Raw genomic sequence first — 144,179 nt, forward strand, 5'->3', positions numbered from 1 at the left:
TATTACTGGTCATCCTGCTACAGGAAAGATCTTATTAAATTGGAAAAGATGTAGAAAAGAGAGACAAAGGTGTTTGTGGGACTGGAGGGTTTGAGTTATAAGGAGAAGCTAGATAGACTGGGACTTCTTTCCTTAGCGCATAGCAGGTGTGACCTGAAAGAGGTTTATAATTTCATGATGAACATAAATAAGATGAATTGCAATGGCTTTTTTTTTCCCCAGGGTAAGGGAAATCAAACCTAGAGGTCATCATTTTAGGAACAGAGGAGAAGGATTTAAATTCACTGATGGGCACCTTTTTCACACACAGGACGGTTCGTGTGTGGAATGAACCGACAGAAGAAATGGCAGATGCAGGTACACTTTCAATATTTAATAGACATTTGGACAGGTTCATAAATTGGAAAGGTTTTGGTGGGATACAGACCAAATGCAAGCAAATGGGACAAGTTTAGTTTGGGAGACCAGGTCAGTATGGAGAAATAGGGCTGAAGAGCCTGTTTCCATTCTGTATGATTCAATGAGTCTATGACAGACAGATTTCTCAAGAGGAAGCATTTGGAAAGACAGTGTTTGATTCGGAGTAGTCAGCGTGGCTTACACATAGGAGACCATGCCCCACAAATTTATTAGAGCTCTTTGATGAAGTGAGCAGGAATATTGATGAGGAGAGGGTGGTAGACATAGTCTATATGGATTTCAGTTAAGCCTTTGATAAGGTTCCACATAGTGGGCTGCTCTAGAAGCTCTGGAAGATTTGACCACATGTAAGCCAGGGGGAGCTGGCAAATTGGATACACAATTGGCTTAACATTAGAAAGCAGACGGTAATAGTGGAAGGATACTTGTCGGACTGGAGGCCTGTGAGTAGTGTTGTGCCTCAGGGGTCAGTGCTGGGCCCATTACTGTTTGTTGTCAATGATTTGAATGAAAATCAACATGATTAGTAAGTTTGCAGATGATACGAAAATAGGCGGTATTGAGGAAAGTGTGGACGGTTATCAGAAAAAAACGATCTTGATTAGCTGGAATATAGGCCAAGAAATGGCAGATAGAGCTTCATTTCGATATGTGTGAGGTCTTGAAGTTTGGAATGGTATGAGTTTCATGGTGAATGAATGGGCCATAAGGAATTTAGTGGAACAGAGGCACCTTGGAGTTCAGGTGCATGGTTCTCCGAAAGTGGATTCACAGGTAGACAGGACATCAAAGAAGGCTCTTGCCACACTGGCCTTCATCAGTCAGGTATCGAAGTTGGGAAGTTATGTTACAGTTACACAGGACTTTGGTGAGGCCGCACTGGAGTACAGATATCCACCACTATGAAAGTCCAGGGTTCCTGTGAAATCTTTCATAAGTCCAAATGGCATAAAGCGAAGAAGCTTGAATGTAAATTAGAAAATCTTTGCCCTTTGTCGTAAAAGCGAAAATCCTCTTTGGATTTCTTTTAGTTAGCGCAAACAGGTGTCAATGGAAGTCTTTCATAAAAGTGAAGGGGCATAAAGTGAACTTACGAAAAGCAGGAAGTTGTGTTCAGTTTTGGGCACTTTGCTATAGGAAGGATGGTATTAAATTGGAAAGAGTGCAGAAGAAATTTATAAGGATGTTGCTAGGGCTCAATAGTCTGAGTTGCAGGGAGAGATTAGACAAGCTAGGACTTCTTTCTTTAGAGAGTAGCAGACTAAAGGGGATATCTTATAGAAGAGTACACGATCATGAAAGGCATAGATAGGGTGAATTCACTCAGTCCTTTTCCCAGGTTTTGGGATTCGATGATGAGAAAACCGCAGTTTAAGGTTAGAGGGGAAAGAATAAAAGAGAACCTGAGGGCAGTTTTTTACACAGACAATGGTACGCACATGGAATGAGCTTCCAGTGGACGTGCTTGAGGCAGGTTCATTAACAGCATTTAAAACGACATTTGGACAAATACATAGATAGGAAAGGTATAAAAGGATAGGGACCAAGTGCAGGCAAATGGGGTTAGCGTGGATTGACAGTTTGGTCAGCATGGACCAATTTGAGCTGAAGCACCTGTCTCTGTGTTGTCAGACTCCGTGACTCTATGGCTTCATGATTCTACAAGCTGACTTATTCTGCTGAAATCCTGCATCTTTGTTGATCTACAGTTCAGCAAACGAAACATTGTTCAGGGATTGGACTTCAACAAATGTGATCAGTTGTGTGCAGGTGCTGCTGTTCCGCAAGTTGTTTTAGTCAATTCATAGACTGAAACTCAAAGCAGATTCCACTCGTCGTTTTCTCCACAAAAAGCGAAGGATAATCTTTAAAACTAAGGGCTCATACTTTGAGGACTGAGGTGAATAGAATGTTCCTTTCTCTCCTTTGGAACGTTATGGCTCAGCTGGTGTTGGGGGTGTGATCTTTGCATATTATTAACTGAATGTGGGTAGGTATTTGTTTGTTAATAGAAGCAATGATTATCGTGGGTTGATGCAGATTCAGAAATCAAAGCAGAAACATGTCAGTGACTGTCACATTGAACTGACTCAAATATATGCTACAAAAACAGAAATTGCTGGAAAATCTCAGCAGGTCTGGCAACATCTGTGGAGAAGAATCAGAGTAAATGTTTCAGGTCCAATGATCCTTATTCGGAATTAATGACTGCTGGGAAAAGGTTGGTTTTTATAAAGAGGTGAGGCCTTTGTCGAGTAAACAACAGATTGAGATAAAGACCAAAGAGAGAGAGGAAAAAAGGGAGACAGACAATGGAGTGGTTAACGGACATCCTGGGGAATGAATAGCTGCTGATGGGGACTATTGTTAACACTGGCTAGTGTGTGGTAGTGGACCAGGTCCTTCCAGCTACCAACTGGATTCATTCCTCCCATTGAACAGCCAGGTCGTACCCTCTACCTGTGCTCACCTGTCCCTACCTCGCCACCCTATCCTCTCCCCATCCAAACCCTCCTCCACCCCCACCCTCTTTTATCTGCAGCACCCCTTACACTTACCCCCAGTTCTGAATAAGGGTCACACCCAAAGTGTGGACTTATCCACCTTTTGATGCTCCTTGCCATGCTATGTTCTTCCAGCCTCCTGCTTTGGGGTGGTGCAGTGGCTCAGTGGTGAGCACTGCTGCCTCACGGCGCCAGGGACCCAGGTTTGATTCCAGCCATAGGGCGACCGTCTGTGTGGGGTTTGTGTATTCTCCTTGTGTCTGCATGGATTTCCTCCATGTTTGGTTACCTCCTACAGTTCAAAGATATACAGGTTAGATGCGTTGGCCATGCTGAATTGCCCGTAGTGTTCAGGGAAGTGTAAGAAGATGCATTAGTCAGCGGTAATTGTAGAGTAATAGGACAGAGTTTGGGTTGGGTACGTTTTGGAGGTTTGGTGCAGACTTGTTGGGTCAAATGGCCTGTTTCCACACTATATGGTTCAATGATTGTCTACCAGCTAACGATAAGGTCTGGTGTGTGGGAGATGGAGGAAAGCATGAGGAAAGGTGCTCAAACACTAAAATTGTTGAACCCAGATTTTCTTCCAAGGGGTATAACCCAACCTTCTTTAATCTGTAGCCAAGTAGGTCATATGAGGTCAGTTGAAGCCAGATATTTTTCCCTTCTAAAACCTAGGACAAACATTGAACGATGACGTCCAAGTTCTCTAGTGCTTCTTATTCATCTCCCCTATTATCAACACATATTGTAGATAAATGTCGATCACATTAGAACATTACAGCGCAGTAAAAGTCCCTTGGACCTCGATGTTGCGCCGACCCGTGAAACCAATCTGAAGTCCATCTATCCGACACTATTCCATTTTCATCAATATGTTTATCAAACGACCATTTAAATGTCCTTAAAGGTGGCAAGTCTACTACTCTTGCAGTCGGGGCATTCCACAACCTTATTACTCTTTAAGTAAAGAAACTAACTCTGTCATGTGTCCTATAGCTAACTCCCATCAATTTAAAGCTATGTTGCCTCGTGCTAGCCATCAAAATCCAAGGAAAAAGGTATTCACTGTCCACCCTATCTAATCCTCTGATTATTTTGTAAGTCTCTATTATGTCGGCTTTCAACCTTCTTCTCTCGAAAGAAAACCGCCTCAAGTCCCTCAGCCTTTCCTAGTAAGATCTTCCCTCCATACCAGGCAACATCCTAATAAATCTCAACTGCACCCTTTCCAACGCTTCCACATCCTTCCTATGAATCAGTGACCAGAAATGTATGCAATACTCCAAGTGCAGCTGCACCAGAGTTTAGTACAGCTGCAGCATGACCTCATGGCTCTGAAAAGCAATTCATCTACCAATAAAAGGCATTGTATGCCTTCTTAACCTGGGCGGCAACGTTCAGGGATCTATGCACGTGGAAAACAAGATCTCTTTGCTCATCCACACTACCAAGAATCTGTCCATCAGCCAAGTATTCTGTATTCCTTTTACTCCTTCCAAAATGAATCACCTCACACATTAAACCACATTTGCCACCTCTCAGCCCAGCTGTGCAGCATATATATGTCTCTCTGTCACCTGCAACATCTTTCTGCACTACCACAAATCCACTGACCTTAGTATCATCCACAAAATTAACTAACCCATTCTTCTACACCCTCATCCAGGTCATTTATAACATTTAAGGCAAACAGCAGTGACCCCAAAACAGATCCTTGCAGTAAACCACAAGTAATTGGACTCTTGGATTAACATTTCTCAGCTTCGTTCAGCTCGCCAATTTCTGATCCATACCGCTAAACCACCATCAAACCCATGCCACTGTATGTTTTGCAATAGCCAACCATGAGGAACCGTATCGAACGATTTACTCAAATCCATACATACCACATCAACCATTTTACCCTCATCCATCTGTTTGGTCAACTTCTCAAAGAATTCAAAAAGCTTTCTGCGGCTCGACCTACCCTTCACAAAATCATGTTAACTCACTCTAAACAAATTATTTATTTCTAGATGGTTATAAAACTTGTCTGTTATAATCCTTTCCAACACTTTACCCACAACCGAAGTAAGGTTCACAGGTCTATAATTACCAGCATTGTCTCTACTCCCCTTCTTGAACAAGGAGAAAACATTTCCTATCCTCCAGTCTATTCCTTTCAACAACGACAACATAAAGATCAAAGCCATCTCCTCCCTAGCTTCCCGGAGAATCGTAAGAAAAATCCCCTTTGGCCCAGGGGACTTATCTATTTTCACACTTTCCAGAATTGCTAACATCTCCTCCTTATGAACCTCAACCCCGTCTAGTCTAATAGCCTGTATCTCAGTATCCTCCTTGACGACATTGTCTTTTTCCTGTGTGAATACTGAGGAAAAGTATTCATTAAGCATCCCGCCTATCTCCTCGTACTCCACACACACATTCCCACTGCTGCCCTTCACTGGTCCTAGTCTTAGTCTAGTCATTCATTTAATTCTGAAATACCTATAGAAAACTTTAGGATTTTCCTCGATCCCGTGTGCCAAAGACTTCTCATGGCTATCTGCTCTTCCTAGTTCTCTCTTTAGGTCCTTCCGAGCTAATTTGTAATTCGCAAGTGTCCTAACTGAGTCTTCACATCTCATCTTTACATTAATCTCCTTCTTCCTCTTGACAAGAGATTCAACTTCTTTAGTATATCACGGTTCCCTCACTCGACTACTTCCTCCCTATCTGGACAGGTACATATTTATCAAGGACACTCAGTCACTGTTCCTTGAACAAACTCCACATTTCAATTGTGCCTATCCCCTGCAGTTTTGCAATAATCAGCCTTGTGTTTCTGTGCAGATGTAACAATACGGGCACACGGTGTCACGTCAAAGTGTTGAATAGCCTACTTTCTTCCTATTTTCTCAAGAACTTTTAAACTTTATTAGGCAGATTTACACTCAAACCATCAGAAGAAAAGGAATGTAAATTTTGATAGGGGAATCTCCATCAGACTTCTCAGATTCAGAGCTGAGTTTAATCAGACATGGATTATTTACTTCAATTACTGTTCAATGGAAATCTTCATTGAAGACTCTTGAAATTAGGTTTGTTATTGTCCTTTTCTCATAAGAACATAAGAAATAAGAACAGGACGAGGCTGTTCAGCCCCTCAAGCTTCCTCTGCCATTCAAAAGCAGAATAGCGAATCAGACATTCCTTACGTCCATTTTCCTCCCCTCGCCCCGAAACCCTTGTTTGCTCGACTGATGCAGAATCTAGGTATCTCAACCTTAAATATCAACAAGGCATCTGCCTTCACAGCTGTCTGTGGCAAAACTCCCAATCTTCCCAAAACTCCCAATCTGCTGACAGAAGAATTCCTTCTCACTTCAGTCCTAAATTGACACCTTTTCAATCTGTGACTGTGCCCTCTGGTCCTAGACTCTCCATGAAGGGAAGCATCCTTTCAGCATTTACCCTATCAAATCCTTTAAGAATCTTCCATGTTTCAATGAGATCTATTCTCATACTTCTAAACTCCAGTGAGTACAGACTCAACTTATTTAGCCTTTGCTCTTACTCCCTGCAGATTGTGGATAATGCTGGCGAACCTTCTCTCTGCGGCATCTTGTGAAATGATATATTTCATTAAATGAAGAGACCAAACGTACACACAGTACACCAGATGTGGTCTCACCAGCACTTTGTACAGTTGCAGTAATATTTCTCTACTCCTATACTCCAAAGCACTTGAAATAAAGGCCAACATTCCATTGGCCTTCATAATTTCATGTAAGCTTTCTGTATTTCATGTGCAGGTAACCTCAAATCCCTTTGCGTTGCAGCTTTCTACAATTTTTCTCCATTTAAATAATATTCTGTTCTTTGTTCTCCCTTCCAAAATGAACAATTTCAAATTTTCCTACATTATACTTACTTTGCCAGCTTTTTGCCTCCTTACAGAACCTATCAATATCGTCTGCAAACTGTTTGTATCCCTCTTGCAGCCTGTCTTTCCACTAACTTTTGTATCATATGAATATTTGACTACTGTATTTTCCCTTTTTTCTTCCAAGCTGTGAATAAATATTGTAAACAGTTGCTGATCCAGCACTGATCCCTGTGGAACCCCACTAGTCTCATTTCCCCCAACTTGAAAAAGAACCTCTTATATCAGTCACTGTTTCCTGCCCATTAGCCAATGCTCCATGCCATTATACGGCATCCAACATCATGAACTCTTCTCTTATGACAACTTTTTCTGAAGTAACTTGTAGAACATATTCTCGAAGTCCAGATACAACACATCTGCTGAGTTTGCTCTATCCACTCCAGAAAAAATTGCGGCAAAAACTCTTAATAAATTAATCAGACATGATTTCCCTTCCATGAAACCATATTGACTCAGTTTGTTGAAATTATGATTATCAAACTGGTCTGCTCTTATTTACTTTTTGTTTCACATTATTTCTCCAGCAGTAGATGTTAGGTAAATCAGCCTATAATTATCCACTTATTGCGTCCCTCCCATTTGAATAATGCCGAATTGCATTCTTCTGTTCATCTTTTTTCATTTACTTCTGCCTTTCACTGGAGGTTTGTTTTATTCTTTTGTGATATGTGGACAACACTGCTTGAGCAAGAATGTATTGCCCATCCCTAGTTTCTGTGGAACTGACTCAATTGCGAGGTCTTTTTAGGTGACAATTGCTAGCCAACCACATTGCTATGTGTCTGGGGTCATCAATAGACGGGACTGGTACAGAAGGCAAATTTGCTTCCTGAAAGGACATGGGTCTTCATGACATTGAAAAGTTAATGCATGATCACAGTTAGGGCAACATTTTAATTAGGAATTTATTTTATTGAAATCAAATTTCACCAACTGATAGAAAATAATGTATTCAGATTATTACCTGGAACTTTGGAATACTAACCAAACTCGCACTGTAGACTTCCGAGCTTTTAATGCTTACTTAAAATGGGATGTTATTGGATTACTCATTGTTCATGAAAGATTCTTGAAATGAAGGAGTTGTTTAATCGGGGAGGTTTGTACAGGTTGGACAAATGTCTTTGGAGATATCAAAAATTGAAATAGATCAACTTGAAACAGCTCAGCCGATTTAATCTAGAGACCAGAAAGATATTTCTGCATGTGCTTACATCTAAAACCACAGGTTGAAGGTTTACGAAAACGGGCATTCCGATATATAACTCTGAAATGAGGAAAAATGTTACTTTTCCAGCAGGTGATTGGACTTTGACATTCTCTTCCCCAGTAGCCAGTTGCAGCTGGGCCATAGAGTATATCAAGAATGTGGATATTGCATACACTCGGCAGATATGTAATGGATAAGAGAGTCAAGGGCTACAAAGTGTGGGATGGGGTGACACAGGCAAGAAATTTCAGTTAAGCTCACAATAATCTGAATACATGCTGGAGAAGTCTCAAGGTCTACGACTTCTCCTTGTCGTGACTTTATCATGCTTCCCCAAATAAGTATTCAGTAACATCAGTTTGCTTCCACACGAAGTTGTTGAGATGATGATCGATCATGTACTTCAGGAAGAGCTAGATAAGTGCATGATGTAGAAAGGAATACAAGGATTTGTTGTCATGATTATTTGATGAATAATAAGAGCAGTTTCTCGTAGAATATAAATGCTGTCAGATGAGTCAAGGTGATTGAACTGTCATGTGGTGTTCTTACTGTATTAAAAGGATATATTTTATAATGTTGTAGAACTGACCCAATTAATCAGCCTGATCTACTCCTAACCAAATAGACAAATGGATTTCCCATTTCATTGGCTCCACTTTAAAACTTTGATAAATGTTGTACTGCTTTGCTTCTTTTAATTGAGTCATAGATTTCAAGATCAGCTGTCATGTCAATTCCCAATGTCTTTCTCTCTGTAAATATTCTGCAAATTCCTTCCATTCCTTTATGTGTCAATGTGTTTCTAAATAAAAAAAATGTACAGGTAGTTTCCATAATCAGACGTTGCATGGTGGACCCTGTGTGATTGGCCCTTTGTTGGACATTATAGATGTTTAAAAGAATCTGGGATTCACCATTTGACTTGTTTATCTTGATCTTTGCATATTCCATTCCTCTTCTTATTGTTGCATTTCTTTTCTCTGGCAAGTGCCGTGTTCCGCAGGTCCATATGTCAGTTTAGCGTCAGCACTTTGTTTAGTCTGAGGGAGAAATAATGAAAGATGAGTTACATCTTTTGCTCAAAAGGAATATTCCATTTTGTCATTGTACATTGTTGAGATTAGGCACATGTACCTGAGCGCTCCTAGCTGCCATACTCATACCAAGGCATAATTGATGGACTCTTCCACTTGCCTGGCTTTTACAGATTTGCTGTGCTCGCTGAAACTAAGAGCAGCAAAGGAAGAGTTTTTCACCTGTCTCCCACTCCTGATACGATAATAGATGTGTGGGGAAATGCTATTTGCCTATCACATATCAAAAGCACCATGCAGTAATATAATACAAGAACCAACACAGTCAATCCTGACAAGGACAGAGGTGTGATGGTGCTGTGGCTTTCAAGAGGCTTTCTACTTTTGTTTGGAGGGGCAGGGAGGAAGTGGAGAGGTTGTAAGGCAGCGGTGCCCATCCAGCTTTGAAGACCACTTGAAAAAAACTTGCTTGGACTTGGGGAATTTTTGAAGTTAGAACAATGGAAGAAGCTGAGGTGTGGCCAGATGTCACATACTAGGCATTCTAGATTTGTTTTATGATTTGGAGATGCCGGTGTTGGACTGGGGTGTACAAAGTTAAAAATCACACAACACCAGGTTATAGTCCAACAGGTTTAATTGGAAGCACACTAGTTTTCGGAGCATCGCTCCTTCATCAGTTGGTAATGGCACTCCGACGCTCTGAAAGCTAGTGTGCTTCCAATTAAACCTGTTGGACTATAACCTGGTGTTCTGTGATTTTTAGATTTTTTTTAGTTTTTAATTTTAGCTTTCAGCAGAAGCTATTGGAGTCTCAAAAAAGCTGGAGTTTCAGTGAACGTTTCTCGACTGCTTCTTTCACTCAATTTACTCTGGATATTTTTATTCTTGGATTGGAGAGTTGCATATGAGAATCTGTGTGTGAATTTTCTTCTTTTTTTGCCCGGCGTGTGTTAATGGGATGTTGCTATAATAGATCAGTTAATTAAAAATAGTAAAAATATATTGTTCTGTTAAGCTTTCAAATAGTGAAATTATTCTAAATTTCTCTTTCATTGATTGTATATTAACTACAGTGTTTATATAAATTGTGTTTTTTTTTAATAGTAGTTTGACTGTCATCAGGAACAGACACTTTACATTTGCCTTTGAAATTCAAAGAAGTTAGTATCTTGGCAACCTTCTTAAAAGATCTTGCGGGGCTATGATCAGGTCCATAACAGGGGAATAGAGCAGTGTAGGTAGGAGCTGCAAGGTAGTATGGTATATATGTGCGAATCATCACGTAAGTAGCTAAATGGATCCAATTTCCATAAACTGCATTTTTTTTGTGCATACCATTTGCTACTCCTTTTTCAGATTAAATCATTGCCAAATTACATAATCGATCTCAGGATGCTCATTGAAAGTTTCGATTCATCCAAGTCACAACTCCTGAAATTACAGAAAAAAGAAACAGTTGGTCTCTGTGTCTCTTGTCACAGATGGTTATCCTACTCCTATCTCACATCATTTTCTGCGTTATTTATTTGTTTCTCTCAAGGTTTCTTCTAAATTAGTCTGGACCATAGTGCATCACCTTCTTTTGTAATGTTTGACTAATCTATGTCATCCAACACAAAGCCTATTTGTCTAGCAGGTCTTTGAAAAAGCTCGCACAGTTTCTAACAACTGCAATTTCGTGTTCTTTAATCGAAACTACATTAGATAGACAATTTGGCATTTTTTAAAACAAGTCATTCACGGATATGGGTGTCGCTGACTGCTCAAATTTATTCCCCCGGCTGCATCGAAAAAGCAGCCAACATAATCAAAGGCCACCCCCCACCCGCGCCCACCCCCTCCCCCTCCCCACACACACACACACCTGGTACATTCTCTTCCACTGTCTTTGGTTTGATTGAAGTTCAAAACGTTTGTATCCATATATGAACAGATTCAAGAACAGCTTCTTACCTGCTGTTATCAGACATTTGAAGGGACCTCTTTAATGTTAGTGCTGATCTCTCTCTCTGCCCCTTCTAGGCAGCTGTAACATTGTATCCTGCACTCTGTTCTGTTACCCTGATGCACTTTTATAGTGCCGTCTGTCTGTAAAGCACGTAACACAACACCTTTCACTTACCTCAATACACGTGAGAGTACTAGATAAACATCTCCAAATGCCTGGAGTGCAGTTAAGAGGCTCGCACTTTGTAAGTCGGAAATCACATGTAGGCCAGAGCAGGTAAGGAGGAATATTTTCTTCCCTAAAGGAGAGTTGTGGCCCAGATGGTCTTTTCCAGCAATGGACAACAGTTGCCATGGCGGGATGTGAGCATGTGACACCAGATAATAACAGGAGGCCCTTGCCATCGGGCATTAATTGTGAATGTGTACTCATAAGCAACATATAAAACTATATTCCACTTCCAAAAACCCCCTTTAAAATCGGGTATTTTACTTGGAGGAGTTAAACCTAATCTCTGGTGTATTCGCTTTATCACCCTGGCACACCATACCACATATTGGCTGAAACATATTCTGTAAAAACTTTTCTTTATCCATATATTTCTTCACCTCGGTTTTCCCAAGATGCCTTATGCATTAATTTTGCGAAGCATCAGTCTATGATGCCATTCTAGTTCTCTAATTACCTAAATAACATCCCAGTCAACATCCAGTGGACAAAATCTATCTTGTGCAGGTACAATGGAAAATAATTATATGTCTTTTGTGCGTGGTTCCTATGGATGACCTTTTGTCATCAAATTGTCTTTAATTCAATTCATTTATATTTCAAATCATGTCTTGCAGAATGGCATTGGATTACAGTAAACACTTCACTTTCACTGAGGAGATGCCATGAGTTAGAGCAATAGATCCAAACAGTAGTCAGGAGCTGGGGTGCAAGATACACTAGGTCATAGAAAAGCTGTGCAAAAAAGGACAACGTTACAGTGATCATGGGGAGTTCAACATGCAGATGAACTTGGAAAATCAGGTTTGGTGTTGGATTGCAAGAAAATGACTTTTTGGAATGTCTACGAGATGGTTTTTTTGGAGACGTTTGTGGTAGAGCCAGCTGGGGAACTGGCAATACTGGATTTAGTGCTGTGCAATGAGGAGATTTACCAGGATGAGCATAAGATGAAGGAATCCTTTGGAGGCAGTGATCATAATTCTCTGGGAAGCTTGGGAGGAGATTTTAGGTCCTTTGGCTTTGATCTTTATGTTGTCATTGTCTGTAGGAAGAGTGCCAGAAGACCTGTGGATAGCAAATGTTGTCTCCTTGCTCAGGAAGGGGATTAGAGACAACCCTGGTAAGTATATAGACCAGTGAACCTTATTTCAGTTATGTGTAAAGTGTTGGAAAGGACTGTAACAGATAGGATTTAGAATCATCTAGAATGGAATAATTTGGATAGGAATAGTCAAGACGATTTTGTGAAATATTGGTCATGCCTCACAAAGCGTTTTGAGTTCTTCCAAAAGGTGACCAAACAGGTGGATGAGGGTAAAGTAGTTGATGTGGTGCATATGGATTTCAGTAAAATTTTCCCACGGTTAGCTGTTACACAAAATACAGAGGCATGAGATTGAGGGTGATTTAGCAGTTTAGATTTAAAAAATGGCTTGCTGTAAGAAGACAGAGGGTAGTGGTTGATGGGAAATGTTCATCCTGGAGTTACGTTACTAGTGGTGTAACGCAAGGATCTGTTTTGGGGTCACTGCAGTTTCTCAGTTTTATAAATGACCCGGATGAGAGCATCGAAGGATGAGTTAGTAAATTTTGTGTCTGATACTAAGGTTAGTGGATAGTGCAAAAGGATGTTGCAAGTTACAGAGGGACATAGATAAGATGCAGAGCTGTGCTGAGAGGTGGCAAATGGACTTTAATGTGGAAAAGTGTGTGGTGATTGGCTTTGGAATGAGTAACAGGAATACAGAGTACTGGGCTAATTGTCAGGTTCTTGGTAGTGTAGATGAGCAGGGAGAGCTTGGTGTCTGTTTGCACAGATACCTGAAAGTTGCCACCCAGGTTGTTAAGCAGGCAGACAATGTGTTAAGTTTTATTGGTAGAGGGATTGAGTTTTGGAGCATGAGGTCATGGTGCAGCTGTGGTGCGGCTGCACTTGGAGTATTGTGTACAGTCCTGGTCGCTGCATCATAGGAAGGATATCAAGCGTTGGAAAGGTTGCAGAGGAGATTTACCAGGATGTTGCCTGGTATGGAGGAAAGCTCTTATGAAGAAATTAGGAGAGCAAAAATGGGACATGATATAGCTTTGGCAAACAGGGGTAAGGAGAATCCAAAGGAATTTTATAAATATAAACATATATATAAATATATAATTTTTATAAGGCCAAAGTGCAACTAGGGAGAGAATAGGGTTGCTCAAGGTTCAAACAAATGTCCTCATGAAGGGCTTTTGCTCAAAACGTCCATTTTCCTCCACCTCGGATGCTGCCCGACCTGCTCTGCTTTTCCAGCACCACTCTAATCTAGACTCCCTCAAGGTTCAGCAAGGTAGCCTATGTGTGGAATCGCAGGAGATGGGGGAAATACTAAACGAGTACTTTGCAAACGAGTACTGTGGAGAAGGACATAGAAGATATTGAATGCAGGGAAATAGATGGTGACATCTTGAAAAATGTCCATATTACAGCGGAGGAAGTGCTGGATGTCTTAAAATGCATCAAAAATGGACAATTCCGCAGGACCTGATCAGGTGTACCCTAAACCTCTGTGGGAAACTGGGAAAGTCATTGCTGGGCCACTTGCTGAGATATTTGTATCATTGATTGTCATTGTTGAAGTGCTGGAAGACTGGAGATTGGTTAATGTGCTGCCACTATTTAAGGAAGGTGGCAAGGAAAAGCCAAGCAATTACAGACTGGTGAGCTTCACATTGGTGGTGAACATGTTGTTGGAGGGAATCCTGAGGGACAGAATTTACATGCATTTGGAAAGGCAAGGACTGATTAAGGAGAGTCAGCATGGTTCTGTGCGTGGGAATTTGTGTCTCATGGAGTTGATTGAATGTTTTGAAGAAATAATGAAGAGGATTAAGAGGGCAGAGTGATGGACACGATCTATAGGGACTTCAGTGAGGTGTGCGACAAGCTTCCTCATGGTAGACTGGTTAGTAAGATTAGGTCTCGTAGAGTCTAGAGAGAACTAGCCATTTGGATACAGAACTGGCTTGAAGGTAGAAGACAGGGGGGTGGGGTGAAGGGTTGTATTTCAGACTGGAGGCCTTTGAGCAGTGGTGTGCCACAAGGATCAGTGCTGGGTCCACTGCTTTTTGTCATTTATCTAAATTATTTGGGCGTGAACATGTAGTGGACAGAGAAGAATGTTACCCCAGAGTACATTGGGATCTTGATCAGATGTGAAAATGTGTTGCTGGAAAAGCGCAGCAGGTCAGGCAGCATCCAAGGAAAAGGAGAATCAACGTTTCTGGCATATGCCCGAAACGTCGATTCTCCTGCTCCTTGGATGCTGCCTGACGTGCTGCGCTTTCCCAGCAACACATTTTCAGCTCTGATCTCCAGCATCTGCAGTCCTCGCTTCCATCTTGATCAGATGGGCTAATGGGCCGAGGATTGGACATTGGAGTTTAGTTCAGATAAATGTGACGGGCTGCACATTGGAAATGCAAATCAGGACAGGACCCATACACTTAATGGTAAGGTCCTAGGGAGTCTTGCTGAGCAAAGAGATCTTGGAGTGCAGGTTCATATTTCCTTAGGATGGCGAAGAAGGCATTTGGCATGCTTTCCTTTATTGGTCAGAGCATTGAGTATGGGAGTTGGGAAGTCATATTGTGGCTCTATAGGACAGTGTATTTGGAAAATGGCAATTCTGGTATTTCTCCTATTGAAAGGACGTTGTGAAACGTGAAAGAGTGCAGAACAGGTTTACAAGGATGTTGCCAGGGTTGAAGGATTTGAGCTATGGAGAGAGACTGATTAGAGTGGGGCTGTTTTCCCTGGAGCATTAGAGGCTGAGTAGTGGTGACCAAATAAAGGTTTATAAAATCATGAGGGGCATGGATAGGGTAAGTAGACAAGGTCTTTTCCTTGGGTGGGGGAGTCCAGAGCCAGAGGATATAGCTTTAAGGTGAGAGAGGAAAAAATAAAAGGGACCTAAGGGCACCTTTTTCACGCAGAGGGTGGTTCCTGTAAGGAATGAGCTGCCCGAGGATGTGGTGGAGACTGGTGCAAAGTAAATTCTTTACTTTGCAGGTTTGTGTGTCCATCACTGCGTTAGCTCTGTGTTCTGTCAGCTATTGCATCAGTTCATGACCTTTCTCCTAATACTTGATTCCAAACCAACTACAAGTAATCCTTTGTGCATCTGCTCACTGTTTGTTTACTCGTTTCAATCTGTCTGCTCCATCTATTAACTGACATTTCATGCACTGTTTTGAGCTCAGGTCGTCAGCTAGCTCTTTGGTATCTGAATTACTGAAGACAGTGTCATGTTTCTGTCTGAACTGCTCCTCCATTCTTACTAAAATCTTCCAAGTTTTTCAGCACCTTGCTCCCTGGGTGATTGGATTTCCGCAGCAATATATCGTACAGCCAAACAAGGAGCCCGCGATATCACGTTCAGTATTGAACAATGAACAATATGCAAAGAACAATACAGTGCAAGAACAGGCCATTCTGCCCTCCAAGCTTGCACCATTACAATTTACTTTCCCATACTAAAACTAGTACGGAAATATGAAATATGTTTTGTGCCAGGTTTCATGAACTGTGCACATTTATGGCAGATCAACTTGAATAGTTCAGAGTCCGGCTTAACGGCTGAAAGCGGTAACCCGTCTGTAAAACTTGAGAATTATGACGAGATTACACCTCACTAAAATGTGACGGAATTATTTCCACGGAGCTCAGTCAAATATTAATGAAAATACAGACGTAGGGTCAGTGGTGAATATTCAAATCTAATTTCATTTGATACAACATCAGATTTTCGATTTAACCCCAAAAGGCTGGATCTTTGCTCGAAATAATGAGTGTTTGGCACTAATAAAGTAGAGTGACATCAGAAAAAGCCCATCAGTTCATCGTCTGATAATAGCTGCTAATTTGACTATCAATTATATGATATTTTTCAGATGGAAGGCAAATAGGAAAAAATATTTACAGATTACAAACTAAAAGAATAGTCGTAAATTGACAAAAAAAGACAAACTAAAACAATCAAATTAAATAGAGATACAATTCCAGGCACTGTGTTGTGCCTGCATGATGAGTGAACAGATGGTTCAAAGAGATCATGTCTGCAGCAAGTGTTGTTTGCTTCTGGAACGCCCGCTCAGAATTGATCATCTGGAGATAGCTTCCAACACTGAATCGCATCAGGAAGGGGAACAGTTACCTGACTGCGGTTTCATGAGGCAGTCACACCTTTTAGATGAATTATCTCCAATTCAGCCTGTGATCAAGGTCGGGAAGGTGTAACAAAGACCAAAAACAAACCCAAAGAATTGCAGATGCAGGAAATCAGAAAGAAAAACAGAAATTTCATTAGCTTCCCTACAGTGTGGAAAAAGGCCCTTCGGCCCAACAACTCCAAACCGACCCTCCAAAGAGTAACCCACCCAGACCCTTTAAATAATGCACCTAACAATACTTAACATGGCCAATTCATCTGAACTGCACATCCTTGGACTGTGGGAGGAAACCGGTGCACCCGAAGGAAATCGAGCCTGGGACCCTGGTGCTTTGAGACAGCAGTGCTGACCACTGAGCCACCATGCCGCCCGTTTTTGGGAAAACTCAGTCAGTTAAAACTGATGTTCTTAAGAAAGATTATTGGACACAAAGCATTAACTTTACATTCTCTCCACTCACGCTATCCAGACCTGCGAAGATTTTTGCTGAAAAATCTGAGCAGGTCTGGGTAGCATCAGTGGACAGAAAGCAGAGTGAATGTCTTGAGTCCTATAATCTTTCTTCGGAACTTCAGTTTTGACCTACTGAAATTTTTCCAGCAATTTATGTATGGGTGAGGCAGGTGGAGGGAACCAGAAGATGATTCTGATGTACCTTAGTCCTTGAGCTCGTCCAACAGGTTTGAGATTCGTGTTCCCTGTGTAGATGAGAGAGAGCTGGAAATGTGTTGCTGGAAAAGCGCAGCAGGTCAGGCAGCATCCAGGGAACAGGAGAATCGACGTTTCGGGCATAAGCCCTTCTTCAGGAATTCCTGAAGAAGGGCTTATGCCCGAAACGTCGATTCTCCTGTTCCCTGGATGCTGCCTGACCTGCTGCACTTTTCCAGCAACACATTTCCAGCTCTGATCTCCAGCATCTGCAGACCTCACTTTCTCCTCATAGATGAGAGAGAGGGAGAGAGTAGCTCTCATTTGTCATTTCTCAATATACAACTGATAAAGCAAAATAAAAGAGACAGCATTCCTCCAGGACAAAGGGGCTATATGGACAGCGCAAACTAATTATGGGCGGCACGGTGGCACAGTGGTTAGCATTGCTGCCTCACAGCGCCAGAGACCCAGGTTCAATTCCCGCCTCAGGCGACTGACTGTATGGAGTTTGCACGTTCTCCTTGTGTCTGCGTGGGTTTCCTCCGGGTGCTCCGGTTTCCTCCCACAGTCCAAAAATGTGCAGGTCAGGTGAATTGGCCATGCTAAATTCCCCGTAGTGTTAGGTAAGGGGTAAATGTAGGGGTATGGGTGGGTTGCGCTTTGGCGGGTCGCTGTGGACTTGTTGGGCCGAGGGCCTGTTTCCACACTGTAAAGTAATCTAATCTAATCTATTAATTACAGTATCATAATCGAATGATATTTAATAGATATTGTTCTATCAGCAATTCAAAGTCATGCAAAGAATTTCAGAGGGAAGAGTCCGATCATACAGAGTTAAATAACCTGATGGTTTGGGGGAAGAAACTGTTGCACAATTTGGCCATGAGAGACCGAATGCTCTGGCATCTTCTACCAATGGCAGGAGGGAGAAGAGTTTGAGCGAAGAGGGTGGGGACATTACAGAGCGAATGAGCAAACTACTCATTTCACATGATTGTGAGAGGGGAGAAAAGATAAATGTAATTGGGGATAATATCAGAACAATAGGCCCTGCTCTTCATGGCCAGGATTCAGAGACCTGAAGGCAATACAAACTGCATAGAGCCCATGTTTAGAATGTCATGTTTGGATGGAAAAGGAACTTGGATTGGGAGGAAATTGATCTACTGGTGGTCAGCAGAGGTGCCAATGATGGAGGTAGAAAGAAGAAAGCGCTTCTGCTTACGGAATATTAACAACTAGAGGCTAAAGTAAAACACAGCCACCAAAAGGTAGTAATTTCCAGATTACTACTTGAGCCACAAGCAAAGTAGCAGAGGGTCAACAAGATTATAGAGATAAATATATATTTCAATGATTTGTATTGGAAAATGGGTTCAAATTCACAGGGCGTTGACACGAGTACTGCCATTTCTAAAACAATGTTGGCTATGATGATACAATACAAAAGATTGTTAAATTCACCATTATACAACACTGAATTACATTACAGTCCAGATAAATGATGTTCATTGCTTCCCTCTCTTGTCTTCTGCAATACCTATATCAATTTTTGTATTTACTGAAATCCGACAGGCTTGAACATTTTCAGAATGAAGGAATATCTGAAAAAAATATGGATTGCATCTCCACTATCTGTAATGCAATCCCATTTTATTTTTAAAAAATCAGAAGCACCACATCTACTGATTTTCTTATTTTTGAAATGTGGCCCAAACAGAACTCGTAGGGCAACAAATGCAAAGAGATAGCTCCAGTTTTAGAACCCATATTAATGGAATGCATTGTGAGTTTTATGCAATGTTGCATTTTCTTTAATTTCTTATATTAACGCAAACAACAGGCATGAGGGAGGTTATTGGTTCAGAGGAAAGGACTCAAACTGGACTCCAGACCAAACTATAGTTTTAACAGCAGCCAAATAACTACAGGTAAGCGCTACTATGAGTACAAGTGAGTTGAATGAGATAGATGGAATATATCAATTTTCAATATTTGTGTAAAGATTTGTACCTCCGGTAGCGGTTGCAGTTGTTCGCTGAGCTGGGGTATTGGATTGCAGATGTTCGGCCCCTTTCTCGGTGACACAGTCAGTGCTGTGAAACTCCTGTAAAGTGCTACTGTGCTGTGTCAGTTGGAATTGATTTGGTTTGGTTCCGGCTGCTTCGGTTTGTCGGTTCTGGCTGTTCATTGCAGTGGTCGGTGTATTGGGTCGAGGTCAATGCACTTACTGATGAAGTGAATTCTCTAACTGTCTTCTGGTTGTCTTGACCTATTGTCGTCGTGTTGTCCCAATCGAACTTTTGGTCCTTTTCTGCTGTGTGTAATGTTACTAAGGACGGCTGGTCATGGTGTTTAGTGGCTAAGTGATGTTTATGGATGCTAATCGCTCGTTGTCTGCCTGTTTGTCCTACATAGTGACTAAACTACTGGTTTAAATAAAGAGGTGGGAGGTAAGAGGAGATTTTGTGGTTTTATTTACTCGGAGGGTGCTGCAACTCTGGAACACATTGCTTGAAAGGGTGGTTTAATTTGAATTCTTGCACCATTTCACCTCTGGGCTGATTGACCAAAAGTTGGAATTAGAGATTAATGCAGTCAGATCTTTCTTTCCCATCGTGTATACGATATGTTCAATGTCCTCATCTTGCGCTGAAAATGGAGATGGCCAATGTGTCTATGACAGACTGTCTTTATCTGTGTCTGAAGTGCCGCAAATGGAGCTAGTTATTGTGCAATTAAAAGAGATTGTGAAGAAAAGGAAAAATATGGTTGTAACGAAGGTATGCTCCTCTGAAACTCCTGAATTTATATCAAGGTACTGAGATGATTGACCTCCTAACTGCACATTGAGTTTGTTTTTTGCTAGGTGTGACTTCAAACAAGAAAAAAATCCCCTATGATTCTCATTGAGACGAGTTTTACTGGGATGCATTGATGCGATGCTCAGTCAATACTTGGCTTGTTGTGAGCGAAGCCATTTTCACCTCACCCTGATCATTCAATTTATTTGGCCTTGTTTGACCCAAATATTTAAGGAGGTTAGTAGGCAAGTCACGTGGATGAAAATGAAAACTGGGTGCTTGCAACCGAGTCAGCTTCAGATTCATATTTATTCCAATTCACGTTCACGTTCAGAATAATGCACGTATGAATTCAGCTTGGCTTTTGTGTCACAATTAGAGTAAATCAGTTTTCACTTTCTGTACGTTCAGACGCACATCCAGAGTAGGGTAACATCCGATTTACATTCACCCATATTCCCATTCAGAAAAAATACTCAGATTCCGCTTCTGAATGGTTTGGTTTCATATGACAATGACTGAGATTCTCAAATACTCAGATTCACGTTGTAAAGAAGTGTTAATGGACTCAAACCATTAACTCTGCTTTCTCTCCAGAGATGCTGACTGACTTGTAGAGTTTTTTCAGCAATTGCTGTTTTTGTTTCAGATTTCTAGCATCAGCAGGTCTTTGTCTTTTTGTGTTGTGAAGAATGTCACATGTTTTCTTATTTTTTTCCTTCAGCCTTATTAAGGATTGGAACAGATTGATTTAGTTCATACTTAGAAATATTCGGTCTTGGTTACGGTTTGAATCAGATTTAAAATCAAATCTATTAAAATTCGCGTTAATAATGCTTGTAATTTAGATTCACATTGATTCCACTTCAAATGATGAATTACTGGGATTATTACACACCTTGATTCAGGTGCGAATGGGAATCCCGCAGATTCAGGTTCATATTTACCCTGAATCCCCTTCAGGTTTCGATTCTTACTGATTCTATTTCACGGTGGAACTAATTCAGAGTTAAGCTATGTTGATTCAGATTTATGTTCAGAGACAAATTCAGAATGGTTCAGGTAAATTTGAGAAGTATTCATTCTTATATTCTGAGTTATAGCTCAGGTTGAGATTCTGGATGTATGTTTGCTCGCTGAGCTGAAAGATTCGTTTTCTCAAATTTACATCTAGATTCTGACTCATAATGAATCAATCTCCAATTTAGATGAATTTAGTTTCACTTGCAAACACATTGTTCCAAATCGAAACTTGGATTATTGCAGATTTACATTCAGAATAATTCAATTTCAAAGTTAAATTAGTTCAGGTAAACATCCTCAATTATTCAAATTCAGGTTCTGACATTTAGATTTTTTTTATTGGCAATCAACTCACCAAGAAGGTTTGGAGGACTGGGTTCAAATTTCACTATGGCAAATGTTGAGTTTCGAATTCAGCAAAAGTCTGGAAATTACTGATGACCATGAAATTACTGGTCAATTGCTTCGCTGACGTCCTTTTGAGATGAAAACGGCCAGCCTCCGAATGCAGATTCCCAGAAATGTCATTGATTCTTTACTTGCGTCTGAAATGGCAAAGTTTGTTTCAACTGCTAGAACGTTGCAGAAAAGAATGGAAGGACGACGTGGGATCAATAAATGCACCAGAAATTGCAACAGAAAACGCAGTCCTGTCAGTCTGCAAAGTCTTTTTTCTGAATATCTGCGGTTAGTCAAGCAAAAACCTGACATAATCTTGCTCAGGGAATCATACCATCACACACTCGCCATCTCCATGCGTGTTCTGTCCTACTGGCAGGGCAGACACAAAGGAAGTGGTAGCAATGGTGGACAGTTGGTAGAGTGTTGAACTGGGACTCAACATTGACTCTTGACCACATGTTATCAGATCAAATATGGGCAAGGAATCGCTTGCCGTGTATAATGTTGCACACACCGTCCTTAACCCACCACCATCCTGATGATGAATTAGTACTCCTTGATATGGACAATCACTTGAAAGAGACAGTAACTGTGGTAAGGGTGCAAAATGTCTTCTGGGCTTGGAACTTCATACTTAGAAATATTCTGACTTAGTTACGGTTTGCTGTATGTCATCAATGTCCACCACCAAGTGAGACCGGACAGCACCACCACTGATTGAGGTTGTCGTGTTGTAAAGTACATCGCCAGTATTCCCTTACAAATACGTCGCAGGTCGACAGGGTGGTGGAGAAGGTGTTTGGCACGCTTGCCTTCTTTTGTCAGAGCACTGAGTAAAGGAGTTGGAAGGCCATGTTGTGGCTGTACAAGAAGCCATTTTTAGAATACCAGGTACATTCCGGTCGCAATAGAACGGATGTAGAAAGGACACACTATAAAAAAACTTAAAGTGATGTTGCAGCGATTGAAGGGTTTGAATTATCTGACGAGGTTAGGCAAACTGCGCTTTTTTCGCTGAAGTCTCGGAGGCTGAGGGCTGACATTATAGAGGTTAATAAAATCATGAGGGGCTTAGATAAGGTGAAGTCAAGTTCTTTTCCTAGGTAGGAGAGTCTAAAACTAGAGTGTATGGGGTTAACGCGTAAAGTGGAAGAAAAAGGGATCTGAAGAGCACCTTCTCAAACAGAGGGTGGTGGGTGTATGGAATGAGGTACCAGAGGAAGTCGTGGAGCTGAGTATAAGCATAATATTTTAAAAGACATTTGGACAAGGGTACGGAGAGAATAGTTTAAGGGGGGCATGGACCAAATGGGACTAATTCAGTTTGGGATACCTGGCCGGCATGGACAGTTGGACTGAACAGTCTGTTTCCGTGCTGTATGACTCTATGAATCTATAGCTATAAGGCTATTGATAATACTTGATTACATCCAATAAAACGAACAGCTGAAGGTGTTTCAGACATCCCACACCTTGAATCGAATTTGTATACAATGACTGAACTGCGGCAATTGGTTGTCATCATTATATGATCGCGACCTTCCAAAACAGCAAAGACGTTGAAGCAACAGCTGTAGCAGAAGTACAAATAGTAAATTCGCATTCTTTGGCGGTAATAATGTCAGTGACAATCGTGAGTGCAGTACGTAGATAACTCGAGCGTTAGTTTCCTCTCATTTAGCTTGGGGAACCTCAAAGGTCAGCATCTTTCATGTACCAACAGAGATTTGAAACCGGACATCCTCCCGTCAGTTATTTCACTTTGCTTCTCTTGTGTATATATGTGAAAGCTTTTTATACAGCCTTTTCTATTGTTGTCAATACGTGCTTGTTTTCCTAACATTTAGGTTTGTTATGCATTATTTAATTCTATAGTTATCTCTTAATTTTTGTTCTTTTTTTGTTTTGCAACAGCCTGTCACAATTCTCAACTGATGGTGAGACAGGATCCAGAGCGCACACTCACCTTGGTTACACTTTATTGCTTTCACCCCAGCTTTCCAGACAAGAAGCCAGTGAAAGTGCAGTGCTGGAGAGATAGGAGAGACGGGTTCTTGAAGGAAAGTTTGGATCGCAGAATCCAGCTTTATTTCCTCAATGGGGTAGGAGCTGTCTTACAACTGGCAGACATAAGATTGGAGGAAGCTGGAGTTTATTACTACAGGGTGACACACAACGTGGCTGCAAACGGAAACGGCAACAACCTCATGTTCAGTAAGGATCAGGGAGAGGGAAAAATTCCGCGTTTGTTGTGTGATTGGTTTAAAGGCATTAATCTGAATAATTGTTAAAATGTGGATCGAATCTACAAAGAAAGAATTTTTAATCTTCTGATCTTACCACCATATTGTGTCGGAGTGGCAGTAGACGTTTCGGGGTCTGCTCCGCCAGTTAATGCTATCACGGTTCATGAGATAACCCTTAATCCCACTTTCCTGCCTTTTCTCGATAACGCTTGAACTAGTTAGCAAACAAACGGTCTATCTATCCCAGTATGGAATGCACTTACAAACCAAGTCTCAAGAATCCTCTGCAGAAAAATAATCTGCAGATTCTCGACCTCTAACAGAACAATTCTGACCTTACCTCTGTCTTAACTAAGCAACCTCTGATTCTGAGATCATGCCCTCTGGTCATAACTTCTCTCACAAGGGGAAATTACATTTCTGCATCTATAATGTCAAATCCCACCAAAATTCTTCTAAAATTCAATAAAGTCTCCTCTCTGTCCTTTGTAATCCAGCACGTACAAACCCAATCTGGTCCTTGTTATTAGGCTAGGGCTACTACAGATGCCTTGCTGAAGAAATGTTAGAGTTCTAAATGAAAACGAGAACGTGTTTAGATTAGATTAGATTACTTTACAGTGCGGAACCAGGCCCTTCGGCCCAACAAGTTCACACCGACCCGCAAACCACCCATGGCCTACATTTACCCCTTACCTAACACTCCGGACAATTTAGCATGGCCAATTCACCTGACCTGCACATCTTTGAACTTTGGGAGGAAACCCACACAGACACGGGGAGAATGTGCAAACTCCACACAGTCAGTCGCCTGAGGCGGGAATTGAACGCGGGTCTCTGGCGCTGTGAGGCAGCGATGCTAACCACTGTGCCACCGTGCCGCCCACAAACGTTTACTCAAACGTTACACGTTCTTCCGCCGAGTTTACATTAACTTCGGTTTATTTATGAGTGCGAGTTTTACTCAGTGTGTAACATAAGTTTTGGGTGGGGATTTTTTGTTGTGCTCTCAATAGCGATCGCCTCAGGGGAGGGGCATAATGATCCCATCACAGAAAGAAAAGCATGGAGAAGGACTACACATCTCATAATTGGGATGAACATTCGAAATATGATGTTTTGTATATTTCAACACTTGGGGGAATGGAAAATACTAAGATTCCGAAATAAGCAATTAATTGATTTCAGAGGGAGAATCAAAGGTATTTGCCAGTGGAAAATTTAAATAAAGTTGGGGCTTCATCTTCACAAGGACTGTAAGATGGTCACTCACCGATACTGTCATGGACAGGTGCATCTGTAGCTGACAGATTGGTAAGGAAGAGGTTACATATGATTTTTCTCTCTTATGGGTTCCCTCCCCTCCTCCTGCAGACCCAGTCGAGCAGCTATGTACTTTCGGTATGGACGATCTTGATCACTGATACTGCTGCCGAGCCACTCTTGGTGGTAAACATTGAAATTCCCCACCCAGAGCACATTTTGTGCCCAGCTATCTATAAATTTAAAGCGGTTTTTGGTGACTGTGGGGAGATGGGGGTACTATAAGTTTGCTAATACCCTTTTCATTTCGGCTTTTTCTCTACTTTCGAATCGCATTATCTGAAAAGTTGCCCTTAGATGTGGCAGTGGGAGAGACTCATTCAAAGCAAATCAGTGACACTAAATGTCGAGTTTAAGAAAATGCTACTCGAAAGTGCCTGAATGCAATTCGGACAAAAAGATATGAATACTAAGACATTACAGCGTTTGGTATGAAAACTATTTGTACAGATATGACTCGATCCAAAGGATTGGCCTATTTTGATGTTTCAGATGTTGGACGTGTGACATCTGGCTTTCCCTGATATGGAACTGTTTAGTGCGCCGTCAGCATGATCAGCGACAACTCCCCATTCAGCGACACTCCCCATTACTCCCAGTTCAGTAATTTCCTTTTCAGTCTTCATTATTTCCTGGACTGGCTATGTTGGTTCCGAGATCTGAATTTCTCTTTTTTATTTTCCCTTGCCAATGAGATGTTTGGCTCAAGTTCTGTCTTTACCCCTCACCTGGAGTTATGTTCGGAAAAGAAGATTGAGTATTCTAACTCTACAATGATGACTAAACAGCGATGAGATAGATCCCAGTCGTAATAATGTTTGAATTGGAGACACATTTGTCCGAAATGGTCTCCCAGTGTATACGCTTCCCTTGTCGAAGTGTGTATTTGAACGATGTTGTTTAACCAGATAAAGGAAGTTGTACATTGCCGAATGTATGTGTTTCTATGGCAAGGGAAGTCTAAGAAAGACAAAGGGAATTGAGGCATTCATTGAAAGGTGAATGGAGTATGAAAATAGGTCGCGCTGTGTCTGGTCATGTGAGGGGATAGGAGTGGGAGGAGTGGGAGGCAGCGCTAATAATTTTTCTGTATTTGGACGTGAAACTATTTCTCGAATTTTAGTCTCCTGAATGGAAAAATCACTTAATTGGGTTATAATCAGTTCAGATAATGGGCAATCAACTAATTCCTGATTAAAGCGGTTATCGCACGTGGAAAGGGTAAAGATTTATCCCTTCCAGAACAATAAGAATTGATCATAATGAAACAAGCAAAATTAGACTTGATCGATTTTCACTCTCAGGAGAGACAAAGTCAAGGGTATACCGTTTGAGGAATTGAGGTTTTAAATTTGGGGGGTATGAGGGCAAATTTGTTCTCCTGTAGTTAGTGTGTAGAATTAGTTTCCCGGAATATCGCTGATATTGTCTCATTGAATCGATCTCACGTGCAGTTTATTAGTTTTCCGATAGACAATGCAGTCACCCTATCGAGGGCAGATCAGCCACGGTGTTATTAATGGTACACAGGTTGTGAAGGATTAAATAGCTTAATTCTGCTCAGGGCTTATTTGCTGAATCTAATGAGTGTTAATGTTGAAGGTGAACGATGGGGTGCTGTTCAATCGTCCTGGATGAATTACAGATGCTTCCGTAGTGCTGATTCTCATCCTGACACATGGAGAGTGTTTAAACATATTTGTTAACTGTTCAACACAGTCAGAGGACAAGATTTGAGAAGTGTGGGACTGAGCTTCTTGTTGTGGTATTCCCAAATACATTGTCTGCTTTCATTGTCACAGCGCTATGGGGCAGTTGTTATTCGATTCGATTCAACAATAACCCAAGATATTGACGATGCTGTTACTCTCAGAATAAAGCTGTTGAAATTGAGAGAGTGGGAGGCGATTTAAAACAAAATGGCGAACCCATTACCGACATTTCTTTGAGATGTAAGATACATTCACATAGTACTTCAAAACACAATGCTTTCCATGTTTTGCTGCATTCAGTCATTAAAGGAGTCACGTGATGGGAGATTTTATCAATTGCCAGTTGACGGCACTACTTCTATCACAGTAATGGAAGTGAGGTCATTAATTCAACAGTTTAAGTTTCAAGAACACTGGGTTGAAGACATTCAGCAGTTTTGTCAACAAGTCAACGACACCTTCGACAAATATAACCTTTGTTTGTCCTACAAGTAAGCAGTGCAGGGTATCCATTTTAAACATGAATGAGTAGTTTTTCTGAATGCAGTACCTGCCCATGAATTTCCAAATTACGGTGGAGTACAATTTTGCTGACATCGACTATTCCCAGCGCTCTATACCTGTCCAGTTTGGATATTTCATGCAAACATTTAAATATAAAATATGCAAAATATACTGAGATAAAGGAACGTTTTAAAAATATTGTGCAATGTAATGGATTTACTGTTTAGACGTTTCTTCCTTGACAGATGTTCCAGGTTTGCTGAGTATTGCGAACAGTTGTTTATTTCAATTAATTTCAGACCCACAGTTCTTACTGGAGGCAAAGCTTTCCTCAAAAGGGTTGGATGGCACAAGCAAAAGGAAGGCTGCAAACTAAAGTGTGAATGATCATGCCAAAACTCCCTGTCAGCAAGGCATCTCTCACCAGTTGTTTTATTGTGTTGACTTTGTATGTTAACCAGAATCATCAGATAAAACATTTCAGTGTCTCATTTGCATAAAGCTCAAACGTCATCAGAATTATTCTGCCCAAATTAAATCTAAAAAGTGTAATAGCTTGAATAATTTGGGATTCATTATTATTCTGTAATGCTGCAAACAAATTGAAATTGCACCTATCCTCACATATAACCGCGCAGATTCCAATGATAACCTTTACCCAAAGATTTTCGGTTTTTTGGGAGGTGGATTGATATTATTCCTCGGCGTGATGTACACACTCAGGCGAACCGGTAAAAATCTGATTCTATAAATACTACCGACTATTGAGGACTACTTCAGATACAATGCCTTGCTGAGAAACTGTCAAACAGCTCCTACATACCCTGCCCCAAATGGTGTCTTCAATTTAATGACACTGTATCAGTTATTGATATCTCCAACTGGTGGGCATAATCAAATGAAAACATAGAACATAGAACAACACAGTACAGGAACAGGCCATTCGGCGACCAAGTCTATGCCAATGATGATGCCATTGCAAACGAATCCCAAATGCCTGCACGTGGTTGGTATCCCTTCATTGTCTGCGTGATAAAACATAAAGGGGCACAGAACCACCAAAAACGACCCCTGATATGATTAACAGTCGAATTACTTGCTTGCTCTCCAGCAGGATTGGATTGTCACAGCGCTATGGGGCAGTTGTTATTCGATTCAATAATAACCCAAGATATTGACGATGCTGTTACTCTCAGAATAAAGCTGTTGAAATTGAGAGAGTGGGAGGCAATTTAAAACAAAATGGCGAACCCATTGCCGACATTGCCTGATATGATTAACAGTCGAATTACTTGCTCTCCAGCAGGATTGGATTGCTGCTTGAACTAACAGTCAGTATTCCGCCCAACTCGACCCTTCCCTCTGTAACCTCTCAATGCAGGATTGCAGTGGCGTTAACTTCTGCCAGCATGATTCATGTTTTAACTGAATGCTACAAATGGTTTCAAATTTTAACCTATTAGTTGGGTCAGATTATAACCAATCTAAATCATGAGATTTATTCTTAACACAGATGCTTACAATTCACTAGAATGGGTGAAGAATTTTACGTAGACTTCTTCATTAGTCTTCGGTCATTCAAAAAAATGTCACTGTGATATTGATTATAACATTTTAGTATGTCGTTGCAGTAGAATTCAGGTACTTGTTGACTGATCTATTCTTATAAGTGTGTAATCAGCGCAATGAGCAGATAGGTCACTGGCAGCAACTATTGTAAAAGTGGTTACACTGACCTTTCAAACAGCATTGCGATATTTCACCAGATATCCCAACTGATTCAATTCCCTGAATGTCTGTGCGGTTAAAAGGTATCAAGAGGCAGTATAATAATGTCATCCAATGCAAGGAGTCCGGTTACAAAGAGGAAAGATTGTGCTATATGTTAAAACATTAGCAGCATTGTTTGAATATAGTTAATAATTCTGGAGGAAAAATTTAGATTAAAGGCTAAGGAATTTAATGTGACAGTAGAAAATGTATCAAGGAAATTGATTCAGAATACATTATGTTGGACTGAACGGCATGTTTCAGTGATGGAAATTAATGTAAAACATATTGATAAGCAATAAGTATAATTGAAAGATGGCCAACTAACATTGAAACAAAATAGTTTCATCTCCAATTTGAAAGTATATTGGGTAGATCTAATCATACAAGAGACACAAAAATATATAGCAACACAATTCTATTCCTCAAATAATAAGGAATGAAATACTTATATTGAGGTTAAGAAATATATCTTCAATACATTATTTGTTGGTAAAATGTTAAATGGACGAATTAAGATGTTGCAGAATCACATACATGAAGATTCAGGTAATGTGTAAACAGTTCAAAGGTGACATACAGAAAAAAAAATTGCATTTTAAAAATGAATAGAGCCAAATCTTGTAATGTCAACAACATAAATTTTGGCGAAACGCTCCAGAATAGTTTTAATGAGAACACAACCTCTAACCTGAATATGGAATGTGCTAAGAAGCACAATACCTTGAAATAATTGGAGTGTGGAAAACCCCATTACACCCTCAGGCACTACCGGAACACTCTGTATCTCCACCCAAAATCTGGAGCTGATGTGATGTCAGTACACACAGTGACCTTGCCCCCTCCCCCTCCCCACCCCACCTTTTATCATCCACCTCCTCCCTTTTCCCCTGGTACCATGCAAGAAACTTGGACCACTAAGTCGACGCAATGACAATATGTATAACCTCGTTTCCGCCCTCCCTATGCGCCATCAGATCTCAGCAGATTTTCCGTTCACCTTCTACTTTAGCCTCCTCCACTCTCCGGCTTTCAATCCCCCCGATTTCACATAACAGTCAGTGTGTAGTGCAAATTGGAAACACAGTGAATCGAGGATGTGTTTCACCAGGATTGCAACATACAGTAGATACAATAACTCTATACTAACACTTCGTTTCTTTTAGATCAGGTATGCAAAACTTAATGAGGGATCAACATACGCCACTCTAGGTTTTGCTAACCCCAGGGAAGCTAAGAAGTCTCGACCTTTAGATGAGACCACGGTGTATGCGCAGGTAAAGAGAATAGGTATCAATCTAAAATAAATAGAGGAAGGGGAAACATTAGAGGTAAACACAGGCCTGAAAACACGCGCGCAGAGGAACACTTCATGTGTTATAGCAGTGACATTTTTACCAGAAAATAGAATCGAAATGTGAGATTGCTTTTGTTGCAGCGAAACTGAAGTAATGGGAAGTATAAATGCAAACATCCGGAACTGAATAAGATTAAACAACAAAATGTTTCATGATTCAAAGGCAGAAACAATTGTAATCTGAATATTAAAGAATCAAAGAAGGGAAGCAGATGAGGTTTAAAATCTGCACAGTCGTCATCTGAATGCTGCTTGAAGCTATTACCAATGAAATAAGACCAAATTGACTGAGACAAAATAAAACGAACTAAACAAACGATGTATTCAGAACAAAATTTACGCATAGGTGTTGCTCTATAGCTCGTGAAGATAGTGCAGTGCATTGAGTTCTGACGGCTATAGAACATGGAATCAATCCTATTGCTCGAACTGGCATTGAACACCGTTGCAATGCTGCAGTGACCTATGGGTAAAGCAGCCAGGGTGAAATCGGAAAAGAGAATTAAATGACAAAGCGCAACATAATGAGTGTAAGCTGACCAGAGGTGTTTTATTGTCCAGTTGAAATGAAGCTATCTTTAAAACATCATTGCAATTTCGTAAATTGACAAAAAAAAATCCTCGGAGTAGAATATTAAAACATTAGATTTTTAAAAGACGTAGGAGAAAACAGGACAAATGCTTTATCCGCTTTGGAAAGGTTCCACAGACAATTGAGGAAATGTCAGGTTTGATTGAAAAGTAGACCAAGGTGTCGCGGTGGAAATAGCCCCTCTGTGGAATGTTAACAATGGGGAGTCTGGGGAGATTGTGTGTAGTGGTGTCACTACACGGTAGCTGCAGGGGAAGGCAGAGGAACATTCAAATGATGGAGTTAACACAAAGACAGCGGTGAGCAAGTCATACCGCCTGAAGGGTGGGAAGCGGTCAAAAAATAACGCTATGAAGTAGATCAGGTTTAATGGAGACCCATTGAACGACAATCGGGTAGCATACTCTTCCAGAGAAAGGAATGCAAATCAGGAGCACATACATGGGAGTGACAAGCTGGGACTAACGAATGATAAACTTATAAGATCTTAAATTCTGTGTGGTTTCCCGCATTCTTCAGACAACTGAGCAGGGCGTAAAGGTGCATGAAGGCACACAAAGGTCTTCGAAAACTCTTGCAAGACCTTTGCTAAAATGTCCAAATACAGACATACATACAGACTTGACGATGGACTTGAAATTTGATATTAGAAAATAACTTTATATTGTGACACTCAGAAATAACAGCGATTTGATCAGAGTCTAGATTAGAGTGGTGCTGGAAAACACAGCAGGTCAGGCAGCATGCTCCTCGGATGCTGCTTGACCTGCTATGCTTTTTCAGCACAACTCAGCGATCATAGAGCGAGGTGAATGGCAGCAGAAAGTGGAGTCGACCCCTCGGCCCATTTGGATTCTGGATGTTGCAGAATGGTCAACGATGATGAATAAGGAATAGAACATAGAACATAGAACAATACAGCGCAGTACAGGCCCTTCGGCCCTCGATGTTGCGCCGATCCAAGCCCACCTAACCTACACTAGCCCACTATCCTCCATATGCCTATCTAATGCCCGCTTAAATGCCCATAATGAGGGAGAGTCCACCACTGCTACTGGCAGGGCATTCCATGAACTCACGACTCGCTGAGTAAAGAATCTACCCCTAACATCTGTCCTATACCTACCCCCCCCCCCCTTAATTTAAAGCTATGCCCCCTTGTAATAGCTGACTCCATACGTGGAAAAAGATTCTCACTGTCGACCCTATCTAAACCCCTAATCATCTTATACACCTCTATCAAGTCACCCCTAAACCTTCTTTTCTCCAATGAAAACAACCCCAAGTGCCTCAGCCTTTCCTCATACGACCTTTCTACCATACCAGGCAACATCCTGGTAAACCTCCTCTGCACCCGTTCCAGTGCCTCCACATCCTTCCTATAGTATGGCGACCAAAACTGCACACAATACTCCAGATGTGGCCGCACCAGATGTGGCGGCACAAATGAATGTACGAGGGTGTTGTAAGACAGACCGAGCTTGATATACCATAATAGCAAACCTCCTGTGGAGAGTAAGCACAAGTAGCAGCAGCAGTAGTTAAACGCTGCATCGTCTGAGCAAATGTGACAAATGTGGAGAAACTGGTAGAGAGGAAGGTAATCTTCATGGAAGGCGGGATGTGCTGAAGTGGAGTCAAGGTTACTTGGGCTTGTCATGATCTTACAAGATCATCGAACTGAAAGTTAATTCTGCTTCTGCCCACCTCAGAGGTTGAATGCTTCTCTTTAAAAATATATTTTCTCAGATATATGGGACTTCTCCGTTTTTCACCATCGTATTAAATTAAACTGATCGGTGACTTCATTTCCCGAATCATTATATGAATAGTCTTTTTGAAGCCATTCCTATAAGCATCTGAGTTTCTCCATATATGTGAACAATATATTAGCGACTATTGAACTTGTACAGGTTAGAATGGATTACAAAGTTTACACAGGAATTGTTGGAAACCACTGCATGATTTCACTTACCTCAACAGTTTCTACAACTGCCACACAGAAAGCAATAGCTAAACTAACTTTATGTACAGAACAAAACCGGACTTGTCGATAAATATTTAAAAAGGTACTTCAATATTTAATTATTTATTTTTCATGTGAAAATGTATAAGGTTTTGGAAAATCGATTGGCGGCACAAATGAATAATTATGTGCGGGAAAAAATAAAACATATTTCACAGCCAACTGACCACCTCCATTGTTGTAGATTAACAATGCCCAAGGTCCATTTCAGAAGTATGACTTCAGCCCCAATTGTTGGTCTTCACAGACAAAAGACGAAGTGACAGGGAATGTGATATACGTTGACTTGGATTTGACGGGCTCGGGAAGAACTGGGAGAATGGCCCAGAAGGAGACAAATGCAGTTTATGCGTAGTTACGGCTGATATTTGTAAAACCGAATTAAAGTAAATTAACCCTTAATTAACATTAACACAATGCGAATTGAGATTTCATATTTGATTATATTAAAAAAACAAATTTAATCCTAAGAATGTAATCGTACAATCGCATGATGTCATTTCAAACAGTCACTGTAAATAAGAACACTCAAATAACGGCAATAGCTTTCTTTTCACTTGTGAAATGTCTGTGGCGAAACACATTAAGCCCAAAGCTTTCAGATCAAATGTTGCTGTATATATTCCAAATGGCGTGGAGACATAATGAAACAGATAGAAGGTACAGTTCCCTTCAGGATATTTTGGATTCACGAGTTTTAGGAGGAAAATAACATTGGAAGAAGAGAGATTTTCACAAAAGTAGCAAGTACGTTTGCATTTTGGGTAACGAATTTCACCAAAGTATTGCTCTGGTCCTGATTGTAAAGAGAGCCGAACACGCCCGGCGTTGTACTGTTCACCCACAATCTGTAAACACAGCAAGAATTCTTTCAACTTCGCTAAATCCATAATACAAAGCGAGGTTATGAACTGAAGATTTCAATTTTGAAGACTCAAAATAACCGCAAATCATTCCTAGAACTCAACAGAAAGGCTAAAAATTACAAAACACCAGGTTATAATCCAACAGGTTTATTTGGAAGCACTAGCTTTCGGAGCACAGTTCCTTCATCAGGTGTTGTGAATAGAAAGGGATTGTCAAACATACATTAAAAGATTATAGAGAAAAGCGATATTAAGAAAAAAGAAATCAGTTTCAGACATCACCAATCTTCACTAAATTCTAAACGCACACAATACTGCATTTTTAATTTAAAACTAATTATATGAGGAGACGTGGATAGTTGGGTAATTACTTCAGGCAAAAAAATCACATTAACTGCTGCTGTAATATGCCGAATAAACTGGGATGGAGAGGCACAGGCTTTCTAAACATTTCTCTTTCTGGTGTGTTATTCTATCCTCGTATTACTAACGAGAGCGTCACACCAGGTTTTCAATTCGGCCGGCGCTCCATCCAAGAGCTCCCTTTGGCATGTCGCTTCCTGTGGAGCACTGGATCCCAGATTCCGGCTTCCAATTGCTCCCAAAATTGCTGTCTCCATTTCCATTGCTCCGGACGTAATTTGGCGCTGCAGTGAAAATATGCAATGGAAATTCACTTGTCTGATATTAGGAAGATTCTCTCCCCAACAAGCATCAGAGAGCCCAAAGTTAGAAATCACACAACACCAGATTATAGTCCAACAGGTTTATTTGGAAGCACTAGCTTTCGGAGTGCTGCCTGTTCATCAGGTGACAACACCGAAAGCTAGTACTTCCAAATAAACCTGTTAGACTATAACCTAGTGTTGTGTGATTTCTCACTTTTTACAGCCCAGTCAACACAGGCTCCTCCAAATTAGAGAGCACAGGAATCTTGCGGTTTCGTTAGAACAGAGAAGATTGAAGGGATAGATTATTTTCCTTTAAAAAAAGCAGTATTTGAAGATTGTGCAACTGAAAGAATGTCCAAAGTCGATGGAATTTACGTAGAAGTTAAGATAAAAGGAAATTGTACTGGCGTGTTCACCTTTTGATGAGGTAGTTTGGTCAAAATATATTTTACTACGCGAGGAGTCTTCAATCGCATTACAAAGATTTTAAATAAGTGGCAAAGTAAAATGACTAAACTCTTAATTTGTCCATCTATTTATCTACAATACGTTATCCACAAATTTGCAGAAAGCAGATTAAATGTTTACCTTGTAAAAAGACTTTGAAATCCATGGCAAAGTTATAGTGACCCGGAGAAACAACAGGTCGGTTGGAGCAACTGGTTGTATTTTCATAGCGTCAAAATGTTTTTATCTTTCTAGACTCTCAAAGTGTCGTCAATATTTTGATATCTTCAGCAAAGCAAATGTTAACGTCTGTGATGCTCTCACTACTTTGAATATAAATCAATTAAACAGTTTTTTGCATATTATTTAAAATAGGCGCTCACAATAGAAAACGGTTCTGTGTTTCAGATCAAACGAGGGCAATCTGACAAGGGAGCTGTATTCACCGATCCATCTATTCCTGGCAGTCATACAACCTAAAGGACATGGTGCATTGCATGCGCAATGAAAATCGATACTACTTTGCATTTTTGGACTGTTTTAAGAAGATAGCAGGATTGAATATCACGTTCATATCATAATTATTCCGACACTCCATTCAGATTTAAATGTACAGGTATTTTCGATTTATTTCCAACAGCGGGGTTTTTTGTTTCACGGTTATCGATTATAACATTTTGTCTATGACTTTTCAGGTTTGATGTTAACTGATTCATGTTTATTCCATCTAATTAATCTTTCAATGCCATACTAAACCTTAAAGGGTGACTCAGAAACCAATAAATCTCAGTGATGCATTTCTGTGGACTAAAAGCTATACAGATTCATGCACAGTGCCTTGTTCCTTACAGACAGAAAAAAAAAATGCATTTACACGGGGATTTCACAGGGCAATTCATTGATTCTGATTTCTCAATCTGCCTCGATTACCAATTACAAAAACCTCAGTGTCAACTGTCATTCAGTATTTGTGAGTGGCATGGCAACCCCATGGCAACACATACACCAATCAGCGATCACATGTGAACCAATCCTTTCGTCCTGAATCAATGTTGATTTTCGCCATGAAATGGGATTTTGCAAATTGTTTTGATTAGTGCAAGATGAAAATCTTTGACTGAACGTGTCTTTTCTTCCTTGCAAAGCCTTCAAGCCTGTTACCTACCTGGAAGTAATTGCTTGTCACCCGCTACATTAATAAGTGCGCCCCCTTCCGCATCTTTAAGGAAATCAATTAATGGCTATCATTTCCTGTCAAGATCTCTTTGCATTCAAACGGTCAGCCTGCTTGTGGAGAGCTTCACCCCCCACCCCCTCCAGGATACATTTTAAAAAGAGGATAATAAATTACATCAAATTATTTCCACTGTCAATGCTCAATCTTCACATGTCTAATTTTATAAAAGAATAATATCTTGGTTCCACCCAAAGCACTCAACAACTCAGAAAATCTGCAGTTTCATTGGCAATATAGAATAGAATCCCTATAGTGAGGAAACAGGCGACCAAGTCCACACCGACCTTCTAAAGAGTATCCCACCCAGACCTATCCCCCCACATTTCCCCTAACTAATGCATCTAGCTGACACATCCCTAAACACTAAGGGCAATTTAGCATGGTCAATTCATCCTAAACTGGGTGTCTTTGTCACTCTAGGAGGAAACTGGAGCTCTCAGCGGTAACCCACGCAGACACAGGGAACATGTACAAACTGCACACAGATAGTCGGCCGAAGCTGAAATCAAACCCTGTGAGGCAGCATTCGTAACCACTGAGCCACCATCCCAAAAACAAACGTCATCTGGACTGCATTGTTCTACTACCCTGAAAATGCCAGTAAATTCAACATTGCCACCTTCTTCAATACAGTCAGGATTATTTTCATTGTCAAACTTCACAATCTTACAAATTCTCTAGAAGTCTCCAAACCCGGGATTTGCCTCATGCAGACGTAGAGGTCTGCAAGAATAAAGATGTGATTTTCCTTTATGCCCCAGTTCCGGCTGGTGTTCAGTTTTAGGCTGATTTCTGAAACATTGCTTCTCCAATCCATTTAGCTTGCATTCCTGAATATCTCTGGGGCAACTATGTCGCCAGAATTTAATCCAATAACTGCAATATTGCCAATTGTCAGTCATAACACAAGAAATATGCTTTTCAGAGAGAAGGATGGACTCCTCTAACACTATGCTTTGGCGCATATTTTCCGAAATGAGATCCAAATTCCCTCGTGGGAAATTCACTGTGGATCATTTTTCCCTTATTCAGTACTGACACAATTTTGTTTTACTGAATGATGAAAAAGGGGAGAATTTTGCTTGAGTGGTAATAAATCAGAATAACCAGAGCTATCCATTGCCTCAGGGATGAGGTGAGGTTGAGAAGGTGGGATTTCTGAGAGTTTTGACCACATTTGAGAATTCACATGTCCATACAAACAGAGATACAAAAAGACAAGGCAGTACTCATATTAGGAATGGGAAAGAAATAAATAACTCAGTGAAGCTGTGTTCTGGCACCAATGTGGGTTACTGCTGTTGCTTAGTTATTTCCCTCAGTTACTTTTGAATCTTTGTGGAGTTTGATGAGGAGAGGAGTTTGTGGATACGCCAATTCTCCATCTGTCATTCACTGGTTAAGACTGGCCAATTAAATTTCCTTGAAGAAGACTATTTCTTACTTTTTCCCTGCTTAATTATGGAATTTACACAGAATGGTTTAATGAAAAATGGTGAGAATGAAGAGCCACCAGGAGGTACTTTTGTTGCTTCCAAAGAAAAGGAGAGTGAGAGCGATTTGGGTATTTTCTCATTGTAGCTGAAATACTTCAGCTCTATTCTCCAAATATGAAGCCATAGATTCTTGCCCAAGAATCAATTAATACATTGTTTCTGTCCTGAGCACACCCTGAGCAAGGAATCCTTCCATATCCAGCAGCGATTAACCTGCATTTCCTCTAGCCTGATTTACTGCATTCATTGCTCATGATGTGGTTTCCTTTGCATCAGAGAGACGAAGGGCAAACTAGGGGACCAGTTAAGGCAAGATCCATAGTCAACACCCTCTAAACAACCCCACCTCCCAGTTGCCAGCCATTTCAACTGGCCCTCCCACTCCCCCAATGACATGTCTATCCCACACTTCCTCCATAGTCAAAATAAGGCTACCGACAAACGGGAGCAAGACTTCATCTTCCACCTTGTAAGCTTACAATCTTATAGCTTCAACATAGGTTCAACCAGCTTCCAAATCTCCCCAGCCCAACCTTATCCTTGGTCCAGCCCTGTTTCTCTGCTTCGCCCTCTTGACAAGACTTAACCTGTCTACCTTCCTTCCCACCTCGCTGTTCAACCATTCTCACTGACCAGTCACTATCGCCTGCATCCACCTATCATTATTCCACCTTTCTTTCCCCCACCCCATCCCCCTCCCTGTACTTAATTCTCAGCCCCTTCCCCCTCCCCAGACCTAATGAAGGGACCTGTCTGAAACATCGACTTTCCTGCTTCATTGATGCTGCTTGACCTGTTGTGCTTATTCCAGCTCCATATTTTATCAACTCGATAAAATATTTATCCTTTTGCAATTGCCGGCACTATCATCAACTCCTTGAATATTTGTGTCATGTGCAAACTTACTAATCAGCCCACTCACATCTTCCTCCAAATCAAGCATATATACTGCAAACAACAGAGGCCCTGAGACTAATCCATGTGGAACACTCCACCACCACTACCCTCTATCTGCTACAACCAAGCCAATTTTGCATCCATCTAGCCAGCCTTCCCCGCATCCCCTGTGATTTCAGATTTTGTACCAATCTTGCTGTGTGGGACTTCGTCAAATGTCTTACTAAAGTCCACATTAACTGCATCCACAGCCCTTCATCATCAATCATTCTCATCACCACTTCAAAGAATTCAATCCAGTTGGTGAGATATGACCTTCCCTGTACAAAACCATGGTGCCTGTCACTAACTAGTCAATGTTATTTTTTTCAGATGTGTACAGAACAACCTTGATTATCCAAACGAGACAGGCAAGGGGTATTTTGTTCAGACAACTGATTGTTTGGATAACTGATCTGATCGTAAACAAAGGAAGTATTTATGGGACCTTGAGCTCTTGTTTGGATAATCTGAAATTCGGAAAATTGATTATCAGATAAGTGAGGTTGTTCTATATATATCTTGCTGCTCAGTATTTTCTCCAAGAGTTCCCCACCACACACGTCAGGATCACTGGTCTATAATTTCCTGAATTATCCCTGCTTCCTTTCTTAAACAAGGGAATAACATTGGCTATCTCCAGTCCTTTGGTACCTCATCTGTGGTCAAAGGGGATGTAAAGATGTCTGCTAATGCCCCAGCTATTTCTTTCCTTGTCTCTTGCAATAACCTGGGATAGATCCCATCTGTACCTGGGGACCCGTCTACATTAATACAATTTATGATACCCAAACCTTCCTCCTCTAATATACTGATCTTCACTTGAGTATTCACATGCTCATTCCTGATCTCAATATCAGTCATGTTCTCCTCCTCAGTGAATACCAAAACAAAGTATTTGAAGTATCTCTCCTACATCCTGTGCCTCCCTGCATAAATTCCCTCCTTTATCCTTGAGTGGGCATGCTCTTCCCCTTGCTACCCTCTTTATTCTAATACAAGCATAAAAAAGCCTTGGGATTCTCCTTGACCCTGTTTGCTAAAGACATTTCATGGCTCCTTTTAGCCTTCTTAATTCCTCAATTACATTCCTTCCTAATTTTTCAAATCTCATCAAGGACTTCGCCAGTTGATATTGAATGCTACTTTTTTCCTTCTGCATATGCTTAAAATTTCCCTTGTCATCCATTGTTCCTGAATGCTTGACATTCCTATCCTTCAGTTTGGCAGGGACATGCATGTCTTGCATATTAATCAACTGGTCTCCAAAAGTCTCCCACATGTTAGACATAAATCTGCCCTCAAATAACTGCTCCTGATCCACATTCTCCAGTTCCTATCTAATTTGTGTATAGATTAGATTCCCTACAGTGTGCAAACGGGCCATTTTGCCTAACAAGTCCAGACTGACCCTCCACAGATTAACCCAACAGACCCATTTAACTCTGACTAATACAAAAAAAAAGAAACTGAGAACAAAAGAGACAAATTTAGATCAACAGAAACGATTATAAGAACACTTCTGACTTTATATATTGGATTTAAGAGTTCAGGTGTAATGGAGTAACATTTAGTTTGCAATTTTAGTTTGCTCTCCTGTCTTAAGTTCCCCATTGCTCCTCCTACATGCCTCTGGGACTACAGCCAAATTGTTCCCTATGAACTTGCTAAAAGCATTTCAAACCCAAATAAGTGTCCCAGTGCTGCTCCTTGTGGTACACCACCGGACACCGGTCTCCAGTCACTCGAACAGCGACTGTGTCTATTGCTCAGCTAGATCCTGATTCATCTCACCACGTTTCTCTGAATTCCATGTTCTTTAATCTTCTCAAACAGTCTCCCGTGTGGGACCTTGTCAAAAGCTTTGAGAAAATCCATACAAACTGCATCAACTAAACTTCCCTCATCCACATACGTAATCACATTTTCAAAAAGGTTCTAACAAATAAAACAGGTATGGCCTCTCTTTGACAAATCCAAGCTGATGTTCCTGAATTAACCGATGCATTTCCAAGGTGTTCTTAATTCACTCCTTCAGAATTTAATCCAATAGTTTCCATTCCACTGATGTGAGACTCACTGGTCTTTAATTTCCTCGTTCATCTCTATGACTTTTCCTGAGAAGTGAAGCCATATTAGCCATCTTACAATCCTCTGATACTTCCCCTGTGGCCAGGAGGAAATTATAGATTTGTATCAGAGCCACTGCAATTTCCTGCCTCATCTCCCACAGCATCCCAGGATGGAATTCATCCAGGCCAGGGGATTTATCTTTGTTTAAGCCTGTCAGAGCCTCCAATACCTTCCCATTTCCTATTTCAAACAGTGAATGTTCCTCACATTCCCTTTTCCTGAATTCTATACCTTCATTCTTCCTTTCCAGAGTGAAGCTTAAAGAGAAGTGTTCATTCAATACCCTTCCATTCTTCGAAATGTTCACACACAGGCTGCCCCCTTGACAACAGTGGGCCCTATGCTTTCCTTGAGTAACCTCTTCCATTTAATGTATTTATAAAGAATCTTCGTATTCTCCAGAATCCTGTTCATGTGTCCTTTTTATTTTCTACATTTTTGCCTTCTAACTCCTTTTTACGTTCCCTGTTGCTATACCTATCTGCCTCTCGGGCCACAGCTGAATTGTTCCCTTTGGATGTACTAACAGCATTGAAGTGTGAAGTGTGTTGTGACACCATCATACAAACTGCCAGGGACACAATCATACAAACTGGCCAAAGAACTACAACAGAAACTGAAACACCTGATCAGCGGATCCAAACACTCTATACAATGAACACAGGAATTCTTGGACATCATCAGAAATATACACATAGACAAAGAAGAAACCATGATATCATTCGACGTGACGGCACTGTTCACTTCGATTGACAAAACCCTAGCCAGAGAAACAATAGCCAACCTACTGGACATACAGAACAGAAAACAGGACGCTGAACCTATCAACAAAGACGGCATACTTAAACGACTGGACTTGTGCCTCACAACACACTTCACATTCAACAACAAGATATACGAACAAATCAACGGAACACTCATGGGATCACCAATCTCGGGACTCATAGCAGAGGCAGTTATGCAAAGGTTCGAACAAACAGTCCTACCACAAATTCAACCCAAACTCTGGGTCAGATATGTCGATGACATGTTTGTAATCATTAAAAACACGGAAATAGAAAAAACACACCGGATCATCAACGCCACACTCACAAGAATCCGATTCACGAGAGAAGAAGAAAAGGATAGCCAACTCCCATTCCTAGACGTGATGGTACAGAGAACACCGAACGGAGAATTCACTACAAGGGTATACAGGAAAGCCACACACACAGACCAAGTCCTAAACTATGAAAGTAACCACCCCAACACACACAAACGAAGCTGCATCAGGACACTATTCAAAAGGGCCACAACACATTGCAGTACACCAGAACTGCAAAAAGAAGAAGAGGAACACCAAAACAAGGTATTCGCCAAAAACGGATACCCGCGCAACTTCATCAACAGATGCCTAAGAGAAAGACCACGGAACGAGGACATACCACAACCAAAAGGACTAGCCACACTACCATACATCAGGAGTATCTCAGAACTGACTGCCAGACTACTGTGACCCCTAGGACTCATAACGGCACACAAACCAACAGCCACGCTCAGACAACAACTCACCAGAACGAAGGACCCGATACCCAACATGAGCAAGACGAATGTAGTGTACAAAATACCATGCAAGGACTGCACTAAACACTATATAGGACAAACAGGAAGACAGCTAACAATCTGCATACATGAACATCAACTAGCCACGAAACGACACGACCAGCTATCCTTAGTAGCCACACACACAGACAACAAGCAACATGAGTTCGACTGGGACAACACTACTATCATAGGGCAAGCCAGACAGAGAACAGCCAGGGAATTCCTAGAGGCATGGCATTCATCCACAAACTCCATCAACAAACACATCGACCTGGACCCAATATACCAACCACTACAGCGGACAGCTGAAACTGACAACCGGAAGCGGCAGGGACAGACCACTATAAACACCGGAGGAAACATCAAAGAAGCGCTTCGCAGGAGGCTCCCAAGCACTGATGATGTCGCCTAGCCAAGGGACGAAACGTTTGCAACAAAAACTTCCAGCTCGGCGAACAGAACCACAACAACGAGCACCCGAGCTACAAATCTTCGCACAAACTATGTGCTTTAATCTTTTTAATAATTTTTACATTTCAATTTGTTATATGGGAATGAGACATAGCAGTTAAACATGAAATTGATGCAACTTAGGTGAGAATCTAATTAATTGTAAACATTTAATATTAGTAAGATATCAATAGTTAGTTTGACTGATTTCAAATACTTACCTGTGAGTAAGTTGGTTACATTTTGCTTGGAGTGTCGGGATAAAGAGGAGGGACTGTAGACAGGCGGCCAGCAGGAGAAAAGGCTATGAGACTGAATAAGAGATACAAGCAGGCATTCTGGGAATTTTGGTCAAGTTAGTTGAAACTCTGGCCTCAGTTAGAACTGCAACCAAGCCATGGTGTGACCTGTTCTCTCAGCTGTGACCTGCAGTTTCCTGAGTTGACCAAATAAGGCAAGTGACAGTCTGACATTATCTTATATGGTGCATGGGAATGTGGCTGCTTAACATTTGAGAGTTGTCCAACAGTAAATCTCCGTTGGCTGTAACTGAATGGTGTGATCAAGGTTTGGTTAATTCATTGACCGAGTGCCAGAAGAGTTTTGCAGGAAGTGTGTACTTTGAGATAATGTCAGCAGAACAAAGGATCTTGCATATCGAACTCTCAATACCAAGATTCACAAGGAAAGTGCTCTGAACTTATCTTCAGAACAGACAAAGAACCACGAGGCAAGATCTACACTGAGAGCAAAACTTCATTTGAATCACTGCACTCCCTCAAGAGCAAGGCCATCCTTACTCAGCTCAGGACAATAAAACTGCAGGTGGTATTCCAGGTTGGCTTCACCAATGCCTTATATAATTCCGGCAAGATATCCTTATTCTTGCACTCCACACCTCTCACCTTCACTGACTGCTGCACCTGTGGGTATAAATATAGCGACTGGTGGACAAGGGCACCCAAGTCGAATTGAAAATGCTAATCTCTCAATTTGCAGCCATTCAAATAAAAATCTCCCTACATATTTTGCTATCAAAAAGGATAATCTCACATTTACCACATTATACCATATCTGCCATACATTGACCCAGTCACTCAATTAATCCAAATCACACTGCACCATCTCTGCATCCTCCTTACATATTACCCTTCCACTCAGGTTTGTATCAAATTTGAGATAATGAGTTCAGCTGTCTCATCTCCCAATATTATGATTAGCTTGAGTGCTGATCCCTGCAGTACTGCTCTAGTCACCGCATGCTATTCACAAAAAAACATTTATTCCTACTCTTTGTTTCCTGTCTGCTCATCAATTTTCTATCCAACTCAATGCACTACCCCCAATTCTGTGCTCTTTAATTTTTCACTTTTTATGTGGGACTTTATCTAAAGCATTTTGGCAGTCCAAATAAACCAGATCTATTAGCTGCCCCAACAAACTCTGTTGGTTAAATTTCAGAAGAATTTCAGAAGACGAATGAGGCATTATTACCCCTTTGCAAGTCCATGCAGACTGTCTGCGATTCTACAGTGTTTTCAAAGTGCTCTGTTATGATATTTTTCATAATGGACCTGAGCAGTTTCCCACTATGGAAATCAGACTCACTGGTCTACGATTCACTGTTTTATTTCGAACTCCTTTTTAAAACAGTAGGGAATTGTTCCAGTGTCTAAAGAATCTTGGAAAATGACCACCAATGCATCTATTATTTCAATGGTCCCTTCTTTCGTTCTCAGGACCTTGATGATTGGACCCTGGCCCTTTTCGCATCAATTTCTCTAACATTGTTTTTCTATGATGCATATTTGTTTCAGTTCCTCCCTCTCGTAAATGCCTGCATTCCCTCCTGTTTCTGGTGCCTTATGTATGTCCTCCTTTGTGAAGATAGAAGTGAAAGATAAATGTAGTTCAGCAGCAACTTCTTGGTTCTATATTATAAATTTCTAACTCTGGGGCTAACTGTGAGTGACCTACATTTGTTTTCATCAGTCTTTCTCTCGTTGCATATTCATAGAAAGCTTTACCGTCAGTTCTTATGTTCTTCCACAAAGTTACTCTCATGCTCTGCTTTCCCTTTTTTAAGCAAGACCTTGAACATCCTTTGCTGACTTGTAAACTGCTCCCAGTCCTCATGAGTCCTTTTACTCGACAATTTGTATTCCTCTGCTTGCATCTGAGACTCTCTAACTTCCTCTATAAACCATGTTTTGACCACTATTCTCTTTGCAATCTTGCACCAGACAGGAATAAACAATTTTTATAGTTCACCCATTCGCTCTTTGAATGTTTTCCATCATCTATCTACTGCCATTCCTTTCAGTAATCTTTCTCAATCAATTATCTCAAACTCAAGTCTCATTTCATTGTAGTTTTCTTTAGTAAGATTCAGGACCCTGGACTCAGAATCAGATGCCTCAATCTCTAGCTTGACGAAGTGTGTGCACCTGAACCAGATGGATGGCAGTGGTACAAGAAGACCAATCACCACCACCTTCTCAAGGATCTTTAAGAGGAGGCAGCAAGTCCTGGCTTTGCCAAGGATGACCACATTCCAGGAAAGGATGAAACGGCTATTTGAAATCAGCTCTGCATCCTTATGGAATATTACAGCAATGTTCACACATATGTTTTTCAGAAATTCTTTTCTGGGTTCTTTGTGTTTTTGTGTTCCCAGTACACATTAGGTATTACTACAATTTGTTCCAGTACCATTTCTTTGCAGGATTTACATTTGTTTGTTTATAAGACTGTAAGCAATATCAACCTAATTGCATCCTTGGAGAATTCAGATGTTATTTAGATAAACTGTTTGAGTTGGTGACAGTTTCAAGTAAAGGTTGGATTATTTGACACAGAAAATGAAGTATCCTTTCAGTGCAGTACTGACACTTGCTGATGTTGATTTTATTTACTGTCCTCTGCTTGTGGCTATTGGAATCCCTGGTAAGTAACATCTGTCCATAGTTGTGAAATTGGTCAAACGTTTGCTTCGAGAATGTTCCATAATCTGAGCAATCTTGTGAGAATTGTTTCTCTTCCAACACTTTTCAATCAATCTTGCTTCTGTCAAATATCCATTTTGCTTTTCAAATTCACATCTGATTGAATTGGGTACCTTGTCATGTAATGGCATTTTTTAAAAAAAACTTCATGATATTTCTTCATATCTTATTCGGGTTGATTAATGTAATAAAACCTAGAATGCTGATATCAAAGTATCTAATATACTTGCTATGTGTAGTCCCATTTAGATAATTTGCTCTATGTTCAAAGAGTGGAAACAGTTGATGATGATTGATTAGGCATGGCAACATGCGACGTTGTGATGAGAGCCAATATCTAGAAAAAGCGTGATGGAATTGAATGATGAAGAAAAGTAATTAAACTTGTAATTCAGTGATCATTAGCAAATGTTTCATTGTTTGGGGGTGAGTTATCCTGAAAAGCCACTTCTACTGTTTGGAAATTTCTGCCTTTGGGTTACACACGACCTCACATTTATCTATATTAAACTCCAATTGCCAGTTTTCTGCCCACTTTCCCATCTGATTAAGGTCCTGCTGCAATTTCTAATAACATTCTTCACTGCCCACGATACCTCCAATTTTAATGTCACCCACAAACGTACTAATCCTGCGTCGTACATTCTCATCAAATCAGTGATTTAGATAACAAACAGCAATTGGCCCAGCACTGAATCCTGAAGTACAACCACTGACCACATGCCTCCAGTCCAACAAACATCCTTCCACTGTTACCCTCTGCTTCCTACCATCAAGCCAATTGGGAATCCAGTTTGCCAGCTTGTCCTGGATTCCAAGTGATCTAAACTTCCAGATCAGCATACCAAGTGGAACCTTGTCAAAAGGCCTTACTGAAATTCACATGGATTACGTTTACTGCCCTGCACTTGTCAATCTTCCTGTTCGGTTCATCAAAGAACTATAACAAATTAGTAAGGCATGATTTTCCAAGCACAAAACCATGCTGACCGCTCATAATTAAACACTGATTTTACCAAATGCATGTTTATCTTATCCCTCACAATCTTCTCAAATATTTTACCTCTCACATATGTTATTCCTAGTCTATAAATCCCAGGTTTTTCCTTTGAAACCCTTATTGAATAAGAGCACAACATTCCCTGCCATTCAGTCTTCTGGGCTAATAATGATGCAAAACTTTCTACCAGGGAACCCACAATTTCATCTCTAGCCTTTTCCAGGTTTTTTGGATATACCTAGTCAGGGCCAAGTGATTTATCTACCTTCATACAGATGAGATCCTCTACAGTATGGAAATGGGTCCTTCAGCCCAAACAAGTCCACATCGACCCTCCGAGTGTAGGGACCCATTCCCCTACCCTATATTTCTCCCTTATTTGGCAATTTAGCATGGCTAATTCACCAAACCTGCAGATCTTTTGGATTGTGTGAGGGAAACCAGACCACCCAGAGGAAACCCACGCAGACACGGGGAGAATGTGCAAACTCGATTCCCACCTCGGGACAGCCTCCCGAGGTGGGAATCGAGCCATGGTCCCTGGCACTGTGAGGCAGCAGTGCTAACCACTGTGCCAGCCAGATAATTCTAACACTCTAATATGTCCAATATCTCCTCTGTGATATGGCCTTTCCCCCAAGATATCACCACTAACTTTCCCAAGTTCCCGAGTTTCGATGGTTCGGATAGAGGAGAAATATTCATTGAGGATCTTGCTCAACTCCTGCAATTCCACCCATACATCTCCACTTTGGTCCTTGAGAGGTCCCATTCTCTCTGCTTATTCTATTTGGATTCACCCTAATCTTATCAGTCAAAGGTATCGCGTGCCCCCGTTTTATACTCCTGATTTCCTTCTTCAGTAAACTCCTGTATCCCCTATATACTTCCAGGGATTCCTTTGATCCCAGCTGGATGTATCTAAGCCAAGTCTCCTTCTTTTTTCACATCAAGATGATGAGTGCCTTAGTGGGGATCTTGCATTCCCATGTATCTGCCAGATGGAAATAATCATAGGTCTGAGAGCTGCTGTTGAAATATATTGGACAATTATCTGCTGCGCATCTTGTCGATAGTACACACTACAGCAACAAAATGTTGGTGGTGGAGGTAGTGAATGCTTGTGGACGTGGTACAGAACAAGGACAATGCTTTGGTTTCAAGCGCCTTGAATGTTGTTGGAGCTGCAACCATCCACGCAAGGGGGATACCATCACACTCCTGAATTGTATATTGTGAATGATAGACAGGCTCTGGGAGTCAGGATGTGAGTTACTCATTGCAGTATTCTTAACCTCTTATTTGTTCTTGGAGCGATTATAACTATACTGTGAGCCCAGTTGTGTTTCTAGTCAATGGTAACTCCAAGGATGATGATAATAGGGAATTCAGTGAAGGAAATTCTCCTGAATGCCAAGGGGTGGTGATTAAATTGTCTCTAATTGGAGTTTCCCACCGTGTGGTGCTAAGTTTACATCCTGTTTCTTAGCCTGAGCTTCGACATTTTCAAGGTCTTGTTCCATTTGACCATAGACCCATTCAGTGTCTGAGAAATCATGAATGGTGCTTGCACCAAGGACACTATCCTGAGGAACACCTTCAGAGACATCCTGGAGTTGAGATGACAGACTTCCTCTAACAATGGTTTTCTATACGCCAGGTAAAACTCTAACCAGTGGAGAGTTTGCTTCCTGGGATGCAGTGATTCTAGGTTTGCTTTGGTCCTTGATGCCATACTCGCTCAAATGCAGCCTTGACATCAAAGGCTATCACTCTCATTTCACCTCTGGAACTCAGCTCTTTGATCCATCTTTGAATCAAGGCTGTAATGAGGTCCGTAGCTGAGTAGCCCTGGAGGGTTTCAAATGGAGTGTCAGTGGGCAGCTTACTGATGAATAGGTGCTGCTTGATATCACTGATGATAACATCTTCTATCACTTCACTGATGGCCAAGAGCAGGCTGATGGGGCAGTGATTGGCTAAGTTGGATTTATCCTGCTTTTTTACATACAGTGCACGCTTGGGCAATTTCCCATATTGTAATGTAGATGCCAATGTTGTAACTGAACTGTAAAAGCATGGTTGCAGTTTAGTTCTGAAATATAAGTCTTTAGTACTACTGCAGGAATGTTGTCATGACCCACTTCCTTTGCATCATCCAGTGGCTCAAACTATTTCCTGATAACAGGTGGAGTGTATCAAATGGGCTGAAGATTGCTGTTTGTGATGGTGGGGAACACTGGAGTGGACCAAGATGGATCATCCACTTGACATTTCTGGTGAAAGATTGTTGTGAATGTCTCAGGCTTATCTCTCGCATTGATGAGTTGGGATCTCCCATCATTGAGGATGGAGATATTTGTGTACTCTGCGACTTCTCCAGTGAGTTTGTAAATTTTCCATCACAATGAATTACTGGATATTGTAGATTGGAGTCATTGATTGTGGAATCACTTAACTCTTTTTATCACTTGCTACTTATGATGTTTGATGTCTATTTAGTCGTGTTTGGTAGCTTTGCCATGTTGCCAACTCAATTTTAGGTCTCCCTGGTGCTGCTCCTGGTATGTCCTTCGGCATTCTCCATTGAACTCGGCTGATGATGGCAATGGAGGAGGGGCCGGTATGCTGGGCTTTGAGGTTACAAATTGTGTTAGAGTATGATTCTGCTGATGATGATGACCCGCAGTGCCTCATGGATGCACAATCTTGAGTTGCTACAACTGTTTGAAGTCTGTTCCATTTAACACCGTGATAGTGCGTCGCAATGGATATTCTCATTGTGTCGGTGAGATGTCCTTTCCACAAGGACTGTGTGCTGGTTTCCTTCCCGGCTGCCCCTCTGGTTGTCGTCACTTCTCCCTGGTGCTTCCGCTCTTTCTGTGAAGAGAGAGTGAAAGAGAAAAAAAACACCGCTGCCCGCTACCGGTAAGTACTTTTAAAACCAAACGGCACCAGAGGTCTGCGGCGATGCCAGTAATCCCCCCGACCAGTCTCGAAACACGGACTAAGGAGTCGAACACATGCGCAAGTCAAAGGGCATTCACGACATCCCATGGCCAAATGAAGGGGAAGGTCAGCGGAGGTCGACCAAGGTGGGATACTGCCACCCCCGCGGCGGGCACATCATCGGTCTGTCTCACCCTCACCATCAGGAGGTGGAGCACGGGAGCACGTGTTAGGACCCAAAAGATGGTGAACGATGCCTGGACAGGGCGAAGCCAGAGGAAGGTCTGGTGGAGGTCTGTAGCGGTCCTGCTGCATAAATTGGTCGTCTAACCTTGGGGTGAAAGACTAATCGAACCATCTTGTGGTGGTTCCCTCCGAAGTTTCCCTCAGGATAGCTGGGTCTCATCTGCCATGCAGCCTTACTCGCTAAAGCGAATCATTGGAGTCCTTGTTGCCGAAATTTTCTGAATCTACTCTCAAATGGATAAGAAGCCCGACTCGCTGGCTTGGAACAGGGCGTGGAATGCGAGTGCCCAATGGGCCACTTTAGGTCAGCAGAACGGGCGCTGAAGGATGAATCGAACGCTGGGTTAAGGTGCCCAGTGCCAAAGCTCATCAGACCCCAAAAAAGGTGATGGTTGATATAGACAGCAGAACGGCGGCCATGGACATCAGACTCCACTAACGCGTGTGCAACAACTCACCTGTCAAATCCACTAACCCGAAAAATGGATGGCGCTGGCGTTGGCAATCCAGAGCCCATGGGGGCTACGCTGTGACGAGTAGGAGGATTGCTGCGGTAAGCATGGAAGCCTAGGGTGTGGTCCAAGTTGGGGCTGCCTGGTGCAGACCTTGGTGGTAGTAGCAAATATTGAAACGAGAACTTTGAAATTGGGAAGGGTTCCATGTGAACAGCAGTTGAATATGGGTCAGTCACTCCGACGAGGCGACTGTTGTTATCGCCCTCAGCTGAGCAAAAGGGAGTCTGGATCAGATCCCTGAATCTAGAATGACGGAGACTGGCACCGCATGGCGTTCAGTGCAGTAACGCAAACGATCTCAGAGAAGCCAGCAGAAGCCCCAGGGAGAGTTATCTTTTCTTTGTGAAGGGCAGGGCACCCTGGAATGGGATCGAACCGAGAGAGGGGCACGTGCCTTGAAGGCTTCACGGTTCCGGAGTGGTCTGATGAATTTTCGCTGGCCCTTGAAAATCCGGGGGAGATGGTGTAACTCTCGTGATGGACCGTATCCATATCTGCAGCAGCTCTCCAAGGTGAACAGCCTCTGGCATGTTAGAACAATGTTGGTAAGGGAAGTCGCAAGTCAGATCCGCAACTTCGGAATAAGCATTGGCTCTATGGACTGGGTTGGTTGGGTTGGGGTGAGAAGTGGGGCTGGGCATGTGCTACGGATGGATGAGGCGTTGCCCCTCCTGGGAGCTGGTGGCGACCCTGGACATGCACCGTACCCTTCCTGTGGATTGCCATGGGTGCGTTCGAAGATCTGTCAAAGATGCGCAGTCTCTTTGGAGACTCTACCCCATATTTCTGGCTGGTGTCCATTGGTAAAACTGGCAAGAATTAAAAGACACGATAGAATGATGGAAAAATATTTAATTTTTTTAAGCAATAACGACTGAAAAGTTTATTTCGAACCGCAACTACAAGACGAAAACTGAAAGTTATGGATATCATATTCAATTTTTCAGAAGGACCAGGAAGTTGTCATAGTGGATGCTACTGTGCGCTTTGAAAATGGATGTGATTCTCCAGAGAAGGCTTAGGATGAAAAAGCACACAAATATAGATATCTTTTGGATGAAATTAAGGAAATGATCAAAGGTGAGTGAGATTTTTTCAACTTGTTATGGGAGCTAGAGGAAAATGGATGGATAAGAACAATGATGTGACACAATTTGGTGGAGAAGCTGCTGGAGAAGATACTGGGGAGAGAATCTATTCCCATTTAGAAGAAAATGAGCTTATCAGTGATAGGCAGCATGGTTTTGTGCAGGGGAGATCATGTCTTACCAACTTAATAGAATTCTTTGAGGAAATGACAAATTTGATTGATGAGAGAAAGGTTGTAGATGCCATATACATGGACTGCAGCGAGACATTTAATAAGGTTCTCAAATGATCTGATTTTGTAGAAGGTGTAGTCGCATGTCTCCAGGGTGTCCTCGTCAGATGGATAGGGAACTGGCTGGGCAGCAGAAGGCAGAGAGTAGTAGTGGAAGGGATTTTCTCAAAATGGAAAACTGTGACCAGTAGTGTTCCACGGGGATCCGTGCTGGAACCACTATTGTTTGTGATATACATGAATGATTTGGAGGATAGTATAGGGGTCTGATTAGTTAGTTTGCAGATGACACTATGCTTGGTGGAGTAGCAGAGAGTGAAGTGGAATGTCAGAGAATATAGATTGGAGAGTTGGTTCGAGAAATGACACATGGAGTTCAATCCAGGCAAATGCGAGGTTATACATTTTAGAAGATCCAATTCAAGCGCAAACTGTACAAAGAATGGGAAATTCCTGGGGAAAATTGTGCAGAGAGATCTGGGTGTTCAGATCGCTTTTTCCCTGAAGGTGGCAACACAGTTCAACAGAGTGGTCAACAAGGCAAAGGGCATGCTTTTCTTCAACGGAGAGGGTTTTGAGTGCAAGAGCTGACAGGTCATGTCACAGTTGTATAAGACTTTGGTTCGGCCCGATTTGGAATACTGCGTACAGTTCTGGCTGCCACATTACCAAAAAGAAGTGGATGCTTTGGGGAGGGTGCAAAGGAGATTCACGAGGGTGTTGCCTGGTATAGAAGGCGCTAGCTATGAAGAAAGTTTAAGTAGATTAGGATTATTCTCATTAGGAAGACAGAGGTTGAGTGGGAACCTGATTGAAGTCTACAAAATAATGAGAGGCGTAGACATGCTGGATAGCAAGCAGCTTTTTCCCAGAGGGTGATTCAATTACTAGGGATCACGAGTTAATTGTGAGAGGGGAAAAGTTTAGGGGAGATACACGTGGAAAGTTCTTTACGCAGAGGGTGGTGGGTGCCTGGAACACATTGCCAGTGGAGATGACAGAGATGGGTATGATAGCATCACATAAGCTTTATCAAGGGAGATGCATGAATGAACAGGGAGCAAAGGGATACAGACCCTGAGAAAATAGGCAACAGGTTTAAATAGAGGATCTGGATCAGCGCAGGCTTGGAGGGCCAAAGCGCCAGTTCCTGTGCTGTAATTTTCTTTGTTCTTTGTTCCTGAAAATACAGAAACCTCTCATCTGATGATGTCACTGAGTCTGGAATTGCTTCGAATTTTTACAGATTTTTACGATTCTAAATGGATTTCCTTTTTGCTCACATTTCATTTTAGTTGCATTTTAAATTTAGTGTTGTTTTATATTGGATTGGAATGTTTTATATTTTAACTGGTTTTAGGGATTTTAACGCGTTTTACTATTTATCCAGTAAAGATGAGTATTTTAAATCACAGTTTAGGTGGAAAGTAGATTGGGGATGTAATGATTGTAATAAATTTCACATAATGCATTAAATGATGTCTGTTGTGAAAGTAACTAATCTAACTTTTTTATAATTCCAGCTCAGGTCCCTCTGCTTGACAAAGAAGTAAATAACATCCCTATAACATCTAGCAGTGGCTTTCAGCTAAAAAGAGGAATTATTACGCACTGATGTGTAATAAAAAATATCGGAAAGTACACTGTTTTTTAATATTTCAAGTTTAGATTACCTGAGTTTTCATATTTACATTTTAACGTTTTAACATCGCCAAACTAACATCTAATTAGTGAGGTGCATGAAAGGAAGAACGGCATTCCCACGTTCCCTACCTTCTATCTAGTGAAACCACAGCCAAGGGAACGGGCTTGGCAGAATTAGCGGGGAAAGAAGACGCTGTTGAGCCTGACCCTAGTATGGCACGATGAAGGGACATGAGAGTTGCGGAATAATTGGGAGGACTCAGCCGATGGTGAAATGCCACTATGCTTATTGTTCCTTTCACTTACTCAGTAAAGCAGGGAGGCGAGCCACGAGGGTCTCTTGTTTCTGATTGGAAGTATGTGCACGGCCGGGCACCACACGCTCTGGGGACAGTGGCAGCAGGGGGTTTGACTGGGGCGGTACACCTGTCACACCGTAATGCAGGTGTCCTAAGGCAAGCTCAGGGAGGACAGAAACCTCCCGTGGAGCAGAAGGGCAAAAGCTCGCTTGATCTTGATTTTCAGTATGAGTACAGTCCGTGAAAGTGGGGCATCATGATGCTTTTGACCCTTTGGGTTTTGAGCAGGACGTGTCAGAAAAGTTACCAGAGGGATAACCGGCTTGTGGTGGCCAAGTGATCAGAGCAGTATCGCTGTTTGATCCTTCAATGTCAGCTCTTCCTGTCACTGTGAAGCAGAATTCACCAGATTTCGGATTGTTCATCCACTAATCGGGAACGTGAGCTGGGTTTAGACCGTCGTGACACAGATTAGTTTTACTCTACTGATGTTGTGTTGTTGCAATTGCAATCCTGCTCAGTATGAGAGGAACCGCAGATTCCAACATTTGGTGTATGTGCTTGGCTGAGGAGTCAATGGTGTGAAGCTACCAGCTGTGGGATTCTGACTGAACACCTCTGAGTCAGAATCCCACCACAATGTAATGATACCCTCGGGTCACGGATCACTGGTTGACCTGGGATAACCGACTCCAATAAGTGCGTAGTGCCATTCAGTTCTGGTCAGGAGTGCAGCTATATGGGCACTGCCTTTCTCCTTTAATCGCACCATATGATCATGGGGAACTTGGTGCTAAATCATCCGTAGACGACCTGATTCTATCTCAGATTTTCGTAGGTAGAAGAGCAACTGCCTCACTGTGCTCTATTGAAAGCCATCCCTCGAGCAAACATTTTGTTGGTCCCATGTGCATGAACGTTACTCCCACACACTTTCGTACACACCCATCCATTACCTCGGCTCTGCCTTTCAAATCCTCAAAGTTACTGTGTTCACTCAGAACAAATTTGGCTTTACATCAGTTACACTTACAAAACTTTCAGTGCATCATAGATCAGTATCCACACTGTAGGGATTCTATAACCAGCTTATACTTCCCCCACCTGACAACCCCGTTCCTCATCCTGAAGATGCTGTCAGTTACCTCTGAGTGGATTATGCAAGCTTCAGGATGCATGACTGTCGTGTTATGCGTCTCCAACTCATTTTCCTAAAAAATGGTCACCTGTGGTTCAAGTTCCAAACGGAACCACTGCAACATTTTGGCCATAGAATTTTACAATATTTATGGACATACTAGAGAACAGTCATATGGTCTGTTCTGGAGATACTGACTAACTGCTCAACTTGTCTGATACTGTACTGTGTCTTATTGTTTCTTTTTTAAATTCATTCACAGGATGAGTACATTACTGACGAGACCATTAATTATTGCCAAACCCTAACTGTCCAGAGGGCAGCGAAGAGTTAACCAGATTGCTGTAACTCTGGGATCACGTGTCAGTCAAACCAAGTATAGATGCCTGTTTCCTTCCCAAAAGGACATTCGTAAACCAGTTAACAATGGATTAATGGTTATCATTAGACTCTTAATTCCAGATATTTATTGAATTCAAATTCCACCATGAGCCATGGCAGGATTCAAACCCAGTACCTGGGTCAAACATTCAATGACAACACCACATTGCCTCCCTGTCCACATTTTAAGTCTGTTAACATGCCAAGTGAATGCATCCATCTCCTGTGTTCTACATCTCAAAGTATGAATTGAAAAGGGTGTAAAAGCTTGCAAAGGTAGCAGAATGGACACAGACATATCTGGGTGAAAGTGAGGACCGCAGGTGCTGGAGATTAGAGACGAGAGTGTGGTGCTGGAAAAGCACAGCAGGTCAGGCAGCGTCCGAGAAGCAGGAGAATCGATGTTTTGTGCAAAAGCCCTTCCTCAGGAACCTTTTCCAGCACCACGCTTTCGACAGACATATCTGGAACAATTCAACAAAAGAAAATGTTAATTATTTTATGTGTTTGCATAAAGTCTGTACATTACATAGGTGCAGTTTTCCTGCAAATTGAAATAGGAATTACAGAAATTGCCATTTGTATACTTAAACCTCTCAATGTACTCTACAATACTGAACCAAAGCTGAAACCAGGCCACATATGGAGTTATTCAAATTGGTGAATAAACCCCTTGCTTCTTAGAAGTGGCTTAAGTCAAAATCATCAGAAAAATGGATTCAGATATATTGAGATTACATGAAGTAGAGGAATGTTTGTGAATGGGCTTAGCCCCTCAGGATTCTACCGGATTGGGAAGGGAGCTCTAAAGATTTTCTGGTCGTAGATTGGAAATTCATTTGAGGATTCGAGTTGCTGTGGCTGATGTCATTCTCCGGCTGAGGCAATTTTGCAAATGTAGAATCAGGCATATGATCGATTGGAACAGTTTGTTTTCAGTACATGGAGAAGAGAAGGACTGTTGACAGTAGCATTGTCTGTGGAAGCAAGAAGGGATTCAGTCAAAATTGTGGAAATTGCTGCACTGTAATGGGTTTCCCCCAAACAAGGAGCACGTTCCTTCAAGACAGCACAAAGGCCAAGAAACACAGCCTGAGGGCCTAAGGCCCAGTCATCGGTGGGGATGAGTGATTCAGGTAAATACACAGATAGAGGACCAAAAGATACCAACTAACCTGACAATGTTCGCAATCTAGGCTTCCCAGTTCCTGATTAATAGCATTATAATACCCTCTCACCGAATTAAATAATTTCCTATATCGTCTGCTCCTATCACTCCCATTCCTCACTTTGCCCATATCATTGGTAGTAACATGTACAGCAACCTCTAATCCATCACCCTCCCGTTTCAGGATGCCCTGCAGTCATTCAGTGATATACGTGACCCTTGCCCAGAGGAGGTAACACACCATACTGTGTTACGCCTTCAGCTGCAGAATCTCCTGTCTGCACGCCTGACTAAAGATTCCCCTGTCACTGTTGCTCTTCCTTTCTTCCTCATTTCACTCTGTACAGTGAAGCTGCTTAGGTGCCAAAACCTTTGCTCTGACTACCTTCCTCTGGGATACCAGCTCCCACCTCAGCTTCCACAAGAATACTGATGAGTGAGTAAGTCCTCAGGAGCTCATGCGCCACCTGCCTGTTCTTGCTGGAGTCGGAAGTGTGTTGTTAGAAAAGCATAACAGGTCAGGCAGCATCCGACGAGCAGGCGAATCGACATTTCTGGCATAAGTTCTTCATCAGGATTCCTGATTATGATTTTATGACCGAAACAGGACTTCTCCTGCACCTCGGATGCTGCCTCACCTGCTGTGCTTTTCTAGCACTACACTTTCGACTCTGAGCTCCAGCAACTGCAGACCTCACTGTCTCTCTGTCCTTTCTGGACAGGACAATGGTCACCAATGCTCTTCATTGCTGTAGCCCCTTGTGATCTGGTGAGTCCATCTCACTACACATACTATCAATGTAAATCTCAGCCTCGCGGATATACAAGAATGGTTCCAACCACTTCACAAGTTTCAAGACCCAGAACTGCAGCTTGTGCAGCTGGGAACACTTCCTGCGCATGTGCTCATCCTGGAGAATCTAGCATTCCCTACACATGACAAGCTGCACATGCTGTTTTACTGTGCTCTCCTAACATCTCTTATTTTGTAAGACATCATACTCGATCACTAGGGTTATGAGATGATTTACTGTAACTACGTTTCCAAGCCTCTAAAACTATAGGCTCAGAAATGGTTAACCAGTAATTGTCAAATGACCAGCACTGAGCCATCCAGACCCTTTCGAAGTCAATAATTCAGCAGGAGCTGTACTGAAGATTCTTGAAGTGTTCCTGCAGTTTACCAATTGCTGTGTCTCTCCCCACTTCCCGGTTGCTGCTGCACCTGGTTTTCCAAACTCTAGATGGAAGATAGGCTTTAAAGGGACAGAAGATGGATTCTCAGTTCAGTACTCTTATCATTGTGGGCGGTTCAGTACGTTGTGGGCGGCACGGTGGAACAGTGGTTAGCACTGCTGCCTCACAGCGCCAGAGACCCGGGTTCAATTCCCGACTCAGGCGACTGACTGTGTGGAGTTTGCACATTCTCCCCGTGTCTGCGTGGGTTTCCTCCGGGTGCTCCGGTTTCCTCCCACAGTCACAAAGATGTGCGGGTTAGGTGAATTGGCCATGCTAAATTGCCCGTAGTGTTAGGTTAAAGAGGTAAATGTAGGGGTATGGGTGGGTTGCGCTTCGGCGGGTCGGTGTGGACTTGTTGGGCCAAAAGGGCCTGTTTCCACACTGTAAGTAATCTAAAAAATGTAAGTAATCTAATCTAATCATCTGACCTGTCACTATTTCCTCTGTAGTTACTTGACTAGTCTAGTTCAGTTCCTAGTCAGATGTAAACCCCAAGATGTTGAATGCAGAGGATTGAGTGATAGGAATGGCATTGAATATCAAGTCCCAGTGTTTGAGATTTTCTCTTACTGGAGATTGTCATTGCCTAGCATTTGTGTGACACGAATGTTATTTTATCACCATTCAGGTGAAGTTTGGATATTGACCAATTTTAAGCCACATCCTTGTCTGATATGAAGAGCAGGTTAAAAAAAAAGTCAATGTATTACCAGGAAATAAATGGCTTGCACAGTGGGCTAGCGGTGGATTCCATCTGTCTGGTGCAAATATGTTCGGGTGTTATTCACAGTATGACAGTGGTGGGTCAATGGTATAAATAGTGAGCTGACATGTCTCAGTGTAACAGCAGTGAAGTCTGAGATTTAATAAGGTAGACAGTTTCATATTTGCATCGATGGCAGAAACAAGCTGGTGTTCTGTGGCCGTATAACATAATCCAAATGTGGTGGAAAGATTTCAGTAGGCTGTAACAGTGTAACCCTGTTGGATCAATGCAAGAAGTGATGAGATCAATTGTGTCAGTACAACACCATCAGACTGTGTTGTAGTGTAGATTAGAATGGTGCTCGAAAAACACAGCAAGTCAGGCAGCATCCGAGGAGCAGGAAAATCTATGTTTCGGGCAAAAGCCCTTCATCAGGACTGAAGACAGGGAGCCTCCAAGGTGGAAAGATAAATTGGGTGGGGATGGGGGTTGGGGTGGAGAGAGGTAGCAAATAGTACATCCACCCCCATCCACATATTGTACTCTTCATGATGATGCCTGTAAAAGTGACCACTGCACAGTCCTTGTGGGAAGGAAGTCCCAACAACACGTTGAGAATACCCTCATCATTTAGTGTGGCACCATCACGGTGCTCAATGGGACAGGTATCAAACAGTTCTAGGAATTCAAGACCGGGCATCCATAAGGCACTGTCAGCCATCATCAACAGCTGAATCATAGTCTAACACAATTTACAACCTCATGGCCGAGCATATCCCCCAGTCAACCATTACCATCAAACCAACGGATCAACCCTAGTTCAATGGAGAATTCAGGAATTCATGCCTGGAGCAGCACCAGGCACACCTGAAAATGAGTTGTCACCCTGATGTAGCTACGAAACAGGTGTACGGGCGTACCAAACAGCATAAGCAGCAAGTGATTCCACAACCAATGGCTCAAATTGATCATATCCAGTAACACATTGTGATGGACAATTTAAAAATACCACTAGAGGGATAAAAGAATATGCAAATATCCCCGACTTCTATGATGCATGAGATCATCATATCAATGCAAAAGCTAGGTCTCAAGCATTCAAAACAATCTTTCACCAGAAATGATAAGTGGATGATCCATGTTGGCCTGCTCCATTGGTACGCAGCATTACAGGTGCCAGTCTTCAGCCAATGGTATTGGAATAGATTGTAGAACTATGTTAATGTCGACTGGGATCACAGAATACCAGGCACCCAGAAAACAATTCTGCAAAGCATATGTGCAAATATCTGTAGAATTTTCCATAAGGATGCAGAGCTGATTTCACAAGGAGCCACAGTATGTTCATTCCATTTTTTTCTGGACATTCTTGGCAAAGCCACGATTTACTGCTGACTCCCAAGTATCCTTGAGATGGTGGAGATGAGTGGTACTCTTGTACACTGCTTTCTGTCTGGTGCAGGTGGACACACATAAAAACTCACACTTCATCAAGGTGGAAACTAAGGTCATTGATTCATAGAACATAGAAGAATACAGCGCAGTACAGGCCCTTTGGCCCTCGATGTTGCGCCGATCCAAGCCCACCTAACCTATACTAACCCACTATCCTCCATATACCTCTCCAATGCCCGCTTAAATGCCCATAAAGAGGGAGAGTCCACCACTGCTACTGGCAGGGCATTCCATGAACTTACGACTCGCTGAGTGAAGAACCTACCCCTAACTTCAGTCCTATATCTACCCCCCCCCCTTAATTTAAAGCTATGCCCCCTTGTAATACCCGACTCCATACGCGGGAAAAGGTTCACACTGTCAACCCTATCTAACCCCCTAATCATCTTGTACACCTCAATCAAGTCACCCCTAAACCTTCTTTTCTCTAATGAATACAGCCCCAAGTGTCTCAGTCTTTCCTCATACGATCTTCCTTCCATACCAGGCAACATCCTGGTAAACCTCCTCTGCACCCGTTCCAGTGCCTCCACATCCTTCCTATAGTATGGCGACCAAAACTGCACACAATATTCCAGATGCGGCCGCACCAGAGTCTTATACAACTGCATCATGACCTCAGGACTCCGGAACTCAATTCCTCTACCAATAAAAGCCAGTACGCCATATGCCTTCCTCACCGCACTATTTACCTGGGTGGCAACTTTCAGAGATCTGTGTACATGGACACCAAGATCCCTCTGCTCATCCACACTGCCAAGTATCCGACCATTAGCCCAGTACCCCATCTTTTTGTTATTCTTCCCAAAGTGAATCACCTCACACTTAGCTACATTGAATTCCATTTGCCACCTTTCTGCCCAGCTCTGCAGCTTCTCTATATCCTGCTGTAACCTGCCACATCCTTCCTCACTGTCAACAACTCCTCCGACTTTCGTATCATCCGCAAACTTGCTCACCCAACCTTCTAACCCCTCTTCCAGGTCATTTATAAAAATGACAAACAGCAATGGTCCCAAAACAGATCCTTGCGGAACACCGCTAGTGACGGCACTCCATGAAGAAACTTTACCATCAACTACTACCCTCTGTCTTCTTCCATCCAGCCAATTCCTAATCCAAACCTCCAACTCACCCTCAATGCCATATCTCCGTATTTTCTGCAGTAGCCTACCATGGGGAACCTTATCAAACGCCTTACTAAAATCCATATATACCACATCTACCGCTTTCCCCTCATCAACCTCCTTCGTCACCTTTTCAAAGAATTCAATAAGGTTTGTGAGGCACGACCTGCCCTTCACAAAACCATGCTGACTATCCTTGATCACATTATTCCTATCCAGATGTGCATAAATCCTATCCCTTACAATTCTCTCTAAGACTTTGCCCACAACAGAAGTGAGACTCACCGGCCTATAGTTACTAGGGTTATCCCTATTCCCCTTTTTGAACAAGGGAACCACATTTGCTATCCTCCAGTCTTCTGGCACTACTCCTGTAGACAAAGAGGACATAAAAATCAAGGCCAATGGCTCTGCAATCTCCTCCCTTGCTTCCCAGAGAATCCTAGGATAAATGCCATCAGGCCCAGGGGCTTATCTATTTTCACCTTTTCCAGGATTTCCAACACCTCTTCTCTACATACCTCAAAGCCATCCATTCTACTTATTTGTGACTCAGTATTCACATCGACGACAATGCCCTGTTCCTGAGTAAATACTGAAGAAAAGTATTCATTCAGTGTCTCCCCAATCTCTTCCGCCTCCACACGCAACTTCCCACTACTATCCTTGACTGGACCTATTCCTACCCTAGTCATTCTTTTATTCCTAACATACCTATAGAAAGCCTTAGGGTTTTCCCTAATCCTACCGACTAAGGACCTTTCATGTCCCCTCCTTGCTGCTCTTAGCTCTCTCTTCAGGTCCTTCCTGGCTACCCTATACCTCTCAATCGCCCCAATTGAACCTTCACGTCTCATCTTGAGATAGGCCGCCCTCTTCCATTTAACAAGGGATTCCAATTCCTTATTAAACCACGGCTCCCTCGCACGACCCTTTCCTCCCTGCCTGACAGGTACATAATTATCAAGGACACTCAATAGTTGCTCCTTGAACAAGCTCCACATATCATTTACACTCTTGCCTTGGAGTCTACTTTTCCAAGCCACACATCCTAAGTCATGCCTCACCGCATCATAATTTCCCTGACCCCAGCTATAACTCTTGCCCTGTAGTACACACTTATCCCTCTCCATCACGAGAGTAAAAATCACCGGAGGCTTGGGTCCTGAATCTTATTAATGAAAACGTTGATGGAATAATGCATGAGTTAGCGACACTGGATTGGGAAAGGTTACTGAAAGGAATGGCAGTCGATAGGCAATGGCAAACATTCAAAGAGTGAGCGGGTGAACTACCAAAAAAAAGAAAAAGTCCTTTTAGCAAGAGTTTAAAGTGGATAGTGGTCAAACCAAGACTTGTGAGAGAAGTTAGAGTATTAGATACAAAGAAAGGCACACAAATTAGTGAGAAAAAATATCAGACCTGGGGACTGGGACCAGTTTAGAAGTCAACAAAGGAGATTCATGCTTACGAACTTGCTTATAAAATGGAAAACAGAACATGAGAGTAAGCTTCTGGAAGAACAGAAGAACTGACTGCAAAAACTTTCTATCAGTAGGAAAAGAAAAAAGCTAAAGTTGGTCCAATACATTTAGTCTACAGTTGGAAATTTATCCTGTGGAACAAAGAAAGGATTGTGGAACTAAATTCATGCATTATTTCAGTCTTCACAAAGGAGGACATGAATAAGACAACATAAATGATTGGAAAAACAGGATTTAGTCAGAGGGAGGATCTGAAGCAAATATGCATTTGTAGAGAAATTCTGATTGAGAAATTAATGGGATTGAAGACTGAAAAATTAACAGGGTCAGATAATCTACATGCCAAGTACTGAAGAAAGTGACCCTAGAAATAACAGATGCATTGGTAGTCATTTTCCAAGATTCTAACAAAAGGTCTTAGAAAATAATGTGGAATCTGAGATCGTCAGAATGGATTTGCAAAAGGGAAATCAAGTTTGTAAAATCTGCAGTAATCCTTCGGGAAGGTGACTAATAGACTTGCTTGGGGTAGCCAATGAACTGGTTTATTTAAACATTCAAAACGCTTTTGATAAAGTCCCAAGTAAAAGATTAACATGTAAAATTATAGCGCGTGGGATTGGGGTAGTATATTGAGTTGGATTGAACATTGATTACCAGAAAGAAAACAAAGAGTAAGAATAAATGTGTTGATTTATGAATGGATGCAGTGACTAGTGGGGTATTTTCGAAAAAGATAGGCATTCAGTTTACCATTTATCATGAGCAAACACTACGAACAAATCAATATTATTGCTGGTAAACTAAGGTTTGTACTACTTTTATTCATATTTTACAAAAGATTTGAAGATTAACGATCAAAATATCCACCAACAAACCATTGTTTTGCTTCCCTATGATGTCAGACATTGATTTTCCTCAGAACATGTCTGATGTGCTCCTGGTGACACTGGACTGGATTGGACTGGACTGGACAGCTCTATTAAATGATGCTGACTGTCTCTGGTTTTCCATTCATTTGACCCTCTCACATTGACTTACTATCTGTAAGAGTGATAGAGACAGAAACCTTCATAATATTTGAAAAGTAATGAAATGAGCACTTACAAAGCCAAGGCATTCAAATCTATGAACAAAGTGCTGGAAAATAGGTTTAGGAGATGTGGATTTTGTTTTTGACTGTCCCAGATGCAAGGGGCTGAAGGGCTTTTCCCTGAGCTGCAAATCTCGACGACTCTATGGGTCCTCTTTTTGCTCGGTCTTGTAACTGATGGTGATTGCTTCTGGATATTCCATCCACGCACTGCTCTAACAAATGTAGCCTGGGTCCCGATCTTGCTTTTGCTCACTCTACTAACTGATCCTGATTTTCTTCAGGTCCTGATCTCTTTTGCCCCTCTAAGTTATGCTGATTACCTCAGGATCTTTCTGCCTTATTCCATTGTGTTTTTCCTTCTTGCAAAAACTTATACATATTCCTGTTAAGGTCAAAATGAATGCTGATAATGGCATTTTTTTTTACATAAAGCCTTCACAGTTTGCGAGCTCTGAAAATCTAACTGAAAGAATACTTCACAACTGTTTTTTAACTGCTCTCGGAACTGGCTCTGGGTCATTGTGTCGATGCAAGTGATTGTGCAGGTACTAAGGAGCTGGAGCACGTATGCAATTGTACTCATCGTGGATGGAGGTGGAAATGAATCATACACGAATGCAATTCACTGATGGATGAAGAATTTATTAAAGGTAGGCCATAACAGGATGAAACTGCCTGAGATAGCAAAGAGTAAAATGATGGACTTTCTGCTCCTTTCCATCTCTGGGTCACGTGGACCCTCTGTCTCTGTTTCAACCCGGAGGAGCCTGTGGGCTTTACTGGCCATGAAGATGTGTCTGACTGTCAGAATGTTAAGAGAACAATCAAAATGAATGGCACTAAAGGAGTGAAAGAGCGATGGAGATGTACATATGCAGTCCAGAAGATTGAAGTGTAATATTCTGACTTTGCAATGCAAAACCACTCCAGGTTATTGAAAATGTATTTAACTCTGTATTTGAAGAACCATGGGATGTCTTCCAAACAGCCCAATGCACTCACTGCTCCAATAATAACAAGTGTTGTTTTCACAGTGCAGTATTTTGTTCATAGTGTCTTACAACAAATAGCCACAAATCGATCAAAGGTGGAAGCAACTGTGAGCCAAACTGAACAGACTGTGGTGCCAAACTACAGACAGGAGTAATATCCAGGAAAGAAACTGGAAAGTAAATGATAAACCATCTCAACATTGCCTCTGTGATGACAATCAGAAGATATAAGACAGAGGAGTGCAAGTAGGCCATTCGGCCCATCGAGGCCACTCCACCATTCAATCACAGCTGATGGGCATTTCAACTCCACTTACCCGCATTCTTCCCATAGCCCTTAATTCCTTGTGACATCAAGAATTTATCAATTTCTGCCTTGAAGACATTTAGCGTCCCGACCTCCACTACACTCCGCAGCAATGAATTCCACAAGAGTGGGCGGCACGGTGGCACAGTGGTTAGCACTGCTGCCTCACAGCGCCAGAGACCCGGGTTCAATTCCCGCCTCAGGCGACTGACTGTGTGGAGTTTGCACGTTCTCCCCGTGTCTGCGTGGGTTTCCTCCGGGTGCTCCGGTTTCCTCCCACAATCCAAAAGATGTGCAGGCCAGGTGAATTGGCCATGCTAAAATTGCCCGTAGTGTTAGGTAAGGGGTAAATGTAGGGGTCTGGGTGGGTTGCGCTTCGGCGGGGCGGTGTGGACTTGTTGGGCCGAAGGGCCTGTTTCCACACTGTAAGTAATCTAATCTAATCTAAAAAAAAAGCCCACCGCCCTCTGGCTGAAGAAATGTCTCCGCATTTCTGTTCTGAATTTACCCCCTCTAATTCTAAGGCTGTGTCCACGGGTCCTAGTCTCCTCGCCTAACAGAAACAATTTCCTAGCGTCCACCCAGGATATGCCACTGCCATTGCACCAGGTAATGATTGGCACTTTTAGAGAGTTTCTGTGAGATTGAGTTCCAATTGCCAACAAGTTAACTGTTAAATAAAAGGCTAAAATTACTGCACAGATACAATGCATCAGTGTTATACTGTTTTTATGTTAATATTGTCCACATGATCCTGTACTTGCATTCTTGATAGGAAAAATGAAAATGCTTATAGTTAATTAGAATTAAAAAAAAACAAAAACGGAAATCTTTGGAAATACATATACATTTTATATAGTGTTTCAAACATCAAACAGATGAAGCTATGAATGTTCATTTGATCCAATTTAATTCCATTATCCAGAAATACCACATTTTGCCCTGGATTTTCTGCTTGTAAGATGATTGTTTCTGAATTGTAGATGGGAGTTGCAGTTTGGGACCTTTTATGGTCCCCAGGATAGCAGACGTAGTGATTGAAGATCCCACTAGAATTTCATATATGCCTGGAACCCTCTAAAAGTGTCAGTTTATCTTTGAGAATTCAGAAAACATTAGACAATTGAACACCTAATCTGACTCCTGAGCAAACTAAATATCTGATTTCACAAGTTACAACAGACATTCACAACTGCTCCATCTCCACACATCACCCCGACTACAACACACACATATACACAAACACCCACCCACCACCACCACCCCCTGACCCCAGAGAAAGCCACACCTACCCTCTTAACTCCAGGAAACCTACCACTTCAATACATTGCTCCCAAAGCCACAAGATCTTACTCACATCCTTTCCTGCTGTCTTCTCCAATATCTCCCAAACTTTTCTGGAACCAGACATGACTGGCACCCCTTGTCCCAATATCTCCCATAGCTATATGAGAGTTAACAAACTCCGACCACCAGAGCCAACAATCCCTTACTCCAGACCCGACACCATTTCACCACTCCATCAGCAGCTGACACCTCCTTCCTCGCCATCTTAAGCAATTCTTCCCAGCTATCAGTCATAATGCTCTCCACCTAAGCTCTAGGCACCTGCTGTACCTGGCACACTACCTATGTTGCACCTTACCTGGCAACTTATCCCCTACATACCTGAAAATTTACCTACCTTGCAGACGGCCATGTATGCATCTTGCACTCTACATATTTGACACCTTATCCCGCTACCTACCTAACATTTATCTACCTTGAAACTCTGGAATAAGGTGACTATTAAATAAAATCTAGAAATGATTCAGCATGGTGTCTGCATGGACAATGGTCCATATTCCTCTCTCTCTCAACAAACAATTGGGTCTTCCTTAAGTGGAAGAATTGTTAGATGAATTTAATTATCACAACATTAATGGAACCATCAAACTTACGGTTGTTCTCTGAATACAGGCTTGGGTTGAATATTCACATGTAAATAGTGCACCACACAACTTAGGACTGGCCGTCGCTGATATTCGAATTAATCTTTCTCTGCACATTCTCTGTAGCTGTAACACTACATTCTGCATTTTCTTCTGTTAGCCTGATGTACATGTGTAAAAGTTAACAATCATACAACACCAGGTTATTGTCCAACAGGTTTAGAACATAGAACATAGAACATAGAACATAGAACATAGAACATAGAACAATACAGCACAGAACAGGCCCTTCGGCCCATGATGTTGTGCCGAACATTTGTCCTAGCTTAAGCACCCATCCATGTACCTATCCAATTACCGCTTAAAAGGTCACCAAAGATTCTGACTCTACCACTCCCACAGCAGCGCATTCCATGCCCCCACCACTCTCTGGGTAAAGAACCGACCCCTTACATCTGCCCTATACCTTCCACCATTCACCTTAAATTTATGTCCCCTTGTAACACTGTGTTGTACCCGGGGAAAAAATTTCTGACTGTCTACTCTATCTATTCCTCTGATCATCTTATAAACCTCTATCAAGTCACCCCTCATCCTTCTCCGTTCCAATGAGAAAAGGCCTAGCACTCTCAACCTATCCTCGTACGACCTATTCTCCATTCCAGCCAACATCCTGGTAAATCTTCTCTGCACCCTCTCCAAAGCTTCCACATCTCTCCTAAAGTGAGGCGACCAGAACTGCACACAGTATTCCAAATGTGGCCTAACCAAAGTCCTGTACAGTTGCAACATCACTTCACGACTCTTGAATTCAATCCCTCTGCTAATGAACGCTAATACACCATAGGCCTTCTTACAAGCGCTATCCACCTGAGTGGCAACTTTCAAAGATCTAAGAACATAGACCCCAAGATCCCTCTGTTCCTCCACCTGACTAAGAACCCTACCGTTAACCCTGTATTCCGCATTCTTATTTGTCTTTCCAAAATGGAGAACCTCACACTTGGCAGGGTTGAACTCCATCTGCCACTCCTCAGCCCAGCTCTGCATCATATCCAAGTCCCTTTGCAGCCGACAACAGCCCTCCTCACTATCCACAACTCCACCAATCTTCGTATCATCTGCAAATTTACTGACCCACCCTTCGACTCCCTCATCCAAGTCATTAATAAAAATTACGAACAGCAGAGGATCCAGAACTGATCCCTGCGGAACTCCACTTGTAACTGGGCTCCAGGCTGAATATTTACCATCTACCACCACTCTCTGACTTCGACCGGTTAGCCAGTTTTCTATCCAATTGGCCAAATTTCCCTCTATCCCATGCCTCCTGACTTTCCGCATAAGCCTACCATGGGGAACCTTATCAAATGCCTTACTAAAATCCATGTATACTACATCCACTGCTCTACCCTCATCCACATGCTTGGTCACCTCCTCAAAGAATTCAATCAGACTTGTAAGGCAAGACCTACCCTTCACAAATCCGTGCTGGCTGTCCCTAATCAAGCAGTGTCTTTCCAGATGCTCATAAATCCTATCCCTCAGTACCTACCACCGAAGTAAGACTAACTGCCCTGTAATTCCCGGGGTTATCCCTATTCCCTTTTTTGAACAGGGGCACAACATTCGCCACTCTCCAGTCCCCTGGTACCACCCTCGTTGACAGTGAAGATGAAAAGATCATTGCCAACGGTACTGCAATTTCCTCTCTTGCTTCCCACATAATCCTAGGACATATCCCATCAGGCCCGGGGGACTTGTCTATCCTCAAGTTGTTCAAAATATCCAGCACATCTTCCTTCCTAACATGTATCTCCTCTAGCTTACCAGTCCGTTTCACACTCTCCTCTTCAACAATACGGTCCCTCTCGTTCGTAAATACTGAAGAAAAGTACTCATTCAAGACCTCTCCTATCTCTTCCGACTCAATACACAGTCTCCCACTACTGTCCTTGATTGGACCTACCCTCGTTCTCGTCATTCTCATGTTTCTCACATACGCATAAAATGCCTTTGGGTTATCCTTGATCCTATCCGCCAGAGATTTTTCATGCTCTCTCTTGGCTCTCCTAATCCCTTTCTTCAGGTCCCTTCTGGCTATCCTGTATCCCTCCACTGCTCTGTCTGAACCCTGTTTCCTCAACCTTATGTAAGCCTCCTTCTTCCTCTTTACAAGACATTCAACCTCCCTCGTCAACCAAGGTTCCCTCACACGACCATTTCTTTCCTGCCTGACCGGTACGTACATATCAAGGACACGTTGTATCTGTTCCTTGAAAAAAGTTCCACATTTCCACGACATCCTTCCCTGACAGCCTATGCTCCCAACTTATGCTCCTCAGATCCTGTCTTACAGCATCGTAATTACTCTTCCCCCAATTGTAAAACCTACCCTACCCTAAGGTTTATTTGGAAGCACTAACTTTCAGAGTGCTGCTCCTTCATCAGGTAATTGTGAAGTATAAGATTGTAAAGCACAGAATTTATACGATCTTATCGGCTATAAATCTTATGGAGTACAAAATTATACTCTGGAACCTCCTAATGAAGGAACAGCAATCTGAAAGCTCCTGTTTTCAAATAAACCTGTGTGATTTTTGCATTTGTACACTCCAGACCAAAACTGCTATCTCCAAAATCAGTACTTATGTCAGGTTTGATTGTTTGGATATCACACAATAAAATACTTTTCACTGGATCTTGATACGTGGGACAATAAGAAATCAAAATAAATCAAATCAGATCATGGCTGGTCATTGGAATTATTGCCCAAAACCTGTTCTATCCACAAATCCCTTGATATCATTACAAGAATAAGAACAGCTAAGTAAAATCGTACTTTATTTAAAGACATGCAGACCTCAGAGACAGGAGAAATGGAGATGAGCCCCATACATACAAGGTGCTTTGTAGGAACAGGACACATGAAGCAAGCTGTTCGAAAAGGAAATTTGAGTACCTGTAGATGTTCAAATCGAAACACATTGTCTTGGCTCCTTCCCAATCTAACTAAAGGTGATATGTTGGTAGTCTTCAAATCCTCTGGGACTTTTCATGAATCTAAGGATTCTTGTAAGATTATGACAAATACATCCACTATCTCTGCAGTTATTTTTCTTAGTATCCGAGGATGCAGTATTCAGTTGTACACTCAGTGTAAGTGGAAGGATTTTGTGAGATTGTGGGGGGTATTTACTGTTTCTAATAAGGATGAGCAATTTCAGTTCACTGGTGAGACTGCAGAAATATGAGCTGTTATCCAGAGTCAGCTAAGAGGAATTGAATAAAAGTTGTCAAGCCCATAATATAATCAATGAGAACAAACTGTTCAAACTGTTATAATTGTAGTAGCCAGAAGGTACAAGTGGAAAGTAATTGACAGGCAAAGGAGAAGGGAGCTAGAAATCAAAATATATACTCACTGAGTGATTACAATGTGAAATACCCTGCTTGACAGGTTCATAGAATCCAGACAGTGTGGAAACAGGTCCTTGGGCCCAACAGTTCCACACTGATCGTCCAAAGAGTAACCCACTCAGACCCATTCCCCCATCCGATATTCACCCCTGACTAATGCACCTAATCTACACATCACTCAATAATGTGGGCAATTTAGCATGGCCAATTCACCTAACCTGCACATCTTTGGACTATGAGAGGAAATCCATCCAGACAGTGGAGGCTGATGCAAGAGCAACTTCCAGAGGGAAAATGGATAAGTCCCTGAGAAGAGAAATGAATAAAGAGTTTCTCTGATCTCTTTGTTGTGGGCACAACCATTCTCCACTGCGTTGTTGTCTCAGAGATGCTCAGCTCAGATATACAAAGGTTTATAGATCGAATCAAATTCTACTGCATGCCATCTATTATAATCACTGATTGATGGATCTGAGAATGATAGTGAAAGGGAGTTTCATCACAGTTTTCAGCTGTTCCCGGAATTGCCTCTGGGTCACGGTGTATATACAAGTGTTTGTACAAGTACTGAAGAGCTGCAGCATGTAACTGACCGTACCTGCAGCTGGGGAAAGAGGAGAATAATCATGTATTACTGCAATTCGTTGATATAGGAAACATGCCACATAAGGAGTCCATAAAATAATGAAGCAGCCTGAGACAGCAAACAATAAAACAATGGACTTTCTGCGTTTGTCCATCTCCAGGTCACGGGTCCTCTCCCTGTCCTTGTCCTTCTGGAGTCTCCTACGGGCCTTGCTTGCTATGACAATATGTCTTACAGTCAGAGTGTTCAAAATAAGCAAAATAATGCATGGCAGTAAAGGGGACAGAAGGCGATGGACTGCAACATATAATATCCAGAAGGTTGAAGTGTAATACTCTGGCTTTGTGATGCAAAACCATGGCAGATTATTAAAGATGTACTTGGATTGGAAATAGAAAAACCAGGGAACACTTTCCAAATAACTCATCACGCTCACTGTTCCAATAATCACGGCTGCAGTTTTCTCAGTGCAATATCTGGTTTTAAATTTCTGGCAGCAAATAGCCACAAATCGATCAAAGGTGAAAGCAACAGTCAACCAGACAGAATTCACCGTAGCTGCAGAAATGAACACGGTAATCAAACTACAGATATAAGTAATATCCAGGAAAGACACTGGAAAATACATAATAAGCCACCTCAACAGCACATCAGATATGACAACCAAGAAGTCAGCCATCGCCATTGCTATCAGGTACAGCGTGATACATCTTGAGAGCCCGCAGTTCCTCTGAGAGAGGATCAGAATTGCCATCAGGTTAACTGCAATGAATAAATAAAGCCAGATGGATAGGTTAAATACATCAGTTGGACTGGATATCCTGTTGAATTAGTTGCATTTAATATTTGATAATTATACCTGATTTTATAGGCTTTTATCACAGACAATGTTTTGAGAAAAGTTTTTTTAAAACATTACAAGAAATCTAACTACTACCAATATTAAAAACACACATGAATGCTCCTCAAATATCCCATTTGCACACAATGTCGCAGACATCTCCATCACAATGCCTGCATACACATTGTCCCATTAGCAGAGGATACTTAGCAGAGGTGGCAACACATTGGTATACAATATGGAGGGACTTCCTCTTGAAGTTAGGTTAGATTCAATACAATATAGAAACAGGCCATTTGGTCCAAAATGACTGAATTCACCTGGTCTTCACCTTTCACCCCACCAACCTTTAGGTATATCACATCATACTCTGCCACTTCCACCACTACAAACAGACCATGAGGAATATATTTCCTTCCCACCTCTATTAACATTTCGGAGAGGCTATTACCTTTGCTACTCCCTTGTCAGATCCACACCCCCCAACAGCACTCACACCACTCTTGGCACCTTGCTCTGCTGTCACAGGAATTGCAAAACCTGCCCACACCTCCCACCTTACTTCCATCCATGGCCCACACCAAAGTGTCCTTCCACTTCCAACCTTCCTGTACCTCCACAAATGCACCCGATGTGATGTCCTCTACATCAGGGAGAGAGGAGGCCAACTTTCAGATCGTTTCAGAGAGCATCTCTAATACTCCCGCACAAACTAACTCCACCATCCTGTGGCTGAACACTTCAACTCCATCTCCACAAAGGACATGGAGGTCCTGGGCCTCCCCCGTCGCCAAACTCTAACCACACAACACCTGGAGAAAGAACACCTCACCTTCTGCCTTGGGACCCTGCAACCGCACGGGATTAATGTGGATTTCATTAGTTTCCTCGTTTCCCCTACCCCACCATATCCCAGTCCCAAATCTTTAACTCAGCACCACCCTCTTGACCTGTCCATCATATTTTCCATCTATCTGCTCCACTTTCCTCTCCGACCTATCACCTTCTCCCCCACCTTCATCTACCTATTGCATTCTCAGCTACCTTAGCCCCAGCCCCACACCCATACCATTTATCTCTCAGGCCCCGGCCGACAAGCTTCATTCTTGATGAAGGGCTTGTGCCTGAAACATCGATTCTCCTGCTCCTGGGATGCTGTTGAACAGGTTTATTTGATATCACAAGTTTTCAGTGTGGAGCGCCTTCATCAGGTGAAGTGAGAAAGAAACACACAGAACACAGCATTTATGAGCAGAGAGATCAATGGCAGAGAGATCAAATAATTATACAAATGGTACGAGGAGAGTGTTGAATAATAAGTCTCTGCAGGGGACCAAGGGTGTGAGATAGTGTGAGAAAAGTGTCAACAGCTGAATAACAACTGAAGGGATGACCTAGAATCAGATGAAATGAGCAGAGAGATAATTACAAAAACATTTTAAAATAAGGTCATGCTGGAAATTGAGCAAATGACTGAAGTAAAATGGAACAAAAATTGAAGTTTCTGGAAAAGCCGAGCAAGTCCAGCAATATATGTGAAAAAAAAGCCAGATGAAGGGTCACTGGACTTGAAAAATGAACCCTTACTTTTCTTCACAGATGCTGCTAGACCCACTCCGCACCCATCACCCACCATCAACACCAGCAGAAACCCCTGACCTTGCTCTTCATTTACAGCATCCACAGTTCTTTTGGTTTTTATTTGACTGGAATAACCAGAGCGGTAAAAGAGTCACATACTGAGGAACTAACCAAAGTAATAAGTAATCCAAAACTGTCCAAGATCATTAAGGCAGAGAGATCATAACCATTTATCCAGATGATGATATCAAACCAGGACATTATGGACGATTTCACAGATACAGAACAGTGTGGTGGGTTATATGAATTCAAGGTCATGGTTGAGGCCATCTTACTGCGTATGGAACTTGGCTATCAGTTTCTGCTCATTGTTATGTATCTCAAAGGCTGACTTGCAGGATGTTTACCTGAAGATTAGAAGCTGAATGTCCTTGACTGCTGAGGTGTTCCTCCACTGGGAGGGATCATTCCTGGATAGCAATTAGTGCACAGTGTCCATTCCTCCATTGCCGTAGCATCTGCATGGATGTCCAATGTCCCATGTCTTGAGGCATCCTAGCCTGCAACGTATGAGATAGATGACATTGGGTGCCTCACATGAGTACTACCGTGTACATGGTGGATGATGTTCCCACATGTGATGGCAGTATCCATATCAATGATCTGACATGGCCGGCAATAGTTGCCATGGCAGGTTTGTGTGGTGTTGTGCTCAATGTTGTCCTGAAGGCTGAACAGGTTGCTGTGAATGATGGTTTGATTAAGGTTTGGTGGTTGTTTGAAGGTAAGAAGAGGGATGGTCATGGAGAAAATGCTAATTAACATCGAGGACATGTTGAAATCTGTAAAGAACATGGCGTAGTCTTCCCACTCTGGGGAAGATTGGACGATGAAGGGTACTCTATAGGTCATATCATGTGCCTGTCTTCTGGGGAGATCATCGAGGTTTTTTTGCTGTGGCATGTTGGAAGTGGTGCTTGATGGGTGGAGCGCCATATCCCATTCTTTTGAGGGTGTCCTTCAATATCGTTAGGTTTGAGTTGTGTTCCTCACCATGTGAGCAGATCCTGTGTATGCACAGGGCTTGTCCGTAGGGGATGGCTTCTTTCATATGTTTTGTGTAGAAGATAGAGTGCTGCATCGTGAGGTTATCCATGGGTTTGTGGTAGAGTGAGGTACTAACATGTCTATCCTTGATGGAGATGCATGAGTCTAAGAATGAGACTGATTCTAATAAGTAAACCATGGTAAGTTTGATGGTGGGATGAAACTTGTTGATATCGCTTTGTAGTTATTTCAGTAATTCCTTGCTGTGGACTAAAGGAAGGAAATGTCAATGAGGAAGATGTCAAGTCTATGTATGACGAAGAATTTGAAGATGTCTTTGTCAAACTTGTGTATGAAAATGTTGGTATATCGAGGTGCAATTTTAGTCTTTATGAAAGTTCCATGTGTCTGGATAGAGAACTAGCTGTTGAAGGTGAAGACGTAGTCGAGAATGAAGTGGATGAGATGCAGGATGGCTTCTATGAACTTGGCAGTTGTTGGTATCGAGTACTGAGGATGTTGCAGTGATACCATCATCGTGGTGCATGCTGGTGTAGAGTGCCGAAACGTCGATTGTGACGAGGAATGTTTCTGGTTTGGTTGGTCTGTGGGTGCTGAGTTTCTGTAAGAAATGTGTAATATTGCCACAAAAACTGGGGTTTCTTGTACAATAGGTTTTGAAATGACCTCGGCATGGCCAATGGCACAGCAGGTCTTCCAACATCAGTGAAGAAAATTGCAGTTCACATTTCGGATCCTGGGACCCTTCCTCTGTTTGTTTTTCACAGATACCTCGAGATTGTAATGATCTCTCTGCCTCGTTTAATCAAATGGTAGGTCATCCCTTCACGTGTTATTCAGCTGTTGACATTTACACTCACACTCTTGGTTACCTGCAGCGACTTATTATTCAACACTCCACTCACACAAATTCTATGAGTTTTTGATCTCTCAATCCTTACATACTGTATTCTGTGTGCCTGTCTCTTGCTTTATCTGATGACGAGTCTACGCTCCGAAAGCATGTGATTTCAAAAAAACTTATTGGACTATAACCCGGTGTTGTGTGATTTCTGAATTTGTCCACAAAGAGCAGGCTGGTAATTTCAAATGTTCACCACCAAGGGTGGCTCTGTACGAGTAATCGAGCTGTTCGGGTCCGAAAGGACATTGTTGTTAGACTGTGTTTACGGGAGGTGATGAATGAACCAACAAAAAGATAAAAGGCATACTTAACCTCATCCTTACCAATCTGCTGGCTGCAGATGCATCAGCCCATTACAACATCTGTCAGAGTGACCACCGCACAGTCCTTGTGCAAAGGGAGTCTCACCGACACATTGAAAATCCCTTCTGTCATTTTGTGAGGCACTACCACGGTGTTAAATGGGACAGACTTCACACAGTTGTACCAACTCAAGACTGGGCATCCATGAGGATCTTTGGGCCATCATTATCAGCAGAACTTTACTTTAACACAATTTGCAACCTCAGAGCCCAGTATATCTGCCACTCTTCCATTGCCATCATCAGCCCTAGTTCACTGGAGAATGCAGAAGGACATGCCAGGAGCAGCACCAGGGAGACCTAAAAATGAGTTGGCAATATGGCAAAGCTACCAAAGAATGCTAAAGGGGCATCAAACAGCATAAGCAGCAAGTGATAAAACGAGTTAAGTGATCCCACAACCAATGACTCCAATCGACAGTAATGCATTGTGATGGACCATTTAAAAACTCACTGGAGGCACTGGATAATGCAAAATATATGGGTCATGACAACATTCCAGCAGTAGTACTAAAGACTTGTACTTCAGAGCTTAACCCCTTTCATGCTCTTCCAGTTTATTTATAACATTGGCATCTACCTGACAAGATGGAAAATTGCCCATGTGTACCCTGTTCATAAAAAGCAGGTCAAATGCACCTTGGCCAATCACTATCCCATCAGTCTGCTCTTGACCATTAGTAAAGTGACAGAAGATGTTATTATCAGTGCTATGAAGCACCACCTATTGAGAAGCAAGCCGCCCACTGACACTCGATTTGAAATCCTCCAGATCTATTCAGCTCCGGACCTCATTCAAGCCTTGGTTCAAAGATGGATGAAAGAACTGAATTCCAGAGGTGAGGTGAGAGTGATATCCTTTGATGTCAAGGCTGCATTTGAGCGAGTGTGGCATCAAGGACCCAAGCAAATCTGGAATCAATGCATCCCAGAAAGCAAACTCTCCACTGGTTAGAGGTATACATGTCATATATTACTATGCTCGAGGACCTCCTTTTTAAATTCCTGCATAACTCTCTATGTTCTCCATTCAGAATGTCATCTTTTTTGCCTTCTTATGTCATTGGTTCCAAAGTGTACAATGAGTGCCTGCTGGTCCCTCTCCCTTTTGAGAACATTTTGTACCCTCTCTATGACATCCTTGATCCCGGCACCAGGGAGGCAACACACCATTCTGAATGTCTTGCTAGTAGCCACAGAAATATCTGTCTGTGTGTCAAACTAGAGAATCCCCTAACACAATCGATCTCATAGAACCCGATGGACCCCATATTGCATTAGAGCCAGTTTCGATACCAGAAACTTGGCTATTCTTGCTACATTCCCCTGAGAATCCATCACTCCTTACATTTTCCAAACAGCATCTTGCTTGAAATGGGGATAGCCACTGAAGACTCCTGCACTACATGCCTACCTCTCTTATTATTCTTGGAGTTAACCCATCTATGTGACTGTATCTGCAAATTTTCTCCCTCCCTATATCTGCCATCCATCACATCCTATTGCTCTTCCAAATTCCTAATTGCCTCTAACTGTCTCTCCAACTGATCCATTTGATCCGATAGAATTCGCAACCAATTGTACTTATTGCAGATATAATCCTCAGTAACACATAAACGCTCCTGAAACTCCCCCATATGACAATAAGCCACCATATGCCCCATATGCCACCGTGGGCGGCACGGTGGCACAGTGGTTAGCACTGCTGCCTCACAGCGCCAGAGACCCGGGTTCAATTCCCGACTCAGGCGACTGACTGTGTGGAGTTTGCACGTTCTCCCCGTGTCTGCGTGGGTTTCCTCCGGGTGCTCCGGTTTCCTCCCACAGTCCAAAGATGTGCAGGGTCAGGTGAATTGGCCACACTAAATTGCCTGTAGTGTTAGGTAAGGGGTAAATGTAGGGGTATGGGTGGGTTTCGCTTCGGCGGGTCGGTGTGGATTTATTGGGCCGAAGGGCCTGTTCCCACACTGTAATCTAATCTAAAAAAAAAGAGCATCTCACTCTACTAAAAGCCATTTTTCCTTTTTTCAGTCTGCAGACCCAGAAAATAGCATTGTCTTATTCCTCTTTGAAATACTGCTGCTGGCTAACTTAATGCTTATGGCTTATATTTTTAAGTTTAATCAAGAGACATGTTTCAATATAACATACAATGAAGAAAGAACCTACGCTACTCACTACTACAGGCTTTCAGTAAGGCCACACTTAAAAATATTCACTTATCTGTTTCTGTCTTTAACCTCTCCCAAACTGGTTCCTCCAAGGTGAGTTGTGAATTTCACTGTTTGTTAATTTTCCTAGACACTCTCCGATGTCCAGTGATACTTGAATTCAAACAACAAAGGCAGTAACTGTGCAGGTTCCCTGCTCTGTCAGTTAGCAGGGTGGGTTTCTCTCTCTCTCTCTTTCTCCTGCACTGACCTTACCGTGTTTTTACACAGAGGGTGGTATGCATGTGAAATGAACTGCTAGTAGAAGTGGTTAAGGTGGGTACATTACCAACATTTAAAAGACGTTTGGAAAAATACATGAATAGGTAAGGTTAAGAAGGATATGTGCCAAGTGTAGGGCAATGGGGTGGACATTTTGGTCTGCATGGAATGGTTTGGGGCTGAAGGGGCTGTCTCTGTGCTGTAGAAATATGTGACTTATATACCAATGTTCCTTCACTGTTGATGGGCCAAAAGTATTCAATTCTCAATTATGGGTCTCTCTACAGCACAGGGACTGCAGTAGCTCAGGAAGGCAGCTCATCACCACCTTCTCAAGGGCAAACTACGGACAGGCAATAAATGCTGGAGAGCCAGCAACAGCAATATCCCACAAGTAAACAAAGCATTGTTAAAGCAGTGTGAATTACTTTGTCTAATATGAAAGTACATAGGAGGATGAGTTGTCTGTTCAGCACTGAAGTCTGGAGACTTTGCATATGATCATGGCTTACCAGCTTTGTGGTGTTAACTTCATTAACCTGTGTAACCTAAAGGCAGAAATTTCCAAACAGTGGAAGTGACTTTTCAGGATAACTCACCCCCAGAGAATGAACTATTTGCCAATGATCACTGAATTACAAGCACAATGATATTTCTTCAACATTCAATGCCAAAAGCTCTTTTTCTAGATATTGGCTCTCATCACAAAGTTGCATGTTGCCATGCCTAATTAATCACCATCAACTGTTTTCACTGTTTGAACACAGAACAAATGATCTAAACTGGGGCTACGCATAGCAGGTGCATTAGAGACTTTGATATCAGCAAATAAGGTTTCATTACATTAATCAAAGTGAATAAGACATGAAGAAATATCATGAAGGTGTTTTTTTTTAATGCCATTACATGACAAGGTAACCAATTGGATCAGAACTGATTTTGAAAAACATTGAGGCCAGATTGATTGAACAGTGTTGGAAGAGAAACACTTCTTATAAGTGGCATGGTTTTGACACCATTCTTGCCCAGATTATAGATCATTCTCAAAGCAATCGTTGACCACTTTCACAAACATGGTCAGATGTTACTTACCAGGGATTCCAATAGCCACAAGCACAGGACAGCAAATGTAATCAACATCAGCAAGTGTTAGTACCGCACTGAAAGGATACTTCATTTTCATTTTTCAAATAATCGAACCTTTACTTGAAACTGTCACCAACTCAAGGAGTTTAGATAAATAGCAACCAAATTCTCCAAGGACGCAATTAGGTTGATATTACTTACAGTCTTATAAACAAACAAATGTAAATCCTGCAAAGAAATGATATTGGAATGGATTGTAGAAATACCTAAAGTGGACTGGGAACACAAAAACACAAGGCAGTCAGAAAAGAATTTCTGCAAAACATATGCGTGAACATTGCTAGATTGGTCCATATGAATGCAGGGCTGATTTCACAGGTAGCCACAGAATATCAATTTCATCCTTTCCTGGGATGTGGGCTTCCTTGGCAAAGCCAGGACTTGCTGCCCACTATTAAGGATCCTTGAGAAGGTGGAAGTGAGTGGTCTTCTTATACCACTGCCATCCATCTGGTTCAGGTGCACACTTCATCAAGGTGCAGATGGAGGTAGTTATTTCTGAGACCGGGGTCCAGAATCTTAGTAAAGAAAACTACAATGAAATGAGGCTCGAGTTTGAGTTGACGGATGGAGAAAGGTTACTGAAAGGAATGACAATGGATAGGCAATGGGTAACATTCCAAAAGCAAATGGGTGAACTACAAAAATTGTTTATTCCAGTCTGCTGCAAGATTGCAAAGAGAATAATGACCAAACCATGACTTTTGGGAAAGTTAGAGAGTCTCAGATGCAAAGAGAGGCATACAAATTGCCTATTAAATGCAATAGACTTGAGGATTGGGAACAGTTTAAAAGTCATCAAAGGAGGTTCAATGTCTTGCTTAAGAAAGGGAATACAGAACATGTGAGAAAGCTTGTGGGTGAACATAAGAACTGACGAGAAAAGTTTCCATGAATGTGCAAAGACAGAAAGACTGATGAAAACAAATGTAGGTCCCCCACAGTTATCCCACAGTTATGCATTTATAATATGGAACCTAGAAATTATTGATGAAATATATTTATATTTCACGTCTATCTACACAAAGGAGGACATGAATAAGGCACCAGAAATGAGAGGGAACGCAGAGTTGAATGAGAGGGACGAACTGAAACAAATATGCATTCATAGAAAAACTGTGTTAGATAAATTGGTGTGAAAAGGGCCAGAGTCTGATCACCGAGATCCTGAGAATGAAAAAAGTGACCATCGAAATAATAGATGCACTGGTGGTCATTTCTAAGATTCTGGAAGAGTTCCCTACAGTTTTAAAAATGAGTTAGAAATAAAACAGTGAATCGTAAACCAGTGAGTCTGACTTCATTAGTGGGAAAATACTCAAGTCCATTCTGAAAAATATTATATCAGAGCACTTTGAAAACTATGTAGAATCTCGGATTGTCTGCATGGACGTGCAAAGCGGTAATCATGCTTCATAAATCTGCTGAAATTCTTCTGCAATTTAATTAATAGAGTTGGTTGGGGCAGCTAATGGATCTGGTTTATTGGACTTTCAAAAGGCTTTAGATAAAGTCCCACATAAAATATGAAAAATTAAAGTGCACAGGATTGAGGATCCTGTCTTGAGTTGGATCGAAAATTAATGAGCAGATAGGAAACAAAGTGTATGAATAAATGGGTCTTTTTATGAATAGCATGCGGCAATTAGTGGGGTCCTGCAAGGAGCAGTACCAGCACTCAAGCTAATCACAAAATTGAGAGTGAGAGAGCTAAAAGTTTTCTCTCAAAATTTGATACAAACCTGGGTGGAAGGGTAAGCTGTGAAGAGGATGCAATGATGTCACAGTGTGATTTGGGCTGGCTGAGTGACTGGGTCAGTGCATGGCAGATAATGTACAATGAGGAAATTGTGAGGTTATTCCTTTTGATAGCCAAATATGTAGGGAGATTATTACTTGAATGGCTGCATGTTGAGAAGAGGAATGTTCAATGAGACTTGGGTGCCCTTGTGCACCAGTCACTAAAAATAAGCCCCACAGGTGCAGTAGGCAGTGAAGGTGGAAAAATGCATGTTAGCCTTCGGAGTGAGAGGTTTGGAGCACAAGAATAAGGAAGTCTTGTCGCAATTATATAAGACATTGTTGAAATCAACCTGGAATACTGTATGCAGTTTTATTGTCCTTAGCTGAGGAATAATGGTTTTGTTTTTGAGTGAATGAGGGAATTTGCCACTCTCAGACAACAACTCACCAGGACAAACGACTTGTTGGTTTTGCATGAGCAAAACCAACCTTGTATACAAAATCACATGCAAGGACTGCGCAAAACACTACATAGGACAAACAGGAAGACAGCTAACGATCCGTATCCATGAACACCAACTAGCCATGAAACGACACGACCAGCTATCCTTAGTAGCCACACACGCGGATGACAAGCAACATGAGTTCGACTGGGACAACACTACTGTTATAGGACAAGCCAAACAGAGAACAGCCAGGGAATTCCTAGAGGCATGGCACTTATCCACAGATTCTATCAACAAACACATCGACCTGGACCCAATATACCAGCCACTGCAGCGGACAGCTGGAACTGACAACCGGAATCGGCAGAGACAAACCACTATAAATGCCAGAGGAAACATCACAGAAGCGCTTCACAGAAAGGTCCCAAGCACTGAGGATGTCACCTAGACAGGGGATGAAACGTCTGCAACACAAATTCCCAGCTCGGCGAACAGAACCACAACAACGAGCACCCGAGCTACAAATCTTTTAGATTAGATTAGATTAGATTAGATTACTTACAGTGTGGAAACAGGCCCTTCGGCCCAACAAGTCCACACCGACCCGCCGAAGCGCAACCCACCCATACCCCTACCTTTACCCCTTTAACCTAACACTACGGGCAATTTAGCATGGCCAATTCACCTGACCCGCACATCTTTGGACTGTGGGAGGAAACCGGAGCACCCGGAGGAAACCCACGCAGACACGGGGAGAATGTGCAAACTCCACACAGTCAGTCGCCTGAGTCGGGAATTGAACCCGGGTCTACAGGTGCTGTGAGGCAGCAGTGCTAACCACTGGGCCACCGTGGTTAATCCTCCTCTAATCTTCTCACAAACTTGGAATTAACTTTTGCTCTAGGTGTAGATCTTGCCTTATGGTTCTTTGCCTTCTCTAAAGATAAGTCCAGAGCACTTTCTTTGTGAATCTTGGTGTTGAGAGCTCCTCATAAAACAAAACTTTGCTCTGCTGACTTTAACATAGAACATAGAACATAGAACAATACAGCACAGAACAGGCCCTTCGGCCCACGATGTTGTGCCGAACTTCTAACCTAGATTAAGTACCCATCCATGTACCTATCCAAATGCCGCTTAAAGGTCGCCAATGATTCCGACTCTACCACTCCCACGGGCAGCGCATTCCATGCCCCCACCACTCTCTGGGTAAAGAACCCACCCCTGACATCTCCCCTATACCTTCCACCCTTCACCTTAAATTTATGTCCCCTTGTAACACTCTGTTGTACCCGGGGAAAAAGTTTCTGACTGTCTACTCTATCTATTCCTCTGATCATCTTATAAACCTCTATCAAGTCACCCCTCATCCTTCGCCGTTCCAACGAGAAAAGGCCGAGAACTCTCAACCTATCCTCGTACGACTTCCTCTCCATTCCAGGCAACATCCTGGTAAATCTTCTCTGCACCCTCTCCAAAGCTTCCACATCTTTCCTAAAGTGAGGCGACCAGAACTGCACACAGTACTCCAACTGTGGCCTAACCAAAGTCCTGTACAGCTGCAACATCACTTCACGACTCTTGAATTCAATCTCAAAGTGCGCTCCTCCTGCAAACCTCACACTGTTCAGTTATAGCCAATGGAGTTTTATTGGTGAGCAACTCTCAAGTGTTGAACAGCCACATTCCATGCACCATATATGGTAATGTCAGACTGTCACTTGCCTTATTTGATCAACACAGGAAACTGCAGTTCACAGCTGAAAGAACAGGTCACACCATGGCTTGGCTGCAGTTCTAACTGAGGTGAGAGTTTAAACTAACGTGACCAATACTCCCAGCAGGCTTGATTGTAGTTCTTTCTCCTGCTGGCCACGTGTCCACAATCCTTCCTGTTGATCCCGACGCTCCAAGCAAAACCAAGTTCTCTCTCACATTAATTATTTGAAATTAGTCAAACTAACGATTAATATATATAACTAATATTAAGCTGTTACACTTAATTAAGTTCTCGCTTAAGTTGCATCAATTTCATGTTTAACTGTTGTGTTATGTCTTATTCCCATTTAACAAATTGAATTGTGAAAATTATTTAAAAGATTAAAGCACGTGACATGATTAACTCAATATTAATGCAATATATGACATCCGTCAAACCCAAGGATGAATCTGTACATTTGTACAAAACATAATAATCATAATAATCACACTTTTCGACATGATCTCCTAACATTATCCCTGTCTTCACTGTTATTATGTATATCTCAAATTACTTGCTAAAACCACCTTTCCCATTATGAGGTATAAATGCCTTACTTAAAATCCCAAACTATACAATATATGAAACCATGGGTTAGAAATGCTGTTATCACGTCCAAATGGAGCAATTCAGCTGTGGCTCTCGTGGCGTATAGGAAGAGCAACAGGGAACGTAAGAAAGGAATTATAAGAGCAAAAAAGGTATAATCATGAACGGAATTCAGGAGAATACTAAGCTTCTTTATAAGTACATTAAATAGCAGAGGTTAGTCAGGGAAAACATAGGGCCCAATTTGTTCAAGGGAGCAGCCTGTGTGTGAAAATGTCAGAGATTGGAAGGGTATTGAAACCTTCTCTATACTCTCTCCAAGGTTTTGACGCTCTTCTGGTAGTGCAAAACCGTACACAATACCTCTAATATAGCCGAATAAGAGGTTTATATAACTGCAACATGGTTTGCTAACTCTGACATTCCATGCCCTGGGTGATGAAGGCAAGCATGCCATATGCCTTTGTAATTACTTTGGCCACCTATGTTGCCATTTCTGTCTGTATGTTAAGTTTCCTGAGGGTTCTGCCACTTTCAGTACAATTCACACCTAAATTTGATCCTCCAAAATGCATCAAATCGCATTTGACTGGAATAAACTCCATCTGCCATTTCAGTGTCCAATTGCCAATCAATATTCTGTTGTATCCTTTCACAATTGTCTGAACTATCACAACTCCACCAATCTTTGTCAGCTGCAAACTTTATAATCAGACCACCTCACATTTTCTTCCTTATACGTGCAAGAGAGGACCGATGACTGATCCCGTGGAACATCACTGCTGATCGGTCTCCATTCTGAAAAACACGCTTCCACCGCTACCCTTTGTCTTCTATGAACAAGCCAGTTTTGTATCAATCTAGCCAGCCTACACCAAATCCCATGTGATTTTAGTTTTTGCACCAGTCTGCCATGTGGGACTTCATCAAATGCCTTACGAGAGTCCATATAAACTGCAATCACAGCCCTTCCCTTATTAATAATCCTGGTCATATCTTTAAAACATTCAATCAGGCTGGTCAGAGATGACTTCTCACACAAAAAAAAGCATGCTGCCTGTCACTAACTAGTCCATTTTCTTAAAAATATGTACCTCAGTATCTTCTCCAAGAGGGAGCTAAGGCTTTTCTCATTGGAATGAAGAAGGATGAGAGGCAACCTCATAGAGGTGTACAAGATGATGAGAAGCATAGATAGAGTGAATAATCAGAGACATTTTCCCAGGGTGGAAATGGCTATCACAAAGGGGCATAATTTTAAGGTGATTGGAGGAAGGTTGAGGGGAGATGTCAGAGGTAGGTTCTTTCCACAGAGCGTGGTGTGTGCGTGGAATGCACTGCCAGCAGTGGTAGTAGAGTCAGATACGTTAGAAACATTTTAATGACTTTTGGATAGGCGCATTGATGATAGTAAATAGAAGGGTGTGTAGGTTAGTTTGATCTTAGAGTGGGATAAAAGATAAACACAACATCAAGGCCCAAAGGGCCTGTACTGTGTTGTACTGCTCTATATTCTATATTCTAAGGCATATGGGATATGTGTTTCCATTAGTTGTGGCACTGTAAGAGCAAGGAGATAATGTCAGAGTGGTACAGAGTTTTGGTCAGGTCACAGCTGCAGTTCCGTTCACTGGGAAGAATGTGATCGCACTTGATGGAATACAGAGGAAGTTTACAAGAATATTGCCTGGGTTGGAATAATTGAGATATAAGGAGACACTAGATAGATTTGGATTGTTTTTGTCAGAGCAGAGAAGGCTGTTTGACGTGTATAAGATTATTAGGGTTATGGCAGGGGGCCGCTATTCCCTTTGATTGAGTTTTAGGGTAATTTGCAGGAAATTCAGGGGGATTTAAGAAAATAAAATCACTCTGCAGGTCGTGAGAATCTGAAATGCACTACCTGGGAATGTAGTTGAGGCCGGAAACCTTATAATCCTTAAAACATATTTGGATGTGTATTTGAAATATAACATTCAAGGACGTGGAACAAATGCAGGGAAATTGTGATCAGCGCACCCTTAATGGTAGTTATTGTAGATGCAGGCTTGATGGTCTGCAATGTCTTTCCAAACTGTATGTCTTTATGACCCTCTGACTCTATAACTACTTCCTCTGATAATCGACCACACTCATGCTTTCGATTTACAAATGCAACTGCATATTTAGCAATAGGCTATTGTACGATTAAATCATTGGGCATGTCTGTCGGTTTGAGCCAGAATCCTCTGACTGTCCAGGTTCCTGTGCCTGTCTCTGTTGGCATCTCATTGTCATCAGCCATCTGCCAACTGCAACAATTCACTGGATCAAAAGAGAATTTGCATCTTTTCTCAAAATCGGAACGCAAAATATGCCCTGCTGTTCTGGGGGATTATACTAATATGACTGGGTGATAACAAACCGCATCATCCAACTTCAACTCAATCAGGTCCATTTTAAATTGTTCTTGTAAATGCCCAGTAAAACCACTCAAAATAATTGTCTGTTTCTTTGACCAAGATATCTATCGACGTATAAAGAGTAGTAAAGGAGCCCCCAGTATGCATATATGTGGTACAGGTCTGGCCGATTCCCAGAATCTGCGTCATTGCAGTCACCAAAGCCATCTTCTACTTAATCTGGAGGTCACAGATGGACCATGTCCACAAGGATGCCATGTGCAAACCTCTGCATGTTCCAAACACTGCCCTCACCTTGATGGCCACCTTCATTCGCGGCAGCAGCATCAAGCTGTGCGGACCCCCTCGGTACTTAAACACCAAGTGTGACTCATTGCAAAGGTTCGAGAAAGTGCCCAGTATTGCGAAGGATGGGGCTGGCCTCAGCACTGCACAATACTCCAAGTAGTTAGAACATTCCATGTCACCGGTCCTTTCTGAAGAAATTTGCAAAGAAAAACACATTTGACCACAAGTCCATTAGGGAGTGGTCAGCGTGAGGCATCCTTGAGACCCTAATGGAAAAGGCGAGGGTGGATCGTGTTGGGTTGTTCCATAAGCAGAATTTCAAAGTCATTTGACAGAATGACCCATCACCAGAACTTTCCAACAAGCATCAAGACATTTCTTGACAGTTAGTGAAAAGTGAGATCCTTCATGCCTTTCTCACCAGCACATGCTGGCCTTTATGCAGCTGCAGGGAGGTAGAGACTGTCACACATTTCATTGAATTTGAAACATAGAATGCATTTGCAAAGGAAGTCTGGAGAGTGATGCCATGGATTTTGTCGAGGTTCATCGAGGACTCTATGCTCTCAGATCTATCAACCCAGACACACACTGAGACATGCATTGACTGAGCCTGGAGGACCATCAACTCAGTGAAAGGTACTCTTTCATCTGTCAGAAACTTGTTGGCCTTTCAGAGCAAGGATATGACCACAACCAGGTATTGCAGACTGGCACATTGCAAGGTGCAGGGCTATGTGCTGAGGGGCGCACTAGTGCTTAAGGTGTTGACACTAAGGCGCAGTGGGGAATGACCATCAAATAAGGTCTTTCAGCAGAAATTAAATGGGGGCACATTCAGTCATTGAATCCACCTGGTAAACTTTCCACCTCTCTGATGTTTCCCAGGAATTATAATTTGGCCAGTGGCCATAAACCCTGATCTGAAACTATTCCACTGTTAACACCACTGCAGTCGTCATTACTCTGTATCACGCGACTGTCCAGGAGATCACATACTGCTCAATCATAACACGCCTCATGCCTTGCAAACTTCATTGCATTCTCATTAACTAATTTAGAAATTAATGCCTCTTATCATTATTGCTAATAAAATGACTTAAACCTTGGAAAGCAATTAGTTTTATTCCTTTTTAATAAGATAAGCATACAATTTATCAACTATAAACAGCCAACACCACTATCAATAATCTTTATTATTGCTTGTAAACCTTAGTTTGTGCTGCTTTTATTCATATTTTATATGAGATTTGAAGATCAACGAGCAAAATATCCATCAACAAACCACTGCTTTGGTTCCTAAAATGTCAGACATAAATTTCTCTCAGAATAGGTCTGCTTTACTCCTGGTGACACTGGACTGAAATGGACTGGACTGTTCTGGGCTGGACTGGACTGGACAGCTGTATGAAATGATACTGACAGTCTCTGGTTTTCCATTCATCTGATCCTGACATTGACTGACTATGTGAAAGCATGATCCAGGCAGAAGCTTTCCTCACAGTTATGAAGGAATTAGTTTTGTGCTTGCAATGCCAAGGTATACAAGGCTATGGACTGATGTTGAAAAATAGATTTAGAATAGATGGTTGTTTTTAACTGGCCCAGACACAATGAACTGAATTGCCTTTCACTGTGTGAGGGATCGCTATGATTCCATGGGCCCTGTTTTTGTTCACTCTTATAACTGATGGTGGTTATTTCTCAGCCCTCTATCCACTCACTGCTCTGACTAATGCAGCCTGTGTCCAGACCTTTTCTTTGCACTCTTCAAACTAACACTCATTTTCCTCAGGTCCTAATCTCAATTGGTCCTCTAACTGATGCTGATTGCATCTAGATATTCCTTTCACTCACTGTCTTACTCCATTGCCTACTCCCTGCTTGCAACAACTTTTAATAAATCTATTCCGAGAAGATCAAAATGAATCCTGATAATGGCAGAAATTCCAAAAAAGTGTTCACAATTTGATAGGTCTGACAATCAAACTGAAATTATATTTCACAACTGTTTTTAACTGCTCTCGGAACTGACTCTGGGTCACTGTGTAGATGCAGGTACAGAGTAGCTGGAGCAGGAAGCCAATAGTACAAGTAGTGGTTGAAGTTGGATATAAGTCATACACAAAAATGCAATTCGCTGATGGGGGAAACATGTAACATTGGCCATCCATAGCAGAATGAAACTTCCTGAGATAGTGAAATGACAGATTTTCCGTTGCTGGGTTACAGGTATCCTCTCTCTCAGTTTTCACTCAGAATCTCCTAACGGCTTTCCTTGCCATAAAAATGTGTCTAAATGTCAGAATGTTAAAGAAAACAATCAAAAGGAATGCCACTAAGGAGTTAGAAAGTGATGGAGAAGTACGTATGCAGGCCAGTAAATTGAAGTGTAATATTCTGGTTTTGTGATGCAAAACCACTCCTGGCTATTGAAGGTGTATTTAGCTCTGTATTTGAAGAACCAGGGAATAGTTTCCAAACAGCCCAGCATACCCACTGTTCCAATAACCACGACTGCCATTTTCCCAGTGCTTCTTACAACAAATAGCCACAAATCGATCAAAGGCAAAAGCAACTGTGAGCCAAGCTGAATAGACCGTGGTGCCAGACATAAGGATGTCTAGGAGAAAGTGCGGACTGCAAATGTTGGAGATCAGAGCTGAAAAATGTGTTGCTGGAAAAGCGCAGCAGGTCAGGCAGCATCAAAAGAGCAGGAGAATCGAAGTTTCGGGCATAGGCCCTTCTTCAGGAATGAGGAGGGTGTGCCAAGCAGGCTAAGATAAAAGGTGGGGATGAGGGACTTGGGGGAGGGGCTTTGGAAATGCGATAGGTGAAAGGAGGTTAAGGTGAAGGTGATAGGCCGGAGAGGAGGTGGGGGCGGAGAGGTGGCGAAGAAGATTGCAGGTCAAGAAGGCGGTGCTGAATCCATAAGGATGTCTACCAAACTACAGACAGGAGTAATATCCGGGAAAGAAACTGGAAAGTAAATGACAAACAAACAATCTTAACATTACATCAATGATGACAACGGGAAGATCTGCTGTAGCCATGGCCATCAGGTAATGACTGACACTTTTGAAGAATCCACAGGTTCTGCGAGATAGGATTGTGATTGCCAACAATGTTAACATTAATTTAAAAAGTTATAATTACTGCACAAATACAATATATCATTTTCTTAACAGCAAAATGTTAATTTTGTTTATATGGTATCTGAAGCTGCCTTTCTGTTGAACTTGCATTGCTGGTAGGAAAAATGAAAATGCTTACAGTAAATTACAGAAAAAAAGAGAGAAAAGTAAATCTTTAGAAATATATGTATGTTCTACACGGTTCCAGATGTCAAACAGATGGAGACAAGAATGTCCACTTAGAGTCATATAGTCATACAATCATACAGCACAGAAATAGACCTCTCGGTCTAATCAGTCCATGCTGAACATAACTCGAAACTAAACCAGTTCCATCTGCCTGCTCTTGAACCATATCTGTCCAAACATTTCACATACTTATCCAAATGTCTGTTAAGCATTATAATTGTGCACATGTTTGATCCAATTTAATTTCATTATCCATGAATGCCACAATTTTCTCCTGGACTTACCTTTGTTAATTGTTTCTAAAGTGTGGTTGGGAGTGGCAGATTGGGACCTGAGACCCAAGGAAAGTAGACATGGAGACTAAAGTTTACCCTGGAAATTCCTACATTCCTTGAATGCTCTAAAAGTATTTGTTAATCTTGGAGAATTTAGGTGGATCTGTTGCAATCAAGTGAGTAGTAATTCAGGAAACAGACTATTGAATACCTACTCTGACTCCTGAGCAAACTAATCATCTGAATTCATAAGTTACAACACGCATCCACAACTGCTCCGTCTCCATATATCTCCCCAGCAACGACACACACACACACCTGTAGAAACCTAAGAGCGTGGGTCTACACTTACCCCCTTAGCTCTGGGATCCAGCACACTGACAAATTCAAGACACAGTTCACACAGCCCCGAGATCTGATTCCCACCTTCCCCTGCGGCCTTATCCAATATCTCCCGTACTTTCCTGGACCTAACACATATTGCCAATATCTCCCACATATACTTGAGACTTAGCAATGTCCTACCACCAGAGCCAACAAGCCCTTACTCCAGACGCAACACCATTTCACCACTCCATCAGCGCCTGCTACCTCCTTCCTCATCATTTTCACCAAATCTTCCGAGCTATCGGTCACAACTCTTTCTACCTAAGCTGGCACATTACCTACCTTGCACCCCATCAGGCACCCTACCCTGTTTGTACCTATAAATGTACTTACCTAATACCCTGCGTTGTACACACTTTGCACCCTGCTTACTTGGCACCCTACTCACAAACATACCTAAAATTTTACCGACTTGGAAACTTACCTCCTTCCTCACCTGATATCCACCTTACATGTTCTCCAGTTTAGATCTGTGACTGCTTTGTAGTCCATCTTGATTTGGTCAGAAACAGTGTCCTGTATATATATTGTTGTTTTCTCTTAGTATATTTTATACATAGTTACATGTCTTGTATCAGTGACTTTCCATTTACCCCACTCAAAGCTGTCAAACACATGTTGCTTTTTCCCAATTTCCTTCAGAACATCAGACCATACTTATCACTGTTTTGATTGCATGATAATTTAGCAGCATGGATTGTAATTTCTCAGATTAATATCATAATTTATTGAATGAGAGTGGAACATATACATCTGTTTAGTTGAGAGTCGTATAGCGTGAATGTCTAGAGGGCTGGTTTTTTTAATGCAGTGAGATGCCAATAGCATTGGATCAATTCCCGGACCCACCAGGCTTCAGGTGCCAACCATATATTTGAAGAAAATTGAGAACGCTTGGCCGTTTACTCATCTTTATTTATCTGACATACCTGGATCCATTTGAATTGATCCTGGTGATTAATAAACTAGTTAATTAATAAACTAAGGAAACCAGCATATCTGAAAGCACTTATTTTACAGTGTTTTCCACTTATTTTGTAAATTAGTGAACCTTCCTCATGTATTCACTCTATTCTGCTATAACTAAGCCAAGAAAACCAAGTGCCTTATTTACATTCTTCTCAATTTGCTTCCCATCTTCAAAATATATTTTATGTTTACATTCGGTTCTCACTGTCCAGGAGTGATTCTAGCTTCTACAATTTACTTCCAGTTCACTGATCCAATATTGTCAACCAAAGACCATTTGAATTCAATTTATTCAGGCAGAGTATTGGTCTCAATACTAATCACAATCAGTAATATACCTTACCCAGATTGAAACTAAAACAATCATACCTCAGTACATTCAGCTTTCTCTGTGTTCACACAGTCGCTGATGTACTGCTCCCATGAATATCAGCCTAACTAGTATAGATTTTTAATACCATATAAAATCATTTTCAATTATTCAAAATGAATTTGTACACAGACAGTAAAAACATCAATTAGTGTTCCAATAATTCTATTTTGGGATAAGCACCGTGTCAATTAAGTTAAAACAAACATTATTATTTTGTAGTCTTAAATATCCCAAGATGGTCAACAATTAATTTACCAAGGGCGATACATTTTTAAAACCAACATAGTCCTGGCTCAGGACAGATTTTGTGCCCAAGAGACAAGCAAATAATTTTCATGAAAGCATAACAACTCACAGTTTTATATTCTAACACATTTTTGAGCACAATTTGCAGCCACATTGTGTATTATACGCAGAGCAGAAACATTTGGCTAATTGCACAATGCTGAACAGGTATTAATAATACCTTACTGGGGAATCCAATAACCCCAAGTACAGGGCAATAAATGAATTCAACACCAGCAACTGTTGGAAGCAAACCCCAGGTGAATAATTTGGCTGGATGATCACTGAAATTAGTCAATTAACAAATCTAGCCTGAAGTAGTTGAACCTGTGGTATCTCGTTTCTATCAACATTCTCTTTGGTCAGCGCCGGGCTCCCTTTGAGACGCTTTTCACATCCAAGCAGCTGCCAGTTCTTAAGCAGAATATAGCTGCTTAAAGTGTCTGCACATTGTTAGAACAACAGTCGATCAGCAATTAACTTGCCTGGCCAGTTCCTATGAACAAATATAAGTTTGTTTATCTTTTCCTTTTTTTAAACAAGTTGCTGCTCTCAAATAAAAATTGAACGCTCAGTTCAGTTAATTGCTCCAAACCAAATATGAGAAGATTAAAAAGAAAAAGTAATGGTCCCAAATGCCATACTTCACTAAGAGCACTCCGAGATTGCAGCAATCCATGTCATGCACTGAAAATTTCCACTGTGGTAATCAACACGGTATTACAGGTTGCCTGATGTTCTTCCACAATCCTACACAATCCACAATGTTTTCAACAGAGAAATGGAGTGGAAAAACACGATGCACCTTTTTTTTGCAATGCTTTATCAGCAAGCCCAAATTTCCTTTTCGGATTGCATCCTTCAATGACCCTCAAAGTAGTCATAATACACAATGAATGGCTATAGACAACTGCTTCCCGATTGAGAGCAGCAATTTCAACAGGCGTAATATATCTCTTGCAAATATCCTATTGGAGCAGATAAGAATGACAATGGGTTATGACTAATGGTCAGTGTATTTTAAGTAAGGAATTTGAATGTACAAGACCAGAAAATGATAATAAACAAGAACAGAAGCAGATCAACCAATCCTTCCAATCTTCTCTAACATTTCAACGATCATTGCTATCGGATGGTGACCTTAACTCTACATACCGGCCTGACTTAATATCAAATGATTTGATTGTAAAACAAAGCTCAGTCTAACTCAGCTTGAATATATTTAATGTCCCAGTATGTATTACTGGCCTTGATAAAAAAATGCACAGACTGGTGACGCCCTGAAAGAAAGAATCCCTCCTCATCTAACATGCAAATATGCCAATGACACTCACAAAGCAAATTCCCAGAATTGTATTTTTCCAAATATATTTAATAAATGAATGTTGCAAACTTGGTTAAGAGCAAAGTGTAATTTTAAAATAAGACAAATGCTTTACATTATTTAGTGCTGACTGATGGTCTCTTGTTACAATTGTCACTTGACTGTATATTACGATCAACAGTTGAGAATTTCATTGGTGACATATTTCTCATAACAGCAATGACATTTTCACTTAATTGGACTATGTAAAATCCCAAAATGACTGAAAGCTCCATTATGATGAAGCAAAGAGGGCTGCTCATGTTAATTCATCCAGTTGCCTTTCAGGAACGGAATAAAATAGACAAATAAGAGCATGAGGGGGCGCTGATACACCAGACAGCCAGGTTCTGTGGTAAAAAATTCCAAAGATCCAGGATTTTCTGAGTGATGACATTCTTTCTTATTCAGTCCTGCGTGTATACCTTTCATTCTGGGTCTTTATACTGTGGTTCTGGAGCCCATCACCCGGGAAAACTTCCATTATAGTATTACAGCTGTGGAAAGGGCGATGGATGAAGACTCGCCATCTGAGGTAGTTTGGGCTGAGGTTAGGAATAGGAAAGGTGAGCTCACCCTGTTAGGAGTTTTTTACAGGCCTCCTAATTGTTCTAGAAATGTAGAAGAAAGGATTGCGAGGATGATTCAAGAGAAGAGTGAAAGTAATAGGGTGGTTGTTATGGGGGACTTTAACTTTCCTGATATTGATTGGGAAAGCTATAGCTCAAGTTCGTTAGATGGGTCAGTGTTTGTCCAATGTGTGCAGGAGGGTTTCCTGACACAATATGTAGATAGGCCAACAAGAGGTGAGGCCATACTGGATTTGGTTCTGGGTAATGAACCAGGCCAGGTGTTAGAATTAGAGGTAGGTGAGCACTTTGGGTACAGTGACCACAATTCGGTTACTTTTACTCTAGTGATGGAGAGGGATAAGTGTGCACTACAGGGCAAGAGTTATAGCTGGGGGCAGGGAAATTATGATGCGGTGAGGCATGACTTAGGATGTGTGGCTTGGAAAAGTAAGCTTCAAGGCAAGGGCGTAATTGATATGTGGAGCTTGTTCAAGGAGCAAATATTGAGTGTCCTTGATAAGTATGTACCCGTCAGGCAGGGAGGAAAGGGTCGTGTGAGGGAGCCGTGGTTTAATAAGGAATTGGAATCCCTTGTTAAATGGAAGAGGGTGGCCTATGTAAAGATGAGGCGTGAAGGTTCAATTGGGGCGATTGAGAGTTATAAGGTAGCCAGGAAGAACCTGAAGAGAGAGCTAAGAGCAGCAAGGAGGGGACATGAAAGGTCCTTAGTTGGTAGGATTAGGGAAAACCCTAAGGCTTTCTGTAGGTATGTCAGGAATAAAAGAATGACTAGGGTAGGAATAGGTCCAGTCAAGGATAGTAGTGGGAAGTTGCGTGTGGAGGCTGAAGAGATTGGGGAGACACTGAATGAATACTTTTCGTCAGTATTCAATCAGGAACAGGACATTGTTGTCAATGTGAATACTGAGTCACAATTAAGTAGAATGGATGGCTTTGAGATATGTAGAGAAGAGGTGTTGGAAATTCTGGAAAGGGTGAAAATAGATAAGTCCCCTGGGTCTGATGGCATTTATCCTAGGATACTCTGGGAAGCAAGGGAGGAGATTGCAGAGCCATTGGCCTTGATTTTTATGTCCTCGTTGTCTACAGGAGTAGTGCCAGAAGATTGGAGGCTAGCAAATGTGGTTCCCTTGTTCAAGAAGGGGAGTAGGGATAACCTTAGTAACTATAGGCCGGTGAGTCTCACTTCTGTTGTGGGCAAACTCTTAGAGAGAATTGTAAGGGATAGGATTTATGAACATCTGGATAGGAATAATGTGATCAAGGATAGTCAGCATGGTTTTGTGAAGGGCAGGTCGTGCCTCACAAACCTTATTGAATTCTTTGAGAAGGTGACTAAGGAGGTGGACGAGGGGAAAGCGGTAGATGTGGTGTATAAAGATTTTAGTAAGGCTTTTGATAAGGTTCCCCATGATAGACTACTGCAAAAAATACGGAGGTATGGCATTGAGGGTGAGTTGGAGGTTTGGATTAGGAGTTGGCTGGCCGGAAGAAGACAGAGGGTAGTAGTTGATGGCAAAGTTTCATCTTGGAGTGCCGTCACTAGCGGTGTTCCGCAAGGATCTGTTTTGGGACCATTGCTGTTTGTCATTTTTATAAATGACCTGGAGGAGGGGTTAGAAGGTTGGGTGAGCAAGTTTGCGGGTGATACGAAAGTCGGAGGAGTTGTAGACAGTGAGGAAGGACGTGGCAGGTTACAGCGGGATATAGATAAGCTGCAGAACTGGGCAGAAAGGTGGCAAATGGAGTTCAATGTCGCTAAGTGTGAGGTGATTCACTTTGGTAAGAGTAACAAAAAAATGGGGTACTGGGCTAATGGTCGGATACTTGGTAGTGTGGATGAGCAGAGGGATCTTGGTGTCCACGTACACAGATCTTTGAAAGTTGCCACCCAGGTAAATAGTGTGGTGAATAAGGCATATGGCGTACTGGCTTTTATTGGTAGAGGAATTGAGTTCCGGAGTACTGAGGTCATGTTGCACTTGTATAAACCTCTGATGCGGCCGCATCTGGAGTATTGTGTGCAGTTTTGGTCGCCATACTATAGGAAGGATGTGGAGGCACTGGAACGGGTGCAGAGGGGGTTTACCAGGATGTTGCCTGGTATGGTAGAAAGATCGTATGTGGAAAGGCTGAGGCACTTGGGGTTGTTTTCATTGGAGAAATGAAGGTTTAGGTGTGACTTGATAGAGGTGTACAAGATGATTAGGGGTTTAGATAGGGTCGACAATGAGAATCTTTTTCCACGTATGGAGTCAGCTATTACAAGGGGGCATAGCTTTAAATTAAGGGGCGTAGGTATAGGACAGATGTTAGGGGTAGGTTCTTTACTCAGCGAGTCGTGAGTTCATGGAATGCCCTGCCAGTAGCAGTGGTGGACTCTCCCTCATTATGGGCATTTAAGCGGGCATTGGATAGGCATATGGAGGATTGTGGGCTAGTGTAGGTTAGGTGGGCTTGGATCGGCGTAACATCGAGGGCCGAAGGGGCTTTACTGCGCTATATTCTTCTATGTTCTATGTTCTATGAATGTTACAGGTTGCAGTGGGACTTGGATAAACTGCAGAATAGGGCTGAGAGGTGGCAAATAGAATTCAATGCAGCTAAATGTGAGTTGATGCACTTTGGGAAGAAGAACAGAAAAGCAGAGTACTGGGTCAATGGAAAGATTCTTGGTAGTGTGGATGTGCAGAGGGATCTTGGAGTCCATGTACATAGATCCCTGAAAGTTGCCACCCAGGTAGATAGTGCTGTTAAGAAGGCATACGGTGTGTTAGGTTTCATTCGTAGAGGAACTGAGTTGGGGAACCACAATATCATGCTGCAATATACAAAATGTCAGTGGGGCCACACTTGGAATATTGAGTGCAGTTCTGGTCGCCATATTTCGGGAGGGATGTGGAAACATTGGAAAAGGTGCAGAGAAGATTTACCAGGTTGTTGCCTGGTCTGGAGGGAAGGTCTTATAAGGAAAGGCTGAGAGACATGGATCTGTCCTCATTGGAAATAAGAAAGCTAACAGGGGACTTGATAGAGACATACAAGATGATCAGAGGATTAGATAGGGTAGACAGTGAAAGTCTTTTTCCTTGGATGATGATGTCAGCTTATACAAGGAGGCATAACTACAACCGAGGGGTGATAGATTTATGTCAGATGTCCGAGCTGAAAATGTGTTGCTGGAAAAGCGCAGCAGGTCAGGCAGCATCCAAGGAGCAGGAGAATCGACGTTTCGGGCATGAGCCCTTCTTCAGGAATGAGGAGAGCGTGCCAAGCAGGCTAAGATAAAAGGTAGGGAGGAAGGACTTGGGGGAGGGGCGTTGGAAATGCGATAGGTGGAAGGAGGATAAGGTGAGGGTGACAGGCTGGAGTGGGGGTGGGGGCGGAGAGGTCAGGAAGAAGATTGCAGGTAAGGAAGATGGTTCTGAGTTCTAGGGATGGGACTGAGACAAGGTGGGGGGAGGGAAAATTAAGAAACTGGAGAAATCTGAGTTCATCCCTTGTGGTTGGAGGGTTCCTAGGCGGAAGATGAGGCACTCTTCCTCCAGCCATCGTGTTGCGATGGAGGAGTCCAAGGACCTGCTTGTTCTTGGTGGAGTGGGAGGGGGAGTTGAAGTGTTGAGCCACGAGGTGGTTGAGTTGGTTGGTCCGGGTGTCCCAGAGGTGTTCTCTGAAACGTTCGCAAATAGGCGGCGTGTCTCCCCAATATAGAGGAGGCCACATCTGGCGCAGCGAATGCAGTAAATGATGTGTGTGGAGGTGCAGGTGAATTTGTGGAGGATATGGAAGGATCCCTTGGGGCCTTGGAGAGAAGTAAGGGGGGAGGTGTGGGCGCAAGTTTTTCATTTCTTGCGGTTTCAGAGGAAGGTGCCGGGAGTGGAAGTTGGGTTGGTGGGGGGTGTGGACCTGACAAGGGAGTCACGGAGGGTTTGGTCTTTTCGGAATGCTTATAGGGGAGGGGATGGAAATATTCCCTGGTGGTGGGGTCCGTTTCGAGGTGGCGGAAATGACGGCGAATGATTTGATGTATATGGAGGTTGGTGGGGTGGTAGGTGAGGACCAGTGGGGTTCTGTCCTGGTGGCGATTGAGGGGCGGGGCTCAAGGGCGGAGGAGTGGGAAGTGGAGGAGATGTGGTGGACAGCATCGTCGATCACGTCTGGGGGGAAATTGCGGTCTTTGAAGAAGGAGGCCATCTGAGTTGTTCGGTATTGGAACTGGTCTTCCTGGGAGCAGATGCGGCGGAGACGAAGGAATTGGGAATATGGAATGGCATTTTTACAGGGGTGAAAATGTGTTGCTGGAAAAGCGCAGCAGGTCAGGCAGCATCCAGGGAACAGGAGAATCGACGTTTCGGACGTTTCTTCAGGAATGAGGAAAGTTTGTCCAGCAGGCTAAGATAAAAGGTAGGGAGGAGGGACTTGGGGGAGTGGCCTCGGAAATGTGATAGGTGGAAAGAGGTCAAGGTGAGGGTGATAGGTCAGACTGGGGAGGGGGCGGAGAGGTCAGGAAGAAGATTGCAGGATAGGAAGGCGTTGCTGAATTCGATGGATTTGACTGAGACAAGGTGGGGGGAGGGCGAATGAGGAAACTGGTGAAATCCGAGTTCATCCCTTGTGGTTGGAGGGTTCCTAGGCGGAAGATGAGGCGTTATTCCTCCAGCCGTCGTTTTGTTGTGGTCTGACGATGGAGGAGTCCAAAGACCTGCATATCCTTGGTGGAGTGGGAGGGGGAAATTGAAATGTTGAGCTACAGGGTGGTTGGGTTGGTTGGTCCGGGTGTCCCAGAGGTGTTCTCTGAAACGCTCCGCAAGTAGCCGGCCTGTCTCCCCAATATAGAGGAGGCCACATCGGGTGCAGAGGATGCAATAGATGATGTGTGTGGAGGTGCAGGTGAATCTGTGGCGGATATGGAAGTTTCCTTTGGGGCCTTAGAGGGAGGTGAAGGGGGGGCTGTGGGCACAAGTCTTGCACCTCCTGCGGTTGCAGGGGAAGGTGCCGGGAGTGGAGGTTGGGTTGGTGGGGGGTGTGGATGTGACGAGGGAGTCACGGAGGGAGTGGTCTTAACGGAATGCTGATAGGGGAGGGGAGGGAAATATATCCTTGGTGGTGGGGTCCGTTTGGAGGTGGCGGAAATGACGGCGGATGGTGTACATGGAGATTGGTGGGGTGGTAGGTGAGGACCAGTGGGGTTCTGTCCTGGTGGCGGTTGGAGGGGCGGGGCTCAAGGGCGGAGGAGCGGGAAGTGGAAGAGATGCGGTGGAGGGCATCGTCGACCACGTCGGGGGGGAAATTGCGATCCTTGAAGAAGGAGGCCATCTGGGTTTTACGTTTTTGGAACTGGTCCTCCTGGGAGCAGATGCGGCGGAGTCGAAGAAATTGGGAGAATGAGATGGCGTTTTTACAGGGGACAGGGTGGGAGGAGGTGTAGTCCAGGTAGCTGTGGGAGTCAGTCGGGTTGTAGTAGATGTCCGTGTTGATTCGGTCACCTGAGATAGAAATAGAAAGGTCGAGGAAGGGGAGGGTGTCTGAGACTGAGACTGTCCAGGTGAATTTGAGGTCGGGGTGGAAGGTGTTGGTGAAGTCGATGAACTGTTCAACCTCCTCGTGGGAGCACGAGGCGGCGCCGATGCAGTCATCGATGTAGCGGAGGAAAAGGTGGGGGTGGGGCCAGTGTAGTTGCGGAAGATGGATTGTTCCACATATCCTACGAAGAGGCAGGTATAGCTGGGGCCCATGCGGGTGCCCATGGCTACTCCTTTCGTTTGGCGGAAGTGGGAGGATTGGAAAGAGAAGTTGTTCAGGGTGAGGACTAGTTCAGTCAGTTGAAGGAGGGTGTCAGTGGAAGGGTACTGGTTGGTACGGCGGGAAAGGAAGAAGCGGAGGGCTTTGAGTCCTTCGTGATGGGGGATGGAGGTGTATAGGGACTGGATGTCTATGGTGAAAATAAGGCGTTGGGGACTGGGGAAGCGAAAATCATGGAGCAGGTGGAGGGCATGGGTGGTGTCCCGAACGTAGGTGGGGAGTTCTTGGACTAAGGGGGACAGGATGGTGTCAAGGTGTGCGGAGATGAGTTCGGTGGGGCAGGAGCAGGCGGAGACAATGGGTCGGCCGGGGCAGTCAGGTATGTGGATTTTGGGCAGGAGGTAGAAGCGGGCGGTGCGGGGTTGTGGGACTATGAGGTTGGAGGCGGTGGATGGGAGATCCCCCGAGGTGATGAGGTTATGGACGGTCTGGGAGATGATGGTTTGGTGGTGGGGGTGGGGTCATGGTCAAGGGGGCAGTAGGAGGAGGTATCTGCGAGCTGGCGTTTGGCCTCAGCGGTGTAGAGGTCGGTGCGCGAAACTACTACCGCGCCTCGCTTGTCAGCTGGTTTGATAGTGAGGTTGGGGTTGCAACGGAGGGAGTGGAGGGCTGCGCGTTCCGAGGGTGAGAGGTTGGAGTGGGTGAGAGGGCTGGGGGAGTTCAGTTGGCGGTTAATAACGCGGTGGCAGTTGGCTATGAAGAGGTCGAGGGCAGGTAGGAGGCCTGCACGGGGTGCCCAGGTGAATGGGGTGTGTTGGAGGCGGGAGAAGGGGTCATCAGAGGGTGGGCGAGAGTCTTGGTTAAAGAAGTAGGCACGGAGGCGAAGGCGGCGGAAGAATTGTTCGATGTCACGCCGCGTGTTGAACTCATTAATCCGAGAGCGTAGGGGAATGAAGGTGAGGCCTCTGCTGAGGACTGATCTTTCGTCCTCGGAGAGGGGTAGGTCTGGAGGGATGGTGAAAACACGGCAGGGCTGTGAGCTCGGAGCGAGGACCTGGTGTGGGGCTGGAGCTGGGTGTGGGGGCGGGGACGGAGATCGGCGTGGGGGCGGGGTTAGACGTAGAGACGGAGAGATGCGTGGGGGCGGGGTGAGGCATGCAGTCGGAGATCGGCGAAGGGGCGGCGTTAGTCGTGGTGACGGATCACGTCGTGGGGGCGGGGTTAGGCGTGGTGACGGACCTCGCCGGGGGGGCGGGGTCGGAGATCGGCGAAGGGGCGGGGTTAGTCGGGGTGACGGGGTTCGTCGTGGGTGCGGGGTTAGGCGTGGTGACGGAATCGCCGGGGGGCGGGGTCGGAGATCGGCGAAGGGGCGGGGTTAGTCGTGGTGACGGGGATGGTCGTGGTGGCGGGGTTAGGCGTGGTGACGGACCTCGCCGGGGGGGCGGGGTCGGAGATCGGCGAAGGGGCGGGGTTAGTCGTGGTGAGGGAGATCGTCGTGGGGGCGGGCTTAGGCGTGGTGACAATCTCCATGTACAGCGCCGTCCGCCGTCATTTACGCCACCTCCAAACGGACCCCACCACCAAGGATATATTTCCCTCCCCTCCCCTATCAGCATTCCGTAAAGACTACTCCCTCCGTGACTCCCTCGTCACATCCACACCCCCCACCAACCCAACCTCCACTCCTGGCACCTTCCCCTGCAACCGCAGGAGGTGCAAGACTTGTGCCCACACCTCCCCCCTCACCTCCCTCCAAGGCCCCGAAGGAAACTTCTATATCCGCCACAGATTCACCTGCACCTCCACACACATTATCTATTGCATCCTCTGCACCCGATGTGGCCTCCTCTATATTGGGGAGACAGGCCGGCTACTTGCGGAGCTTTTCAGAGAACACCTCTGGGACACCCGGACCAACCAACCCAACCACCCTGTGGCTCAACACTTTAACTCCCCCTCCCACTCCACCAAGGATATGCAGGTCTTTGGACTCCTCCATCGCCAGACCACAACAAAACGACGGCTGGAGGAAGAACGCCTCATCTTCCGCCTAGGAACCCTCCAACCACAAGGGATGAACTCGGATTTCACCAGTTTCCTCATTCGCCCTCCCCCCACCTTGTCTCAGTCAAATCCATCGAATTCAGCAACGCCTTCCTAACCTGCAATCTTCTTCCTGACCTCTCCGCTCCCACCCCAGTCTGACCTATCACCCTCACCTTGACCCCTTTCCACCTATCACATTTCCGAGGCCCCTCCCCCAAGTCCCTCCTCCCTACCTTTTATCTTAGCCTGCTGGACAAACTTTCCTCATGCCTGAAGAAGGGCTTATGCCCGAAACGTCGATTCTCCTGTTCCCTGGATGCTGCCTGACCTGCTGCGCTTTTCCAGCAACACAATTTCAGCTCTGATCTCCAGCATCTGCAGACCTTACTTTCTCCTCAAAGATTTTTACAGGGGGCAGGGTGGGAGCAGGTGTAGTCTCGGTAGCTGTGGGAGTCGGTCGGTTTCAGAGGCAGGTTCTTTACTCAGAGAGTGGTACCTGCCAATGTAGTTAACTCAGCCACATAGGGAGATTGAAACAATCCTTGGATAAGCAAATGGATGATGATGGATAGTGTAGGCGGTCGAGCTGAGAATAGTTCACAGGTCAGCGCAATTTATAGGGTGGATACAATTAGGGGAAGAACTGAAACATTAAGGATTGAAATTGGGCTTCATCACGGATAACAGAGAGATTGCGAATAATCTTAGAAAGGAAGTTCATAGAACAATAGAACATTGAACAATACAGCACAGAACAGGCCCTTCGGCCCACGATGTTGTGCCGAACATTTGTCCTCGCTTAAGCACCCATCCATGTACCTATCCAATTGCCGCTTAAAGGTCACCAAAGATTGTGACTCTACCACTCCCACAGGCAGCGCATTCCATGCCCCCACCACTCTCTGGGTAAAGAACCCACCCCTGACATCTCCCCTATACCTTCCACCCTTCACCTTAAATTTATGTACCCTTGTAATACTCTGTTGTACCCGGGGAAAAAGTTTCTGACTGCCTACTCTATCTATTCCCCTGATCATCTTATAAACCTCTATCAAGTCACCCCTCATCCTTCTCCATTCCATTGAGAAAAGGCCTAGCACTCTCAACCTATCCTCGTACGACCTATTCTCCATTCAAGGCAACATCCTGGTAAATCTTCTCTGCACCCTCTCCAAAGCTTCCACATCTTTCCTAAAGTGAGGCGACCAGAACTGCACACAGTACTCCAAATGTGGCCTAACCAAAGTCCTGTACAGTTACAACATCACTTCACGACTCTTGAATTCAATCCCTCTGCTAATGAACGCTAATACACCCTCGGCCTTCTTACAAGCTCTATCCACCTGAGTGGCAATTTTTAAAGATCTATGAACATAGACCCCAAGATCCCTCTGTTCCTCCACCTCACTAAGAACCCTACCGTTAACCCTGTAGTCCGCATTCTTATTTGTCTTTCCAAAATAGAGAACCTCACACTTGGCAGGGTTGAACTCCATCTGCCACTCCTCAGCCCAACTCTGCATCATATCTTTCAAAAGTAAGAGACAAAGAGTAGAGTGGAAGTATAAACAGGAATCTAACACAGATACACATAGGAAAACAGATATGCAATCTGTGAAGCAATTATGAAGTTGGTAAATTGGACATGAAAAAGAATTGTTGTTTCTGATGAGAAAGTACCCTTTGGAATCAAATGTCTTGTCATTAGCTTCCACAGGTAAAGTCTTGCTGAATTTAACTGAGTTACAGAAGGGTTCTTTTGGTACTGTACTAATTTGGAAATTACGTCTACTAATTCTGTCTGATACAAAAGAACAAAAACTTCAACTTAACATTTTTAAGGCAATTCTTGCCCATTATCAGAAATTTAAGTAAGCACAGTCTGTTTAAATATGGGAATATGAGGAATCTATGTTAGTACACTTTTGTCCCTGAGGAGGGATAATTGTCAGATTTTGATAATGTTGCAATTTTTTACGGCACTGTTTGATTTTGTAATCACTTTATTTTAATAATACCTGACCCATTTATTTAAACAATCTGGTCTAAGTGTATGCTAATGTGATAACTAACAGAGCATCGGTTTACTGGGAACAAACCCTAAACCTGTCAAAAACAATCCTCAACCTGCAGTTCCCTGCAAGTCACTCAGCTCCTGACTTCTCTATGTGTGTCCATGATCTACAAAGCACAAGCCGGAAATGTGATGAAATATTCCCCACTACTTGAATCGTTGCAGTGAAAACTATACTCAAGAAGCTTGACACCATATTGGATAAAGCAGCTCATTTGGTTGATATCACATCCTCAAATATCCATTCCTTCCAGCACAGATGTTCAGTGACAATAATGTGTCCCATTGACAAGATACACTGCAGATCTTCACCAAGGTTCCTTAGACAATCGCAAACCTATGACCACTACCATTTAGAAGCACAACGGCATCAAATACGTGGGAATGTGAAGTTCTCTTCCATGCCAGCCCTACATTTCCATTCTTTCGGTGTTTCTGGGTCCAAATCCAGGAATTCCCTCCTCAGTGGGGGTCTGCCTACATTAAATAGACTGTAGCTGTTCAAGAAGGCAGCTCTTCACCATAACTTTCTGAAGAGCATCTAGAGATGGGCAATAAATTGTCATTCATATTCCATGGCATGTTTAAGGGAAGCAAAGGAGAAATTGGTCTAAGTCCTGTGATTTCATTTTCTGTGTCACATATCTTATAAAGTAAAGCATTTTTGAAATCGTGCTTCATCTTATAAGAGTTGGGTGATGTAAGGCCTGCATTCTTTTATTTTCTTGTATTGTAATTGTGGATTGCTATGGCAAAAAGACTGTTGGAAATGGAGGACTGAGGAGGCGACTGCTAGAGTTTTCTAAAACAAGTTAGTAAAACGTTTTGGAAGAGATATTTACACTGTCACATTGTTCAAATGGGGAAGGTTAATTGCACACAGAGCTTGTTACCAGTCCATCCGCAATTCAAGAATTGGAAAGCAAAAAGTAAGGATTGATTTGTCAATGAGAAAAGCTGTCAAACTGCCAAAACAAGAAATGTGATTGTCTCTTTGGTGTCTCAGTAGCTTGTGGGAGTAAATAATAATGGCCAGAGACCATCAGATTGCTGGAAAAATAAAGGGTATGCCTTTCTATAATAGTCATGATGTCGAGGAGCCACTGTTGGACTTGAGTGGACAATGTTAAAAATCACACGGCACCGGGTTATAGTCCAATAGGTTTATTTGGACGCATTATATTTTGGAGCGCTGGTCCTTCATCAGGTATCTGTGGACCTTCTTTTAAATCATATTCGTGAGCTAACTTAAGGTTTTATTTTTAAAAAGGTGACATCTAAGCTCAGATTGAACGAACCTGACTCAAGATTGGGATACAGACTGACTCTAACCTCGCACCTTTAATACATTGTCTGAGTTGAGATGTTACTTTTTAAAAGTAAAACTTTTTAAAAGTTATCTCGAGAATGAAACATAAAATAAGTTCTGGAATTTGCATATTAATCAACCAAACCTGCAACTCATTGTAAAAGATGAAAACATTCCCAACAACCAAGCTTTGTTCAATGTATTGTCTCAGTTGCATGACACTGTAATCTTTTACAATAAATTATGTATCTGATGATCCTGCTTCACAGCCACCTGATGAAGGAGCAGCGCTCCGAAAGTGAATGCTTCCAAATAAACCTGTTGGACTATAACCTGGTGTTGTGTGATCTTTAAGTTTCTACATAGAAAATACCTGAAGCCTGGAGAAATCCAGTCTACTTTTCCCTGGCAGTTCATAGTTCAAACAATACACAGAGACTTGAACTTGTTAATTTGTGAACCCTGCTTCCCTGCAAGGAAGAGAAAGGTTAAAGAACAGCAATTCCTGGAAAACAAAACATCATCTCATTGAACCTTGTGGACAAGGCCGTTGAAGTGCCTTCCCACGTATCCTCTCCCCCACCCCCCACCCCAATAACGCCAACTTTTTGTATGTGTGTCGCAGGAGTTTTATATGGGGTTAGAGTTTTAACTCGTAGAGTTTTACCTTATCAGTTCCCAGCCTGTAGCATTGTCCTATTTATTTGTAACAAAACATAATTCTTAATAAGTACAGAAACCAGGCCCATGCACTTCTATTAACCTGTATCTAACAAGACTGATAAATAGAGGAGTTTTTTGCAAACTCTGTTAGAAAATCTTTATCTTTATGTCTCCAGGTATACCAGGACTTTTGATTTGCAATGCACCACTTCAGTGAATCAAAACCCTGCTGTCGCACATTCTTATTAAAGATTAGATTAGATTACATTACATTACAGCGTGGAAACAGGCCCTTCGGCCCAACAAGTCCACACCGACCCGCCGAAGCGCAACCCACCCATGCCCCTACATTTACCCCTTACCTAACATTACGGGCAATTTAGCATGGTCACTTCACCTGACCTGCACATCTTTGGACTGTGGGAGGAAACCCACGCAGACACGGGGAGAACGTACAAACTCCACACAGTCGCCTGAGGCGGGAAATGAACCCGGGTCTCAGGCACTGTGAGGCAGCAGTGCTAACCACTGTGCCACCGTGCCGCCCACTAAAATGCTCTTTTTCATATATTAAAAAAATGCACTGCAGGCTTATTCATTTTCATGTCCAAAGGTATGATAATATGTCACATCAAAGCTTACTGTACAGAATTTGAGCTCATGGCAAAGGGATTATTAACCAAGATTGAAGACTTCGATTGTGAACAGAGAACAAAGAATAGAGGAAGCTGCCCATATTATGGTTACCAGGCAACTAGTGGAGTGTCACAGGTATATAAAGAGGGCCCCAAGTACTTACAATCTAGGCTAAGACTTGGAGAAAGAGCCCAAATTTATTGTTGTTCAATGTTTTGATGACACAAAGGTCAATGAAAGATTGAACTGTTAGGAAGACATCAGGATTTAACAAAGAGATCTAAATAGGTTAAGAGACTGGGCAAAGTTTTAACAGATACATTAAAATGTGGAAAAATGTGAACATTTGTACTTTGGTTGGAAAAATAGAAAGGGGGCATATAGTTAAGGGATGTGTATGAGTCATGTGAAATGTAGGATTTTAGGGTACGGATACTCTTCGGAAGGTCGGTGTGGACTTGTTGGGCCAAATGGCGTGTTTCCACACTGTAAGGATTCTATAGTTCTACTCAATAGTTCTAATTAATGGGGGTGTGGTGCAGAATGCCACAGCACTGAGCAATAAATGTGTTGTCATAGTTCATAAATGTCAAAAAGTATGCAAGCATATATAACCAGAGATAGAAACATGGAAACATACACAACAGAAGCAGGGGTAGGACATTCAGCCCATCGAGCATGTTCAGCTGTTCAATATGATTGTAGCTGAGCATACAACTCAATATCCTATTCTTGCTTTCTCCTCTATCGTTAGAACCAATTAACACTATACACTTTATTGAACTCCTTCTTGAAAATATTAAATATTTTGCCTTCAACTGCTTTCTGTGACAGAGGATTCCACAGGTTCACCTTTCCCTGGATAAAGAAACTTTCTGCTCAGCTTAGTCCCAAATTGCCTACCCCATTTCCTGAAACTGTGTGACACTTTGTTCTGGATTCCCCAGTCAGCAGAAACATCCTCCTTGCTTCTACCCTGGATAATACTGTTAGAATTTAAACATTTCTATGAGATTCCCCTACCCCATATCCTGAAACTGTGTGACACTTTGTTCTGGATTCCCCAGTCAGCAGAAACATCCTCCTTGCTTCTACCCTGGATAATACTGTTAGAATTTAAACATTTCTATGAGATTCCCCTACCCCATATCCTGAAACTGTGTGACACTTTGTTCTGGATTCCCCAGTCAGCAGAAACATCCTCCTTGCTTCTACCCTGGATAATACTGTTAGACTTAAAACATTTCTATGAGATTCCCCTAATTGATCCGGTCATTCATTATATGTTGGTCCTGCCATCCCAGGAATCATCTGGATAAATCTATTTGCACTCACTCCATAGCTAAAACATCCTTACGGAGATAAGGAGACCAGAAGTGCACAAAATACTCCAGGTGGCGTTTGTGTAATCGCAGTAAGACATCCTTGCATGTGTACGTGAATCCTTTCACATTGTATGGTGGTCGCATGGTTTTAGAGATGCATTTTGTCCTGGAACGTTTTGAAGAGAGGTTGTTGTTAGCTGTCCCTTCCAAACTAATAATGCAAACAGCTTGTGAGGCCTTAGATTTATTAAAAATAGGAGCAATAGACTGAGTATGAATGGGTGGAGTCAGGCCCCCACACGAACCAGGGTTTTAGCTTCTCTTTCAGCAATTGTTGGGGTTTTGAAGTTGGCTGAGGAAGCTGTCTCGCTCTTCCTCTTTGCTATTAGAATAGCATGTGACACAATCTGTTTTACTGACTTTGCTATTGCCAAGGGTGTGTTTATGGAATGTTATTATATTGGAACAGCTGCTGTTTAATAGTTAAATAGTCTATTATTCTGTTATGTTTTCCAATAGAGTTAAAGTTGTACCAATTCTTCTTTCTTTTGTTTGTCTTTTCACTGTCGGATGAGAATAAAGTGTGTTTTCCTTCACGCCAAATAATGTAACCAATCAAATTACGTCTCAAACACAGCACCTTGCACTTGCCTGAAAAATGAGAGAAGTAAAGGTCTAGACTATCTCCTTGATATATTTGAAGGGGATTTGGTCTGATCCATGACACTACCATTTGCTTTCTGCATCACATGCTAACCTGCATGTATACCTTCAGTGACTGGTGGTATAATGACAGCCACGTCTAACTGCACCTTCCCTTTTTTCGTCAATCTATTGCTATCCACATAATAAAATGTACCAGAATAGATAACTTTACATTTATCTGCTTTCTAATTCATCTGCAATGCATTTGCACTCACTAAACTTGTCCAAACCACACTGATGCGTCACCTCATAATTCAGTCTTCCACCTAGCTTGATATCATCTTCAAATTGAAGCTATTACTTGTTGTCCCCTCGTTTAAGTCATTAATTTATATTTTATACAGCTGGGGTTCAATTACTGATCCCTGTGATACCCCGAAAGTAAATGGATATCATCTGGTAACTTTACAAATCATATCTTTGATCATCTCAGTACACTGCTCCCAATCCAATTCACTTGAACTTTTCATGCTAACCTGTTCTGTGAGAACTTACCAAATGCCTTCTGAAAGTCCAATCCAATCCAATCCAATCCAATCATTTCCATTGATATCCCTTTATCAACTATGTTGTTATATGCTTGAAATGTCCTGTGGATTTGTTGAGAAAGATTTATCTTTTATAAATCAATGCCAACCCTGACCGATGTTCTCCAACTGTTCTACGATTAAATCTTTTCTCATAGACTCAAGCATTTACCCGACCACTAATGCCAAGCAACTAGTTTGTTCTCTCTCTACCTCTTTATTTTATGTATTACATGAGCTATCCTCCAATTCATTGAAACTGTCCCAGATTTTACTGAATCATGAAAGCTGACCAGCAATACATTCATTATTTCTCGGGCCCCATCCTTTAGTACTCTTTGATGTAGATTATCAGGCCCTGGGGAGTGAATCCCACAAATTTCACCAACACGATTTCTCTTCAGATTCTAATTTCCTTTAGCTCATGCTTCACATTAGAAATTCTTGTTTCCTATTTTTTTTGTGACATGATTTATGTTCTCTTTGTGAAGATAGAAACAAAATATATATTCATTTGGTCCTTCTTTGCTGAAATCTAAACTGCTCCCAGTCCTCAAGTCTACTTCTCTTTTTGGTCAAGTTGCATGCTGCTTCCTTGAACCTAATAATATCCCTAATTTCCCTTTAAACAAAACAGTGAAGCAGGAAAAATCCATGGACAGAGAGCAAGCTAACGTTTTGAATCTGGATAACTCTTCATCCCTATCTTCACTTGTTAGCCATGTTCAGCCTGCTTTTCAATTTTGTTTTCGTACCAGACAGGAATGATCAATTGTTGCAGCTCCCCAGTACAGTCTTAAAATGTTTGACATTGCTTATCCAAAGTCACCCCCTTCAGTAACGTTCTATAATTTATCATAGACAGCTTGCACCCTCATAGTATTGCTAGTTTCTCTCTTTAGTTTGAGGCCCCGGACTGAGAATCAACTACATCACCCTCCATCTTGATGAAGATTCTGATGATTAACTGATGATTCTAAAAGCCAAGTTGCATGGAATATAAAAGTAAGGAAATGTTAATGCAGTTATACATGGCATTGCTGAGACCACTTCTGGCAGGTGATTGAAAGGTGATCTTATTATCCTGTGAGAATATACGAATGACTTAAACTAGATAACACAGATTAGGAAGAAGAGATCTTCTGTTCAAAGTGAAGCTAAGGAGCTCCTTCTACTTCCCTCCCCCTCCCTCTCAGAAGGTCATTAGTATATGACATTATCTCCTCCAGAAAATAGTGCAAGTAGATTCATTAAGTAAAGGTCATTCTGAGTTAGTGGATTCGAATTGAAAAAGACTCTAGGCTGTCAGTACACAGAAATCAGATGTCATCTAATCAAACAATGGAGCAGAACCAAGGGTTGGAGAATGGCCTTCTCCTGCTCCTAATTTTTGTTTTGATACAATTGTCGGCATGTATTTCAGTCTGCTTTGCATTCCTCTGGGAACCATTCCCTATGTTACTGCGACGATTTCTGCACAACTATGTTTTAAATCCCCTTTGCTTCTCAGTTCTATTCATTCAAATTACTGTAAGTAACATCAAGGATCATCCAACCTTTATCCTTGGAGGATTTGATTTGCGAGCATAAATACGTCCTGAGATGATCCCAGTTCCAGGTAAATGTTGCAGCCTTTGCTTTATACAGAAAATGAAATATCCTGTCACTGCACTACCTACTCGAGCTGATGTTGAGGTCATTAATTTACTATCCTGTGTTTAGGGCTGTTGCAGTTTCCAGTAAATTACTAATTTCAGTTCATCTGTGGTGTAGCCGTTTTTTTTGTTTCAGCACAATCCATAATCTACGTGCAAATTATGTTCAAAGTTATGCTGGTAATGAGCAGTGTATCTTTTCTTTAACTGTTTGTTGAAATCAGTCCAATGTCTCTGAAAACAACCTCATCACAATCTGGTATTCCAATATGATAATTTCAAAACATACACGCATATATATATGATATTTCTTGACATATTTATTAATAACAATGTGATTAAGCTATAATGTTTACAGTTTTAGTACTACAACAAACAGCTTCTGATGTGCTGGTGCACGTCATTTTTAACACTATTCTAAATAATTGAGTATAACTGAAAAGCGCATTGGTTATTTATTGAATCTGGGAACCCACACAGACACGGGGAGAATGTGCAAACTCCACACAGTCAGTCGCCTGAGGTGAGAATTGAACCCGGGTCTCTGGCATTGTGAGGCAGCAGTTCTAACCACTGTGCCACCGTACCGCCCACAGATGGGCAGATAGGCAGATGACAAACATATTTCCTGAAGAAGTATTAGGGTTGATAATGTAACACAGTTCCTGGTTTGTTTATTTATTGTGGCAATGTTGGGTATCTAAAGTACTTTACTGATTTATGGCTCATTGGCAAAACTGAAGTGGATGGTATTAAAGAGACGATGCTGTGTCAACGTGAACTTGGAAATGGGAAAGGAAGCAAGGAGATCATTGTTCAGACCACTCAGAGGTATACAGTGGTTTCCTCTGTAAGTCACTGTTGCTCTTTTGAGTGTTTGCTTGTGGTGATCTGAGAAACACAGGTCTTCATTTAATTGTTTGCAGGCATCACTGAGGTTGGAAATGAAAAGAATTAAGAGATTAATGTCAGATTTCAGTGGTTCATAGACAGTCTGGGGAAATGGGCAAACGCGCAGCCAATAAAATAATGCAGTGATGTATAATGTCATTAGTTTTGTGATAAGAATGACAATAGGCAATATAAAGCTCTTAAAATAATTTTAAAGCTGACATATAAGTAGAGATTTGCAATGTATGTGAATCAGTGTTTGAAGTTGACAGAGCAAGCTGAGAAGATTGTAATAAAATCAAGTTACCCTTTTAATAGAGGGTAAGAGGAAATAAGATTGATAAAGATTGAGGTGTCATGAATTGCACACGCATGTCTGGTTAATACTATACTTGAAATGCAAATAAATGGCCTTACACAACACATAGTAATCAGACTTTTACAGTTAGCAGGAAAACATGAATTGGCTCAATCAGTATCCCTGTCAGGATAATTTTAAGGAAGAAAATATTCAATGTTGAATGTAAGTCCCTTCTGCAAGTATTGAATGTTCTTATACATCATTTGATTATCTGTAATTAGATTCAATGGAACCAGCAGGATTCTGAAAAGGTCAAATACAATTGGTCTTCCCAGGAATTTACTTTGCCACTGCCCTGGTGACATAATAGCTCAAAGTAGAACGTAGAACATAAAACAGGACAGCACATTAAAGGCTCTTCAGCTCTTGATGCTGTGCCGGCCTTTTCTCCTATGCTAAGTTCAGACTAAACTACTAACCCTTCATTGTACTATTATCCACGTGCCTATCCAACAGCCGCTTCAATGCCCTTAATGTATCTGACTCTACTACCACTGCTGGCAGTGCATTCAATGCACCCACTACTCTCTGAGTAAAAAAAAAACCTACTTGTCCTCAAACCTTCATCCAATCACCATAAAATTATACTCCCTCATGATAGCCATTTCTGCCCTGGGTAAATGACGTCGGCCATCCACTCTATCTGTGCCGCTCATGATCTTGTACACCTCTATAAAGTCACCTCTCATCCTTTTTTGCTCCAATGAGAAAAGCCCAACCTCCCTCAACCATTCTTCAGAAGACATGCACTCCAGTCCAGATAGCATCCTGGTCAATCTCCTCTGCAACCTCTCTGAAGTTTCCACACCCTTCCTATAACGAGGCAACTAGACTGAACACAATGTTCCAAGTGTGGTCTAACCAGGGCTCTACAGAGCTGTAGCATAACCACACGGCACTTAAATTTAACCATCCACTAATGAAAGCCAATACACCGTAAGCCTTCTTAACAAACCTATCAATTTGGGTGGCAGCTTTGAGGAATTTATGAACATAGACCGCAAGGTCCCTCTGTTCATCCACAGTACCAAGAATCCTGTCTTTAACCCTACAATGTGCATTCAAATTTGACCTTCCAAAGTGAATCACTTCACACTTTTCGAGGTTGAATCCCATCTTATTAGCCCAGTTCTGCATCCTGTCAATGTTCTGTCGCAAACTACAGCAGCCCTCCACACTATCTACAAACTCATCATCGACAAACTCACTAACCCACCCTTTCACTTCCTGAGCCAAGTCATTTATAAAAATCACAAAGAGCAGAGGTCCAGAACTGATCCCTATGGAACACCACTGGTCACCAAGCTCCAGGCTGAATACTTTCTATCCACCACTACCCCCTGTCTTCAGACAGCCAGATTTCCCTGTTTCCCATGCCTCTTTACTTTCTCTTTGGATTAGAGTGGTGCTGGAAAAGTACAGCAGGTCAGGCAGCATCCGAGGAGCAGGAAAATCGACGTTTTGGGCAAAAACCCGTAATCAGGAATCTTTCTGAATGAACAGGTAGGCATGGAGTAATGATTGACGTAGATGAGAAGATGCAAAAGTTAAAACATTGGCAGGAAAAAAAATCCTTAAAATAGCTACACGAGAAAAGCCACCACGAATCAGGTTGCAAATTGCTCGCAGGACGCACCACCTCATAGAATCATGGAATCAAGGGAATCAGCTGGGAATTCGGAAAAATCGATGGCGCGACTTTGTGGATGTGAACTGATGACTGAAACATTTGCTGTGATCTGAGAACTTGTTCTCCCAAAGAAGCCTATCATCTGCTGCTTCGAATAATTTGGCTCACAACTAAATAATGTGAGAAAATTACAAAATGTTACTGTTTGAGCTTGAATGATGTTGGTGATTTCTATTTGTTCACCTATTATAAATAAATCGAAATGATCATTTCTGAGTGCAGGTAATCCCAAAATGAGTACGATGCACATTGAAAGCTGTTGAATGCAGAATGGAATCAATTTTCTCTGACCTTTTAAAGGCAAAAACTTACACCATTTCTAATTTCCTTCAGTTCTGAACAAGGATCAGATTTAACATGAAATGTTAGCTTGGATTTTCTCTCTCTGAAAATGTTTCTGCACAGCTCAGTATTTCCAGGACGTTCCGTTTTCACCAGGGCAAGGATGAGGATTTCAGTAACAGGCGATGGGACTGGAATCATTCAATGGTGTTTTTGAGTGACATGGACTCAATTGGCCAAATGATTTTTTTTGTTCTATAGATCTCTATTTCTATGAAGCTGGAATAGAGCCACATGGTCTCATGGAATTTGAATAGAAGGTCAATTAATAGCAGAAATTGACAATCAGAAACAAATAAAAGGGAAAACTGTAAGCCCAACAGTGCAGATTGGGCGAATCTCACACGCTTGCTAGGCATAGTTACAGCACAATCAGCTAGAGAACTGACCCTGGAGGAAGGATAAAAAATAATACGAACAACCTTCTCAATCCGTAAGTGAGCAAATTGCTGCCTGATCACAATGGGATGCCGGATATGTAGTCAGATAATTTAACAATAGTGGCGGTACTTACATTGCACATGTGGAAATTAATTCCATGTTTTCTGACAATGTCACCTAAAGATCAATCATTGGGAGATACAATGGTGCAAACAACCATGCAAATAAGTCAGTAAGGACATGGACAGATGCTTACTATTTTCACAGACGCGCACGATGTCATTTGTAACTGGTAGCATATAGAATGTTACAGCTCAGTACAGGTCATTTGGCCCTCAATGTTGCGCCGACCCGTGAAATTAATCTGATGCCCATCTAACCTACACCATTCCATTATTATCCAAATGTATATCCAATCCCAATTTAAATGGCCTTAACTTCGGCAAGTTTCCCACTCTTGCAGGCAGGCCATTCCAAGACCCTATTACTCTCTGAGTAAAGAAACTACCCCTGATTTCTGTCCTAAATCTATCACCCATCAATTTAAAGTTATGTCCCCTCGTGTTAGTCTTCACTATCTGAGAAAAAAGGTTCTTACTGTCCACCCTATCTAACCCTCTGATTACTTTTTTTCTGTCCAATGAAAACAGACTTAGTTCGCTCAGCCTTTCCTCGTAAGCCCTTCCTTCCATACCAGGAAACATCCTTGTATAAATCTCCTCTGAACCCCTTCCAAAGCTTCCATATCCTTCCTATAATGTGGTGTCCAAAACTGTACTCAACATCCCAAGTGCAGCCTTACCAGTGTCTTGTACAGCTGATGCATGACCTCGTGGCTCCGAAACTCAATCCCGCTATCAATAAAAACCAACATACCATATGCCTTCTTAACAACCCTATCAACCTGGGCGGCAAATTTCAGGGATTTAAGCACCTGGACACTGAGATCTCTCTGTTCATCTACACTGCTAAGGATGTTGCTATTAGCCCAGAAATCTGTATTCATGTTACTTCTTCCAAAGTGAACTAGCTCACACTTTTCCGCATTCAACTCCATTTGCCATTTCTCAGCCCAGTTCTGCATCGTATCTATGTCCATCTCTAACTCATAATATCCTTCAGCACTGTCTGCATATCTGCTTACCTTACTGTCATCCGCAAATTTACTAACCCATTCTTCTCCGCCCACCTCCAGATCATTTATAAAAATGACAAACAGCAATGACCCAAAACAGGTCCCTGTGGTACACCACTGGTAACTGAGCTCTAGGATGAAGATTTCCCATCATCCACCACCCCCTGTCTTCTTTCAGCTCACCAGTTTCTTATCCAAACCGCTAAATCATCTTCAATCCTTGAACTTGGCATTTTGTGCAATTGCCGACAGTGGAACCTTATTAAATGCCTTACTATATATTTGGTACTTTGACAGAGCAAGAACAAATCTTATGAGAAACAAAGGTCCATCGAAATCTTTCAAAGATCTATTGACTTTAATGAGAGTCATCAATTCAGCAAGTAAAATATCTATCTGTATTTTTAATCCTCATTATATAAGAATGAGCTGAGATAGTGCATACATTTCCAATTATTCTTCTGGTGTCCACCACCCTGATTAGCTCTCCTGATTTAGCCTTTTATACAGCATGGATTAATCATAGGCCCTCTGTGACCACCATTCTTCTGTAGTTATCACAATTCCATTCTTCGCACATACCTTCTATTTCACAGCAGGTTCTTAAGCAATCCACTCTCACAGTCAGAACATGGTCTTTCTCTCATGCATTCCCCTTGCTGCTCTTAATGAGAAAACTCTCCTCTGTTTTCTAATACAGCAATTACACCATTTCGAGAACCAGATAACTCCAACTCAGTTTATATATTCAAACTACCACTCTTCCTATCAGTTAACAATAAACCACAGTATCACCATGCTATCCCTCAATGAAACAATGATCCTCACTATTACCTCTCCCAGTCCAGCAGCAAATGCTGCTCCAATGTGGAGAAACACAAAGCCTCTTCAGTGAATCCTATCTTCACCCCAAAGATGTAGCCGTAACCAAGGGGACTCGTCTCTCAGCCGCTTTCCTCATTGTTGTCATGATCATCTGAGAAAAAATCACGACTGTTTTAAAATTGATATTTCTTTAAGTTCTTGCAGTTGATTGTTAGTCTTCAGCCTTGATTAATAAAATCATTAGTAGAGTTATATGGAGGTTTCAAGTATAAGATACAGAAATTTCAACAGATAAACAGCCAAAGTGGTACATTAAACTTGGCCAGTAACACTCACCTTTATTTGCAGTTAATCTACTGGCAATTGTAATCCTGTCTCGGGGAAGCTGTGATCTCTCTAAAACTGTCACTCATTACCTGGTTGGCATGGCAGTTGCAGATCTCCTGGTTGTCATTACGGATGTGATCCTGAGATGGTTTATTATTTATTTACCTGTTTCCTTCCTGGATATCACTCCTGTCTGTAGTTTGATTATGGCTCTCATTCCTGCCACCACGATGAACTCTGTCTGGTTGATGGTTACTTTCACGATAGATCGATATGTAGCTCTTTGCTGCCAGAAGCTGAAAACCAGATACTGCCGTGAGAAAATTGCAGCCGTGATTATTGGAACAGTGAGTATGCTGAGCTGTTTGGAAAGCATTCCTTGTTTCTTTAAATTCAAAGCTAAGTATATCTTCAATAACTTGCAGTGGTTTTGCATCACAAAACCGGAGTATTATACTTCAAACGTTTGGACAGTATATGTACTTCTCCATCGCCTTCTATCTCCTTTCCTCCTAATACTTCTGATTCTCCTCATGAACCCTCTGACTGTCAGACATATTGTAAAAGTCAACAAAGCACGCAGAAGACTCCAGGAGGATAACAACAGGCTGACATTTAAGGATCCAGAAATTGACAGACACAGAACATCCATCATTTTACATTTCACTATCTCAGGCAGTTTCATTGCTTTGTGGGCGACTTATGTTGCACTGTTTCTGTATCAGCGAATTGCATTCATACATAATGCGGATCCAATTTCACCCACTGCAGGTACTATTGGATACGTACTCCTGTTCCTCAATACCTGTGCAAACACCTGCATCTACACAGTCACTCGGAGAAAATTTCAAGAACAGTTGAAAATCATTTTGGCATATCCTTTCATTCAGATTGTCAGATCTATCAAACAGTCAACAGCAGTAAATGTAGCTTCATCTCATAAACAATGAACTATCAGAGATTGGCAGCTGTGTGTTCTGATCTGGAGCTTGGAAGAGCAATGTTGTGCCTGGAACATGGGTCTAAAGCAGCTTCACATGTATTTCCGTGTTCAAGTCTTTATGCAATTCCAGTTTGAACATCGAACAGTAAATCACAGGAACAAGCCCTTCAGCCCACCATGTAAGGGCCAACCCTGATGCCATTTTAAACTAATCCCTTCTGCCTAACATGGTCTGTATCCCCCTATTCCCTGTCATTTCATGTGTCTGTCTCAATGCCTTTTAAACTTTGCTAATGCTTCTACTGCCTCCCCCTGGGAAACGTTCCAAGCACCCACTACCATCTGTGCAATAGATACTGCCTTCTATTTCCCCTGGGAAACTTCGTTTGCATCTTCTCCAAAGCCTTTGTATTCTTCCTATAACATGATGACCAGAACTACACGAAATACTCCAAATGTAGCCAAACTAAAGTAATACACAGCTGCAACATGACTGTCAACATTTTTAGGCAAAAGTGAGGACTGCAGATGCTGGAGTTTAGAGTCGAGGCTGTGGTGCTGGAAAAGTACAGCAGGTCAAGCAGCATGCAAGGACCAGGAGAATCGACATTTCGGGCAAAAGCCTTTCATCACGAATAAGACTGTGAGCCGATGGGGTGGTGAGATAAATGGAAGGGGGTGTGAGGCTGTGGGAAAGATAGCTGACAGCACGATAGGGAGATGGAGCTGGGGGAAATGGTGATAGGTCAGAGAGGAGTGTGGAGCGAATAGGAAGGAATGAAGATGGACAGGTAGGGCAGGTCATGAGGGCGGTGCTGAGTTGGAACGTTAGATCTAGGAAAAGGTGAGGGGAGAGGAAATGAAGAAACTGGTGAAATCTACATTGATACCATGGGGTTGGAGAGTCCCGAGGAGGAAGGTGAGGCATTCTTCCTCCAGGCATCGGGTGGCAATGAAGTGGCGATGGAGGACCATCCACATCTATCAAAGTTTTACCTGCACTTCCATACATGTCATTTACTGCATCCGTTAGTCCCAATGTGGTCTCCACTAAATTGGAGAGACAGGACGCCTAATTGGAGAGCAATTCAAATAACATCTCCGGGATACCTGCACCAACCAAACCCACCACCCTGTTGCCGAACACTTCAACTCCCCCTCAAACTCCGCTGAGAACATGCAGGTCCTGGGCCTCGTTCATACAAAAGGAGGATGTCAGATGTTGATCTACATTCAAACAGTCATCACCTAACTAATTTCTCCACTTCCTGCCTCAAACTTAGACAACTCCCAATTTAGCACGTTCACCCAAAGACCAGTGTCATCCTTATAAATAACCATCTTCAAACTTACAGAATTATAATCACTGTCCTCAAAATGCTCTCCCACTGTAACATTGATAACCTGGCCAGGCTCATTTCCAGACACAACATCAAGTTAGACTATCGAAAAATTATTTCAAGAAACCTCCCTGGATGCACTTAACAAATTCTGTCCGATCTAAGCCCTGCCACTGAGGGAGTCCGTAAATATAGAGGAGGTTAAAATCATGCACCCCAACAACATTGTTGTTATTACATAAAGTCATGCAGATGTATTGCACGGAAACAGACCCTTCGGTCCAACTCATCCATGCTGACCAGATATCCCAACCCAATCTAATCACACCTGCCAACACCTGGCCCACATCCCTCCAAACCCTTTCTATTCATATCCATCCAGATGTCTCTTAAGTGTTGCAATTGTACGAGCCTCCACCACTTCCTCTGGCAACTCATTCCATACATTTACCACCCTCTGAGTGAAAATGTTGCCTCTTAGGTCTCTTTTATATCTTTCCCCTCTCACCCTAAACCTGTGCCCTCTAGTTCTGCACTCCCCCACCTAGGGAAAAAAATCTTTGTCTATTTATCCTATCCATGCCCCTCATGATTTTATATACCTCTATAAAATCACCCCTCAACCTCCAACAGTCCTGGGAAAACAGGCCCAGCCTATTCAGCCTCCCCCTATTGCTCAAATCCTCCAACCCTGGCAACATCCCTGTAAATCATTTCTGGGCCAGTTCAAGTTTCATAACAGATTTCTGATAGGATGGGTTCCGGAATTGCAAACAATATTCCAAATGTGGCATATCCAATGCCCTGTACAGCCGCAACATGGCCTCCCAACTCCTGTACTCAATACTCTGATCTGCTTTAATACCTGTTCCTCTACTTCTGGCTTGCTATTGGGAGCCTATCATAGTGATTGCACCTTTCTTATTCCTGAGATCTATTCATATGTCCTCAATGGATTGCCTTCCACAATGTCCTCTCTTACTACTGAGAGACATTCTTCTTAATCATTAATGGTAGTCCCCCACCCCTTTTCCCTCCTTCTGAATCATGCCTTAAGCATTTAAAACCTGGAACGTTATGCTGCCAATACCAAACATCTCTCAATCAAGTTTTTTTCTAATGACTACCAGATTGTGGCTCCACATACTAGTCTAAACACTAAGCTCATGTACCTTATCAGTTATATTCCTTGCATTAAAATCAATACACATCAGAATGTCAGTCGTCATGTGTTCATTAACCCGGTCCTGCCTGCTCATCCTTTTTTTAAGTCATTCACCGATGTAGGCATCACTGATTAGGCCAGCATTTATTGCCTAAGTGTCTAGAAAGCAGTTAAGTATCAACTAAATTGCTGTGGGTCTGGTATCACATGGAGGCTAAAACAGGAAAACGTGGCAGTTTCTTTCTCTGAAGGGCATCAGTGAACCAAATGGGGTTATCCAATAATTGATAACGGTTCATCATGGTCCCTATTAGACTCCTAATTCCAGAATTTTTTATTGAATTCAAATTCCATCATCTGCCATGATAGGATTTAAACTGGTCTGCACAAAATTACTAGGGTCTCTGATTTAATCATCTCGTGATAATACCACTGGGCCAATGTCTCTCAGATCTTAATAGTCCAGATATGTGAACCCCTTCTGACAGATATAGAAACTAGCAGACATTGGAATGTGGGTTGAATGGACGGATTATAAGGCACGCAAGAATAAAAATGGGGTGTCTAGTAAATACGGAAAGAAATAAACTGCTCACAACTCGTTAGTCAAAGAATTCTAACATTAGGTGGATCCATATAATTTTGTTATAATTGTTATTATAACAGTAAGTAAACATCAATATTCTTTTGTATTTCCTGTCATGAGTTTAGTAAGGAATTTCAAAGCTCCTTAAGCGATAGGCAAGTACCCAATTAACTGGCAGTTAACACAGTATAGTTGAGGAATGCCTGGGAAGAAATGTGCTTGTGCCCATTGTGAGAAGCCGCAATAATGGAGACATGGGAGTCTGGGAAGCATCCTGAGACCTGGTCCATCTCTCGCCATTCAGGGATTTGCTTCATTGGAAATGTATGTATGTAATTAATGAATAATAGAATTGATTTGTAAATATTAAGGATTGGATATAACAAAGGTGTACACATGTATGTGCTCCTTTGGTAGTGAAGACCTCTGGATTTTCAGAGGGTTTCTTCCTACCTTTTAATTTCAATAAACTCTTTGCTGCTGGAAGTGTACTCCTGGGTGTCGAGTGAATCACTTGTTCATTCCATGCCAAAACTTTCCTCCTACAATTGGTCTTTGGCTACATATTCAACTGTATCATCTTCTATTTCTAGCCCCACTAGCACATGGCAAAGGAAGCAATCCCAAGATTACAACACGAGAAGATCTGCTTTTCAACTTTCTACCAAACTCCCTTTCAGAATATCCTGTACCTGCTCAGAGACATCCTCTACCTTGGCACCAAAGAGGCAACACATCATCCCAGAGTCTCCCTTGCAGTCACAAAAACACCTGTTTGTGCCCCTCACTATAAGACACCCTATCGCTACAGCTTGCCTACTCCTTAATCTCACTGTTGCAAAACGGTGCCAAACATGGTGCCACTGATCTGGCTGCTGCCATTGTTTTCCCCTCAGAGTACTGCCTTCGAAGACAGAGTATTTGAGACAACAGTATGAGTGGACTGGAAGTGAGTAGAATTTTGAATAGTAAAGGAAGGAAAAAACCTTGGATAGTGTGGGATAGTGCAGCGGGTAGCAGATCCATCATTATCTTATTCTGTGATGAAGCAAACTTGAAAGAGCAAATGGCGTCATCTGTTCCCATTTTTTTCTGTTCTAATATATAGCATTCTCAAGTTCCATTGGAAGCTGTCTGAATTTCTCTTGATTCAACAATTGTTCCTCTCAAGGTGGGAAATTGTGCACGTCATTCTGCTGTTCGGAAAACCTGAGAGAAAAACCTTGAAATAAGAGTTGTGTTTATTCATGTATGGAATGAAGACGTCGCTGGTCAGGCCAGAATTTATTGCCCATCCCTAATTAACCAGAAGGCAGTTAAGCGTCAACCACTTTGTTGTGGCTCTGAAGTTACATTTAAAACAATCCATATAAGGACAGCAGTTTCGTTCCCTAAAAGACATTAGTGAACCAGGTGGGTTTTTACAAAAACAACAATAGATTTACAGACATCATTGCACGTTTAGGTCCAGATAGTTATTGAATTCAAATTCTACCATCTGCTGTGATGACTGACATATGCCTTTCTCTGACATTCCAGTCATCCTTGTTTCTGAAGGTTGGGCCATGTATTTATACTGGATTGGTCCCGGTGTATTCGCAAAGCATTGCAATGGTTGGCGATTTTCTTCTGTGGCACGGCTGACCCAGGAGATTCATCCACTCTTACTGCCTGCCATCAGGAGCATTGGAAGGATTGCAAATTGACAACCAACTTGTTTGCCTGTATTCCATGGCTAATATGTCCTGGCTTCAAACGAAAACCGAGTGCTTCTGTCCACCGGTCGGGATGTTATCAATATGCTGGAAGAACACTTCCTTCCACTCTCAATTCTTTTATTGCAAGATGCACATTGACTTTTATCAAAGATCATTGCAGTGACACAAAGAGAAACTCAAATGTGACAATTGTGTTTACTTGACAATGGGTGAAAAAATGCCTTTTTATATGTTTCTTGTTCTTTAATATTTATTTAGGTAATGCTCTACCTACCCTCAGGTATTTGGTGGAACAGTGTTCAAGAAGCTTTATTCTTTTTCTAACCCATGATGAGAAAAGGAGCTGCTCTGTGGTCATTGCTAAAATAGTGCTAGGTAATGAATTCATGACAAATGGACTGATAATATTTTGTGATTTTTCAGTTTTGTGTAATGGTTAAGTCAGTGAGTAATCAGCAATTATGCTTCTCTGCATCTTTCGTTTACAGGAACTCCAATGGTTTTAGTGATGGTGAGAGATTTTAGTTTATTCTGGTTCTGGTTTATTCAACCTTGTACATTATGGAACAACAAGAAAAGTAACTCTTTCTCTGTAATCCCCTTCTTTACATTTATGTTTCTTTGACTACCTGACCTTCACTCATTCCCTGTTGTTGTCTCCTCTTTCACTTTGTCTATTCCTCTTCCCCTCATCCTGTCACAATCTGTCTCTTTCACTGTCATTTTACTAATATCTGTCTCCTAGTTTCCTCAGACTTTCATCTGTGTTCTCTCTTTGGCACTCTTTCTTATTTCTTCTCTTCTATCTTTACACTGTGATCAATAAGGACCAAGGCTTGAGAGTCGACAGGAAAATCTTTAAGTTTCAGGATCTTTCCATGCCTTAGTAGTGCAGATTTCCTTTGGTATTTTCCTGTTTTCCTGATGCAATTTTCATTAACACAATTTTAATAATGCAACACTACCTAGGTACTCACCCTTTAACAGTGCAGTAGTCTCTCATTAACATCCCTCAAAGGCTGCTCCACTCTCTCGGTACTGTCACTCCAATAGTCCTTAGTACTGCAAGTCCTTAGTCCTTTACAAGATGATTAGGGGTTTAGATAGGGTTGTCCGTGAGAACCTTTTTCCACGTATGGAATCAACTATTACGAGGAGGCATAGCTTTAAATTAAGGGGTGGTAGGTATAGGACAGATGTTAGGGGTAGGTTCTTTCCTCAGTGAGTCGTGAGTTCATGGAATGCCCTGCCAGTAGCATTGGTGGAATCTCCCACTTTATGGGCATTTAAGCGGGCATTGGATAGGCATATGGAGGATAGTGATGGAAATGTGTTGCTGGAGAAGCGCAGCAGGTCAGGCAGCATCTAGGGAACAGGAGAATCGACGTTTCGGGTATTAGCCCTTTTTCCTGAAGAAGGGCTAATGCCCGAAACGTCGATTCTCCTGTTCCCTAGATGCTGCCTGACCTGCTGCGCTTCTCCAGCAACACATTTCCATCTCTGATCTCCAGCATCTGCAGACCTCATTTTCTCCTATATGGAGGATAGTGGGCTACAGAAGGTTAGGTGGGCTTGGATCGGCGCAACATCGAGGGCCAAAGGGCCTGTACTGCGCTGTATTCTTCTATGTTCTATGTTCTATGTTCTATGCCCGTTTCGTGCTTCAACCTCTCAATAATAAGTCAAAGAGAATGCAACAGTCCTTTAGCATAGCACTATATGGTAAACCCCTTATTTACTCAAGTCTATGACGTGGAACAGCCTTCTGGCTGCCAGTGTAAATTGTCAACACAACTACGTTGATGTTAAGGGTAAACTAGCAGTCACCCAAGCTTTGCATGCTCTAAGAATTGCAGCAATCCTTTTGAACAATGAACTTGAGGAAAGTGGCGAATAGTTGTTGAGTCCTCACACTAGATACTCTGTTCCTATCCAGAACCTGTTCCTAAACAATTGAACATCTGTTGTCACACCACTGCGACTATGTTCACAAACAGTAGCCCCTGTACATGACATGAGAACCATTGATCACATCTGGAACTTGCACTTTCACAATAAGACGCCGTTTCCCAAATTTCAAACACAAGCTTATTACTATTTGTTGTAGGTTCTGGGGTTTCCCTGGGATGTGTGAAGTGGGAAAACTCGTGGTCATACTGTATATGCAAAGGAAGACTATTTTCAGGTTAATTGGTCCATTTTTGTTGACTGTGTGTGTTTACCTGAATCACTCATCCCCAGCAATAACTGAACTTTTCTCTATGTGTTTTTCTTTTGGGCTGGACTGGAGGAGAGCGCTTCTTTCCTGAGGGCAGCCCATTGCAGTGTAACTCTTTCCTTGCTGCTCCCAGAGCCAATTTGCTGTCAACAGTCCTTCTCTTCCTTGTGTACTTAAACCAAATTCTTCCATTCAAGCATATTCCTGTTTGAAAGGTGCAAAATTGACTGAACTAGAGATGAGCCACAACAACTCCACAGCAACAAGCCAAACATGTGCAGGTCAGGCGAATTGGCCATGCTAAATTGCCCTTGATGTTGGGTGCATTGGTTGGAGTGGGATGGGTGTGGGAGAGCTGCTGTTTGCAGGGTCGGTGTGGACTGGTTGGGCCTAAGGGCCTGTTACCGCACTGGAGGGAATCTATCTAATCTAATCTAAACTCCAATCATCAAATGGATTCTCAACCCATTTAGAACCCATAGAGCACCTACCCCCTTCACTAAAATCCCAATGGACAATATACCTTCACGATCATTCCTCCACGTCACGGAATCCCAATATTTCCAGATCCCTTTTTCTGCTGATGACCTTTTCAGCCATTTTGAAGAAACAAGGGAATTTGGTCACTTATTTGAATAATTCTTTATCTGGTCTGGTGTCATATTTGGGTTATTTAATGTCACAGTGAAGTATATTGAAAGTTTTACTGAATGAAAATTTGTATAATTCCTCATCCATTTGTATGAATACTGTACTTATGTGAAATGCACAAATTTTGTAAATGCATAAAATAATTAAAATTTTCTTTGGTTGAATTGATGCAGATATGTCTGTGTCCATTCTGCTATATTTATAACCTTCTACATCCTCTTTAAATAATTATTTGAGATGTGGCGTCTGTTATATTTAGGATGAATGGGCTTCTTGACCCCTCATTCTGAGGAAGAGTCATATTGGACTTTAAACGTTAACTCCGTTACCTATCCATAGACGCTGCCAGAGAATGTCAAGTCATTTGAAAAAGCAAAGTGCTTCTTTCATTCTACAGAGACTGGTGAATAATGTACGAGTGTTGTTGAGGGAAGAAGGGGGAGGTCAAGCAAAGGAGCAGGACAGAAAGCTCAGATTCCATGGTCTTCATGCATGTTAGAAAACAAAACGATGAACATGAATTACTAACATGTCTCTTTTGATCCTGCTTAGTAGATCTTTATTAATGGCCTGGCACTTGAGATACTAAATGAATATTTTGCATCAGCATTTACTGTGGAAAAGGATATGGAAGATATAGAGTGTAGGGAAAAAGATGGTGACACCTTGCAAAATGTTCAGATTACAGAGGAGGGAGTGCTGGATGTCTTGAAACGGGTAAAGGTGGATACATCCCCAGGCCCTGATCAGGGGTACCCGAGAACTCTGTGGGAAGCTAGGGAAATGATTGCTGGGCCTCTTGCTGAGATATTTGTAAAATCGATACTCACAGGTGAGGTGCCATGAAGACTGGAGGTTGGCAAACGTGGTGCCGCTGTTTAAAAAGGGTGGTAAAGACAAACCAGGGAATAATAGACCGGTGAGCCTGACCTCGGTGGTGGGCAAGTTGTTGCAGGGAATCCTGAGGGACAGGATTTACATGTACTTGGAAAGGCAAGGATTGATTAGGGATAGTCAACATGGCTTTGTGCGTGAGAAATCATGTCTCACAAAATTGACTGAGTTATTTGAAGAAGTAACAAAGAGGATTGATGAAGGCAGAGCAGTAGATGTGATCTATACGGACTTCAGTAAGGCGTTCGACAAGGCTTCCCATGGGAGACCGATTAGCAAGGTTGGATTTCATGGAATACAGGGGGAACTAGCCATTTGGATACAGAACTGGCTCAAAGGTAGAAGACAGGGTGGTGGTGGAGGGTTGTTTTTCAGACAGGAGGCCTTTGATCAGTGAAGTGCCACAAGGATCGGTGCTGGGTCCTCTACTTTTTGTCGTTTACTTAAATGATTTGGATGCGAGCATAAGAGGTGCAGTTAGTAAGTTTGCAGATGACGCTCAAATTGGAGATGTAGTGGACAGCGAAGAGGGATACCTCAGATGAAAACAGGATCTTGACCAGATGGGCCAATGGGCTGAGAAGTGGCAGATGGAGTTCAATTCAGATAAATGCGAGGTGCTGCATTTTGGGAAAGCAAATCTTAGCAGAACTTATAGACTTAATGGTAAGGTACTCGGGAGTATTGCTGAACAAAGAGACCTTGGAGTGCCGGTTCATAGCTCCTTGAAAGTGGAGTCGCAGGTAGTGAAGAAGGCGTTTGTTATGATTTCCTTTATTGAACAGAGTATTGAGTACAGGAGTTGGGAAGTCATGTTGCATCTGTACACGACATTGGTTAGGCCACTGTTGGAATATTGCGTGTAATTTTGGTCTCCTTCCTATCGGAAAGATGTTGCGAAAATTCAAAGGGTTCAGAAAAGATTTACAAGGATGTTGCCAGGGTTGAAGGATTTGAGCTACAGGTAGAGGCTGAACAGGCTGGGGCTGTTTTCCCTGGAGCGTCGTAGACTGAGGGGTGACTTTATAGAGGTTTACAAAATTGTGAGGGGCATGGATAGGGTAAATAGACAAGTTCTTTTTCTTGGGGTTTGGGAGTCCAGTACTAGAGGGCATAGGTTTAGGGTGAGAGGGGAAAGACATAAAAGAGACCTAAGGGGCAACATTTTCACACAGAGGGTGTTACGTGTATGGAATGAGCTGCCAGAGGAAGTGGTGGAGGCTGGTACAATTTCAACATTTAAGAGGCATTTGGATGGGTATACGAAGAGGAAGGGTTTGGAGGATATGGGCCAGGTACTGGCAGGTGGGATTAGATTGGGTTGGGATATCTTGTCGGCATGGACGGGTTGGACCAAAGGGTATGTTTTTCCATGCTGTACATCTCTATGACTCAATGACTCTATGAGATAAGGATATACCAAAGTACCATTCTGACCCGATGGGAGCAGAACTTATAACTGTCGTGGAAATTACATTGACTCGACTCTTCTATTAGCAAGAACAACCAAAAAGCTTTATTTATATTTTTAACCTCTTCATTGCATAGGGACCACATGCACTTGGCAAAAATGCCTTGTGCAAGGGGCCTGAGCATAATTCAGATCTTCGTCTTGCACTGTTTCTTATCACGCTCTCAAAGACAAAGACTGTGAAGATTTGAATTGTTATTCTTTTCATTCCTTTGTTGTTGAAATACTGTTCTTATAGAACATTACAGTGCAGTACAGGCCCTTTGGCCCACGATGTTGCACCTCCCTGTCATACTAATCTGAAGCCCATCCTACCTACATTATTCCATGTACGTCCATTTGCCTGCCCAATGACGACTTAAATGCACTTAGACTTGGCGAATCTACTACCGAGGCAGGCAAAGCCTTACTACTCTGTGAGTACTGGCAGGTGGGATTAGAATGGGTTGGGATATCTTGTCGGCATGGACGGGTTGGACCGAAGGGTCTGTTTCCATGCTGTACATCTCTATGACTCAATGACTCTATGAGATAAGGATATACCAAGTACAGTACTTAGAACATAGAACATAGAACATAGAAAAATACAGCACAGTACAGGCCCTTTGGCCCTCGATGTTGCGCCAATCCAAGCCCACCTAACCTACACTAGCCCACTATCCTCCATATGCATATCCAATGCCCGTTTAAATGCCCATAAAGAGGGAGAGCCCACCACTGCTACTGGCAGGGCATTCCATGAACTCACGACTCGCTGAGTACCTTTTGTTGCTCCCACCAATGCTCTGTCCAGGTGCAGCAAGATCCTCCAATCTTTTCACTATTTTTCCTTTGAAATAACAGCCATTTGCCTTCTGGAAGGCATAGAGTCATAGAGATGTACAGCATGGAAACAAACCCTTCGGTCAACCCCATTCATGCTGACCAGATATCCTAACCCATTCTAATCCCACCTGCCAGTACTCACAGAGTAGTAAGGCTTTGCCATGACCATGACCACTTCCATCTAGAAAGACAAAGGCAGCAGATACATAGGAACACCACAACCTGCAAGTTCCCCTCTTAGCTAACCAGTACGCCGACTTTGAAATATTGTTGCTGGGTTTACTGCTGTTCAGTCAAAATCCTGGAATTCCCTCAATAAGGCCATTATGGGTCCACATCCAGCACATGGACTGCAATGGCTCAAAAACGCCTCTCACTGCCATTCCTCAGGGGTAACTAGGAATATTGGCCAACCAGTGATGTCCACATTTCATGAGTCAATTAAAAAAGGTGCCATTTTGAAATCCACATACAGTATGCAACATTTACTGGTACCCCTTCGTCAATTCTGATTTTTCTAAATATTCTACTACTACCGCCTGCATAATGGATTCAAGCATTTTCTGATGTTAGATGAACACGCCTGTCGTTCACTGCTTTCTGTCTCTCTCATGTCTTGCGCAGAAGTATTTTCAAGTCCATTGAGCCTTTTCAAGCGTCTGGATTTTTTTTATGATTGTAACAAATGTATCAGCTGTCTCAAAAGCCATTTCATTTAAGACCCTACTATGCAGTCGATCAGGTTCAGGGGATGTTTCAACATTTAATTTGATTAACTTTTTCCAAGTTTGTTTGCTCAGTTGATTATGATTGGAAATGTGTTGCTGGAAAAGCACAGCAGGTCAGGCAGCATCCAGGGAACAGGAGAATCGACGTTTCGGGCATAAGCCCTTCTTCAGGAATACTATTCTTGGGATACTATTTGTACCTTCTACTGTGGAAATATTATTAATTGCATTTTTGCACAATCTGAGGGCTAATATTCTCTTTACCTACTGGTTTCACTTGCATAAATCTATAAACATTTACAACATTTTTTTAATGGTTCTTCCTGTTTACCCTTGATATTACAATTTCTCAAAATACAATAATATTTTAGTCATTGAGATCATGGCTGAAATCTGACCAGGTCTATATATGAACATTTGTCCCACATGACGAAATAATTTTGGATAACATGGTAAATCAATGTCAAATTTAACATAAAAATGTTTTTTTTAAACCAGCAATTACTTTTTGTCGAACATAGTTTGAAATTTTCACTCCATTTCACAAGTTTCCCAATTTCATGTTTTTTAGCGTCGCTCTGTTTTTGTTTGTTTTAACCTGTATTGCTAAACCTCCTGAAAAGTGATGTGTCAACGCATCCTGTTCCACCTTATTATCTTGAGTCCCTTAGTTGATTCATATGTAAACCTCCTATATGTCGAAGAATATATCCCAGTTTTAAAAAAACCCTGTTAAGAATTTAATTCTTGGACACCTGCTATCTTGCCCCAAAGTTATTCTATCAAGACAAAAAGAAATCTGATATTCTCCCGTTGTGAATGGTAGTAAGCAATTAAACAACTCACTAGAGGCAAAGTCTCCAGAAACATCCCCATCCTCGATGATGTGTTGTCTGTCACATCAGAGTGAACAACATGGCTGAAGAATTTCTATCATTAGCCAAAAGTGTTGAGTGAACAGTCTTCAGCCAACATAAGAGGTAACATGATACCAAGGTACTGGACTGGATTCTGTAATGGCTGTGAGCAATAATAAGAATCATAATACATAAAACTGGCTTCCAGAACCAGTCAGGCCTCCAAAGGAGCTCCCGCAGTCCAGGTATAACACCAGCATCTATTTGCCAATGCGAAAAATTGCCCAGGCATGGCTTGTCCACAAAAAGCAGAACAACTTCAACCAGCTAATTGCTGCTCTCACAGCCTCTGTTTGATAAGTGTGACAATAAGGTAGAATTCGATAGAGTGCACCATCAGTGATTTCTGATAAAACTGGAGTCAGTGCTAATGATGGGGAGCTCTCTACACAGCTTCAAGTTATAATCAGCACAAACCAAATAGGTTATGGTTGTTGGAAGTCGGTCACCCCAGATCTGGGTCATCTCTGGAGGAGTTCCTCAGGGGAGTGTCCTAGAACCAACCAGCTTCATCAACAACCTTGCCTCCATGACGAGGTCTGAAACGGGCATGTCCATTGGTATATGTTCTGTGTTTCAACATGATTTAGTAACTTTCCAGACCTTGAAACAGTTTGTATCCATATAAAATAATATGTGGATAAATTCCAGGCTTGGACTGATAACTGGCAAGTAACATCCATGTCACATAAATACCAGTCACTGAATATTTCCAACAAGAGGATCTAACTTTCAGCTTGACATCAACACACATCATTATACAAAAAATATCATTTTATCACTTCCACCATCTCCAGTATGATGCTACCACCAAAAACATTCTTCACTTTCTTCATCTGTCAACATTTCCAATGACCATTCCCTCTGTGATACCATGATACACTGGTCTATCAGCCCAAGTACCTCAACCCCTCCAATTAGTTCCAATTAAAGAAGGAGCAATCCTTTGACTTCCTCCAGCCTCACTTTCCAATTTCCTCCCAGAATTGTACATGTTTCATTCCTGTCTACTGTATTCATTGTTCACAGTATGATATCTAAAACATCATTGATTGAATATCATTCTTCCTTCAATCTTTCACATCATATTTAAAATCAACATTCTGACCTGGATCTGCTGTAGAGTCCCTGTGAAGCCCAAACAGGCAGGAAAAACAGCTGCTCATTTCGTTTTATAACCTTTGGGAATCAACATTGTGTTCAAAAGCTTGAACCCTATATTTCATTTTGATCAGGTCCCACCCACTCCAATTGCAATCATCACATCTCTCTTGGTCCTTTGTTCTGTCACAATTATGATCACTACTTTCTGTCATTCTGCAACCTTCCCCTAGCCTTCTCCTTTCTATCACTCTTCTGTCTCTCTCTTTACTTCTGAAGAGATTCAAAATGTTAACTCTTTTTCTCTCCAAACATGCTGAGTTCCTTCAGAACCTTCGGTTTTTGGATCAGATTTTTCAGCATCTGTAATATTTTGCTTTTAAATTAAATCAGTCTCCATGAACTTGCCTGTGAAAGGAAATGGAAGAAGGAATCCCCTGTAAAGGGAGACAGGGATCCTCAGCCAGAGACTACAGACCATCCTACAGACCAACCATCATACAGGAATGTGGCTGAGGAACTGAACACATTTGTAAGTGCAGCAATAAGTCGAAAGAACATTAATGAATTCCATAGAAATCACACTTACCACAGAAGAATAAAAGATGAATTTTGTTGCACTTAGTCGTGCCATTCAGATATTAGCTTTTGACAATTCTTATTTATATTGAATAAAATTTAGTCATATTTAACTGTAAGCATGATCGCTTTGAATCATTTCAAAATTAGGAAGAGAATAAGGCTTATTTGAATTGCTTACCCAAAATTCTACAATGTCTTTGGGAAGGGGTTGTCAGAGAACCCTTTGTGAGCTGATGCAGTGCTGAAAGATGGAGGGGGCAGGCGTGGATCAAGGCAATTGCTTTGTCCTGGATGGTGTCAAGAATTTTGAGTGCTGTTTAACCTTCAGTCAGCTCAGGAAATGGGAAATTAAATACTGACACAAAAAAAGTAGTTATTTGGCAATACAGGAATTAACCGAAGCTGAAAAAGATTCATTTTCTGGTAGCTTTTCATTTAGCCCTTATCAGGACAATTTGCAAAATTCACAATCTGAAGTGAAAAGAGAGAAGACTGCTAATTGGACGATAAGCAGACTCTGATTGGTAGAGGATCATTGTCATGACATGTTCACTGCACAGATACTGCCTGACATGCTGAATGTTTTTTTCCCTTCAGGGGAATGTCTAATTTTCATCACACATCTGACTTCTTGATTGTAGGTGGTGCAACTCAGAAGGTGCATTGCCCACCACAGTATCTCTAGACTCTATCTCTGATGTGACTGGGGCCAGTGAAGCTACTCATCAATTATAACCCATAGGGTCTTGATGGTTGGGATTTCAGTCAAACGTATGTTGTCAAAAGTCAGGGCAGAAAGGTAGATTCACTTGTGTGGAAACCATCTGGGATCTATCTTAGAATACAGGGAGAGGTGCTGGATGAATTTGTTGGGGTCTTGTATGAAATCTTTGCATCCTCTTTCATCACAGGAGAAGTCTCAGAAGACTGGAAAATAGCCAGCGCTGTTCCTTTGTTTAAAAAGGGTGACATGGATAATCCAGGAAAATTAAGGCTAGTGAGACTTGTGACACTGGAAGGGAAATTATTGGAGAAAATTTCTACAGATAGGATTTATGCACATTGGGAAAACAATGGACTTATTAGTGATAGGCAGCATGACTTTGAGGTGGAAGGGCTGTGTCTCACAAATTTGATTAGTTTTTTGAGGAATTGACAAACATAATTGTTGAGAGCAGGGTAGTAGATGTTATCTTCGGGGGCGGGGGGTGCAGAGGTGGCACGTTGGCTCATTGGTTAGCACTGCTGCCTCACGTCACCACGGTTCAATCCAGCCTTGAGTGGCTGTCTGTGTGGAGTTTGCACATTCTCCCTGTGTCTGCGTGGGTTTCCTCTTGGTGGTCCGGTTTCCTCCCACAATCCAAAAATGTGCAGGTTAGGTGAATTGGCCATGCTAAATTGCCCATAGTGTTCAGGGATATGTAGGTTAGTTGCATTAGTAACGGCTAAATATAGGGTAATAAGGTCGGGAAATGGGTCAGGGTGGGTTACTCTTTGGAGGGTTGGTGTGGTCTTGTTGGGCTAAAGGGCTTGTTTCAACACTGTAGGGATTCTATGTTTTCTACATCTTTCCCTACATGCACTTTAGCAAGGCCTTTGTCAAGGTCCCTCATGGCAGGATTAAACAAAAGTTGAAATCACATGGAACCATGAGTTGATAATGTGGTGATCAATGGTGATTTGGAGGAGAAGATGGGAATTCAGATGAATAATTTAGTGGATGACCCACAGATTTGGGGAGCAGCAGATAGTGACGAAGGTTGCCAAAGGATATGGCAGAATACAGATAGGCTGGAGGCTAAAGCAGGGAAATAACAGATGGAATTTAATCTGGACAAATATGAAGTAATTCATTTTGGAACGTTTAATGCAGAAGCCAAGTCTATATAAGTGGCAGAATCATTAACAAACAGAGGGATTAAGACATACAGTTGCACACCCCTCTCATGGTGGCAATAGAGGTAGATAATGTGGTCAAGAAGGGGCATAGCATTTTTGTTGTCATTGGTTGATGCATGGAGTATAAAAATTGGAAAGCCAAGAAGCAGTTGTATAAAACTTTTGTTAGGCCACATGTGGAATATTGCAGACACTTCTGATCACCACACTACCAGAAGGATAGAGTCATACAGCATGAAACGGCGCCTTCGTTCCAACTCACTCATGCCAACCAAGAAACTCAAACTCCTAGTTGCCTGCATTTGGCCCATAACCCTGGAGATCTTTCCTGTTCAAGTGCATGTCCAAATGCTTTTTAAATGTTCCAACTTTACTTGCATCTAAAAATTCCTCTGTCAGTTCTTACCACATGCAAACCACCTTGTGTGTGGAAAAGGTTACCCCTCCAGATCTTTCTTCACTCACTTTAGAAAATATGCAGTTTTGAATTTCCTCACCTTACAGAAAGACCTTTGCTATTTGCCTTATCTCATGATTTTTAAACCTCCATAAGGTTGCCCCTCAACCTTCTACGCTTCAGTATATCTAGTCCCAGCCTATCTTTGGAGGGGTTACAGAAAAGGTTTCCCAGGATATGTCCTGGTTTGGAGTTTATTAGTTTTGCAGAGATTAGACAAACTTGATCTATTTTCTCTTGAGTGTTGGAGGCTGAGAGGTGACCTGATGTAAGTTTACAAAATTATGAGAGGCATTGAGAGAATTGATAGATGGAGTCGTATCCTAAGGATGAAAATATTTATTCGAACAGACATGGGTTTAAAAAGGGGAAAGGTTAAAGGTAGAGGGAGAGGGAAGGTTTTTATACAGGATGTGATATGTGCCTGGAATGCACTGCCAGAGGCATTGGTGGAGGCAGATCAAACAGCAACGTTTAAAAGGCATCTTGTCAGATGTGTGAAAAAGCAGGGAAAAGTGAGATATGGACCATTTAGAGACTAAAAGCTTTTAATTTAGAAAGGCTTCATGTGTCAGCACAGGCTCGGTGGGCCGAAGGGCCTGTTCCTGTGCTACGCATTTCTTTGATCTTGTGTGGTGCAGATGTTATACGCAAATATTCAGCCCAAGCCTTAACGTCATCTCGATCTTGCTGCACTTTGGCACAAACTGCATATGATGGAAGGAGTGATATTGATAATGCAGCTGAGAACATATGATCCTACTCTGAGGAACTTCTGTGGTAATCTGGTTATGTATGCACAAGGCACTGTGGGACAAGTGATGCGCTGTTTCTTCTGGAAGTTTAAACTAGTGTCCTGGAGAAGAAAATGATTTAAATCACTGGTTGCATATCTCAGTTTAAGTCCTGGATTAAGACATCAATTTGAAGTTTGATAACTGTATAAACTTTGATGATAGTGTAATTAATGTAATAATCCTCTCATTGAACGAAGATCCAAGTGATTGTACAGAGAGAGGGGTATGGATGGTTGCCTCTGCAGGCAGCATGGTCAGTCTTTTCTGGAACTTTACTGATTTATATTCACTTTATTCCACTGTTTTATCCTCAATAAAGATGTCGAATGTTAACTCAGTAATGAGGTGATAGTTTCAATGAATAACCTCCTCATACCATTTCTTCCAGTCATTTAATATATCCAACCCATTAAAGCTTAATGGCCTCCAAAATATAGAGGAAACGTAAGTATTTAATTCACGGCAGGGACATTCACATTTATTTAATTCAATATATTTTCCAGCAAACAATTTCAAAGGTCCATCAGACTATAATAATTGAAACAAATAGTGTGTACAACAACCATTTCCAGCAACAATTCGGATCCAACTACAATCAATCTGAATGATCTAGTGGAAGCAGATAATGGTCTGGAAACTGCCATGTCAGCAGCAGAGGTATCGAATGCTGGTGAAAGAAATTTCTGATGATCTTTCCAGCAACTCAACATGATTATGACTTTGAGAATGCTACTCAATCCATGTGCAGTGACAATAAAACATTAAAGTTGTCTCAGAAGGGCCTCCTGCTTAAACCCAATGTCTTGATCTCATCAAAAAGGGAAAGCAGTACTTATTTCACAGTGACAACAGCAATTGATTGAAGGATAATATTTTACAGTTTTTACCAGGACTCCATTCGCTTAGATTACCTCCGAAACCTCTATCCAATCAATTAGAGTCAAGACTGTTGGAGAAAATACAGAATATTGGAGACAGTTTGAAAAGTCATTAAACTGAAATCTTAACTATTTCTCTCTCCAGAGATTACAACTGGCTTCGAAAGACTTCAGTATTTTCAGTTTGACTTCAGATTGTCAGCACTTGCTGTATTCCACTTTTGTGGTAGGCTCAGAGCTTTTTGCTTTGGGAGGCCAACCACATGTGCAGTAATGAACTGGATAAACAATGTGTTTAACGAAACCAGTAAATTACAATCTATAGGCCCAGGACCTAAACAAAGTTAGTTCAAAACTTCTAATGAATTTGTCATACAGTTTCAATGACCTGTCAATAATAAAAATTGCAAACTAACAGTTTTTCCATTACTCCTGTACTCTTAAATCCAAATATAAAATCAAAAGTGTTCTAATGATCATTTCTCTTGATTTATATTTGTGTCTTTTGTTCTCCTTTTAATGATTCTTTTCTATGTCTCAAGTTAGGCTTGGTTCTGTAATATATTTAGAATTATTTTAGAAATATGAATCCTACCATTTTCATGATAATCTCGAAGGGTTCATTCATTCACAGAACTCTATCTCTCAGTCACCCTGTTTTCTGTTTCATGGAATATCCCTGCTTTATAGATGAAATAACAGTACAGCACAGTACAGGCCCTTTGGCCTTCGATGTTGTGCCAACCTTTTATCCTACTTTAAGATCAAACTAAACGACATACCTTTCATTGTACTAACTTCCAAGCACCTATCCAAGAGTCGCTTAAATGTCCCTTATGTATCTGACTCTACTGTCACCGCTGGCAGTGCATTACACATACCCACCACCCTCTGTGTAAAGAATCTGACTCTGACATCTCCCCTAAACCTTCTTTCAATCACCTTAAAATATTGCCCCTTCATGATAGTCTTTTCCGACCTGGGAAAAAAGCCTCTGGCTATCCATTCTACCTATGCTTCTCATCCTTTTGCACAACTCTATCAAGTCACCTCTCGTTCTTCTTCACTCCAATGAGAAAAGCCCTAGCTCCCTCAACTTATCTTCATAAGACAAGCCATCCAGTCCATGCTTCATCCTTGTAAAACTCTCTCTACAGCTTTCACATCCTTCCTGTAATGAGGCAAACAGAACTGAACACAATAGTCCAAGCGTGGACTCACCAGGGCTCTAAAGAACCGCAGCATAACCTCACAGCTCTTAATCTCAATCCCACTGCTAATGAAAGCTGACATACCATATGCCATCTTAACAAACCTATCAACCTGGGTGGTAACTTTGAGGGATCTATGGACATAGTGCCCAAGATGTTTCTCCACACTCTCAAGAATCCTGCCTTACAACTGTATTCTGCATTCAGATTTGACCTTCACAATGAATCACTTCACGCTTTTCCAGTTTGAATTTCACTTGCCACTGATCAGCCCAGCTCTGCATCCTGTCAATTTCCCATTGCAATCCACAACAGCCCTCCACACTATCCACCACTCCATCAATTTTCATGTCATCAGCAAATCAATAACCACTTTTCCACTTCCTCAGCCAAGGCATTTACAAAAATCACAAAGAGCAGAGGTTCCCGGAACTGATCCCTGCTGAACATCACTGGTCACCGAGCTCCAGGCTGAATACTTGCCATCTACGGCCACCCTTTCTTTCAGCCAGCCAATTCTGTATCCAGACAGACAGGTTTCCCTGTATCCCATACCTCCTTACTTTCTGAATGAGCCTACTGTGTGGAACCTTATCAAATGTTTTGTTCTGATACTTCCATTTCTTTGAAAGAGTTCAATTGTTCACTTACTGATTATTGACTCATATGTTCATTTTGGTAACGATGATAATGACAATAAGATATAAATGAGTCATCTGATATTTGAGATGCTGTTAGGGCTGTAGAGGTTAAACCAAAGGCGGGATCACTATTTTTCACACTCCCGTTCTGTTTCTCATTACCTCAGGATGCCCAATCTTCAAGGTTTCTTTATTTTCTACCGTCATTCAATCATTCGATTTTAGAATTAATATTTCTTCTGATGCTATATATCTCTCCCATGTTTGATAAAAGAACTGTAATTAATTCACCCAAACAGTATCCCTGGAGGATGTGTTTTGAATAGAGACATGATGATGAGAGTTCCAGATGAGCTTGGATCAATTGCTTTCCTCTGAGTGTGAAGTATCCGTTCAATCCGTTTCCAAATCTCGCTGATGTTGAATTTATTTATTGTCCTGTGCTTGGGGCTATTGGTGTACCCAGTAAGTTACGAAAATCTGTTCAGCAATGTGCAATTAGACAAATGTTTCTGCTTTGAGTATAATGCACAACTCTGCTGTAAATTTTGCTCAAAAGTGCACCTGAATATAAAAGTGCATCTTGTCCTCTTTTCATACAAAATTAGTCCTGAGTACAAAATCTGTCCTGAGCCAGTATTATGTTGATTTCAAGAATGTGAATTAATTGTTGACAATGTTGAAAAATTTCAGACAATAGAATCATATTGTTTTGCTTTAACGAGGTTAATATTGTCTGTCACAAAACATAGTTATTGGAAAGCTAATTGACTTATTTGCTGCCTAGAGAACGATGAATCATTAATGTATGATTGTTTTAGTTTCAGGCTGGGATAGGTATACAACTACTTGTGAGTAACCAATGCTCTGTCTAAGAAACTGATTTCAAATAGTCTTTGGTTGAAAACATGCTATCAGCTAATTGCAAGCAAATTGTAGAATGTTAGGATCACCCTGGAAGGTGAGAACTGAACTTAACACGAAAATATATTTTGAAGATGGGAAACAAATTGAGAAGACTGTAAATAAGGCACTTAGTTTTCTTGGCTTAGTTATAGCACAATAGAATGAATAAGTGATGAAAGTTTACTAATTAACAACAAGTGGAAAGCACGGATAAAGACCTGTTGTCAGGTATGCTGGTTTACGTAAAGGTTATTAGTCACAAAGATCATTTCAAAAGGATCCAGGTCCGTCAGTAAAATAAGGATGGTGACTGCTGAGTAAATGGCCAAAAATTCTCAATCTTCCTTAAATACATAGTTGGCACCAGGGGACTGACTGGTGCACTTCCCATGTCCATGCTATTAGCATAACACTGCATTGAAAACCAGCCCTCCAGCCAACTTAGCAAACTGACTCTCGACCTCAGCGATAGATCAAGTATGTACCGCCCTCATTCAATTGATTGTGGCATTAATCCATGCTGTTAGCTTAAGATGCAATCAAAAATGGTGGTGAAATCGTCATGATTAATTACAGATATTTAAAGGACCCAGTATAGTTGTCCATCGCCGTTGAGCAATATGCATCACAATAAACTGAAAGACTGGAGCATGAATGGCCAAATCTAAAAGTGAGGCTACAGCCATCAAACTGAGTATTCATCATAGTTCATTGAGATATTCCTTCAGATTATGGTCTGATGTTCGGAAGGAAAACTGCAAAAAAACAACTTGTGTTTGACAGCTTTCAGTGGGGTAAATGAAAAGTCACTGATGCAAGACATGTATAACCATGCATATGCTATAAGATATAACATAACATAACAGAAAATAACAACAGCTTGCAAGGATTATTTAAGATGGTGAAGAAGATGGTTCCAGGTGCTGATGGAGTGGTGAGATGGTGTCAGGTCTGGGGCAAGAGCTTGTTCGACCTGGTGGTAGGAGTTTGTTAAGTCTTAAACATGTATTGGTGATATTGGGACCAGGAGTGCTAATGTGCAGGCGAGGGTGGGAGTCAGATCTCAGGGACTGTGGGAGTGGTGTCTTGAACTGATAGGTGTGCTGGATCATAGAGGTAGGAGAGTAGATGTGTATTCAGGCTCTCTGGTTTCTCTAGGTGTGTGTGTGTCTATGTTGTGTAGGGCTGCATGAGATGGAACAGTTCTGGATGGGTGTTATAAATTGCGAATTCAGATGACGAGTTTGTGCACGATTTAGATTAGATATTGAATAGTTTCATGGTTTTGTAGTTAGTATTTATTTGACTGCAGCAGAACCCCCTGAATTCTCCAAGATAAACTCAAACTTTTAGAGTGTTTCAGGCATGTGGGAAGTTCCAGTGGAATCTTCAATCTCTAAGTCTGTGATGCTTGGACGTCATCAAGGTCTCAAACTGCAACTCCCATCCACACTACAGAAACAATTATCTGGCCAGCATAAATTCCAGGACAACATGTGATATTGCTAAACAATGGACTTAAAGTGGATCAAATGGGCATTCTTACCTTTGTCTATTTGACATCTGAAATGCTTTACAATGTACATCTGTTTCAAAAGTTTTGATTTTCACTCTTTTCTGTATTTAACGCTATGCATTTTCATTTTTCATATGGGTTCATGTGTTCAAAAGAACACATTTACAATAAAAAATGTTCAGCTATGATTTGAACAAAATTAGCATTTTTCAGTTATGAAGCTGGAATATCGTGTCTGTACAGTAATTTTAATCGTTTATTTAACAGTTAACTTGTTGGCGATCACAATCCTGTCACACAGAAACTGTGGACTCTCCAAAAGTGTCAGTCATTACCTGGTGGCTATGGCTGTGGCAATGCTGCTAGTTGCCATCACCAACGTAATTTTGAGATGGTATATCAATTACTTTCCAGTTTCTTTCCTGGATATTACACTTAGTTTAGTAGAAGTCCTCATGATGGGCATCACAGTCTGGTCAGTTTGGCTCACAGTTACTTTCACCTTTGATCGATTTGTGGCTATTTGTTGTAAGAAGCTAAGAACAAATTATTGCACTGAGAAAACAGCACTTTTGGTTATTGGAACAGTGAGTGTGCTGGGCTGTGTGGAAAGCATTCCCTGGTTCTTCAAATACAGTGCTAAATACACCTTCAATATCCTGGAGTGGTTTTGCATCACAAAACCAGAAAATTACACTTTAATCTTCTGGACTGCATATGTACTTCTCCATCGCTTTCTAACTCCTTTAGGACTATTCCTTTTGGTAGCTATCTTTAACATTCTGATAGTCAGACACATCTTCATGGCAAGTAAAGCCCGCAAGACACTCCAGGTGGAAACTGAGAGAGAGGGTCCCCGTGACGCAGAGATGGAAAGGCGCAGAAAGTCCGTCATTTTACTTTTCACTATCTCAGGCAGTTTCATCCTGTTATGGATGACCAATGTTACATGTTTCATCCATCAGCGAATTGCATTTCTGTATGATTCATCTCCACCTTCAACCACTATGGGCACAATTGGATACCTGCTCCAGCTCCTCTGTACCTGCACAAACACTTGCATCTACACAGTGACCCAGAGTCAGTTCCGATAGCAGTTAGAAACAGTTGTTTCTATCCTTTTAGTTTAATTTTCAGAGCTATGAAATTATGAGCAGTTTTTTTCTTATTTTTCACAGTATCAGAAATAATGTTAATCTAATGTGGAATGACTTATTGCGAGTTTTTGCAAGCAGGGAGAAGACAATGGAGTCAGGTAGCGAAAGGAAGATCCAGAGGCAGTCAGCATTAGTTTGAGGTGCAAATGAGATTCGGACATAAGAAAATCAGTATCAGTCAGAATAATGTGCTAAAGCAAGATCCGGACACAGGCTGCATTTGTTAGAGCAGCGAGTGGATAGAGGACCCAGGAGAAAACACCATCACTGAGTCGAATCTCCTTTTTTTCATAGACACACAAGTGAGTGCAGTGAAATGTTTGTAATATCACCTCTTGGCATCATCTTATGTACAAGGTACACAGATACAGATACTTTAAGTGTTGTTACAGAGTTGAAATAGTTTCTGAACAGACTCACATGGAAATACAAAGTTTAATAAATCCAGAATGAGAATACAAAGTACCTTTAAAGTGCAGGAGTTATTGTCCTTTATCACTGAGTCCGTATCTGTCAGGCTTCAGAACATGAGGCCTTGCTGCCTCCACCCACTGGCCACTGTTGCGACTGATTGTGCTCACTCTGCTCCTGCTCCAGACTCTGGCCACCACTCGCCCGTGCACACTCTGCGCCTACTCCAGGCATTTGCTCCCGGGATCTGACCCATGATCGCTCTGCTCCTGCTCCAGCCACTTGCTCCGGGACCTGGTCCATGCTCACTCTACTCCTGCTCCAGCCACTTGCTCCAGGGACCTGGCCCGCGCTCACTCTGCTCCTGCACCAGCCACTTGCTCCTGGGACCTGGCCCATGCTCACTCTGCTCCTGCTCCAGCCACTTGCTTCTGAGACCTTGCCCATGCTCACTCTGCTTCTGCTCCAGCCACTTTCTCCAGGGACCTGGCCCGTGCTCACTCTGCTCCTGCACCAGCCACAATTTGTCTCCCGTTCTCGACTGGCCTCGGACTCTGTTCTCCATTCCCTCCAGGTGGGGTAGTTCTGAAAGTCAAACTTTGGAGATTGCGGGCGAGAGGAAAAGCTCTATCAAGAGGGAGAAATAAAGAAAGGTAAAGGAAAAGGGCCTGGTGAGCAGAGGAGCTCCAGCTGGTGTGTCTTACTCTGCTGTCATCTTATGGATCCTCAGTTATAAATAATTTACTTTGAATGCGAGGCATGTGGTCTGTTGTGATCGCAGAAAGTGGGATCTCCTGGACACCATGTGATCCAGGACAAGCACCAGTGCAGAAGTGTTTCAAACTGGAATAGTTCTGGATCAGGTTTTATGTCAAACTACAATTTCTGGTACACATCAGAGAGGTAGAAAGTTACCTGGATACTTTTCGTCCTGAGGTAGATACACTCCTTAAGGTAGTGTTTTGTGCTTTGGCTTATCAGGGAAATGACAGAGTGACTGTGAGTGAGGTAGTTCAGGGTATGTGAGACAAGAGTATAGGACACTCACCCTTTGCAATTATGCAGCAGCTTTAAGTTTAGTTTCAGATTTTTTTGAATGGGAGAGGTGCTGTGTGGATTAGTTAACTGACCATTAACCAGCTAGCCACAACACCAGCTAGCCACAAAAAGGCACGACCCTCTCTCCTTGTTGCCCTACACACAGAGGGAAAAAAACACCATTTCTACTGGGACAACATATCTATCCTGGGATAGGATAAGCAAATACATGCCAGAGAATTCTTAGAGGCCTGGCACTCCAACCACAATGCCATAAACAAACACATAGATCTAGATACCATCTATCAACCCCTCAGAAAACGAACAGAAAATGACATCACCACAAACCCCAGGAGCCCCATCCAGGACAAACTATAAAGAGAAAGCAGGAGACAACAGCTTCGCTTCACTTGGAGGTCGCCACTGATGATGTTACCTAGCCAGGTAATGAAACATCTGGATATCAAACCTACAGCTCAGCGAGCAAACCTACACCCTAAACCTCAACCTGAGCTAAACCTCAACCTGAGCTACAAACCTTCACAAACCTTGCAATTTCTGCAATATTACCTGAACCACTTTCAAATTGGAACAAGGCAAATAGGATTAACAAAACGAATGCAAGGTGAAACATTGTGTAGTATAAGTGGGTTCTGGTTCATGGAGCACTGGCACAAGTAGTGGGGAAAGAAGGGGTTATCCCAGAGGACTGATCTACAACTGAACAATGATAAAACTAGTGCAACCATGAGCCACATAAATAGGGAAGTGGAGAGACTTTTAAATCAAAAAAATGAGGCAAGGGAGATAAATTGCAAATCAAAGAACAGAGACAAGGCAGCGGAGAATGGCAGTAAATGAGAAACTACAAATACACCATGACAAGAGGAGATAAAAATCTCAGAGTATATCACCAGACAAGGCTACATGTTCCAAAACAGTGAAAGGAAATCTAAAGGCTGTGCATCTAAAAGCACATAGCATTAAAAAAAATTAGCTGATAGTATGAACACAAATAAAGTAACAGATAGTCGTTATTACTCCAATTTATGATACACAACACCATCTTAAATATACCATCTTAAAGACTATATTTCTACATTCAATTCACACAAGATCCACCATAATCCAACTGAATTCACAATCCAATAATAGAATGCTCAATTCCATGCCGAGACATCACATAATTTGAAGTAATGAATATCACCCTTTCTCAGGGTTATTAGGCCATAAGATACAAGAGCTGGAAATGTGTTGCTGGAAAAGCGCAGCAGGTCAGGCAGCATCCAGGGAACAGGAGAATCGACGTTTCGGGCATAAGCCCTTCTTCAGGAATGGGGAAAGTTTGTCCAGCAGGCTAAGATAAAAGGTAGGGAGGAGGGACTTGGGAGAGGGGCGTCGGAAATGTGATAGGTGGAAAGAGGTCAAGGTGAGGGTGATAGGTCAGACTGGGGTGGGGGCGGAGAGGTCGGGCAGAAGATCTCAGGTTAGGAAGGCAGTGCTGAATTTGATGGATTTGACTGAGACAGGGTGGGGGGAGGGGAAATGAGGAAACTGGTGAAATCCGAGTTCATCCCTTGTGGTTGGAGGGTTCCTAGCCGGAAGATGAGGCGTTCTTCCTCCAACCGTCGTTTTGTTGTGGTCTGGCGATGGAGGAGTCCAAAGACCTGCA

General features: G+C 42.2%; 2 protein-coding genes and 2 pseudogenes across 2 annotated transcripts; all 4 read left to right on the forward strand.

Annotated features, from left to right (window-relative positions):
- The first annotated feature begins 45,586 nt into the window (after positions 1-45,586).
- Positions 45,587-117,407, forward strand: LOC148147429 (putative G protein-coupled receptor 139). The gene is made up of 2 exons (XM_087995628.1): positions 45,587-45,671; positions 116,479-117,407. Exons 1-2 carry the CDS (start codon positions 45,587-45,589, stop codon positions 117,405-117,407), a joined length of 1,014 nt encoding a protein of 337 aa, XP_087851754.1.
- LOC148147430 (28S ribosomal RNA) lies at positions 49,737-50,965 on the forward strand (annotated as a pseudogene).
- On the forward strand, positions 53,575-54,600 carry LOC148147431 (28S ribosomal RNA; annotated as a pseudogene).
- Positions 117,408-130,340: 12,933 nt separating the features above from the next.
- LOC148147432 (putative G protein-coupled receptor 139) lies at positions 130,341-141,054 on the forward strand. The gene is given in 4 exon segments (XM_087995629.1): positions 130,341-130,450; positions 137,859-137,944; positions 140,169-141,011; positions 141,014-141,054. Coding segments are annotated over 4 exon segments (1,080 nt in total).
- The last annotated feature ends 3,125 nt before the right edge of the window (positions 141,055-144,179 follow it).

This window comes from Chiloscyllium plagiosum, unplaced genomic scaffold (genome assembly GCF_037043375.1).
Source record: "Chiloscyllium plagiosum isolate Xiang-an unplaced genomic scaffold, Cpla_swu_hap1 HiC_scaffold_17, whole genome shotgun sequence".
NCBI classification, from domain to species: domain Eukaryota; kingdom Metazoa; phylum Chordata; class Chondrichthyes; order Orectolobiformes; family Hemiscylliidae; genus Chiloscyllium; species Chiloscyllium plagiosum.

What these genes read in the sequence shown, in the direction of transcription:
- LOC148147429 (XM_087995628.1), top strand. Translation starts at nt 45,587, where the DNA reads ATGAAGTATCCTTTCAGTGCAGTACTGACACTTGCTGATGTTGATTTT. An exon ending in TGTGGCTATTGGAATCCCTG is followed by an intron (nt 45,672 to 116,478) that starts GTAAGTAACATC and finishes CTTTATTTGCAG; the next exon opens with TTAATCTACTGGCAATTGTA.